At 38.4% G+C, this 141,870-nt stretch overlaps 2 protein-coding genes across 5 annotated transcripts; one reads left to right on the top strand and one right to left on the bottom strand.

Moving 5' to 3' along the window:
* Positions 1-3,230: 3,230 nt before the first annotated feature.
* Positions 3,231-10,977, top strand: LOC136319357 (adhesion G protein-coupled receptor E2-like). The gene is made up of 7 exons (XM_066252650.1): positions 3,231-3,287; positions 3,510-3,697; positions 3,882-4,061; positions 7,906-8,103; positions 8,383-8,618; positions 10,559-10,751; positions 10,837-10,977. The coding sequence occupies exons 1-7, from the start codon at positions 3,245-3,247 to the stop codon at positions 10,975-10,977; spliced, it is 1,179 nt and encodes a 392-aa protein (XP_066108747.1). The 5' UTR covers positions 3,231-3,244.
* A 5,334-nt stretch (positions 10,978-16,311) lies between these two features.
* On the bottom strand, positions 16,312-99,734 carry LOC136333007 (adhesion G protein-coupled receptor E2-like). Of its 4 annotated transcripts, XM_066272053.1 has the most exons (19): positions 99,645-99,734; positions 98,189-98,242; positions 93,387-93,536; positions 87,357-87,410; positions 73,991-74,359; positions 73,597-73,788; positions 72,756-72,805; positions 72,560-72,637; positions 71,970-72,147; positions 68,017-68,124; positions 67,607-67,827; positions 67,253-67,432; positions 41,149-41,346; positions 40,635-40,870; positions 38,336-38,402; positions 37,849-37,940; positions 20,915-21,083; positions 20,715-20,825; positions 16,312-17,674 (listed from the first exon to the last, which is right to left on the bottom strand). In XM_066272053.1, exons 1-19 carry the CDS (start codon positions 99,700-99,702, stop codon positions 17,654-17,656), a joined length of 2,586 nt encoding a protein of 861 aa, XP_066128150.1. In that variant the 5' UTR covers positions 99,703-99,734; the 3' UTR covers positions 16,312-17,653. The 4 variants fall into 4 exon arrangements, with proteins under 4 accessions (XP_066128150.1, XP_066128149.1, XP_066128148.1 ...); XM_066272052.1 differs by lacking the exon at positions 16,312-17,674 and having other exon boundaries at positions 20,679-20,825; positions 73,609-73,788; XM_066272051.1 differs by lacking the exon at positions 16,312-17,674 and having other exon boundaries at positions 20,679-20,825.
* Between the last annotated feature and the right edge of the window lie 42,136 nt (positions 99,735-141,870).

A 141,870-nucleotide genomic window follows, 5' to 3' on the forward strand; every position in this document is an offset into this window, starting at 1 on the left:
GGAGAGAGACAGTCAGACAGACTCCCGCATGTGCCCGACCGGGATCCACCTGGCACGCCCACCAGGGGCGACGCTCTGCCCACCAGGGGGCGATGCTCTGCCCCTCCGGGGTGTCGCTCTGCCACGACCAGAGCCACTCTCACGCCTGGGGCAGAGGCCAAGGAGCCATCCCCAGCGCCCGGGCCATCTTTGCTCCAGTGGAGCCTTGGCTGCGGGAGGGGAAGAGAGACAGAGAGAAAGGAGGGGGGGGTGGAGAAGCAAATGGGTGCTTCTCCTATGTGCTCTGGCCGGGAATCGAACCCGGGTCCCCCACACGCCAGGCCGACACTCTACCGCTGAGCCAACTGGCCAGGGCCAATATCCCCTATTCTTGATGTTTAGTCATGATAATTTGAATATGTTATAAAAGTAACCTAAAATATTGAGTTTTACTCTGTGTGTTGAAAAGGATGACTTTTTCCCACTATGGGTCAGTAAATCACCAAAGAAAAAGAGTCCCTTTTCTGGTGAGGAAATTATTTAAAGAATGTTCTTAGCCCTGGCCGGTTGGCTCAACGGTAGAGCGTCGGCCTAGCGTGCGGAGGACCCGGGTTCGATTCCCGGCCAGGGCACACAGGAGAAGCGCCCATTTGCTTCTCCACCCCTCCGCCGCGCTTTCCTCTCTGTATCTCTCTTCCCCTCCCACAGCCAAGGCTCCATTGGAGCAAAGATGGCTCGGGCGCTGGGGATGGCTCTGTGGCCTCTGCCTCAGGCGCTAGAGTGGCTCTGGTCGCAACATGGCGACGCCCAGGATGGGCAGAGCATTGCCCCCTGGTGGGCAGAGCGTCGCCCCTGGTGGGCATGCCGGGTGGATCCCGGTCGGGTGCATGCGGGAGTCTGTCTGACTGTCTCTCCCTGTTTCCAGCTTCAGAAAAATAAAAAAAAAAAAAAAAAAGAATGTTCTTTACAGGATATCTTAATCAGATATCATCAGTTGGCCAGTTCATTTAAAAAGAACCCACCAAATGTAGGAATATGAACAAAAGGAGATATAAATTCCAGTGAACTAACACTTCTGCACTTTATGCATGAGAGAGTTTCTCTTAACCTCATTCAGGTTATACTTCTTTTTACTTTATATACTCTTTTTTAAAGATAATATTCTAAGATACATTTGAACATTACCTTTTGTGTGTGTGCATGCATGTGTGTGATAGAGAGAGAGAGAGAGAGAGAGAGACAGACAGACAGACAAGAAGGTAAAGAGATGAGAAGCATCAGCTCATAGTTGCAGCACTTTAGTTGTTCATTGATTGCTTTCTCATATGTGCCTTGACTGGGGGTTCCTTCCAGCCAAGCTAGCAACCTTTGGGCTCAAGCCAGTGACCATGGGGTCATGTCTATGATCCCGCACTCAACCCAGTGATCTTGAATTTGGAACCTGGGTCCTCAGCATCCCTGGTTGACACTCTATCCACTATGCCACCACCTGGGTAGGCTGACAATTACTTTTAATCAAATATGAAGTTCCAGATTGGCCAAGGAATTTATTTAGTCTTCTACTCATTTTAAATCTTCTATCAGTTATTAAAGGTTGCTACTGATTGAACTGGTAAAAAAAGTCTCTCTGCTATACAGAATTCTGCCACATTTTAACTACCTAGGTAGCTAGCTATGAACTCTCATTTGTGTCTTACTCTGTTTTTTATTTTCAATATAGTTTGGGTTGGGACCACTTGAAAAAACATGAATTTTAGGGTAAGCTTTTCCATTTTTTCAAAAAGAAATGCTATTGGGATATTGTTAGTATGGTATTGAATCTGTAGATGACTTTTGAGAATATTGTTATGTTTAAATAATAAGTCTTCCAATTCATTATTACAGGATATCTTTCAACTTGTTTAGAGTTTTTAAATTTCTTTAGAACTGTTTTGTAGTTTTCAGTGGACAAGTCTTGAGCTTCCTTGAATTAATTTATTCCTAATATTTTGTTGAAGATTTTTGCATCTATGTTCATAAGAATTATTTGCTTATAGTTATTTTTTGATATCTTTCTCTGTTTTTTGTTTTGTTTTTTGAGAGAGGGGGAGAGGGAAAGAGAGAGAGAGAGACAAAGACATTGACAGGAAGGGAGAGAGATAAGCATCAACTCATAATTGTATCACTTTAGTTGTTCATTGATTGCTTCTCATACATGCCTTGACTGGGGCGTTCCAACCAAGCCAGTGACTCCTTGCTCAAGCCAGTGACCTTGTGTTTCAAGCTAGTGACTGTTGGGCTCAAGCCAGTGACCATGGGATTATTTCAATGATCCCAAGTTCAAGCTGACGACCCCACACTCAAGCTGGTGAGCCTGCACTCAAGCCGAGGACCTCGAGATTTTGAACCTGAGATCTTTGCATCCAGGTCAATGCTCTATGCATGCACCACCACTGGTCAGGCTCTGGTTGGTTTTTAGAGTAATGGAAGCCTCATAGAATTATTTAGGTATTGTTCCATTCCATTCTATTTTTTGAAGTACTTTGCAAAGGATTTGTGTTAATTCTTCCATAAATATATAGTTAGTAGAATTCTGGTCTTTCACTGGGTTAAATTTTAATTGTGGATTCAATGTTGTTACTTGTGATAGATCTGTTCAGACTTTCCAGTTCTTCATCAATTACCTTTGTCGTTTGTAGGCCTGTAGGAATTTGTCCTTTACTTCAGATTACGTAATATAATGTTGAATAATTTTTCATAGTTTCTCTTGTAATCACTTGTAAATTCAGATAATATATATACCATTATTATTATTATTTTTTAATTTTTTTTTAAAATTTATTCATTTTAGAGAGGAGAGAGAGAGACAGAGAGAGAGAAGGGGGGGGGAGGAGCTGGAAGCATCAACTCCCATATGTGCCTTGACCAGGCAAGCCCAGAGTTTCGAACTGGCAACCTCAGCATTTCCAGGTTGACGCTTTATCCACTGCGCCACCACAGGTCAGGCTATATACCATTATTATGTAAACAAAATATCTCTATTATTATAGTATTTATAAAAATGTCCAAATTTGGTACACATATAATATTACAGATACTCTTTAGTATATTGTATAATAATATGTATAAAATATATTATATATACATAAAATGGCATTATGTCAACAACGGCTATCACAATTACTAACCTAACTTCCCTATGTAACTCTCACAACTCATAGAACTGTCCCTCGAGGTGAATCAGCAAGGACAAAGGAATGTGACCTTGAGTGTTAATCAGGCAAAGATGCTGCTGACCTGGGATCCGGAGCAGGAATCTGGTGACTCAGGTAATGACTGAGATGGGGAGAAGGTTACGGAGGCTTCACAGTGGGACAAAATGATCAAGGATGGGACAAATAGAGAACTAAATATTAAAGGATAGTATGGGCTCTTGTGGGTCAAAGGAGAGAGTCCATTCAAGGAAGAAGGGGGCCTTTTGGGCACCCTGAAATGTCAGCCTTGGCCTTGTCCTGCAGGCCCTTCCGTAGTGGGCCTTATCTCCTCTCCAGGGATGGCCAAGTTGCTGGCTGAGGCCCCATTGGTCCTGGACACCGAGGAACAGGCAGTTCCGCATGTGACACGCAAGGATTTAATTCAGGAAGTCTCCCCTATCCTGCTCTCAAATGTCATCTCTGCCTTTGTGAGCAATAATAACACCCAGATCCTCAGCTCCCCAGTCACCTTTGTCTTCAAGCATGTGAGTCCTGGTGGGATGGGGCAGGGAGTATGGAAGAGGTCTGAGTCCTGGGCCCAGCCTTGGGGTTCAGGGGGCTCCCCCATGGGTGCATCATCTCTCCAGAAAAGCCCTTCACAAACTAGATTTGGATCAGCATTTCTGAGCACCAGAACCACCCAGCTCACACCTTACCCTTTTCCTACAGTCAGTAACCCCTGGGCCAAGGCAGAAGGTGTTCTGTGTCTTCTGGGAGCATGGCCAGAATGGAAGTGGTCACTGGGCCACCAAAGGCTGCAGAACGGTGGACACCAGAGACAGCAGCACCACCTGTCAATGCACCCACCTCAGCAGCTTTGCTGTCCTCATGGCCCACTACGATGTGCAGGTAAGAGTGCTGAGAAGGGACTTTATTCAATGTCTACAGCTGTGTACAAATTCCTGTGTATGTAACACATTTAAAAAAACGTAAATTTCCCTTGCTGGTTGGCTCAGCTGTAGAGTGTTGGCTTGGTGTGTGCACGTCCCGGGTTCAATTCCTGGTCAGGGCACACAGGAGAAGCGACCATCTGCTTTTCCTCCTCCTCCTCCTCCTCCTCCTCCTCCTCCTCCTCCTCCTCCTCCTCCTCCTCCTCCTCCTCCTCTTCCTCCTCCTCCTCCTTCTCTTCCTCCTCCTTCTCTCTCTCTCTCTCTTTCTCTCTCTCTTCTACTCCCACAGCCATGACTCAAATGTTTCGAGCAAGTTGGCCCCAGGTGCTGAGGATGGCTCTTTGGCCTCACCTCAGTTGCTAAGATAGCTCAGTTGCTTAGCAATGGAGCAGAGGCTCCAGATGGGCAGGGTATCGCTGGGTAGGGGGCTTGCCTGGTGGATCTGGGTAGGGGCACATATGGGAGTCTGTCTCTCTGCCTCCTAATCTCTCAAAACAAACAAACAAACAAACAAACAAACAAACCCATAATTTATTATTTTGCACTTTCTTTGGATCAACAAACCCATGGTGTAGCTGGGTTGTCTGGTGAGGGTCTCACAAGTTTTACGAGCCTCTTATCTGAGGATTGCTGTCCTTCTCTGAACTCCCTGGTTGCTAGCTGAATTCAGTCACTTGTGGTTAGGACAGAGGGGCTACCCACATTCCTTATGTGGTCCTGTCCTAGGCCTGCCCACAATGTATCTGCGCTCTTATCTGGAGGCCAGCAGGAGATTGCTCTCACATCAAAATTTTCTGCAGAAAAAACCCAGTTCTTTTAAGGGTTCACTTGATTAGGTCAGGCCCACCCAGGATTAAATTCCTCTCCTAAAGTGAACTGATGCAAGACTTGAAATCCTTTTGCAAAATTCCTTCACTGCAGCACCTAGGCAGGCATGTAATGGAAAGCCTGGAAGAAGGTGTGGATATGATTGCCCAGGTAGAATTCTGCTCACCATGGGGGTTAAAATAGGGATTCTCAGGGGCTAAGAAAAGGAAGATTTGGTGATGGCAGAGGTCAGAGGGGGCTGGGGAGTGGTGAGTACAGGTGGGTCAGGAGCCATCTTTGCTCCTTCCCCAGCCAGGTGAGCTGTTACTCTTCTCTGGTTCATCAAACCAGAGCCTCACTCAGCTGACCTCACGTGAGGAGTCAGCATGAAAATAAGATTGGAAAGGATTGTAGCCAATGGTCAGAGCCCTAAGAGTTGGACAATACTTCAAGGTCACATTTTTCCTGCCACATAACTAGTAACACAATATTCATGCTTTTATTTACATATAGTACTATATTTATTGAAGACATAAATATTTGTGTTTCAAATTCAAACAGAATAAGAGAAACACTGATGATTCTCCATTTGACCCCTAACCCCAGACACCTAGCTCCTCTTGGCTCAGAGAACCAAAGTTGTTATTTTCTCCTGCTCTTTTCTATAGGTATTTTATTTATTTTATTTTCCAAGAACTTTATTTTCTTAAATTTATTGATTGATTTAATTTTTTATTTTTTTAAAGGTTTGTTTTCAGTTTAGAGAGGAGGGAGAGAGAGAGAAGGGGGAGGAGCAGGAAGCATCAACCCCCATATGTGCCTTGACCGGGCAAGCCCAGGGTTTCAAACTAGCAACCTCACATTCTCATGTTCTAGGTTGATGCTTTATCCACTGTGCCACCACAGGTCAGGCCAAAGATTAGATTCCTTTTTTTTTTAAGATTTTAAAAAATTTATTCATTTTAGAGTAAGGAGAGAGAGAGAAAAAGAGAGACTGAGAGAAGGGGGGAGGAGCAGGAAGCCTGAACTCCCATATGACCAGGCAAGCCTGGGGTTTTGAACCAGCAAGCTCAGCATTCCAGGTCAATGCTTTATCCATTGAGCCACCACAGGTCAGGCTCTATGGATGTTTTATAAAATAATGTGTGCATTTGTTCTTTGTCGCTATTTTTCCACTGACATACTGGACTTTTTCATTGTTGTGCATTTTGTGTTTCTATTTATAAAGAGGTACTTCATTATTTTTATTGACAGTGCATTTCATTGTGTGAAAGTGCTATAAATTGCGTATTAGTTTCTTTCATAGTGGGCGTTTTATTTCATGATCATTTCCTAGTACAAATAAAGTTGTGGCAATTCACATACACTTCATTGTTCTCCTGTTTGAGAATCTAGTTAGGATGTATACAGGGTCAAATTTTGTATAATTCATAATTGATAATTCCATATTTTAGCATATATAGGCCACACGAGTCTACACCTCACCAGCATTATGAAGGTATGTGCTTACTCATTGGTCACCAAAAAGACATTATCAAAGTTTTGGATCTTTATGCATCTGACAGGTAAATATAACATCTAGGGCAATTTTTGTGTCTTTTTATTATGAGTAAAATGAAACATCTTTTTTTTTTACTTTTATCTTTTATTTTTTTAAATTTTCTTTTATTAATTTTTAGAGAGGAGAGAGAATATGAGAGAGAGAGAGAGAGAGAGAGAGAGAGAGAAGGGGGAGGGAGGAGCAGGAAGCATCAACTCCCATATGTGCCTTGACCAGGCAAGCCCAGTGTTTTGAACCGGCGACCTCAGCATTACAGGTTGATGCTTTATCCACTGTGCCACCACAGGTCAGGCTACTTTTATTTTTTTAAGAGAGAGAGAGAGGGAGACAGAGAGAGAAGAAAAGAGAGATGAGAAACATCAACTTGTAGTTGCAATCACTTTAGTTATTTATTGATTGCTTTGCATATGTTTCTTGACTGAGAGGCCCCAGCCGAGCCAGTGATCCCTTGCTCAAGCCAGTGACTTTGAGCTCAAGCTAGCAACCATGGGTACATGTCTATGATCCCATGCTCAAGCTGGGATGTCCACACTCAAACTGATGAGCCTGGCATGCGGGGGACCCGGGTTCAATTCCCGGCCAGGACACATAGGAGAAGCGCCCATTTGCTTCTCCACTCCCACCCCCTCCTTCCTCTCTGTCTCTCTCTTCCCCTCCCGCAGCCAAGGCTCCATTGGAGCAAAGATGGCTCGGGTGCTGGGGATGGCTCTTTGGCCTCTGCCCCAGGTGCTAGAGTGGCTCTGGTCGCTGCAGAGCGATGCCCCAGAGGGGCAGAGCATCGCCCCCTGGTGGGCAGAGCTTCGCCCCTGGTGGGCGTGCCAGGTGGATCCCGGTCGGGCGCATTCGGGAGTCTGTCTGACTGTCTCTCCCCGTTTCCAGCTTCAGAAAAATACAAAAACAAACAAACAAACAAAACAAACAAACAAACAAAAAAACTGATGAGCCTGCACTCAAGATAGCGACCTTGGGTTTTAGAACCTGGGTCCTCAGTGCTCCAACTCAATGCTCTATCTACTGTGCCACCACCGGGTCAAGTGAAACAAAACATCTTAATTTAAGTGTGATTTGTATTCCTCTCTCTGGAAACAAATTGTTCACATCTTGGTTCCTTTTCTATTGCCCTGTTGACACATTTCTTATGGATGGGGGAGCTCTTTGTGTGGTAGAGGAATTAGTTTTATCTCATTACATCAAAGATTCTCAAATGTAGTATGCATCCTAATTACCTGGAGGGCTTGCTATTTATTTGTAAACATTCTATCCACTAAGCAAACTGGCGAGGGCTGGAAAATTCTAACATCACTTATAAACATAATAAATTTACATGACTCCCAATTACTGATTTTGTTACACTGAAGAAAAACTAAAATATTAGAAGGGTCACTATCCCATCCCAGGAAAGTGTGACTGATATCTCCTCTTTGCTGGGTCCCAGGAGGAGGATCCTGCCCTGGTTGTGATCACCTATGTGGGGCTGAGCCTCTCCCTGCTGTGCCTCCTCCTGGCGGCCCTCACCTTCCTGCTGTGCAAAGCCATCCAGAACACCATCACCTCCCTCCACCTGCACCTCTCAGTCTGCCTCTTCCTGGCCCACCTGCTCTTCCTCACAGCCATCGACAGAACTGAGCACAAGGTACTGACACTGTCCCAAAGGATCCTCTGACCTCCCCAGGGATGCATAATTCGTAGGACCAGGCTGCATTGGACACCTTAATAAAATGTCTTGTTTTTCTGGGGAGGTTAGAGGGATTAGTAGCAAATTTCATATCAACTGAACCAACTAGAAGACACACCCTCTTTTGACAACTCCTTCATATGCATCAGAGATCTCCTTAGTCACAAAGTGTAGGAGAGGTCTTGGGGCCACGCTTCACCCTGACAATCCCACCCAGTGACTCTTGCTTCTCCCCAGGTGCTGTGTGCCATCATCGCGGGTGCCTTACACTATCTCTACCTGGCCTCCTTCCCCTGGATGCTGCTGGAGGGCCTGAACCTCTTTCTCACTGCACGCAACCTGACTGTGGTCAACTACTCCCATGTGAGCAAGCTCATAAAGAAATTCATGCTCCCTGTGGGCTACGGAGTCCCAGCTGTGATTGTGGCCATTTCTGCAGCATCCAGACCTCACCAGTATGGAACACCTGCCTGGTAAATAAAGTTCTTACTGTTCTTACCTTCTTCACATGACCACGGCCATTGTAACACCAATGTTGCATTTTCATTATGCCTGATTATCATAACAGAAACAATAAGCAATTGTTTTTAGGACATCTGTTTGGTGGCTATTTATCACAATTAAAGAGAATGTCTTTAAATCTCTGTCTTTGAAATACCAATGATGTAACCAACAGAAGTGCTTAGGGTGTCATTATAAACAATTTAACCTACTTTTCAATTTTATATTTGGAAAAGTAAAACTTATTTATATAATCTAAAGAACAGATTGCATCATAGTGAAGATCTGCCAGGTGCTTATTCTGTGCTGGGCACTTTTCTAACCATTCATATCTTAGTTAATGCAGTTCACCCTCACAGTGGTACATTGAAGTAGGCACTGTGATTTTATAGGGAGTCACCCGAGGCACAAATGACTTAAACAAATGCCTGAAGGTACACAGCTCAGTAGCAGAGCTGAGATTCAAATCTGAGGAGTCAAGCTCCAGAGCTTCATACTTATTTTCAGCTTTTAGTACTAGGTTTATTGTTGTTACATCTGTTTTGAAATACATGTATTTCACATATCATAGAATTCATCACTTTAAAGTGGTTTTCACAATAATGACAGCATTTGCAGCAGACACCACAGTTGAATTTCACATTTTCCACTCCTAGAAAGGAACCTCAGACACAATGTCACACAGTCCCCATTCCTGCTACCCACCGCTCTGCCCCAAGCCCCGACACCCACTAATCTACGTCTGTCTCCACGGATCTGCCGATGCTGGGAATTTCCTGTAGATGAAATCATAGGTGCTGTCTTTTGTGACTGGATTCTTCTATTTAGCGTGATGTGTTCAAGTTCTTCATGATATAACAAGTATCATGATCTCATTCTTTTTTGTTGTGTAAGTAACATCCCATTATATAGACAAACCAATCTTGTTTATCCATCCATCTGTTAATAGTCATTTTGTTTGTTTCTATCTTTTGTTAGTATAAAAGATGTTGCTATAAGCATATGTACAAGTTTTTGTGTGCACATATGTTTTTATTGGTCTTGGGTTTATATTTACCAAAAGAATTGTTGGGTCATATGGCTGATCTACAGGTAGCATTCTTACAAATCATCATCACCTGTTTTCCAAAGTGTCTGTAACATTTTCTATTCCCACCAGAAATATATAAAGGTTGCAATTTCTCCACATCATTGTCAATACTTTTCTACACTTTTAAATTTTAACTATCCTAGTGAGTGTGAAGTATTATTTCATTGTGGTTTGAATGTCCTCCTTTAACAACATTTTTTGTCTTAGACTTTATTTTTCTCTGATTTAATTAATGATTAATGATGTTAAGTGTTGTCTCATGTACTATTGACCATGTACTCATTTCTTCTTTGCAAATTCAAATCTTTTGCCTACTTTCAATTGAGTTATTTTTTATTGTTGAGTTATAAGAGTTCATAATATATTCTGGATACTAGTTCACTCTCAGTATTTGATTTGCAAATTTTCCTTGAAAATTAAAATATTTTTATTAATTATTTTATTTAGGAAATTAAATTTAACAGGGTGACATTGGCCAACAAGATTACATAGATTACATGTAAACATCTCTACATCATTTGAACAATCGATTATGTTGTATACCCATCACCCAAAGTCAAATCATCCTCTGTCACCTTATATTAATCCCTCTATCCACCCTTCTTTATCTCCTTCCCCTTCCCCATTCACTCAAGTTCCCTTTCCCCTCCCCCACTTCACTTTTATCTATGTCCATAAGTCTGTTGACAGTAAAGGTCAAAGCTGATTATACTCAGTCTGAGAACTCATCAGCAAAAGGAAGGTGTATACACTAAAGGGAAGGAGTATACATGGGGTGGAGATGAGCATGACCTTGATTCTGTTGCTCCTGGTGAACTGTAGGGCCTCCATTATCCTCCTACCCAGGATGCTGACATTCAAAGCTATGGCTCAGCTTGTCATCCTGGGCTGCACGTGGTGTCTGGGAATCCTGCAGGTGGGTCCCGCTGCTCACGCCATGGCCTATCTCTTCACCATCATCAACAGCCTGCAGGGCATCTTCATCTTCCTGGTGTACTGTCTCCTCAGCCAGCAGGTACCACTGCCCAGCTCCCACCCAGGACTCTTTCCATTCTCAGCCCTCTCAGTGAGTTGACTCAGATCATGCTTTGCCTCTGCAGGTCCGGGAGCAGTACAGGAAATGGTTGAGAGGGGTCAAAAAAACCAAAGCTGACTCCGAGACTTACACCCTGTCCAGTAGGACTGTGTCTGAAGCTTCCAAGTCAGCTTGGTTAAGATCACACATTGCTCCCACTAACTGATATATGTATTTGACTAGCTCTTGATCAACACACTGGACAAGCTGCGTATGCAGCAGGTGATCTCTTAGGACGACTCCCACTGGGATTACATTTGACTTATGAACCATATGCATTGATCTAAGTTTAAAAATATATATTTTTCTCTTTCTTCTTAAGAACTTTGTTCATCTTGACTTTTACACATCAGCACTCTTACTGAACACCTGCCGTGTGCCATGTGAGGTTAACTAAATAAGCAAGATTCACTGATGGGCAACAGAGATGCTCATTCCACTCCCAGCCACATTATCTATCCTGGACATCCTGTGACCCAGTAAAATTCATAAACCAAATTAACCATCAGTACCAGATACAGTCATAGCACGGGGGTATTGTGGGTTCAGTCCAGAGCGCCACAATAAAGTGCATATTGCAGTGAAATATGTCACACAATTGTTTTGGTTTCAATGTCTGTGTAAAAGTTATGTTGACACTATATTGTAGTCTATTAAATGTGCAACAGCATTATGTCTAACAAAAACAACCTACGTAATTTGATTAAAATATACTTTCTTGTTAAAAAATGCTAATCATTCTCTGAGACTACTGGAGAAATGGTGCTGATCTATTTGCTCAATGCAGGATTTCCACAAACCTGAAATTTATAAAAAATGTAGTATCTGCATAGAGTAATAAAGTGAAGTATCAATACAACAAAATGAGAGTGTGCCTGTTAGCTACCCTTTGCCACCCCTACGATAAGCAGACATGAGTGCTAGGATCGGAGTCAGAGTTCAGGGATCTGTATTCCTGAGAGGAAGGAGGAGAAATTGGGATAAGACAGAATGCTCCTAGGTAAGTGCCCCACCTCGCAGCCTGGGACACATCAGCCCGAGGCCCGCTGGCTGTGATGGCAGCCGGGACTCATGCATCCTTAACTGCAAATGCTAGTGCCTTCAATGCCACACTGTATTCTAGTTTCAGTTGCTTCTAAAGGTGAGGCAATGGAAGTGGATGTCATTGTTTCCCTGTATATACTGTGCCATTTCTCCTTCGGCCACATTGAAGCTTGTCTCTTGATTGTTGGTTTTCAGCAGTTTTGATTATGACAAACTTACATGTGCTTTCCTTTGTATTTATTCTGCTTAGGGTCTTTTTAGCAAGTTTAGGGAATTTTAAGCTATTATTCAAATATTTTTCTGCTCTATTTCTTTCCTCTTACTGAATACCATAATACTCAGAAAAATCTAAAACATATTACTTTAAATTTGGAACACATATTTTTACTCATGAAAGAGATTATTTATAAGGTATTAACTTTTTTCTTATTTATTTATTTATTTTTTACAGAGACAGAGAGAGAGTCAGAGTGAGGGATAGACAAGGACAGACAGACAGGAACGGAGAGATGAGAACCATCAATCATTAGTTTTTCGTTGCGCATTGCAACACCTTAGTTGTTCATTGATTGCTTTCTCATATGTGCCTTGACCATGGGCCTTCAGCAGACCGAATAACCCCTTGCTCGAGCCAGCAACCTTGGATCCAAGCCGGCGAGCTTTTTGCTCAAGCCAGATGAGCCCGCGCTCAAACTGGCAACCTCGGGGTCTCGAACCTGGGTCTTCCGCATCCCAGTCTGACGCTCTATCCACTGCGCCACCGCCTGGTCAGGCGGTATTAATTTTAATTAAAATGAATGACTATCGATATGAACTCTTTAGTACCCATAAAAGGCTTATTTTTTATGGCTCAGACTATAGTCCTTCAGAAGGATTCTCCCAGCCCAAAGGCACACTCAGAAACCAGGGAGGATGACCTGGTAGCAGTTTCAGGGGCTCCTTGGGGGGGGGGGGAGAGCAGTGGGAAAGCACAAGAGATGATCGGCACCTCCACCGAATTGCTCTATTACTATTTAGAAACTAAAATTTTTAACGAAAACCTTCAGGTTCACAACAATATTAAGAGGCATGTGCAGTAATCTACCCATGTCCCCACACATGGATAACGTCCTTTATTATCAACATCACTCACTGGTGTGGTACTTCTGTTACTATTGATGAATCTACACTGAACATCACCACCAAAGTCCATAGTGTATATTAAGGTTCACTCTTGGTGTTGTACCTTCTATTGATTCCATAACTTTTCAATTTATTATTTTTGTAAAATTTACTCAAAAGTCTCCTTGTAAATATCTTCCTATGAACATGATTGCATTTCTCTAAGGTATATTAAAAGAACTGGTATTGCTGGGCCCTAGGATATGTGCATCTTACACTTTCATAACTAATAAATTGTTGAACAAAGTGTCTATATGAATGTACCCTAGTACCTAATGAGAATATGCATTTCAGCCTGTTCTAACCAATGTTGAATGTTATCCAACCCTGTAGATTTTTCTAATGCCTGCAATATTAGCTTCTTGTTCTATTAATTTCAATATTCTTGATTACCATGTCTTATCATTTATTTTTTTCTGTTAATGATAATACATTTGTCTTTTTAATATTTTGTTAGCTTTTTTATTATTTGTATTTTAAAAGTTCTTTTACATTATGAATAATGATCTCTTACTAACATTGAAAATATTTTATATCATTTTCAGGCTTTGTTAATGATGCCATTTATCTTCCAGATACTTTAGTGATGTTTTTTATTTTATTTTTTACAGAAACAGAGAGAGTCAGAGAGAGAGAGAGAGAGATAGACAGGAATGGAGAGAGATGAGAAGCATCAATCATCAGTTTTTCGTTGCGACATCTTAGTTGTTCATTGATTGCTTTCTCATATGTGCCTTGACCGTGGGCCTTCAGCAGACCAAGTAACCCTTGCTTGAGCCAGAGACCTTGGGTCCAAGCTGGTGGGCTTTTCCTCAAACCAGATGAGCCTACGCTCAAGCTGGTGACCTCAGGATCTCGAACCTGGGTCCTCCGCATCCCAGTCCGATGCTCTATTCACTGTGCCACCACCTGGTCAGGCTCATCCAGATACTTTAAATAGTAAAGCTTGTGAGTTTTTTTCTGTCCCTTTGTATTTTGATTAAAAGTATGTTGTTAATGAAAGTTTAAATTGTGGTCTCTATTTTCTTTTGAAATTTCCCATATGTTCATACAATTTGTTCACTTTTCCCAGTAAAACGGGCTTTCTCAACATTGTGGGTAACAGGCAAGAACATGAAATTTACTGTGAAAATTTGCACTGTATATGCTCTTGTAGACATTTTCTTGTTTTTAATAATGGAAAAGAAGACACCTGTTTGTAGCATCTGTATAATGTAAGAGAATTTAGAAGAGAGTTTCTCAAATTGGTTATTGACATTTAGGGAGCTGGATACTTCTTTGTGCCTGAGACTGTCTTGTGCCTTGTAGAATGTTGAGCAGAATCCCTTGTCTTCACACACTACATGCCAGTAGGTACACCCCCATCTGTGAAACTAATGATATCTCTGGAAACTGCCAGATGTTCTCTGGGGAAAAATGTCCCCCAAGTGATAACTACTGCTTTAGAGCTTTAACATATTATTCATAGTTATTTAAAACTCTGTGTCTGTTATTTTATCTCTAAATCTGATTGTTTTGATTTCTTCATGGGTTCTTTTACTTGTGTTTCATAATTTTTGGTTGAATGCTGGACAATGTGTGTAGAACAGTAGACACTAAGGTATACATTATTTATTACTGGCAATAGGCGCACCTATTTTTCTACTAGTATATTTTTGGGAGAACAAGAGTCTGTCTAGTGGGAGTCATTGCATCTGGGATTCATTTTATTCTAGTGTTACCTTGTCTTGTACATATGGTGGGCTGTTTTGATAGAGGGTTTTCATAATTTGTTTCACTGTCAGCTGTAGACCCTCCCTGTGTGGCTGCATCCCAGAGAGGGTCTCTCCACATTCCAGCCACTCTCTCAGAGATCCCATACTATGATGATTGCTCACACTTGGCCCTTAGCAATTCATTAAACAGTTAGATAAATTATTTTTAACCAATTGTTTTGCACCCAAATCAGTTTATTTTTTGCTCTGCCATAAATGAGCCAATATTCCTGATGCTCTCTCCTTGGATGATCCTGTTTTTCTTCAGATTTTAGATTACTTTGTTGTCCTGGTAATTCAGCTGTTGGGTTCAAGAAAATGAACAATTTTGTAGTTTATATGGATTTTTCTTATATTTAAGTTGGGAGCAATACTCATTTTCATTTCTATTTGCTAGGCAGAGAAATTCAGATCCTTTATATATTCTCTTACTAGATTTTTAATTAATTATTTATTTAAATTATTTAATGATTGATTTTTTTTTTTAGAGAGTGAAAGATATATATAGAGAAACATTAATTTGTTGTTCCACTTAGTTGTGTATTCATTGGTTTCTTCCTGTATGTGCCCTGATTTGTGGTCAATCTTGCAACCTTGATGTTTTGCGAGGACACTCTAACCAACTGAGCTAACTGGCCAGATTTTTCCTAATATTTCAATAATTTTGTTTAATTGTTAATTTTTGGATTTTATATCCATCTCTATATAGCCATATAGATTTATAGTCTTATAAGGTTTTTATTCACAAAATTAGTTTTGTGCAAAGAAACAAGCACATGTAAGAATTTATGAGGGTTTACATGAATAAATTAATAACTAATATATAATATATAATTACTTTTATGATACCTTTTATTTATAATTTTTAAATTAAAAACAATTTGGAACAATAAAATAAACACTCATATATCCTTTATCTAGAGTCAAATGTTTATCAAATGTTGAAGAATTTTAAGAATACTCCACATACTATTATAAAGATAAAAAATTAGCAATTTAATAAATTTAAAATTTTTATTTTTAAATTATAGTCAACATGTAAGATTAGTTTCAGGTGTGCAACATAGTGATTAGACATTCATTAATAATAATTCAAATATCTAATACATATTGAAATTATTCCAATTGCCTCCAAAATATTTTTATAGCTATGTATCTGAATCAGAATCCCACTTAAATTGCCACTGAATTTGATTGTTACATTCCTTTAGTCTGTTTTTTAGAATAATCTCTAGTCACTTAAAAAAATTATATTGACTCTTTTAAAAATGATATTGACTTTAGAAGAGTACAGAACACCCAGCTTATTGAATGCTCTATATTCTTGATTTGCCTGTTTGTTTCTTCATAATGTTACTTAACTGGTTATTCTGTTCCCTTTATTTTATGTATACTGATACTTAGGTCTGAAAGACCAGGTGCCAAGATGTTCTTTTATAATAGGCCAGTTAGTAAATATTTTTCACTTTGTGACCTTGCAGTGTTTTCACAATTATTCAACTCTGATATTGTAGTACGAAAGGAGCCACGAATAACTGTGGTTGTATTCCAAGAAAAGTTTATTTACAAAAGCAAACAGATGTGTGGATTTAGCTTGCATGTGATAGTTTTCCAACCCTTGGCCTACAGGTTGAATTAGGTTAGACTGATTTGACAGTAATTCTTTATTTACCACACATGATCTTATCAGGAGATATATAATGTTAGGTTGTGCACTATTGACATATGTTAAGAATGTTAAACTGATCATTAAGTTCCAATGGTGTGTCAGATCTCTCTATTGTAAATGTGTACTTTGGACCTTGTAATTAATCTGTGGTCTGTGAGGTGATTTTTTTGCTAGCCTGTGAGACTAACCTGTTCTCCAGCAGCCTTCCACATTGGGTTTTACTGGGCTATCCAATAGTCTTTCATGTTATGTTTTACTGGTCCTTCACTCAATATTGAAAAATCATGATTTTGTAATTTTATCTTTTTTTTTTTTATAATTATTGGCTGATATTTTTAGGTATCACTATGGACTCATGGATGTTTCTAAAGTTATAACCATTCACAGTCATTTTCCATGATGTTCAAATTATACAAATGTAGGCCATGGAGACCCTCAGGGAATTTCTTTCAGATTTAATTGCTTGTAGTTAGATCTTGCCTAGTCCACATGCTGAAGATGAAATAATATGTATAAATACAACTTTCACAATGTCCTGTCATCACAAACACCTTTTCCACAGCTCAGTTTGTAAAATATAAATATAAAGAGACACTATTGATTTTACTCTGAGAAAATATTTTTTAAACATGTAAGCTATGTAAAATCAAGAATTGAATCTGAATTGATATGTGTGCAGCACATGGTTAATAGTAAGAAATATTTTTGAATAAAAAATTTGTAATCCTTTAAAAATGGAGAGTGAAGAAGTCAAGGCATGTAAGTAGGGAGACTAAATATAGGTATTTGACTGAACATTACTTTCTTCTCTTGCCCTGTGATAAGGAAGTCCTTTGAGGACGGTTTTCCTTGGTATATATATTTAATTTGAGGAATGCCTTTGCAGAAAAACAGGACAAAGCAGAAGACTCAACCCAAGACGACTGAGGCATTGTTGACTTTACCCTTGACTGTGCTGGGTATGGGTTGAGCATACTGTGTGGACAGAAAACCTCTGTTCTCCAGCAACTGAATGTCAATCATTTTTATACCTTAGTGAATGTAAAGTGGTTTTTCATAATGCTTTTCAGTGTGCAACAGCCTGTATACTTTCTCCTGCAATGGTCCCATGAAGAGTTATTTGTGACACAAAGAAGTATTCCCTATATTTTTTTGCCCAAATGATGACATAGTTCGGTGTTTTCCTCATTTTCCAGTAGACAGGATTATCTGGGTTAGTTGTCAATTGAATTCTCCTGAAAATGAAGTGGTAAAAATGATACTGTGTTAAAAATTGCAACACTTGTACTCTGAAAACAGTAAGATATTGACAAAAGAAGTCAAATAATCTAAAGAAATGAAAAAATATTGCAAGTTCTTGGATTAGAAGACTTGATGTCGTTAGGATGGCAGTACCTCCACACTGATCTACAGATTCAACACAATCCTTATCAACATCTCAGTTAAATTTTTCTTAGAAATTGACAAGCATATCTTAAGATTTATATGGGACTTCAAAGGGTCCAGAATAGCTAAAACCATCTTGAAAAATAACAATTTTGTGGAGTCAATTTCCCAATTTCAAGCTTGCTACAAACTACAGTAATCAAGATAGATGATGGGAGTTAAGTGTACATAATATATTTATGGTGAATTAATTTCCACAAAGATGTCAAGAAATTCATGGGCGGAAAGAGCAATCTTTTCAATAAATAATGATAAGACAACTGGATATCCATATGTAAAAGAATGTGCATCTCATACCACATTAAAAATGCAAACCATTAAAAAATTAATTCCATATAAACCATATACCTAAATGTAATAACTAAAAGTATAAATGTTTTTTAAAAAAACAAACACCTGTAAATCTTTATGACTTTGGGTAAGGTAATTCATTTTTTTAATTTTTAAATTTTATTTAGAAAATTAACTTTAACTGGGTGACATTGATAAATAAGAGTACATATGTTTTAGGTGAACATTTCTATAACATTTGAACTGTTGATTATGTTGTATACCCATCACCCAAAGTCAAATTATTTTCCGTCACCTTGTATTTATCCTTCTTTACACTCTTCCCCACACTCTTTCCCTTCCCCACTTACTCAAGTCCCATTCCCCTCCCCCACATTCCCTTCCCCTTGGTAACCACTTCACTTTTATCTATGTCCATAAGTCTCAATTTTATATTCCACCTATGTGTAAAATCATATAGTTCTTAGCTTTTTCTGATTTACTTATTTCACTCAGTATAATGTTCTCAAGGTCCATCCATGATGTTATAAATGTCAGGATGTCATCATTTCTTATGGCTGAGTAGTATTCCATTGTATATATGTACTTTATCTTCTTTATCCAATCCTCTATTGTGGGACACTTTGGTTTTTTTCATGTCTTGGCCACTGAGAATAATGCTGTGATGAACATGGGGGTGCATGTGTTTTACATACCAATGTTTTCGAGTTTTGAGAGTAGATACCCAGTAGAGAGAGGGCTGGGTCATACGGTAGCTTTGTTTTTAATTTTTTGAGGAACCATTATACTTTCTCCCATAATGGTCGCACTAATTTGTATTTCTACCAGCAGTGAATGAGGGTTTTTTTTCTCCACAGGCTCTCCAACACTTGCTATTACCTGTCTTGTTAATAATAGCCAATCTAACAGGTGTGAGGTGGTATCTCATTGTAGTTTTGATTTGCATTTCTCCAATATCTGGTGAAGATGAACATCTTTCCATACACTTTTGGCCATTTGTATGTCCTCTTGACAGAAGTGTCTGTTCAGGTCCTCTCCCCATTTTTTTTTAATTTAATTTTTTTAGTTTATTCATTTTTAGAGGGAAGAGAGAGGAGAGAGAGAGAGACGGGGGGAGGAGCTAGAAGCATCAACTCCCATATGTGCCTTGACCAGGCAAGCCCAGGGTTTTGAACTGGCGACCTCAGCATTTCCAGGTCGACGCTTTATCCACTGCGCCACCACAGGTCAGGCTCCTCTCCCCATTTTTTAATTGTACTGCTTGCTTGTTTGTTGCTGAGCTCTGTGAGTTCTTTATATATTTTGGATATTAACCCTTATCAGAGCTGTTTGCAAATATCATCTCCTATTTAGTTGGCTGCCTATTTGTTTTGTTGTCAGTTTCTTTTGCTGTGCAGAAGGTTTTTAGTTTGATAGAGTTCCATTCACTTATTTTTGCCTGTATTTCCTTGCCTTTGGGGTCAAATTCATAAATTGTTCTCTATGGCCAAGGTCCATGAGCTTAGTACCTATCTTTTCTTTTATGTAATTTATTGTCTCAGAACTTATATTTAGGCCTTTGATCCATTTTGAATTAATTTTTGTGCAAGGGGACAAGCTGTAGTCAAGTTTTATTCTTTTGCATGTGGTTTACCAATTTTCCCAGCACCATTTATTGAAAAGGCTTTCTTTTCTTCACTGTATGTTTTTGACTTCTTTGTCAAAGACTATTTGTCCATGTATATGTGGTTTTATTTATGGAATCTCTATTTTGTATCATTGGTCTGTTCTTCTGCCAATACCATGCTGTTTTGATTATTATGACTCTATAGTATAATTTGAAGTCAGGTAGTGTGATACCTTCAGCTTCATTCTTTTTTTTCAGAATTGCTTTGGCTATTAAGGTGTTTTTATGATTCCATAAAAACCTGGTATTTTTTTCTATTTAATTAAAAACAAAACATTGGAATTTTGATGGGGATTGCATTAAATTTGTACATTAATTTGGGTAATATGGACATTTTAACTATGTTAATTCTTCCAATCAATGAACATGAAACATTTTTCCATTTCATTGTGTCTTTTTCAATTTCTTTCAATAATGTTTTGTAGTTTTCAGTATATAGGTCCTTCACATCCTTTAAATTTATTCCTAAATACTTTATTTATTTTTTTGTTGCAATAGTAAATGAAATTGTTTTTTAGATCATTTTCTGAAGTTTCATTTTTGGCATATAGAAAAGCAGTATACTTTTGTCTATTGATTATGTAGCCTGTGACTTTACTGTATTGGTTTATTGTTTCTAAAAGTTTTTTGGTAGATTTTTTGGCGTTTTCTACATACAGGATCATGTCATGTGCAAAATGTGATACTTTTACTTCTTTCCTGAAAAACCTCATTCACAACAAGGAAATACTTTGTAGTGACTTCACGAGTAAGGCAGTGTGAGTCATCCTAGGGCATTATCTGCTATATACCCAGGTTGACCAGTATGATGAGCATGACCTACTCAAGTGGACCAGTTAGTGAGGGGCTCTCAGAGCAATATGTGATCTTACCACATTGTGTTTGGAGACTTCAGACATGGCCCTGCTGGAGAGGATATAATTCTCAGAGTCAGTTCTGGTTTTCCTGACCCCTCTCAACCAGTTCCTGTACTGCTCCCGGACCTGCGGAGGCAAAGCATGATCTGAGTCAGTGAACTCACTGAGAGGGGTAAGAATGGAAAGAGTCCTGGGTGGGAGCTGGGCAGTGGTACCTGCTGGCTGAGGAGACAGTACATCAGGAAGATGAAGATGCCCTGCAGGCTGTTGATGATGATGAAGAGATAGGCCATGGCATGGGCAGCAGGTCCCACCTGCAGGATTCCCAGACACCATGTACAACCCAAGAGGAAGAGCTGAGCCATCGCCTTGAATGTCAGCATCCTGGATAGGAGGAGAAGGGAGGCCCATAGTGCACCCAGAGTAACAGAATCAAGGCCATTCTTACTTCCACTCCATGGATGCACATGATTGACTTGTGATCAACTCTAATCTTTAGTCTCAATGATTCCCTAAAAAAAATGGTATTTATGTTCAAGATGGCAATTTGACTTGAACTGAGGGTGGTAGTGATACTCTTCACAATGTGGGTTTCAAAAAGATCATGCTGTATCATGAATATCTCTAATTTAATCCAACTGACTTTACTAAAGACATTCTGTGCCCCTGATTCTGTGCTGGGTCTTGGACATTAAAAATAACAAAGACGAGATGACGTCAGTGTAATGGCACGGTAGGAAGCGATACCGATAAATCTCCCCCAAAACTCAACAAGATCTTCAACCAGAAACAGAAAAACCTATCCTTGGAGCCTCCAGATGTTTCGCAATACACCTGAAGGTATGGTTGAACGAAAAATTGGCTAAATATATAATCAAACACCGAAGGAAATAGGGAGTAAGAAATGCTCCACCATCCTCACTAACCTAAACAGGGCGACTTTCACTGGGAACTGAGAATATAGAAACTGAGGCGGGGAAAGGGGGTGAATAGATCCAGGCCGCGGCACAAATGGCCGAACCAGGCTGTGGCACAGAGATCCAGGCCGAGGAAAAACTGTTCCTGTGGCAACCCGGGCAATACAAGCTACCACTCGCACCAAACCCAGAAAAAGAAAGACAAGCGGGGCAGCCATATTCCCTGATCTCCTGGTTGGGGTGTGCAGATAGTGGGCGAGGGATTCCTTCCAAAGCCCCGAGAGTGTGTGCCTGTGTTGTCCCACAGAGAGGCAGAGTCAGGGGCCTTTGTGTGGGCCAAAAGCAGAATCTTGGGCCACCCAAGTGCCTTGAAAAAGCCACGCCTGGGGACGGAGCGAGAGCCAATTCCAACACTGGACCCTTTCCGTGCGGGTGGGGGTTTCACTCAGAGTGTGAGAATGCTGGCCTGATATCCTGATCTGCGTGCACAGATAGTGGGCGAGAGATTCCTCCAAGTGCCTCAGCAGTGCATGCCCATGTTATCCCACAGAGTGACAGAGCCAGAGGTCTTTGAGTGGGCGGAAGCCCCGCCTGATTATGCTAGCAGATCTGACTGACTGAGCCTTACCCAGAGCCCTGTGCTGAGTGGGAATAGAGTGGGGAGTGGCCAGCTCTTTGAGCCTCTTACTATCCAGGCAGAGGCAGCAGCAACCCCATAGCTGGATTATCAGGCTACTAATTGAGGAAGGAAAGACTAGAAGAAAGGCTCTAGGAACATGGACTCTCTCACTGTCGGAGCCTATAAATGCTAATGAGCCTCGACTGCCAACATGATTAAAGCACAATACATGACATCGCCATAGAGACTTATCAACTGCAAACCTCTACCTGAGCATGCCAAAGGGGCAGAACCTGAAGTACAGAGTAACTGACCAGGAAGAGGGAAAGAAAAGAAAAAGCAAGAAGATAACCTCTCAAAATCAAGTATACTATGCAGACTTTATAGCCTATCCCATTTTATTATATTTGTTCGTTTGTTTCTCTTATCTTCATCCTTGATATTTTTTTTCCTCCTCCAATTTGGTCATTTAACTCTCTGCCAGTCTTACTTTTCCTCTCCTTGAACTACACTACCCATAAGTGCTACATCTCCCATTATCTTTTCTTTCCTCTTCCTTTCTCTCTATGAGGGTTGCACTCCAAAACCCTTAACTCTCTCTCTCTCTCCTCTTTTTTCTTTTTTCTTCTTTTAGTGGTTCCCTCTTTTTTTCTCTCTCTCTCTTTCTTTTCTCCCTCTATATTAGTTTCTTCCTTTCTCCTTTACATCTCCTCTCATTCAAACCTCAATAACGAACAAATTATCTTATCTGGGACTCAAACTTATGTTTGTGGCATTTTAGGGGGTTTTTACTTCACCTTTTTAACACACTAGCAGTGCTCCCATCCCTGGCTCTCCATTTTATCTAGTTCTTGTTCCACTAAATACAATAGTAATTTTTAAATTTGTCCCCCCATTTTCCTGTGTCCCTCTTATTCCTCTCATCATAACTCTTAGTCAACCAACACCTAAAAGCAAATCATTTTATTCTTGACCCAAATTTTTCCCTTATTTGTTTTTTGTGGGTCCATACTCCCTTTTTTTTTTTTTTTGCCCCTTTATTACTTCTCCCAAAATCAGGCCCTCCATTACAGGCATTGTTTGTTCTATTTAGTACAATATAATTCACAGTTCACCAGAAGATTTTCTCAAGATAGGTGGAAGAGAAGAGGTGAGAAAAAAGGAGGGGGGTGTAATAATTTCCTTTTTTAAAATTTTTATTTGCCTGACCAGGTGGTGGCGCAGTGGATAGAGCGTCGGACTGGGATGCGGAAGGACCCAGGTTCGAGACCCCGAGGTGGCCAGCTTGAGCGCGGGCTCATATGGCTTGAGCAAAGAGCTCACCAGCTTGGACCCAAGGTCGCTGGCTCCAGCAGGGGGTTACTCGGTCTGCTGAAGGCCCGCGGTCAAGGCACATGTGAGAAAGCAATCAATGAACAACTAAGAAGTCGCAACGCGCAACGAGAAACTGATGATTGATGCTTCTCATCTCTCTCCGTTCCTGTCTGTCTGTCCCTGTCTATCTCTGCCTCTGTAAAAATAAATAAATAAATAAAAAATTAAAAAAAATTTTTATTTTATTTTTCTTTATTTCATTCTTAATTTTTTTAAAAAAACAACTCCTTTCAATTTTTAATTTTTGAACTTTTTATTCTGTATTAAATCTCATTAATACTATCAACAAAACCACCCTCAGATGCCATTAAGGAAGAGAAAATTGAATATCATGGATACAAAAGAAAGAGAGGTAACACAGATAGATGAAGAAAAATCTATGGAGAAAAAATTTAATATATTGGAAACCATGAAGCTAAATGACAGAGAATTCAAGATAGAAATCCTAAAAATCCTCCGAGATATACAAGAAAACACAGAAAGGCAATTTAGGGAGCTCAGAAAACAACTCAATGAACACAAAGAATATATGTCCAAGGAAATTGAAACTATAAAAACAAATAAAACAGAGATGAAAAACTCAATTCACAAGCTGAAAAACGAGGTAACAAGCTTAGCTAATAGAACAGGCCAGATAGAAGAGAGGGTTAGTGAAATAAAAGACAAGCAACTTGAGGCACAACAGAGAGAAGAAGAAAGAGACTCAAAAATAAAAAAAATGAGATAGCCTTACAAGAATTATGTGACTCCATCAAAAAGTATAACATAAGAATAATAGGTATATCCAAAATTAACATACAAAAGTCCATAGCCTTTCTATATGCCAACAATGAAATATTAGAAAACGAATTCAAAAAAATAATCCCCTTCACGATTGCAACAAAAAAAATAAAATACCTAGGAATAAACATAACAAAGAATGTAAAGGACCTATATAATGAAAATTACAAAGCATTGTTAAGGGAAATTGAAAAAGATACAATGAGATGGAAAAATATTCCTTGTTCTTGGATAGGAAGAATAAATATAATCAAAATGGCCATATTACCCAAAGCAATATACAAATTTAATGCAATTCCCATCAAAATTCCTATGAGATTTTTTAAAGAAATGGAACAAAAAATCATCAGATTTATATGGAACTATAAAAAACCCCAAATAGCCAAAACAATCCTAAGGAAAAAGAATGAAGCTGGGAGCATTACAATACCTGACTTTAAACTATATTATAGGGCCACGATAATCAAAACAGCATGGTATTGGCAGAAAAATAGACACTCAGACCAATGGAACAGAATAGAAAGCCCAGAAATAAAACCACATATATATGGTCAAATAATCTTTGATAAAGGGGCCAACAACACACAATGGAGAAAAGAAAGCCTCTTCAACAAATGGTGTTGGGAAAACTGGAAAGCCACATGCAAAAGAATGAAACTCGACTACAGCCTGTCCCCATGCACTAAAATTAATTCAAAATGGATCAAAGACCTAAATATAAGACCTGAAACAATAAAGTACATAGAAGAAGACATAGGTACTAAAATCATGGACCTGGGTTTTAAAGAACATTTTATGAACTTGACTCCAATGGCAAGAGAAGTGAAGGCAAAGATAAATGAATGGGACTACATCAGAATAAAAAGTTTTTGCTCAGCAAGAGAAACTGATATAAAAATAAACAGACAGCCAACTAAATGGGAAATGATATTTTCAAACAACAGCTCAGATAAGGGCCTAATATCCAAAATATACAAAGAACTCATAAAACTCAACAACAAACAAACAAACAATCCAATAAAAAAATGGGAAGAGGACATGAACAGACACTTCTCCCAGGAAGAGATACAAATGGTCAACAGATATATGAAAAGATGCTCAGCTTCATTAGTTATTAAAGAAATGCAAATCAAAACTACAATGAGATACCACCTCACCCCTGTTAGATTAGCTATTATCAACAAGACGGGTAATAGCAAATGTTGGAGAGGCTGTGGAGAAAAAGGAACCCTCATTCACTGTTGGTGGGACTGTAAAGTAGTACAACCATTATGGAGGAAAGTATGGTGGTTCCTCAAAAAACTGCAAATAGAACTACCTTATGACCCAGCAATCCCTCTACTGGGTATATACCCCAAAACCTCAGAAACATTGATACGTAAAGACACATGTAGCCCCATGTTCATTGCAGCACTGTTCACAGTGGCCAAGACATGGAAACAACCAAAAAGCCCTTCAATAGAAGATTGGATAAAGAAGATGTGGCACATATACACTATGGAATACTACTCAGCCATAATAAATGATGACGTCAGATCATTTACAGCAAAATAGTGGGATCTTGATAACATTATACGGAGTGAAATAAGTAATTCAGAAAAAAAACAAGAACTACATGATTCTATACATTGGTGGAACATAAAAACGAGACTAAGAGACATGGACAAGAGTGTGGTGGTTACCAGGTGTGGGGGGAGGGAGGACATGGGAGGGAGGGAGGGAGAGAGTTAGGGGGAGGGGGAGGGGCACAGAGAATTAGATAAAGGGTGGCAGAGGACAATCTGACTTTGGGCGAGGGGTATGCAACATAATTTAATGACAAAATAACCTAGACATGTTTTCTTTGAATATATGTACCCTGATTTATTAATGTCATCCCATTACCATTAATAAAAATTTATTAAAAAAAAAAGAATAATAGGTATATCAGAGGGAGAAGAGAGAGAAAATGGAATGGAGAACATACTCAAACAAATAATAGATGAGAACTTCCCAAGCCTGTGGAAAGAACTAAAGCCTCAAATTCAAGAAGCAAACAGAACTCTGAGTTTTCTTAACTCTAACAAACCTACCACAAGGCATATCATAATGAAATTGGCACAAACCAACGACAAAGAAAAAATTCTCAAGGCAGCCAGGAAAAAGAAGAATATAACATATAAAGGACGGCCCATTAGATTATCATCAGATTTCTGAACAGAAACTCTACAAGCTAGAAGAGAGTGGACCCCAATATTTAAAGTTCTGAAAGAGAGGAACTTTCAGCCAAGAATACTATACCCATCAAAACTATCCTTTAAATATGAAGGAGAAATAAAAACATTCACAGATACAGAAATGATGAGGGAATTTATCATCAGAAAACTCCACTCCAGGAAATACTAAAGGCGGTTCTCCAATCAGATACAAAGAACAAAAAAAAAAAAACAACAACAAAAAAAAAAAACAAAGCCACAAGTAAAAGCTCCAAGAAGAACACAATAAAACCAAATTTAAACTGTGACAACAACAAAAAGAAAGGGGGGGGATGAGAGGATGGAGATTAACAGTAGCAAAGGACGATGGAGTGCAAAAGTACTCACAAAATAGTGCGCTACAATGAACAGGGTAGGAACCCTTTTCATTACTTAAAGGTAACCACCATTGAAAAACCACCAAAGAAGCACATGAGATAAAGAAGATAGCAACAGAGGGAAGATGTATGGAATACAACCAAATAAAAACAAAAGATAGCAAAACGAAAGAGAAGGATCAAACAAGACACAAAACTAACAGAAAGCAATATATAAAATGGCAATAGGGAACTCACAAGTGTCAATAATTACAATAAATATAAACAGATTAAACTCACTAATAAAAAGGCACAGAGTAGCAGAATGGATTAAAAAAAAAATCCAACTGTATGCTGCCTACAGGAAACTCATCTAAGTAACAAGGATAAAAACAAATTCAAAGTGAAAGGCTGGAAAACAATACTCCAAGCAAATAACATCCAAAAAAAAAAGCAGGAGTAGCAATACTCATATCTGATAATGCTGACTCCAAGACAGCAAAAGTACTCAGAGACAAAAATGGCCATTTCATAATGGCTTAGGGGACACTGAGTCAAGAAGACATAACAATCCTTAATATATATGCACCAAACCAAGGAGCACCAAAATATATAAGACAGCTACTTTTTGACCTTAAAACAAAAACTGACAAAAATACAATCATACTTGGAGACCTCAATACACCGCTGACGGCTCTAGATCGGTCATCCAAACAGAGAATCAACAAAGATATAGTGGCCTTAAACAAAACACTAGAGCACCTGCATATGATAGACATCTACAGGACATTTCATCCCAAAGTGACTGAGTATACATTTTTCTCCAGTGTACATGGATCATTCTCAAGAATTGACCATATGTTGGGCCACAAAAACAAAATCAGCAAATTCAGAAAAATCGAAGTTGTACCAAGCATATTTTCTGATCATAAAGTCTTGAAACTAGAATTCAACTGCAAAAAAGGGGAAAAAACCCCCATAGAAGTGTGGAAACTAAACAACATACTTTTAAAAAATAAATGGGTCAAAGCAGAAATAAGTGCAGAGATCAAAAGATATATACAGACTAATGAAAATGACAATACGATATATCAGAATCTATGGGATGCAGCAAAAGCAGTGATAAAGGAAGTTCATATCACTTCAGGCATATATGAACAAACAAGAGAGAGCCCAAGTGAACCACTTAACTTCACACCTTAAAGAACTAGAAAAAGAAGAACAAAGACAACCCAAAACCAGCCAAAGAAAGGAGATAATAAAAATCAGAGCAGAAATAAATAAAATAGAGAACAGAAAAACTATAGAAAAAATTAACAGAACAAGGAGCTGGTTCTTTGAAAAGATCAACAAAATTGACAAACCCTTGGCAAGACTTACCAAGGAAAAAAGAGAAAGAACTCATATAAACAAAATCCAAAATGAAAGAGGAGACATCACCACAGACACCGTAGATATACAAAGAATTATTATAGAATACTATGAAAAACTTTATGTCACAAAATTCAACAACCTAGAAGAAATGGATAAATTCCTAGAACAATACAACCTTCCTAGACTGAGTCAAGAAGAAGCAGAAAGCCTAAAGAGGCCTATCAGAAGGGAAGAAATAGAAAAAAATATTAAAAACCTCCCCAAAAATTAAAGTCCAGGCCCTGATGGCTATACCAGCCAATTTTATCAAACATTCAAAGAAGACTTGGTTCCTATTCTACTCAAAGTCTTCCAAAAAATTGAAGAAGAAGCAATACTTCCAAACACATTTTATGAGGCCAACATAACCCTCATACCAAAACCAGGCAAGGATGGCACAAAAAAAGAGAAAACTATAGACCAATATCTCTAATGAATACAGATGCTAAAATACTAGCAAATCGAATACAACAACATATTAAAAAAATAATACATCATGATCAAGTGGGATTCATCCCGGAATCTCAAGGATGTTTCAACATACGTAAAACGGTTAACGTAATACACCATATTAACGAAACAAAGAACAGAAACCACATAATCTTATCAATAGATGCAGAAAAGGCTTTCAGTAAAATACAACACAATTTTATGTTTAAGACTCTCAACAAAATGGGTATAGAAGGAAAATATCTCAACATAATAAGGCCCATATATAATAAACCATCAGCTAACATCATATTAAATGGCACTAAAATGAAGACTTTTTCCCTTAAATCAGGAACTAGACAGGGTTGTCCACTCTCTCTGCTCTTATTTAATGTGGTACTAGAGGTTCTAGCCAGAGCAATCAGACAAGACAAAGAAATAAAAGGCATCCATATCGGAAAAGAAGAAGTAAAGGTATCACTTTTTGCAGATGATATGATCCTATACATTGAAAATCCCAAAGAATCCACAAAAAGACTACTAGAAACAATAAGCCAATACAGTAAGGTCGCAGGATACAAAATTAACATACAGAAGTCAATAGCCTTTCTATATGCCAACAATGAAACAGTTGAGAACGAACTCAAAAGAACAATCCCCTTCACGATTGCAAGAAAAAAATAAAATAGGAATAAACATAACAAGAATATAAAGGACTTATATAATGAAAACTATAAACCATTGTTAAGGGAAATCGAAAAAGATATAATGAGATGGAAGAATATACCTTGTTCTTGGTTAGGAAGAATAAATATAATCAAGATTGCCATATTACCCAAAGCAATATACAAATTTAATGCAATTCCCATCAAACTTCCAATGACATTTTTTAAAGAAGTGGAGCAAAAAATAATCAGATTTATATGTAACTATAAAAAACCCCAAATAGCCAAAGCAATCCTAAAGAAACAGAATGAAGCTGGGGGCATTACAATACCTAACTGCAAACTATATTATAGGGCCACGACAATCAAAACAGCATGGTATTGGCAGAAAAATAGACACTCAGACCAATGGAACAGAATAGAAATCCCAGAAATAAAACCACATATATATAGTCAAATAATTTTTGATAAAGGGGCCAAGAACACACAATGGAGAAAAGAAAGCCTCTTCAATAAATGGTGCTGGGAAAACTGGAAAGCCACATGCAAAAGAATGAAACTGGACTACAGTTTGTCCCCCTGTACTAAAATTAACTCAAAATGGATCAAAGATCTAAACATAAGACCTGAAACAATTAAGTACATAGAAGAAGACATAGGTACTAAACTCATGGACCTGGGTTTTAAAGAGGATTATATGAATTTGACTCCACAGGCAAGAGAAGTGAAGGCAAAAATTAATGAATGGGACTACATCAGACTAAGAAGTTTTTGCTCAGCAAGAGAAACTGATAACAAAATAAACAGACAGCCAACTAAATGGGAAATGATATTTTCAAACAACAGCTCAGATAAGGGCCTAATATCCAAAATATACAAAGAACTCATAAAGCTCAACAACAAACAAACAAACAAACAATCCAATAAAATAATGGAAAGAGGACATGAACAGACACTTCTCCCAGGAAGAGATACAAATGGCCAACAGATATATGAAAAGATGCTCATCTTCATTAGTTATTAGAAAAATGCAAATCAAAACTACAATGAGATACCCCCTCACACCTGTTTGATTAGCTATTATTAACAAGACAGGTAATAACAAATGTTGGAGAGGGTTTGGAGAAAAAGGAACCCTCATTCACTGTTGGTGGGAATGTAAGTAGTACAACCATTATGGAAGAAAGTATGGTGGTTCCTTAAAAAACTGAAAATAGAATTACTTTATTACCCAGTAGTCTCTCTACTGGGTATATACCCACAAAACTCAGAAACATTGATATGTAAAGACACATGCAGCCCCATGTTCATTGCAGCATTGTTCACAGTGGTCAGGACATGGAAACAACCAAAAAGCCCGTCAATAGATGACTGGATAAAGAAGATGTGGCACATAAACACTATGGAATAGTACTCAGCCATAAGGAATGATGACATCGGATCATTTACAGCAAAATGGTGGGATCTTGATAACATTATACGAAGTGAAATAAGTAAATCAGAAAAAAACAGGAACTGCATTATTCCATATGTAGGTGGGACATAAAAATGAAACTAAGAGACATTGATAAGAGTGTGGTGGTTACGGGGTAAAGGGGGAGAGGGAGTGGGAAAGGGGGAGGGGGAGGGGCTCAAAGAAAACTAGATAGAAGGTGACAGGGTACAATCTGACTTTGGGTGATGGGTATGCAACATAAGTGAACGACAAGATAACCTGGAGTTGTTATCTTTGAATATATGTATCCTGATTTATTGATGTTTCCCCATTAAAAATAAAATCATTAAAAAAATAACAAAGACATGAAGGAGAAATAAAAAGCTTTTCAGACAAAAAAACCTCAAGGAATTCACTACAACCAAATCAAGGCTGCAAGAAATGCTAAGGGGCCTGTTGTAAACAGATCAAAGGAGAAAAAGAATATAGCAAAAGAGGAATAAAGTTTTAAAGAATAAAATGGCAATAAACAATTACATATCAGTAATAACCTTAAATGTGAATGGATTAAATGATCCAATCAAAAGACATAGGATAGCTGTGTGGATAAGAAAACAGGACCCATACATATGTTGTCTACAAAAGACACACCTTAAAACAAAAGATGCACATAGACTGAACATAAAAGGATGGAAAGAAATATTTCACACAAATGGAAATGAAAAAAAAGCTGGGGAAGCAATACTTAGACAAAATGGACTTTAAAACAAAGAGTATAGAAAGACATAAAGAGGGTCACTACATAATTATAAAGGGAGCAATCCAACAGAAAGATATAACTGTTATAAATATTTACACACCTAATATGGGAGCACCTAAATATATAAAGCAGACTTTGAATGAGACTAAGAGACATGGACAAGAGTGTGGTGGTTACCAAGGTTGGGGGGGGGGAGGGAGGACATGGGAGGGAGGGAGGGAGAGAGTTAGGGGGAGGGGGAGGGGCACAGAGAACTAGATAGAGGGTGACGGAGGACAATCTGACTTTGGGCGAGGGGTTTGCAACATAATTTGATGACAAAATAACCTAGACATGTTTTCTTTGAATATATGTACCCTGATTTATTAATGTCATCCCATTACCATTAATAAAAATTTATTAAAAAAAAAATAAAGCAGACTTTGAGGACTTAAAGGGTGAGATCAATAGCAATACTATAATAGTAGTGGATTTCAATACCCCACTAACATCATTAGATAGATCCTCAAGAAAGAAAATTAACAAAGAAACAGCAGACTTAAAGGACATACTAGATCAACTAGATTTAATAGATATCTTCAGAACCTTTCAACCTAAAGCAGCAGAATATACATTCTTTTCAAGTGCTCATGGTACATTCTCTAGGATAGACCACATGTTAGGGCATAAAAGCGGTCTCAACAAATTTAAGATGATTGAAATCATATTAAGCATCTTCTCTGACCACAATGGCATGAAACTAGAAATCAACCACAACAGGAAAACTGAAAAATACTCAAACACTTGGAAACTAAATAGCATGTTATTAAGTAATGAATGGGTTAACAATGAGATCAAAGAAGAAATTAAAAAATTCCTAGAAATGAACGATAATGAGTATATATCAACTCAAAATTTATGGGATACAGCAAAAGCAGTTCTGAGAGGGAAGTTCATAGCATTACAGGAATACCTCAAGATGCTAGAAAAAGCTCAAATAAACTACTTGACCCTGCATCTAAAAGAACTAGAAAAAGAACAGCAAGTAAAGCCCAGAGCTAGTAGAAGGTAGGAAATAATAAAAATCAGAGCAGATATAAATGACATAGAGGCTAAAGAAACAATACAGAGTATCAATGAAATCAGGAGCTGGTTCTTTGAAAAGGTAAACAAGATCGATGAACCTTTAATGAGACTCACCAAGAAAAAAAGAGAGAGGACTCAAATAAATAAAATTAGAAATGAAAATGGAGAAATAACAGCTGACACAGCAGAAATACAAAGGATTGTAAGAAAATACTATGAAAAACTGCCCGCCAAAAAACTAGACAACCTAGATGCAATGGACAAATTTCTTGAAACATAATCTTCCAAAAATTAATGTGGAAGAATCAGAAAACCTAAACAGACCGATTACAGCAAATGAGATTGAAACAGTTACCAAAAACCTCCCAAAAAAGAAAAGTCCTGGGCCTGATGTTTCACAAGTGAATTCTACCAAATATTCAAAGAAGAACTAACTCCTATCCTTCTCAAGCTCTTTCAAAAGTTCTCGAGGAAGGAAGACTTCCAAGCTCCTTTTATTAAGCGAGTATAATTCTGATTTCAAAACCAAGCAAAGACAACACAAAGAAAGAAAATTATAGGCCAATATCCGTGATGAATTTAGATGCTAAAATCCTCAACAAAATATTAGCAAACCGGATCCAGCAATATATGAAAAAAATCATGCACCATGATCAAGTGGGATTTATTCTTGGGAGGCAAGGCTGGTACAATATTTGCAAATCAATCAATGTGATTAATCACATAAACAAAAGGAAGGAGGAAAACCACATGATAATTTCAATAGATGCAGAAAAAGCATTTGATAAAATCCAGCACCCATTCATGATCAGAACTCTCAGCAAAGTGGGAATACAGGGAACATACCTCAACATGATAAAGGCTATCTATGACAAACCCAAAGCCAACATCATACTCAATGGGAAAAAATTAAAAGCAATCCCCTTAAGATCAGGAATAAGGCAGGGGTGCCCCTTTTCACTACTCTTATTCAACATAGTTCTGGAAGTCCTAGCCACAGCAATCAAAGAAGAAAAAGAAATAAAAGGCATCCAAATTGGAAAAGAAGAAGTAAAACTATCATTATTTGCAGATGATATATTATTGTATATAGAAAACTCGAAAGTGGCAGTCAAAAAACTACTAGACCTGATAAATGAATTCAGCAAAGTGGCAGGATATAAAATTAATACTCAGAAATCAGAAGCATTTTTATACACTAACAATGAACTGTCAGAAATAGAAATTAAGGAAGCAATCCCCTTTACCATTGCAACCAAACAAATAAAGTTCATAGGAATAAATTTAACCAGGTAGATTAAAGACTTGTACTCGAAAAATTATAAACATTGATAAAAGAAATCAGGGAAGATACAAACAAGTGGAAGCATATATTGTACTCATGGTTAGGAAGAATAAACATCATTAAAATGTCTATATTACCCAAAGCAATTTATAAATTAAATGCAATACTGATGAAAATACCAATAACTTACTTCAAAGATATAGAACACATATTCCAAAAATTTATATGGAACCAAAAGAGAACATGAATAGCCTCAGCAATCTTGAAAAGGAAGAATAAAGTGGGAGGTATCATACTCCTGGATATCAAGTTATACTACAAGGCCATTGTACTCAAAACAGCCTGGTACTGGCATAAGAACAAGCATATAGATCAATGGAACAGAACTGAGAACCCAGAAGTAAACCCACACTTTTATGGACAACTGATACTTGACAAAGGAGGTAAGAGCATACATTGGAGTAAAGACAGCCTCTTCAACAAATGGTGTTGGGAAAATTGGACAACTACCTGAAAAAAAATGAAACTAGACCACCAACTTACACCATTTACAAAAATCAACTCAAAATGGATAAAAAACTTAAATGTAAGCCATAAAACCATAAGCATCTTAGAAGAAAACATAGGCAGTAAGCTCTCTGACATCTCTTGCAGCAATATATTTGCTGATTTATCTCCAAGTGGAAGTGAAATAAAAGACAGGATAAACAAATGGGACTATATCAAACTAAAGAGCTTCTGCACAGCTAAAGACAATAAGAACAGAATAAAAAGACAAACTATACAATGGGAGAACATATTTGACAATATGTGTGATAAGGGGTTAATAACCAAAATTTATAAAGAACTTGTAAAACTCAATACCAGGAAGACAAACAATGCAATAAAAAAATGGGCAAAAGAAATGAATAGACACTTTTCCAAAGAGGACATACAGATGGCCAATAGGCATATGAAAAAATGCTCAACATCACTAATCATTAGAGAAATGCAAATTAAAACCACAATGAGATATCACCTCACACCAGTCAGAATGGTGCTCATCAATAAAACAACACAGAATAAGTGCTGGTGAGGATGTGGAGAAAAGGGAGTCCTCCTGCACTGCTGGTTGGATTGCAGATTGGTGCATCCACTATGGAAAACAGTATGGAGTTTCCTCAAGAAATTAAAAATCAGACTGCCTTTTGACCCACAGATACCACTTTTACAAATATACCCCAGGAACATTATAGCACTGTTTCAAAAGAAGAAATGCACCCCCATGTTTATGGCAGCATTGTTCACAATAGCATAGATCTGGAAACAGCCCCAGTGTCCGTCAGTGGACAAGTGGATTAAAAGGTTTAGGTACATATATACTATGGAATAGTACTCAGTCATAAGAAATGATGACATCGGATCCTTTACAACATGAATGGACCTTGATAACATTATACTGAGCAAAATAAATAAATCAGAAAAAACTAAGAACTATATGATTCCATACATAGGTGGGACATAAAAATGAGACTCAGAAACATGGACAAGAGTGGGGGGTTATGCAGAGGGGAGGAGGAGAGGGAGGGGGTTGGGGGAAGGGAAGGACACAAGGAAAACCAGTTAGAAGGTGAAGGAAGACAATTGGACTTTGGGTGATGGGAATGCAGCATAATCAAATGTCAGAATAACCTAGAGATGTTTTATCTGAATATATGTACACTGATTTATCAAAGTCACCCCATTAAAATTAATTAAAAAAAACATCGTTCAGACTTAAATATAAATAGAATGGAAATAATGTAAAAATAAAAAAAGAGCAACTAGGAATCAGCAAAGCAAAGTGACTTGAAATTAAAATTTAGCCTTGGATTTGAACGCACAGCCTATGCTCTTCACCACATCCTACACTGTGACTTAGCTGTTTATTCCATTCAGGCATGCGTTCTTCAACTATTGAATCATTAAAGCCACCATAGATATTAAAAAAAATAACAAAGACAGCAGTAAGGGGTTGTTAATATCCAAAATATATAAAAAACTCACGAAGTTCAGCAACAAACAAGCAAGCAATCCAATTAAAAAATGGAAAGTGGACATGAACAGACACTTCTCTCCAAAAGAAATACAAATGGCTACCAGATATATGAGAAAATGCTCATGTTCAGTAGTTATTCGATAAATACAAATATAAACTACAATGAGATACCACCTCACATCTGTTAGATTGGGTATTATTAACAAGACAGGTAATAATAAGTGTTAAAGAGACTGTGGGGGAAAAGGAACCCTCATTCACTGCTGGTGGGAATGCAAATTAGTACAACCATTATCAGAGGAGGATTAAGGTCGGTTGTGGCCCTGGGTGCAGAAGAAAATATTGAGCTCCGTAAAATAGAGAGAGATGGAGAAAATAAAAATATGTGTTAGCCATATTTTAAAATTAATAAAAAATATTATGTAGTATTAATGTTAAAATTGCACATATAAAACCAAACTTGCTGTCATCAGAAAAATGTGTAAAGGTGGAGTTTTGCAGGGCCCTTCAGAAATTGGGGCCCAGGGTGTGCACCATTAAATCTGCCTCTGACCATTATGGAAGAAAGTATGGTGGTTCCTCAAAAAATTAAGAATAGAACTACCATATGACCTAGCAATCCCTCTACTGGGTATCTACCCCCCAAACTCGAAAACATTGGTATGTAAAACACGTGCACCTCCATCTTCATCGCAGCATTATTCACAGTGGCCAAGACATGAAAACAACCAAAGTGTCCCTTGATAGAGGATTGGATAAAGAAGATGTGGTACATATATACAATGGAATTCTACTCAGCCATAAGAAATGGTGACATAGTGCCATTTATGATGACATGGATGGACTTTGAGAATATTATACTGAGTGAAATAAGTAACTCAGAAAAATCTAAAAACTGTATGATTTCACATATAGGTGGGATACAAAACTGAGACTCATGGACATGAATAAGAGTACAGTGGTTTCCAGGGGGGGAGGGCGAAGGGATTGGGGGTTGGGGGAAAGGTACAAGGAGGGACAAATATAAAGTGATGAAAAATGATTTGACTTTGCATGATGGGTATACAACATAATTGACTGTTGAAATGATATGAAGATATTTACCTGAAATTTATGTGCTCTTATTGATCAATGTCACCCTGTTAAATTTATTTTGTAAAAAAATAAATAAATAACAAAAACCAAATTTTTGTTTTCACACACCTTACAGTCTCATGTAAAGACTAAAACAAATGGTTACTTATAATATTTGTAACATGTGAGATAACTCTGTCAGGTCTCATTTAGTACTGTTCCTATCTTCTTGTTCTCCATGAAATGACCCCAAGCATAAGTTGTCCAGAGGACAGGCCATTCATTCTGTGCAATGTTTGGGAAAGCAAAGGACATCTTTAGCTTTTCAGAAGATGTGATATGTGACATGTGGATGAAGAAATTGATTTCACCAGGGTGGAGAAGAGAGGGCAGAGGGAAGAATATTAATTAAGGTGTGGGCATGAATGTGCAGGCTAGGTTCTCAGACCAGTTAGGTGATTTCTTACGTGTTTTGTAAAGATGAAAATGTTCTTAGACCTTTTTAATAGGGCTATTTAACACAACAATGTCAATTTTCTCTGTAGATGAGGCAATTTCATGCTGGAGTTATGGAGGAACAAAATGTTTTTGGCTTGGGTTTCAGCAGCAAACCACAGATCTGAGCTGGTTTCCAGAGAGAGTGGCTGAACCTCTCTCCTGACCCTTCAGAATCCTGGTGAAAGAACATCAGGAACTCAGAAGCAAATGGCCTTGCTCCTGGACCCTGCTTTGTGTGGGGCAGTGTGCCCTTCTGATCCATCTCACCTTGTGTTATGGAGGGTGGACACATCCTTGTTGAGTGAGGAGAGCTTGTTTTTCAGAATCCAGAAGGTCATCAGAAAGAAAGCCAAGTTAATCTGTGAAAATCCCACAAAGCATATTGAATACAGCCACATCTTTAAACTACCTCCTCATCATCCAACATCTAACCCAGCAGGTAAAAGAAGCATCGTATTTCATAATGGTTATAGAAAAAGTGACCAAACATGCAATAGGTCCGACACATTCTTGTCCTGGAACTGGGGTCACCAGCTTGTCCCAGTTCACAGAGGAATTTCCACATTTTAGCACTGAAGGTGCGATGTCTTATGAAATCCTGCTGTCCTGATTTGAAAACAGAAATTTTGACTCCTGTAAACCCACTCAGTCCTGGAATGACTGCTCATTCTGCTTGTATCCATCCTTATACACCTGCTCTTTGATTGACCCACAGCTGGGCAGGATGGGTGGTCTGACGTCATCCTTTACTCACAGAGATGATAGTGCAGACGGGGCCAAGGAAGGTCCATACAAATCCCTTGTGTGTGTGGAGCCAGCATCTAAGAGAGGGATGGATGGGAAGATATTGAAGAATCTAATTCCCTTGTGGAAAAGAACTGATAAATGAACATATTCTTCACCTCCCATAGTTTCTTCTGTCTTCTTATTGTTAATATTATTGGGTTTTCTTTTGGTAAGAACGTTTAAGCTAAGGTCTATATTCTTAGTAGTTTTCAACATACAATTAGAGCCTATTAGTTAAAGGCACTAGGTCCTATAGCTCTTCTGAACTTATTTATCTTTCATGACTAAAACTCTGTGTATGCCCTTGATGTTGGTGATGGTTCTGGTTGTTATTTATTTTCAAACTCATCAGGTTACATTCATTAACTATGGACAGAATTTTACAAATCATTCATGCCATCATAATGTGGGTTTAAAAAAAGAAATTTCTTTTAAAAAGTTCTTTTAGATTTTGGACTTCAGATATGCTAGCAGAAAAAATATACATTTTTTAAAGTGGAAAAAGTAAAAATCAATCAGTAAATTAATTTCTGGTTTACCTGACACATATTGTGTCTCTTCTGTATCAGGATCTGTGCTTGACCTTATGACCCAATTATAATTAAGGTAGACATGTCTCAGTCCTCAGGGAGGCCCCAGCTGAGTTGGTGAGAAGGTCACCAATTAGATAATAGAAACAATCAAGATGATCAGTTTTATGATCAAGTGTGAGTAGCTATGAGGACATATAGCTGGATCGACAGTCCAGTCTGGGCTCTAGGAGGTTCAGGTAGTTGGGAAGGGCTCCCTGAGAGAACTGATTGTGTTTATGCTGATATATGAAGGATGATATATGAAGGATTGAGCTCTATAAAAAAACAGAGAGATGGAGAAAATAAAGGTGAAAACATTTCGGAATTGCAAGAAGACAGTAAAAAATAGATGATAACAGTAACCTGACACAGTACTAATTCAGGCTTATGTGCATTATATAATTTACTCCTCATGACAATGAGACTTGAGTGATTACAGGTTGGATTCTGATGGTTACGGAAACATAGAAACTCAAGGCCACAACGATAGAATTAGAAATGATCCCGAGCGAGATGCTTGTGAATGAGTTGGGAGTTGTGAGGACCATAGAGTTAGTTGGATCCACCAGAAGACTCACAGAGAGCACTACTAAGGCAATGTTGTAGTGCCCTCTGTGGGCCAAATAGGGTCACCTCCTGATGTTGTAAATGTGTTCTACTGGAACACAGTTATGCTCATCTCCTTATGTGTTGCCTATGGTGGCTCTTGTGCTACAGGAACACAGATGAGTATTTGCAACAGAGACCACATGGCCCACAAAGTTGCAATATTTACTATGTGGTCCTTGACAGATAAAACTTGCTGACTTTCATGCAAGCTATATGGGAAGGCCAACTGGACAGGGCTCCTCTGATGTCAGTGAACATTAATTTTATCAGCATAGAAGCTTGTTGTAAATGTCAGACTGTCTGGATTAGATCCCAGCTCTGCCATCAACTAGCTATGTGATTTGGATCATGTCAATAATCTCCCTGCCTCAGTTTCCTTATCTGTAAAACTCACATAATGCTAGTTTCTACTTCAGTGGGTTGTTGGGAAAATGACTTGAACTGATGTATGAAAAATATTTAGAACAATGATTGCGTGTCAGAAGTGATTTCTAAATCTTAGTCCTGGTCATCACAATTTCATCATTTAAATAACTATCCTTTTTTTTAATTAAGGAGAGAATTATGTTGTACCAATCAATGCCATCCCTTCATTTCCATTTTGCTTTCCAGAAGATTTAAAATAGTCCCTTTATTTAATGCAATGACTGTCCTATTAACATATGTTTACCAATATATAAGATGGGAATAATATTATGTATCATAGTTGTTAATGTAATACAGTCATTAATATAATAGAGTTAGCATTAAAATAATTAAAAGTTGAAGTCCACTCATTTATTTTAGTTATATATTATGATTGTTAATGTTTCATCATTATAATAGTGTTAGTTATTAATATAATACACAATTAATATTTTACAAATATATAATTATTAACATACTATGTAATGACATTTGAAACAATAACATTTAAAGTTTTTAAAACAGTCACTTCAAGGAATTCAATCATAAAACCAGGAAGATGTCTTTGGGTGATTACTGTGTTTTTGTACCTAAATATCCTAGTGAAATTAAAGTGCTACATTGGTTCTCTGTTGGCCATAGTCATATGGAGAAGATAAGAACAGTAAGAACTTTATTTACCGGGCAGGTGTTCCATAAAGGCGAGGTCTGGATGCTGCAGAAATGGCCACAATCACAGCTGGGACTCCGTAGCCCACAGGGAGCATGAATTTCTTTATGAGCTTGCTCACACTGGAGTAGTTGACCACAGTCAGGTTGCGTGCAGTGAGGAAGAGGTTCAGGCCCTCCAGCAGCATCCAGGTGAAGGAGGCCAGGTAGAGATAGTGTAAGGTACCCGCGATGATGGCACACAGCACCTGGGGAGAAGCAAGAGTCACTGGGTGGGATTGTCAGGGTGAAGCGTGGCCCCAGGACCTCTCCTACACTTTGTGACTAAGGAGAACTCTGATGCATATGAAGGAGTTGTCAAAAGAGGGTGTGTCTTCTAGTTGGTTCAGTTGATGTGAAATTTGCTACTAATCCCTCTAACCTTCCTAGAAAAAAGGTCACTTTATTAAGGTGTCCAATGCATCATGGCCCTATGAATTCTGCATCCCTGGAGAGGTCAGAGGATCCTTTGGGACAGTGTCAGTACCTTGTGCTCAGTTCTGTCGATGGCTGTGAGGAAGAGCAGGTGGACCAGGAAGAGGCAGACTGAGAGGTGCAGGTGGAGGGAGGTGCTGGTGTTCTGGATGGCTTTGCACAGCAGGAAGGTGAGGGCCGCCAGGAGAAGGCACAGCAGGGAGAGGCTCAGCCCCACATAGATGATCACAGCCAGTACAGGATCCTCCTCCTGGGACCCAGCAAAGAGGAGATATCAGTCACACTTTCCTGGGAAGGGTTAATAACCCTTCCACCATTGTCAATTTTTCTTCAGTGTAACAAAATTAGTAATGTAAGACTCACATAAATTTGTGATGTTTATAGGTAATGTTAGAATTTTATGGTATTCTTAACTGAGTAATTTAGACTCTGGAAGAATTGAGAAATAGGAAACCTTAGCCAAGGCCAAGTTCTGAAACTCATAAGGCAAGACTATACTTTCAGGGATCATTTCTATAGTTCATGAAACTCATAAGGCATATTTTCTTTTAAACTTTTTGGAATAACCAAGCTTATAGGTCACCATGTGAGGCTTGCTGAGGCACAGAAGCTCCATGTTGAGCACCACCAGCCATCTCCATTTTGTGATGCTGTGTGACAGAGTCCCAATGGAGACCCGATGTCCAGGGGTCAACTGCTCATCTTGGAGTTCATTCACCTCATTCCTGCAACACCTGTTTATTTCTGGTCACTGATCTATACAGATTTATACCTCTATCCTGAGTTAATGGGGGAAAACTACTGTTTTTGATGGTAGCTTAAAATTCATATTTTCTGCCTCATTTTAGAAATCATCTTAAATGCAGTGGAGAAAGAAACTGCCCCCTCCATCAATTCAATTTCAGTGTACTTATGGGAGAGAGGAGGAATAGGGAAGAAAAATGGGAAAAGGAGAGAGGAGTGAAGAGAGAGGGAAGAGGGAGAGAGAAAGAGCAATATGTAAATGATAAAGAAAGTAAAAATATAAATGTTTAAAGTTGGTACATCTGCATAAAGAACAGTATATATTACTTGCATTTTAATATTTGCAACATATTTGTCTGAGACTGTTGCCTTGGTTAGGGAGCAAGATGGGTGGGTGCAGAGGTGTGTGGAAACTTTGCAGTGGAGGGGTGTCATTCTCCTTCTTCCCCTGTGAGCTCAGCCCAAGCTACCCCAGGAGAAAAAGTGCCCAATCTCTTTCTACAGGCTTTCAAACACCACAGTCAAGAGGAAGCTGTTTGGATTAGCCCCTCCAAGTCCTGGATTCCCCACTCTTTTGGGTTCAGGTGTGCAGGGGGATAGAAAAGAGACTTGGAGCTCAGATATTAAAACTGTGAGTTCCTTGGAGACTATTGTCAAGGACCTGTATGAAGTGCTCAGCCCCCTCCACTGGCTGGGCCACCATCAGCCCCTGTGGGAGATGCTTTTGATCTGACCCCCTGAGACCAGTGGCTTCTCAGCTAAAAGTACTCCTGCAAAGAGGACATCTGACCCCACCCAACCTGAACCTGTGCTTCACTCTTCCTGAGGTAAATAGAGTTGAAGTCTCTGGCAGTGACTGAGGGATTTGGCTCTGGAGCAAGGGCTGCTTTCCCCTCACTGGGTGCTTAACCAAGTGACCCTCAAGCAGGAGACCCATTAGCCCTGTCCTCCCAACAATGGTTGAACTGCTCTACAGAGCTCTCAACCTGTGTAAGGGTCTATGGGGAAAGACCAATCTGGGCCCACTCTATAGTCTTTCTTCAGAAGGCTCTATGGGAAGACAAGGCAACTGCAAATGGAAGTGGAGCAACTGATGTTGGAGGCCAACCTCAAGGAGCCTGGGCCATTCTACAGAGCTTCCTTTAGCTCCAAGTGGGAGGAAGTTGACCCTTATACACAGATTGACTCCTCCTTGCACACCCAGGCATAGTAGATGCAGCTATAAACAGTGAACAGAATGGTAGCTCCTGACAGGTAGCCCACAATTGGTACAAACAATGTCTAACATCAGACCATACCTGGACACTGCTCAAATGGACCCAGAACTAACACAACTGGAGGTAAGCTTCCTGCCACACCAGAGCTAGACCTTAGTAGCCACACAAGTGGCACACCCAGAGCGGAGTCTAGTGGCCACCAGACTTTGTTGGAAACAACTCCATTCCAGGGGGCAGACAATGCACAGCACCTTATATAGGGATCAGTTTGACCCTTAGAGCCAGCCTGCCTGAAATGTTAACTCTACCCCAATAGTTAACAGCATTAAATACTCATATGTGCATATAACCTACAAGAAACATTTCTAGGGCAAGGAGCTCAAGTGATCTGGATGTTTGTACCACTGAGCCCAACAAGACACCTTCATCATAAAGAAATCAGAACAAATTTAGAAGTCAGAGCAGAGCTACCTAATACACAGACAAAATGGTGACAAAGAAATATGCCCCAAATTAAACAAAGATAAATTCCCAGAAAATAATTAAATGAAATAGAAGCAACCAAATTACTAAATGCAGAGTTTAAAAAATGGTTATAAGGATGCTCAAGGATCAACCATACTGCTGATCTCTCTTTTGAAATTTCAACAAATTGAACAATTATAATGAAGCAAAGGAACCCCAGTCAGGCTTGCAGGAGTGCCTGAAAGATCCACAGGTCAAAAGTACAAAAAGTGGAACACATTGAAAATGGGGACAGAGACAAACCTCATTCATGGTGGGCACTGGAGAGAAGACAAACCTGAAGTGACTGAATTTTTTTCTCTCTTTGTGGGACTATAGGGAGGAGGAAAGCTCAGGTGGTTTGGATTTTGTCTGAGGGTTATGGAGGGGGAAAATGAGTGACTGCATCTCCTTCTGCCTGGAGGAATGGTGAGATAGAGGAGCAGAAGGGGAGATAAACCAAAGCGGCCAGAGTGCAGGGTCATGGCTGGTATTCCTGCAGTCTACCTGCAGGCCATACTTAGCAGAGACAGAGAAAACTAAAGTGCAGCCCCCCCCATGACCTCCCAGATCCTGCCTTCCTTACCTCACAAAAGGTGAGTCACAGAGACAAACCCCACAGATAACTCTCCAGAGCTATTCTCTACCCTGAAGAACACAGTTGCTCTGTGACTGGTCCCTGGGCTTGTTAAGATGTGGAAAGGAGCTCCTGCAAGCCTGAGATCACTATTACTAGAGCCATAAAGTTGGAAAGCCAAAGCTGGAAAGCCCTCCCAAGATGCCCCACCTACTAATGTGACTGTGGCCCCACCTGCACCATTGGAACAGCAACATCTCAGCAGAGGACAGCCCGGGAATTTCACAGACCTAAAACTTGTAATACAGTAACACCTACTAGAAGGAATCTCTTGAAACTGAAATTTATTTTTTCTTTTTTTATTCTTATTTTGAATTTCATTTTCTTTAATTTTTATGTTTTCTATTCTTATTTTCTTGTGAGTTTATGTTTGTTTTTAGTTTTTTTGGTTTTCAATCTTTGTTTTCTGTGGGTTTTCTTTTTTTCCTTGTCACAATTTCTCAAACTTTTATTTTATATTGTATTTCTTAAATTTAAAATTTTCATTTTGTAGTTGTGTTTTTGTTAGTCTTCTTAACATTACCACTTTCAAATGCCATCAAGGAAGAAGAAATCAAATACCATGGCTACATATGACAGAGATGTAATTCAGAAAGAATGAAAATCTCCAGAAAAAAATTTCAATCACATGGAAAACTTGGAGTTAAATGATAGAGAATTCAAAATTGAAGTTCTGCAAATACTCAACAAGATGTGAGAAAGCACTAATAAACAACTTAATGAGCTCAGAAAACAAAACAAGTAGCTCACCAAGGAGATTGAAACTGTAAAAACAGAGATGAAGAACTCAATACATGAGTTGAAAACTGAGGTTGTAAGTTCATGTAATAGAACAAGCCAGACAGAGAAAAGAATCAGTGACATGGAAGACAGACAACTAGAGATGCTACAGAGAGAAGAAGAGAGAGAGAGACTCATGAATTAAAAAAAGAGAGCTCTATAAGAATTGTCTACTCCATCAGAAAAATCAGTGTAAGAATAATGAGTATATCAGAAGAAGAAGAGAGAAAGAAGGGAATGGAGAGCCTATTCAAACCAATAGTTGATGAGAATTTCCTAAGCTTTTAGAACAAATTAAAGCCTTGAATTCAAGAAGAAACAGGAGTCTAAGTTACCTCAACCAAAACAGACCTACTTCAAGGTACATTGTAAAAAAATTATCAAAAATAAATGACAAAAAAAGAATCCTGAAGGCAGCTAGGGAAAAGATTGTAACATATAAAGAAAACCCGTTTAGTTATCATCAAACTTCTCAGAAGAAATTCTACCAGCCAGAGAGAGTGGACCCAAACATTCATAATACTGAAAGAGAGAAATTACCAGCCAAGAATACTATATCCATCAAACTTATCCTTCAAATATGAAGGAAAAATAAAAACTTTTGCAGACATACAGAAGCTGAGGGAATTTATCACCAGAAGACTCCACTGCAGGAAATATTCAAGGAGGTTATTTGACCATACACAAAGAACAAAACAAATCAAAACTATAAGTAAAAGCTTCAACAAGGCCACAATAAAAATAAGGATAATCTGTGCAATAACATAAAAGGGAAGAATATAAAGATTAACAGTAGCAAAGGAGGATGGAATGGAATGCAGAAGTGCTCATGATACAATGACCTCTGTACATATGACAATTTTTCTCTTAATAATCTAATGGTAACCACCCATGAAAAAGCTACAACTGAACTACACAGCTTAAGAAAAGAAGAAACAGGGGAAAAAGTATGAAATACCGCCAAACAAAAACAAGTGACAGAAACACAAAAAAGAAGAACCAAACAAGGCAGAACTTCTAGAAACAAAACATGGCTGTAGAAAATCCTTAAGTGTCAAGAATTACCCTAAAAATAAACGAACTGAACTCACCAACAAAGAGCCACAGAGTAGTAGATTGGATCAAAAAGCAAAACCCAATTGTATGCTGCCCTCAAGAGACACATCTAAGCTGCAAGGACAAAAGTAGACTCAAAGTGAGAGATTAGAAATGACTCTTCAAGCAAATAATACCCAAAGAAAAGCAAATGTAGCCATACTCATATTTGACAGCACTGACTTCAAGACAACAAACATAACCAGAGACAAAGATGGTCATTTCATAATGAAGGGGACATTGCATCAAGAAGATATAACATTTCTTAATATATATGCACCAAATTAGGGAGTACCAAAACATATAAAATGTCTACTAACTGACTTAAAAATAGAAGCACACAAAAACACAATTATACTTGAAGATCTCAACACACCACTGATGGTTCTAGATTGATCATCCAAACAGGAAACCAATAAAGAAATATTGGCCTTAAATGGCACACTGGATCAAATGAATATAATAGATATTTACAGGACATTTCACCTCAGAACTTAAGGGTATATATTTTTCTCTAGTGTACATGGACCATTCTCAAGAACAGACCATATATTAGGCCACTAATATCAACAAATTCAGAAACATTGAAATTATACCAAGCATATTCTCTGACCATAAGGCTTTGAAATTAGAATTCAACTGCAAAAAAAGAAGTAAAAAACCCTACAAAAATGTGGAAGCTCAATAACATACTTCTAAAGAATGACAGGGTCAAAGAAGAAATAAAAGCAGAGATCAAAAGATATATACAGACAAATGAAAAAGACAACACGACATATCAAAATTTCTGGCATACAGCAAAAGCAATAATAAGAGGGAAGTGTCTATCATTACAGGCTTATATCAAGAAACAAGAGAAAGCCCACGTAGACAACCTAACATCACATTCTAAGGAACTAGAAAAAGAAGAACAAAGGCAATAGAAAGTTAGCAGAAGAAAGAAAACGGTAAGAATTAAAGAACAGATAGATGACGTCAGAGTAATGGCGGGTAGGAAGCGATACCGATAAATCTCCCCCAAAACTCAACAAGATCTTCAACCAGAAACAGAAAAACCTATCCTTGGAGCCTCCAGATGTTTTGCAATACACCCAAAGGTATGATAGAGTGAAAAATTGGCTAAATATATAACCAAACCCCAAAGGAAATAGGGAGTAAGAAATGCTCCACCATCCTCACTAACCTAAACCGGGTGGCTTTCAATGGAAACTGAGAATATAGAAACTGAGGCGGGCAAAGGAGGTGAATAGATCCAGGCCGCGGCACAAACGGCCGAACCAGGCTGTGGCACGGAGATCCAAGCCGAGGAAAAACTATTCCTGTGAAAACCCGGGCAATACAGCTAACACTCGCACCAAACCCAGACAAAGAAAGACAAGCGGGGCAGCCATTTTACCCAATCTCCTGGTCAGTGCGCACAGATAGTGGGCGAGAGATTCCTTCCAAAGCCCCAGGAGTGTGCACCCATGTTGTACCACAGAGAGGCAAAGTCAGAGGCCTTTGTGTGGGGCGAAAATGGAATCTCCAGGCCACCCCAGCGCCCTGGGGGAGCCGCACACGAGGATGGAGCGAGAGCCAATTCCAACGCTAGAACTTTTCAGTGCGGGCGGGGGTTTCACTCAGAGGGTGAGACTTCCAGTCTGATATCCTGGTCTGCGTGTGCAGATAGTGAATGAGAGTTTCCTCCAAGCGCCCTGGGAGTGGGTGCCCACCCGTGTTACCGGACAGAGTGGCAGAGCCAGAGGTCTTTGGGTTGGCGGAAGACCCGCCTGATTATGCTAGCAGCTTTGACTGACTGAGCCTTACCCAGAGCCCTGTGCTGAGTGGGAATAGAGTGGGGAGTGGCCAGCTCTTTGAGCCTCTTACTATCCAGGCAGAGGCAGCAGCAACCCCATAGCTGGATTATCAGGCTACTAATTGAGGAAGGAAAAACTAGGAGACAGGCTCCAGGAACACAGAGTCTCTCACTGTCAGAGCCTATAAATGCTAATGAGCCTCGACTGCCAACGTGATTAAAGCACAATACATGACATCACCATAGAGACTTATCAACTGCAAACCTCTACCTGAGCGTGTCAAAAGGGCAGAACCTGGGGTACCAAGTCACCGACCAGGAAGAGGGAGAGAAAAGAAAAAGCAAGAAGATAACCTCTCAAAATCAAGAATAATCCGCAGACTTTATAACCTATCCCACTTTATTATATTTGTTCGTTTGTTTCTCTTATCTTCATCCTTGATTTTTTTTTTCCTCCTCCAATTTGGTCGTTTAACTCTTAACCAGTCTTACTCTCTCCTCTCCTTGAACTACACTACCCATAAGTGTTACATCTCCCATTATCTTTTCTTTCCTCTTCCTTTCTCTCTATGAGGGTTGCACTCCAAAACCCTTAACTCTCTCTCTCTCTCTCTCTCCTCTTTTTTCTTTTTTCTTCTTTTAGTGGTTCCTTCTTTTTTTTCTCTCTCTCTCTTTCTTTTCTCCCTCTATATTAGTTTCTTCCTTTCTCCTTTACGTCTCCTCTCATTCAGACCTCAATAACGAACAAATTATCTTATCTGAGACTCAAACTTACGTTTGTGGCATTTTGGGGAGTTTTTACTTCACCCTTTTAACACACTAGCAGTGCTCCCATCCCTGGCTCTCCATTTTATCAAGCTCTTGTTCTACTAAATACAATAGTAATTTTTTAATTTGTTCCCCCATTTTCCTGTTTCCCTCTTATTCCTCTCATCATAACTCTTAGTCAACCAACACCTAAATGCAAATCATTTTATTCTTGATCCAAATTTTTTCATTATTTGCTTTTTGTGAGTCCATACCCCCCTTTTTAATTTTTTTTATTATTTTTATTTATTTATTTTGCCCCTTTATTACTTTTCCCCAATTCAGGCCCTCCATTACAGGCATTGTTTCTTCTATTAAATACAATATAATTCACAGTTCACCACAAGATTTTCTCAAGAAACAGGGGAGAGGAGAGGAGAGGAAAAAAAGAGGGGGGGAATAATTTTCTTTTTTTAAAATTAGAGTGACGTCACGGAAATGGCGCCGTGAGAAGCGCGTCCGACAGCTCTCCCCTAAATCACAACAAATTTATCAACTAGAAACAGAAAAATTTATGCTCGGAGCATTCCGGAGTTCCACACAAACTGAAAGCAAAATGACTGTTATCACTTGAATCTGAGAGACGAGGGTGTGGAGGAAGCTACCGCAGCGACGCTCATTCAAGCCGCCAGGGAGTGCGCCCGCGAGCTATCAATAAGAACACCCTCAGATGCCGATAAGAAAGAGGAAATTGAATATTATGGATACAAAAGAAAGAGAGGTAACACAAATAGATGTGGAAAAATCTATGGAGAAAAGACTTAACATATTGGAAGCCTTGGAGCTAAATGACAGAGAATTTAAACTAGAAATCTTACAAATACTCAGAGATATACAAGAAAACACAGAAAGGCAATATAGGGAGATCAGAAAACAACTCAATGAACACAAAGAATATATTACCAAGGAAATTGAAACTATAAAAACAAATCAAACAGAAATGAAAAACTCAATTCACGAGCTGAAAAACGAGGTAACAAGCTTAGCTAACAGAACAGCCCAGATTGAAGATAGGATTAGTGAAATAGAAGACAAACAACTTGAGGCACAACAGAGAGAAGAAGAAAGAGACTCAAAAATAATAAAAAATGAGAAAGCCCTACAGGAATTGTCTGACTCCATCAGAAAGAATAACATAAGAATAATAGGTATATCAGAGGGAGAAGAGAAAGAAAATGGAATGGAGAATATACTCAAACAAATAATAGACGAGAACTTCCCAAGCCTGTGGAAGGAACTAAAGCCTCAAATTCAAGAAGCAAACAGAACACCAAGTTTTCTTAACCCCAACAAACCCAATCCAAGGCACATCATAATAAAGATGACACAAACCATTGACAAAGAAAAAATTCTCAAGGCAGCCAGGGAAAAGAAGAGTACAACATATAAAGGAAGGCCTATTAGATTATCATCAGATTTCTCAGCAGAAACTCTACAAGCTAGAAGAGAGTGGACCCCAATATTTAAAGCCCTGAAAGAGAGGAACTTTCAGCCAAGAATACTATACCCATCAAAGCTATCCTTCAAGTATGAAGGAGATATAAAAACATTCACAAATACAGAAAAGATGAGAGAATTTATCAACAGAAAGCCCCCACTCCAGGAAATACTAAGGGGGGTTTTCCAACCAGATTCAAAGAACAAAAGAAAACAACACCACAAGTAACAGCTCCACCAAGAACACAATAAAACCAAACTTAAACTGTGACAACAAAGGAAAAAAAGGGGGGAGAGGATGGAGATTAACAGTAGCAAAGGATGATGAAGTGCAGAAATACTTATAAGATAGGGTACTACAATGAATATGGTAGGTACCCTTTTCATTACTTAATGGTAACCACCCTTAAAAAAACCACCACAAAAACACTTGACTTAAAAAAGGTAGCAACAGAGGAAAGAAGTATGGAACACAAACAAACAAAAACAAATGATAGAAAAACAAAAGAGAAGAATCAAACTAGATACAAAACTAACAGAAAGCAATTTATAAAATGGAAGTAGGGAACCCACAAGTGTCAATAATTACACTAAATGTAAATGGATTAAACTTACCAATAAAAAGACACAGAGTAGCAGAAGGGATTAAAAAAGAAAATCCAACTATATGCTGCCTACAAGAAACACATCTAAGCAACAAGGATAAAAACAAATTCAAAGTGAAAGGCTGGAAAACAATACTCCAAGCAAACAACACCCAAAAAAAAGCAGGTGTAGCAATACTCATATCTAATAATGCTGACTACAAGACAGAAAAAGTACTCAGAGACAAAAATGGTCATTTCATAATGATTAAGGGGAAGTTGAATCAAGAAGACATAACAATCCTTAATATATATGCACCAAACCAAGGAGCACCAAAATATATAAGACAGCTACTTATTGACCTTAAAACAAAAACTAACAAAAATACAATCATACTTGGAGACCTCAATACACCGCTGACAGCTCTAGATCGGTCATCCAAACAGAGAATCAATAAAGATATAGTGGCCTTAAACGAAATACTAGAACACCTGGATATGATAGACATCTACAGGACACTTCATCCCAAAGCGACAGAGTATACATTTTTCTCTAGTGTACATGGAACATTCTCAAGAATTGACCATATGTTGGGCCACAAAGACAATATCAGCAAATTTAGAAAAATTGAAATTGTACCAAGCATATTTTCTGATCATAAAGCCTTGAAACTAGAATTCAACTGCAAAAAAGAGGGGGAAAAACCCACAAAAATGTGGAAACTAAACAACATACTTCTAAAAAATGAATGGGTCAAAGAAGAAATAAGTGCAGAGATCAAAAGATATATACAGACAAATGAAAATGACAATACGACATATCAGAATCTCTGGGATGCAGCAAAAGCAGTAATAAGAGGAAAGTTCATATCACTTCAGGCCTATATGAACAAACAAGAGAGAGCCGAAGTAAACCACTTAACTTCACACCTTAAGGAACTAGAAAAAGAAGAACAAAGACAACCCAAAACCAGCCGAAGAAAGGAGATAATAAAAATCAGAGCAGAAATAAATGAAATAGAGAACAGAAAAACTATAGAAAAAATCAATAAAACAAGGAGCTGGTTCTTTGAAAAGATCAACAAAATTGACAAACCCTTGGCAAGACTCACCAAGGAAAAAAGACACAGGACTCAAATAAATAAAATCCAAAATGAAAGAGGAGAGATCACCACAGACATCATAGAAATACAAAGAATTATTGTAGAATACTATGAAAAATTATATGCCACCAAATACAACAACCTAGAAGAAATGGATAAATTCCTAGAACAATACAACCTTCCTAGACTGAGTCATGAAGAAGCAGAAAGCCTAAACAGACCAATCAGCAGGGAGGAAATAGAAAAAACTATTAAAAATCTCCCCAAAAATAAAAGTCCAGGCCCAGACGGTTATACTAGTGAATTCTATCAAACATTCAAAGAAGACTTGGTTCCTATTCTACTCAAAGTCTTCCAAAAAATTGAAGAAGAAGCAATACTTCCAAACACATTTTATGAGGCCAACATAACCCTCATACCAAAACCTGGTAAGGATGGCACAAAGAAAGAAAACTACAGACCAATATCTCTAATGAATACAGATGCTAAAATACTAAACAAAATACTGGCAAACCGAATACAACAACATATTAAAAAAATAATACATCATGATCAAGTGGGATTCATCCCAGAATCTCAAGGATGGTTCAACATACGCAAAACGGTTAACGTAATACACCATATCAACAAAACAAAGAACAAAAACCACATGATCTTATCAATAGATGCAGAAAAGGCTTTTGATAAAATACAACACAATTTTATGTTTAAGACTCTCAACAAAATGGGTATAGAAGGAAAATATCTCAACATGATAAAGGCCATATATGATAAACCATCAGCCAACATCCTATTAAACGGCATAAAACTGAGGACTTTCTACCTTAAATCAGGAACAAGACAGGGTTGTCCACTCTCTCCACTCTTATTCAACGTGGTGCTAGAAGTTCTGGCCAGAGCAATCAGACAAGACAAAGAAATAAAAGGCATCCATATCGGAAAAGAAGAAGTAAAGCTATCACTTTTTGCTGATGATATGATCCTATACATCGAAAACCCGAAGGACTCCACAAAAAGATTATTAGAAACAATAAACCAATACAGTAAGGTCGCAGGATACAAAATTAACATACAAAAGTCCATAGCCTTTCTATATGCCAACAATGAAATATTAGAAAACGAACTCAAAAAAATAATCCCCTTCACGATTGCAACAAAAAAAATAAAATACCTAGGAATAAACATAACAAAGAACGTAAAGGACCTATATAATGAAAATTACAAAGCATTGTTAAGGGAAATCGAAAAAGATACAATGAGATGGAAAAATATTCCTTGTTCTTGGATAGGAAGAATAAATATAATCAAAATGGCCATATTACCCAAAGCAATATACAAATTTAATGCAATTCCCATCAAAATCCCTATGAGATTTTTTAAAGAAATGGAACAAAAAATCATCAGATTTATATGGAACTATAAAAAACCCCGAATAGCCAAAACAATCCTAAGGAAAAAGAATGAAGCTGGGGGCATTACAATACCTGACTTTAAACTATATTATAGGGCCACGATAATCAAAACAGCATGGTATTGGCAGAAAAATAGACACTCAGACCAATGGAACAGAATAGAAAGCCCAGAAATAAAACCACATATATATGGTCAAATAATCTTTGATAAAGGGGCCAACAACACACAATGGAGAAAAGAAAGCCTCTTCAACAAATGGTGTTGGGAAAACTGGAAAGCCACATGCAAAAGAATGAAACTCGACTACAGCCTGTCCCCGTGTACTAAAATTAATTCAAAATGGATCAAAGACCTAAATATAAGACCTGAAACAATAAAGTACATAGAAGAAGACATAGGTACTAAATTCATGGACCTGGGTTTTAAAGAACATTTTATGAACTTGACTCCAATGGCAAGAGAAGTGAAGGCAAAGATAAATGAATGGGACTACATCAGAATTAAAAGTTTTTGCTCAGCAAGAGAAACTGATATCAAAATAAACAGACAGCCAACTATATGGGAACTGATATTTTCAAACGACAGCTCAGATAAGGGCCTAATATCCAAAATTTACAAAGAACTCATAAAACTCAACAACAAACAAACAAGCAATCCCATAAAAAAATGGGAAGAGGACATGAACAGACACTTCTCCCAGGAAGAGATACAAATGGCCAACAGATATATGAAAAGATGCTCAGCTTCATTAGTTATTAGAGAAAAGCAAATCAAAACTACAATGAGATACCACCTCACCCCTGTTAGATTAGCTATTATCAACAAGACGGGTAATAGCAAATGTTGGAGAGGCTGTGGAGAAAAAGGAACCCTCATTCACTGTTGGTGGGACTGTAAAGTAGTACAACCATTATGGAGGAAAGTATGGTGGTTCCTCAAAAAACTGCAAATAGAACTACCTTATGACCCAGCAATCCCTCTACTGGGTATATACCCCAAAACCTCAGAAACATTGATACGTGAAGACACATGTAGCCCCATGTTCATTGCAGCACTGTTCACAGTGGCCAAGACATGGAAACAACCAAAAAGCCCTTCAATAGAAGACTGGATAAAGAAGATGTGGCACATATACACTATGGAATACTACTCAGCCATAAGAAATGATGACATCAGATCATTTACAGCAAAATGGTGGGATCTTGATAACATTATAAGGAGTGAAATAAGCAAATCAGAAAAAAACAAGAACTACATGATTCCATACATTGGTGGAACATAAAAATGAGACTAAGAGACATGGACAAGAGTGTGGTGGTTACCAAGGGTGGGGGGGGGAGGGAGGACATGGGAGGGAGGGAGGGAGAGAGTTAGGGGGATGGGGAGGGGCACAGAGAACTAGATAGAGGGTGACGGAGGACAATCTGACTTTGGGCGAGGGGTTTGCAACATAATTTGATGACAAAATAACCTAGACATGTTTTCTTTGAATATATGTACCCTGATTTATTAATGTCATCCCATTACCATTAATAAAAATTTATTAAAAACAAAATAAAATAAAATTAAAAAAAATTTTATATTATTTTATTTTTCTTTATTTCATTATTAATTTAAAAAAACTTTTTTCAATTTTTTATTATTTTAACTTTTTATTCTTTATTAAATCTCATTAATACTATCAACAAAACCACCCTCAGATGCCATTAAGGAAGAGAAAAATCGAATATCATGGATACAAAAAAAAGAGAGGTAACACAGCTAGATGAGGAAAAATCTATGGAGAAAAAATTTAATATATTGGAAACCGTAGAGCTAAATGACAGAGAATTCAAGATAGAAATCCTAAAAATACTCAGAGATATACAAGAAAACACAGAAAGGCAATTTAGGGAGCTCAGAAAACAACTCAGTGAACACAAAGAATATATGTCCAAGGAAATTGAAACTATAAAAACAAACCAAACAGAGATGAAAAACTAAATTCACGAGCTGAAAAACAAGGTAACAAGCTTAGCTAATAGAACAGGCCAGATAGAAGAGAGGATTAGTGAAATAGAAGACAAGCAACTTGAGGCACAACAGAGAGAAGAAGAAAGAGACTCAAAAATTAAAAAAAATGAGATAGCCCTACAAGAATTATCTGACTCCATCAGAAAGAATAACATAAGAATAATAGGTATATCAGAGGGAGAAGAGAGAGAAAATGGAATGGAGAACATACTCAAACAAATAATAAATGAGAACTTCCCAAGCCTGTGGAAAGAACTAAAACCCTCAAATTCATGAAGGAAACAGAACTCTGAGTTTTCTTAACCCCAACAAACCTACTCCAAAGCACATCATAATGAAATTGGCACAAACCAACGGCAAAGAAAAACTTCTCAAGGCAGCCAGGGAAAAGAAGAATACAACATATAAAGGAAGGCCCATTAGATTATCATCAGATTTCGTAACAGAAACACTACAAGCTAGAAGAGAGTGGACCCCAATATTTAAAGTCCTGAAAGAGAGGAACTTTCAGCCACGAATACTATACCCATCAAAGCTATCCTTCAAATATGAAGGAGAAATAAAAACATTCACAGATACAGAAAAGATGAGGGAATTTATCATCAGAAAACCCCCACTTCGGGAACTACTAAAGGGGGTTCTCCAATCAGATACAAAGAACAACCACAGAAAAATAAAACCACAAGTAAAAGCTCCAAGAAGAACACAATAAAACCAAATTTAAACTGTGACAACAACAACAAGAAAGGGGGGAGAGGATGGAGATTAACAGTAGCAAAGGACGATGGAGTGCAAAAGTATTCACAAAATACTGTGCTACAATGAACAAGGTTGGAACCCTTTTTATTACTTAAAGGTAACCACCATTGAAAAAACCACTAAAGAAGCACATGATATAAAAAAGATAGCAACAGAGGAAAGATGTATGGAATACAACCAAATAAAAACAAAAGATAGCAAAACGAAAGAGAAGGATCAAACAAGACACAAAACTAATAGAAAGCAATCTATAAAATGGCAATAGAGAACTCACAAGTGTCAATAATTACACTGAATGTAAATGGATTAAACTCACCAATAAAAAGGCACAGAGTAGCAGAATGGATTAAAAAAGAAAATCCAACTGAATGCTGCCTACAGGAAACTCATCTAAGTAACAAGGATAAAAATAAATTCAAAGTGAAAGGCTGGAAAACAATACTCCAAGCAAATAACATCCAAAAAAAAAACCAGGCGTAGCAATATTCATCTGATAATGCTGACTACAAGACAACAAAAGTACTCAGAGACAAAAATGGCCATTTCATAATGGCTAAGGGGACACTGAATCAAGAAGACATAACAATTCTTAATATATATGCACCAAACCAAGGATCACCAAAATATATAAGACAGCTACTTATTGACCTTAAAACAAAAACTGACAAAAATACAATCATACTTGGAGACCTCAATACACCGCTGACGGCTCTAGATCGGTCATCCAAACAGAGAATCAACAAAGATATAGTGGCCTTAAACAAAACACTAGAGCACCTGCATATGATAGACATCTACAGGACATTTCATCCCAAAGTGACTGAGTATACATTTTTCTCCAGTGTACATGGATCATTCTCAAGAATTGACCATATGTTGGGCTACAAAAACAACATCAGCAAATTCAGAAAAATCGAAGTTGTACCAAGCATATTTTCTGATCATGAAGCCTTGAAACTAGAATTCAACTGAAAAAAACAGAAAAAAAATCCCACAAAAATGTGGAAACTAAACAACATACTTTTAAAAAATGAATGGGTCAAAGAAGATATAAGTGCAGAGATCAAAAGATATATACAGACTAATGAAAATGACAATACGACATATCAGAATCTATGGGATGCAGCAAAAGCAGTGATAAGAGGGAAGTTCATATCACTTCAGGCATATATGAACAAACAAGAGAGAGCCCAAGTGAACCACTTAACTTCACACCTTAAGGAACTAGAAAAAGAAGAACAAAGACAGCTCAAAACCAGCTGAAGAAAGGAAATAATAAAAATCAGAGCAGAAATAAATGAAATAGAGAACAGCAAAACTACAGAAAAAATTAATAGAACAAAGAGCTGGTTCTTTGAAAAGATCAACAGAATTGAGAAACCCTTGGCAAGACTTACCAAGGAAAAAAGAGAAAGAACTCATATAAAGAAAATCCAAATTAAAGAGGAGACATCACCATGGACACCGTAGATATACCAAGAATTATTGTAGAATACTATGAAAAACTTTATGCTACTAAATTCAACAATCTAGAAGAAATGAATAAATTCCTAAAACAATACAACCTTCCTAGACTGAGTCAAGAAGAAGCAGAAAGCCTAAACAGACCTATTAGTAGAGAAGAAATAGAAAAAACCATTAAAAATCTCCCCAAAAATAAAAGTCCAGGCCCTGATGGCTATACCAGCGAATTTTACCAAACATTCAAAGAAGACTTGGTTCCTATTCTACTCAAAGTCTTCCAAAAAAATTGAAGAAGAAGCCATACTTCCAAACACATTTTATGAGGCCAACATAACCCTCATACCAAAACCAGGCAAGGATGGCAGAAAAAAAGATAACTACAGACCAATATCTCTAATAAATTCAGATGCTAAAATACTAAACAAAATACTAGCAAATTGAATACAACAACATAATAAAAAAATAATAGATCATAATCAAGTGGGATTCATCCCAGAATCTCAAGGATGGTTCAACATACGTAAAACGGTTAACGTAATACACCATATCAACAAAACAAAGAACAAAAACCACATGATCTTATCCATAGACGCAGAAAAGGCTTTCAATAAAATACAACACAATTTTATGTTTAAGATTTTCAACAAAATGGGTATAGAAGGAAAATATCTCAACATGATAAAGGCCATATATGATAAACCATTAGCTAACATCATATTAAATGGCACTAAACTGAAGGCTTTCCCCCTTAAATCAGGAACAAGACAGGGTTGTCCACTCTCTTCACTCTTATTTAATGTGGTACTAGAGATTCTAGCCAGAGCAATCAGACAAGACAAAGAAATAAAAGGCATCCATATCGGACAAGAAGAAGTAAAGGTATCACTTTTTGCAGATGATATGATCTTATACATCGAAAACCCCAAAGAATCCACAAAAAGACTACTAGAAACAACAAGCCAATACAGTAAGGTCGCAGGATACAAAATTAACATACAGAAGTCAATAGCCTTTCTTTTTTTTTTTTTTTTTTTTTTTTTTCATTTTTCTGAAGCTGGAAACAGGGAGAGACAGTCAGACAGACTCCCGCATGCGCCCGACCGGGATCCACCTGGCACGCCCACCAGGGGCGGTGCTCTGCCCCCCAGGGGGCGATGCTCTGCCCATCCTGGGCGTCGCCATATTGTGACCAGAGCCACTCTAGCGCCTGAGGCAGAGGCCACAGAGCCATGCCCAGCGCCCGGGCCATCTTTGCTCCAATGGAGCCTTGGCTGCGGGAGGGGAAGAGAGAGACAGAGAGGAAAGCGCGGCGGAGGGGTGGAGAAGCAAATGGGCGCTTCTCCTGTGTGCCCTGGCCGGGAATCGAACCCGGGTCCTCCGCACGCTAGGCCGACGCTCTACCGCTGAGCCAACCGGCCAGGGCAATAGCCTTTCTATATGCCAACAATGAAACAACTGAGAACAAACTCAAAAGAACAATCCCCTTCACAATTGTAACAAAAAAAAAATACTTAGGAATAAACATAACAAAGAATATAAAGGACTTATATAATATAATGAAAAGTATAAACCATTGTTAAGAGAAATCGAAAAAGATACAATGAGATGGAAGAATATTCCTTGTTCTTGGTTAGAAAGAATAAATATAATCAAGATGACCATATTACCCAAAGCAATATAGAAATTTAATGCAATTCCCATCAAAATTCCAATGACATTTTTTAAAGAAATAGAGCAAAAAATCATCAGATTTATATGGAAGTATAAAAAACCCTGAATAGCCAAAGCAATCCTAAAGAAAAAGAATGAAGCCAGGGGCATTACAATACCTGACTTCAAACTCTATTATAGGGCCACGACAATCAAAACAGCATGGTATTGGCAGAAAAGTAGACACTCAGACCAATGGAACAGAATAGAAAACTCAGAAATAAAACCACATATATATAGTCAAATAATTTTTGATAAAGGGGCCAAGAACACACAATGGAGAAAAGAAAGCCTCTTCAATAAATGGTGCTGGGAAAACTGGAAAGCCACATGCAAAAGAATGAAACTGGACTACAGTCTCTCCCCCTGTACAAAAATTAACTCAAAATGGATCAAAGATCTAAACATAAGACCTGAAACAATTAAGTACATAGAAGAAGACATAGGTACTCAACTCATGGACCTGGGTTTTAAAGAGCATTTTATGAATTTGACTCCAATGGCAAGAGAAGTGAAGGCAAAAATTAATGAATGGGACTACATCAGACTAAGAAGTTTTTGCTCAGCAAGAGAAACTGATAACAAAATAAACAGAAAGCCAACTAAATGGGAAATGATATTTTCAAACAACAGCTCAGATAAGAGCCTAATATCCAAAATATACAAAGAACCCCTAAAACTCAACAACAAACAAACAAACAATCCATTAAAAAAATGGGAAGAGGATATGAACAGACACTTCTCCCAGGAAGAAATACAAATGGTCTACAGATATATAAAAAGATGCTCATCTTCATTAGCTATTAGAGAAATGCAAATCAAAACTGCAATGAGATACCACCTCACACCTGTTCGATTAGCTATTATTAGCAAGACAGGTAATAGCAAATGTTGGAGAGGGTGTGGAGAAAAAGGAACCCTCATACACTGTTGGTGGGAATGTAAAGTAGTACAACCATTATGGAAGAAAGTATGGTGGTTCCTCAAAAAACTGAAAATAGAACTACCTTATGACCTAGCAATCCCTCTACTGGGTATATACCCCCAAAACTCAGAAATATTGATACGTAAAGACACATGCAGCCTTATGTTCATTGCAGCATTGTTCACAGTGGCCAGGACATGGAAACAACCAAAAAGCCCGTCAATAGATGACTGGATAAAGAAGATGTGGCACATATACACTATGGAATACTACTCAGCCATAAGGAATGATGACATCGGATCATTTACAGCAAAATGGTGGGATCTTGATAACATTATACGAAGTGAAATAAGTAAATCAGAAAAAAACAGGAACTGCATTATTCCATACGTAGGTGGGACATAAAAGTGAAACTAAGAGACATTGATAAGAGTGTGGTGGTTTTGGGGGGGAGGGGGAAAGGGAGAGGGAAAGGGGGAGGGGGAGGGGCACAAAGAAAACTAGATAGAAGGTGACAGAGAACAATCTGACTTTGGGTGATGGGTATGCAACATAATTGAAAAACAAGATAACCTGGACTTGTTATCTTTGAGTATATGTATCCTGATTTATTGATGTCGCCCCATTAAAAAAATAAAATAAAAAAAATAAAATAAAATAACTGAAATAGATTTAATCTGTTTCAGCCCTGTTAAACATCCCCATACCATCCTAAATTATGAAAAAAGACATGTTTTTAATTAAGAAACACACATGTGTATTTTACCAATGCATAAGAAAATATATGAAATAAAAGAAAAAAAAGTGAAAGAAAAAAGGAATTAAAGCAGAACTAAATGAAATTGGGAACAAAAAACTATAGAAAAAATTAATTCAATGAAGAGCTGGTTTTTTGAAAAGATCAATAAAATCAACAAACCACTTAGTGGGTAGACTCACTAAGAAAAAAAAGAGAAAGGACTGATATAAACAAAATCTGAAATGAAAGAGGAGAAATTACCACAGACATCATAGATATACAAAGGATGATAGTAGAATACTATGAAAGATTATATGCCACCAAATTCAACAACCTAGAGGAAATAGATAAACTCCTTGAATTATACAATCTTCCTATACTGAGTCAGGAAGAAGTAGAAAACCTACATAGATCTATAAACAGGGAGGAAATAAAAACAGGTATCAAAAACCTCCCTCAAAACAAAAGATGGCTATACTAATGAATTCTAACATTCAAAGAAGATTTGGTACCTATTGTTCTCAAAGTCTTCCAAAAAATTTAAAAAGAAGCAATACTTTCTAATACATTTTGTGAGGCCAGGATAACCCTCATACCAAAGCCTGGCAAGGACAAGACAAAGAAAGAAAACTATAGACCAATATCTCTAATGAATATAGATGCAAAAATCCTAAACAAAGCACTAGCAAATCTAGTACAGCAACACATTAAAAAAATAATACATCACGGTCAAGTGGGATTTATTCCAGGAGCTCAAAGATGGTTCAACATATGGGAATGGATCAATGTAATACACCGCACCACATCAACAAAACAAAAAACAAAAGTCATATGATCCTATCAATAGATGCAAAACCAGCTTTTGATAAAATACAACATTTCTTTATGTTTAAAACACTCAGTAAAATTGGTAGGAAAGTCTCAACATAATAAAGGCCATATATGATAAACTATCACATAATATTATACTAAATAGTGAAAAAAGTGAAGGAATGGAAGTAAAAACTGACATCAGAGAAATACAAGGATTATAGAAAATAAAAATACTGTGAAGAACTAAATGCCAACAAAATGGACAACCTGAGTAAATGGATAAATTCCTAGGAACATACAATCTTCAAGAACTGAACCTGGAAGAATCAGAAAACCTGAGCAGACTGATTACAACCAATAAAATGGAAGCAGTAATAATAAAAAAAACTCCCAGAAAACAAAAGCCCTGGGCCAATGGCTTCACAGGCAAATTTTATTGAACACTCAAAGAAGAATTAACACCTATTCTTCTCAAACCATTCCAAAAATTTCAAGAGGAGGGAAGACTTCCAAGCGCATTTTCCAAAGCAAGCATTATCCTAATTCCAAGACCAGACAAAGACATTACCAAGAAAAATAACATAAGCCAATATCCCCAGTGAACATAGATACTAAAATTCTCAACAAAATATTAGCAAACAGGATCCAGCAATACATTAAAAAGATCATACACTTTTTTATGTCCCACCTATGACTCAGAGACATGGACAAGAGTGTCGTGGTTATGGGGGAGGGGAGGAGAGGGGCAAAAAGAAAACCAGACAGAAGGTGATGGAATGCAATTTGACTTTGGGTGATGGGTATGCAACATAATCAAATGTCAAAATAACCTGGAGATGTTTCTCTGAACCTAAGTACCCTGATTGATCAATGTCACCCCATTAAAATTAATAAAAAATAGAAAAAGATCATACACCATGATCAAGTGGGATTTATTCTAGGGTGCAAGGTTTGTACAATATTTGCAAATCAATAAATGTGATTCATCACATAAACAAAATGAGGGATAAAAATCACATGGTCATATCAATAGATGCAGAAAAAGCATTTGATAAAATCCAGCACCCATTTATGATCAAAACTCTCAGCAAAGTGGGAATACAAGGAACATAACTCAGCATAATGGAGGCCATATATGACAAACTGATAGACAACATCATACTCAATGTACAAAAACTGAAAGCAGGAAGTGTTATATTGAGTGGGACACTTGAATCCATGTTAACACAATAAATTAAAATTAATAAAAATTAACAAAACAAAAAACAAAAAAACTGAAAGCATTTTCCTTAAGATCAGGAACAAAATAAGGATGTTCACTTTCACTACTCTTATTCAAATTGGTACTGGAAGTTCTAGCCACAGCAATCAGACAAAAAGAACTAAAAGGCATCCACATCGGAAAAGAAGAAGTGAAACTGTCATTATTTGCTGACAAGATGAAATTAGACATAGAAAACCCTAAAGTCTCCACCAAAAAACTACTAGACCGAATAAAAGATTTTGGCAAAGTAGCAGGATACAAAATTAATATTCAGAACTCAGTGGCATTTTTATACACCAATAATGAACGATTAGAAAGAGAAATTAAGGAAACAGCCCATTTACTACTGCAACAACAAAAAAAAGAAAGTAATTAAGAATAAATTTAACCAAGGAGGTAAAAGACTTATACTTAAAAAATTAAGACATTGAAAGAAATTAAGTAAGATTCAATAAGTGGAAGCATATATGTGTTCATCGATTGGAAAAATGTCCATACTACCCAAAGCAATCTATAGGGTCAAAGAAATTTCTATTAAAATACCATTGGCATATTTTACAGATAGAGAACAAATATTTCAAAAATTTATATGGAACCAAAAAAGAACCCGAATAGCCCCTGCAATCTTGAGAATGAAGAACAAAGTGGGAGGTATCACACTACCTCATATCAAGCTATACTACAAGGTCATTGCAATAAAAATAGCCCCGTATTGGCATAAAAACAAGCATATAGATCAATGGAACAGAATAGAGAACCCAGAAATAAATTCATACCTTTATGATCAATTCATATTTGACAATGAAGGCAAGTGTATACAATGGGGCAAAAAAAGTGTCTTTAATAAATGGTGTTGGGAAAATTGGATAGGTACATGCAAAAAAAAAATGAAACTAGATCACCAACTTATGCCATACATAAGAATAAACTCAGAATGGATAAAAGATGTAAATGTAAGTCACAAAACAATAAAAATCTTAGAAGAAAACAAAAGAAGTAGAATCTCAAACATCTCTCAGCAATATTGTAGTTGATATATCTTTTGGGGCAAGTGTAACAAAGGAAAAAAATAAACAAATGGGACTGCATCAAACTAAAAAGCTTTTGCATAGTACAAGTGGCCATCAACAAAATGAAAAGACTACACACTAAACGGGAGAACATATTCACTGATACATCTGATAAGGGGTTAATAACCAAATTTATAAAGAACATATAAAACTCAGCATCAGGAAGACAATCCAAATAATAAATGGGCAAAGGACCTGAATAGATACGTCACCAAAAGGGACATACATATGGCTAATAGGCATATAAAAAAATGCTCAATGTCACTAATCATCAGAGAGATGCAAATAAAAACACAATGAGATATCACCTCACACCTGTCAAAATGGCTATCATGAACAAATCAACAAATGACAAGTGCTTCTGCACTGTTGGTGGAAATGCAGATTGGCGTAGCCATTGTGGAAAACAGTATGAAGGTTCCTTAAATATTTAGAAATGTAACTGCCTTTTGACTCAGTGATCCCACTCCTGGGAATATATCCTAAGAATTCTGAAACACTAATTTGAAAGAAGATATGCTTCCCATGTTCACTGCAGTTATTGTATTAACAATAGCTACAATCTGGAAATAGCCCAAGTGCCCATCAGTAGATGAATGGATAAAAAGCTGTGGAATATTTATACAGTGGAATACTAGATGGCCATAAAAAAGGAAACCATAAATTTTTGTGACAGCATGGATGGACCTGAGGATTATTATGCTAAGTGAAATAAGCCACGCAGAGGAAGACAAATCACATACAATCTCACTTATATGTGGAATTCAATGAACACAATAAATTGATGAACAAAATAGAAACAGAGGTATGGATACATGAAACAGAGAGACAGCTCTTACAGGAGAGAAGTTGAGGGGACTGGATGAAAAATGGTAAAGGGTTAGCCAAAAAACATATATACTTAACATATAGATACGGACAACAGGGTGGCAATAGCCAGAGGGAAAGGGGGGGCATGGAGGTAGGCAGAGAAGGGCAAAGGAGGGGAAAAGGGGATGGAAAGAGACTTTGCTTGGGGAAGAGTATGTACAATGTAGTGTGTAGATGGTGTTATATTGAGTGGTACATTGGAAACCTGTATTGTTTAGTGAGCTATGTCTTCCAAATAAATTAAAAATAAATAAAAAAAAGAAAAGAGTAGACTAAGAATATGAATAAATTGCAGAGAAGGAAATAAGAATCACCCTTAAATAAACATAAAAGAACACAATATTTTCCTAGAGAGCATATTTACCTCTCAGATAAGTAAACATCCCAAAATTTGGTAATAACCTTGTTGTGAGGATCACACAGCTTCATATATGCTTGTGGAAGTGTTCAGAGGTGTGACCTCTATATGTTGAAATTGGGGAAAAATCTACCAACATACAATTATGGATTTGACCCAGTATTTGTCCTATCTGCATATTCAAACATGAGAAGAGTGAAGTGTGTGTGAACAGTTGGAACATTATTTATCTTAGCAAATGATCAAAACAAAACACTCACTATGTTTTGTTTCTTTCTTTTCTTTTTTTTTGTATTTTTCTGAAGATGGAAACAGGGAGGCAGTCAGACAGACTCCCGCATGCGCCCGACCGGGATCCACCCAGCACGTCCAACAGGGGGCGATGCTCTGCCCATCTGGGGTGTCACTTCTGTTGTAACCAGAGCCATTCTAGCACCTGAGGCAGAGGCCACAGAGCCACCCTCAGCACCAGGGCCAACTTTGTTCCAGTGGAGCCTTGGCTGCGGGAGGGGAAGAGAGAGAGACAGAGAGGAAGGAGAGGGGGAGGGGTGGAGAAGCAGATAGGTGCTTCTCCAGTGTGCTGGCCGGGAATCGAACCTGGGACTCCTGCACACCAGGCCGATGCTCTACCACTGAGCCAACCGGTCAGGTCTGTTTTGTTTTGATGAGTAACTTATGGCACATCCACACAATGAAATGCTATGAGACAATGAAAATAATGGAGTGTGTCTTTTTAGACTGGAATAGAGTAATCTCATAAGTGCAATAAATAAAAACACAGAATACACAACAGTGAAAAAAATACTCTACTATGCTTGTGAAAAGAAGAGGACTAAACAAATGCATGCATTATTTTCATGTGTATAAAACATCCTTAAAAAAGTGCAGGAGAAAGTAACAACTTTGGTTGTTTGAAGCAAGAAGAAATACATGTTGGGGTTAAGGCTGAGATAAAGAATCTTCAATGTTTTACTCTCATTCTGTTTAAATTTAAAACACAAATGTTTTAACTCTTTAATAAATGTGAAACAGTATGTAAATAAAAAGATCACTATTGTGTTATCTAGCAACGTGGTTGGAAGTAACATGATTTTGAAGTGTTTTTACTCTCCTGGAGACTCCCATGAAGTCTGAACATTTGACTATGATCCTTTTCATGGTTATTTTCATGCCAGTGCCACATTTGTTTCAGTAAATGCCCTGTTACCTGAGAGCACCTGTTGGTGAACCAGAGAAAGTCAACAGCTCACCTGGTCAGGAAAGGAGGTAAACATGGCTCCTGAGTCAGTGGTACTCACTGGTTCCCCTTGCCTCTCTGACCTCTGCCATCACCAAATCTTCCTTTCTGCAGGCCCTAAGCACCCCATATCTTAAAGTACCCCGTGATAAGCAGAATTTTAATTTGGCAACTGTTACCTCACCCTCTGGTGAACACATAATTGCTTCCAGGTTTTCAGTCAAATGCTAATCTTGGTGCTGCTGTAAAGAGATTTTGAAGAAATTCAGAGCAGGAATCTGGAGATGTAGATAATGACTGGGATAGGGTGAAGGAGTTTATCTTGGGTGGGCCAGACCTAATAAGATGAGCCCTTAAAGGATCTAGGGTCTTCTTGGAGGAAATAATTCAAAGTTTGAGTTTTCATATGAGGAAGCTTCTCCTGCTGGCCTCCAGATAAGAGCATAGATACACTGTGAGAGGGCCTTGAAGAAGGTCACATGAAAAGAAATGCAGGTAGCCCTTAGTTGGGGAACATGATCCCTACTGTCAGCTAGTAAGAAATTGGGACGTCTGTCCTACAACCACAAGGACCTGAAATCTGCCAGCAACCTGAGAGCTTCGAGGAGGACTTCAACACTCAAATGAGATTCCAATAATTTCAGCCTCCTTGTAAGATCCTGAGCAGAAAACTCAGCTATACCATGCTAGATTGCTGACCTGAAGAAACCTCAAGGTAACAAACGTGCGTGTGTGTGTGTGTTATTTAAGGTGCTACTTGCATGGGCATTTGTTATACATCAGTAGACATTGAACAAAGTCCCCCTCAGCACTCTCACCTGCACATCATAGTGGGCCATGAGGACAGCAAAGCTGCTGAGGTAGGTGCATTGGCAGGTGGTGCTGCTGTCTCTGGTGTCTACCATTCTGCAGCCTTTGGTGGTCCAATGACCACTTCTGTTCTGGCCATGCTCCCAGAGGACACAGAACACCTTCTTCCTTGGCCCAGGGGTTACTGACTATAGGAACATGACACAGGTGTGAGCTGGTGCACAGAAATGCTGACACAAATCTAGCTTGTGAAGGGCTTTCCTGGGGAGATGATGTACCCATAAAGAGCCCCCTGCACCCTAAGGCTGTGCCCAAGATTCAGTCCTCTTCTACACCCACAGGCTAATCCCACTAGGACTCACATGTTTGAAAACAAAGGTGACTGGGAAGATGAGGTTCTGCGTGTTATTATTGCTCACAAAGACAGAGATGACATCTGAGACCAGGATGGGGGAGACTTTCTGCATCAAATCCTTGTGTGCCTCATGCAGAACTGCCTGTTCCTCAGTGTCCAGGACCAATGGGGCCTCAGCCAACAACTTGCCCATCCCTGGAGAGGAGACAAGGCCCACCACAGAAGGGCCTGCAGGACAAGGCCAAGGTTAACATCTTGTGATGCCCAATAGAACCCTTTCTTTGGGTAGATTCTTTCTTTGTGGCCTCACCATTGCCTGTACGTTCTTTTAAACTTTAATTCCCTATTTGTCCCATTCTTGTGTATTGTATCCCACTGTGAAGCCTCAGTGACCTTCTCTTCCATCTCAGTCATTACCTGAGTCACCAGATTCCTGCTCTGTATCCCAGGTCATCAGCATCTTTGCCCGATTAACAGTCAATGTGACATTCGTGTGTCCATTCTCCTTCACCTTCAGGGACAGTTCTGTGAGTTGTGGGAGTTACATAAGAGAGTTAGATTAGTAATGTGCCTAAAGAGAAATATTTTTATATATTTTATAAATAATAAATAATGGTATTATGTTTTGCACACCATCATCATAATATTACACATAATATTTGGTATTCAGATCAGTGATATATAATGTGAATTTACAAAGGATTTTAAGAGAATACCGTGAGCAATTATTCAAAACCAAATTAGATAACATAGCTGAAATGGAAAATTCCTAGAAACACAAAACTATCAGAACTGAATTAATAAGTAATATAAAACCAGAATAGACCAACACAGACACAGACAACAGTATCATGATTACCAGAGGAAAGAGAAGTGAGGAGAGATAGAAGAGGGCAGAGGGAGGCTAAATGGTGATTGATGGAGACTTGACTTGGCATGGTGAACACATAATACAATACATAGATGATGAATTATAGATTGTACACCTGAAACCTATCTAATTTTGTTGGCCAATGTCACTCCTACAAATTCAATACCCCCCCACTCCCAAAAAAAACAGACCTATGACAGGTAAATTGATTGAAATAGTGATCAAAGACTTTTCAAAATGAGCTCAGAACAAATGGCTTCACTGGTGAAGTCTACTAGCTATTTATAGAAGAATTAGAACTAAGCCTTTATAAACACCACAAAGGGGAAAAAAGCAAAGAAACAAAACAAAAGAAACAACAGAAAAACACTTTCTATGAGACTACCATTGCCCTGAAAATAAAGCCTGTTAACGACAATAGAAGAAAATGAAATTATAGACCAATATCTCTCATGAACATAGATGCAAAAAATTCTACGAAATATTGGGGATAATTTTATCCAAGGAAATTGAAGACTTGTACACAAGAAACTACAAAATATTTTTGAAATACAATAAATTAAAGAACCTAAATAAATTGAAAGAATCTTGTGTTCATGGGTTGGAAGGTTTAATATTATTAAAATGATGACAGTCCCCAAAGTGATCTACAGGTTCAATGCAATCCATATCAATGTTGCAACATCATTTTATTTATTTATTTATTTTTTGTAAATAGAAAAGCTCATTCTAAAATTTATATGGAATTTTAAGAGGCCCAAATATACAAATCAATCTTGAAAATGAAAAGCAAATTTGTAGGACTCACACAATAATAATAAATTATTATCAATTTATTAAAGAAAACTGTAGAGTACTGGTATAAGAATAAATTTATAGACTAATAAAACATAATTTAGAGTCTATAAATAAGCCCATATATCAATGGTCAGTTGATTTCCAACAATGGGTACTAAAACTCTTCAATGAGGAAAGAATAGTTTCTTCTACAATGGTCCTGGGACATCTGGCTATCCACAAGCAAATGAAGAATGTTGGTACCATACCTGATACAATAAACCAAAAGTATGTTAAATGGGTCAAAGACCTAAGTTTTAGAGCTAAAGCTAGAATTATTAGGAGAAAACATAGGCATAAATCTTCATGGCCTTACATTTGGAAATAGATTCTTAGATATAATGCCACATGCATAAGCAACAAAAGAAATAATAGATAAAATAAACTTCTTCAAAATGGAAACATCTGTTAAAGTGAAAATATATGAAGAAAGTATAACATTCATCTATGGAATGGAACCACACAGCTGGAAATCACCCATCTCATAGGTTCTCCTATGAGAATATATTCAGAACATTTACAGCTCAACAGCCAGAAGCTATACAACCCAATTTAAAAATGGCAAAGGATTTGAATAAACATTTCTTAAAGAAATCCATAAATGTTCAACAATGACACAAAAAAGTGTTAAAAATAATTACTCATTAGGGAAATGCAAATCAAAACCATAATGAGATGTCACTTGACATACCCTGGAAAGGCTATAAAAAACCAAACCAAATGCAAGTAACAGATGTTGCTGAGGAAGTGGAGATTGGATCCCTTGTACTTTGCTGGTGGGGATGTACAATGGAGCAGCCACTTGAAAAGAGTTTGGTGGTTCCTGATAAAATTAGGGTAGAATTATCATATAACTCAGACATTCTGCTTCTAAGTGTATAGCCCAAAGAGCTGAAACAGTTAGTCAAACAAAAACTATTACAGCAATATTCATAGTAGCATTATTCAAATAGACAAAAAGAAGCAACAATGCTCATGTCTGTCAATGGATGAATAGATAAGAGGTAGTGTACCCATACAAAGGAATATGTTTAGCCATAAGAAGAAATGAAGTACTGATACATGCTGCTAGGTGGATGAACCTTGAAAACATTATGCCAGGTGAAGAAGCTAAACTGTAAGGTCAAATATTGTGTGATTCTATTCTTAGGAAATGTCCAGAATAAGCAAATCCATAGAGACAGAAAGCAGATAAGTGAGTGCTAGGGGCCTGGGAGACGGAGAAATGAGAAGTAACTCCTTAGTGAGTACAGTGTTCACTTTTGCGATGATGAAAATAGTTTAGAAATAGAAGTGATGGTGATGATTACAATGCTACTAAATTGTACACTTTGGTTAAAATGGTTAACTTTATGTTATTTGAATTTTACTACATAAAACAAATAATTTAAAATATCAACTAATATTAAATACATATTCTTTTTTATTTTAGAGAGAGAAAGAGAGAGAGAAAGAGGGGAGAGAAGTGGGAAGCATCAACTTGTACTAGTTGCTTCCCGTATGTGCCTTGACCAGGCCAGCCCAGGGTTTCAAACCTGCGACCTTAGCATGCCAGGTCAATGTTTTATCTATTGTGCCACCCCAGGTCAGGCTAAATATATATTCTTTAAAATTAAATAAAATGTTCTCTTTTAAAGCCTTTTGTATTTTACCTTAAGTTCTTTGGTATCTTTATTTCATCTATTCATAATTAATTTACAGCAAGAATGTATATTATATATAATTTTATTCATTTTTATTGTGGCGTAATTGTTATAATATTAGGGTGTCAGATGTACAACAGATTATTTAATATTTATATATGTTGCAAAGTAATCACCACAGTAAGTCTAGCTAACATTTGTCATTATACATAACTATTAAATTTTTTTTTGTTCTGAGAGATGCATAAAGAGAGAGACAGGAACATCAAGCTGCTCCTGTGTGTGCCCTGACTGGGAAATCAAACCGGCAACTTCTGCGCTCCAGTATGATGCTCCAACCCACTGAGATATCCGGCCAGGGCTTAATTTTTTAAAATTTATTGATTAATTTTAGAGAGACAGAGAGAGGAAGGGAGAGAGAGGAGAAGGGAAGCATCCACCTGTTGTTCCACTAAGTTGAGCTTTCATTGGTTGCTTCCCAATGTGTGCCTTGACCCGGATCAAACCTGCAGCCTTGTTGTTTGTGGACAACAAATTTTAATTGACTGAGATAACCAGCCAGGGCCAAACTTTTAAAATTTATAATAAGGACTTTTAAGATTTACTTTCATAGACACTTTCCAGTTTGTAATACAACATTATTAACTATAATTGCCATGCTGTACATTATATATTTCCATGACATTTATTTTATGAGTGGAAGTTTGGACCTTTTGACTCTCCTCAACCATTTTACCCACACCCTATCTCCAGCCTCTGGCAGCCACCAATCTGTTCTCTGCATCTAGGAGCTTGCTTTTTTCATTTTTAGATTCCATGTAAAAGTGATATCATATGGCATTTGTCTTTTTCTGTCTTATTTCACTTAGTACAATTCATTTCTTTTTAAGCTTTTATTTTAATTAGCTGAGGAGAATAACACTGAGATACAAGTGTGCTCAGTCAGCTCCAGTGAGGAGAAGGGACAAATGAGGTGGAGAAGGGCAGAGCAGAGCCTGGGGGCAGACCCAGGTACTTACCTGTGCCTCCAGATGTGTTGAAGGTCAATGACTCATTGAGCACGGCCTTGCTCAACCCTCTCAAGACATACTCTGTGTTGAGGAGCAGGTTACTGGCCACATAATTCTTCTCAGAAGGTGGCAGGGTCTTTAGGTCATCAGGGGTCTCCAGCAGGTCATCCACCACCTGTATGACATCCTGAAGGGAGAGACACAGAGCCAGTGGGCCATGCACCAGACAGGCTACATGAAGACTCTGCCCATTCAGTCCCCACAGACTCTAGAGACTGTGTATTTGGGGACAAAGGTGGTACCAGAGGGAATTCCTTGGGTGTTTGCCTCTGCAGTCAGCCAGTCAGAGGTCATTCTTATTCATGAATACCAAGGATGTAAACCCAATGGGAAGCAACAGCAAGAAAGAAGGTGTTAGTAAGTGTATGTGGGTCTAACAGTGAGTACAAATACCTGAGGATCCATTCTTCCCACCTGCCCTAGGAGAGGCAGGGTGCCAGAGCAGAGCATCATTGTATTGGGGTCTGTTTCTTCCCAGACCAAGGCTTCCCCAGTTCTCTATTGATGCCTCCACCTGCCTCCCCCGGTCCTGTCATTACCTGGATGATGTCCTGGGCCATAGCTGATGTGAAGTCCCTTTCCAGATTAACAATTCTTTTATGGAAGCGGGAAAGCCGCTGGGGAGAGGGAAGATAAGGGGGTCAGAAAGCCTCACAGGTGGATGGAAGAACTTGGGGAAAATAGGTGGGCACTTTGGTATTTCCTGCCTCCTGTTCCCTGGGGGAGATCACCTACATTGCTCTTGACTCCAGAGGGCGCGATCCAGGTGGGGAAGGAGAATCTTGCTGCAGATAGATAGAACAGCGTTTTGTTAGGGGAGAGAGAGAGAGAGAGAGAGTTAGGGGTGGGGTCTGGGGCCAGAGGTCAGGCCAGGTAACTTCCCAGATTATCATTTGGTAGTTCAGGGACTCTAGTTTGGGAATAGAAAAATCTGCAAACCTGCCCCACCCTTCCTTCTAGTGACTTGTGGGTGAACGTGGTGGCCTAGATGCTCTGTTGTCTGGCTGTGGATAGAATCAGCCAGAATCCCATCTACCTGCCATCCTCAGTACCCTCAGCTTTCCTGGGAAGCTCCTAGCTGGAGTGGAGGACAGAGACCAGAGTAGGCATTCTTGGGAACTGAGTATAGAGGGGAAATGCTAAATTTCATGACCAGGACCCTTCTTGGGTTCCCATTATGACCTTGGTCCTAATTCCTGAAGGGTGGCTGTTGTCTTTGGAATCCCATTGACACTGTCAAGGTAGTGCTCTCGCCTCCACACTAACACTAAGTTACTTTGGTAGAGCTAGACCAAGAACTGCCTCTGAGGCAGATACCCCAAGAATGAGGCTATAGGGCAGGGAAAATGAAGATGATGGTCAACAGGACAGGGCCACCCACAAGTGGCACCAATTCAATCGAACATTGGAGACTGACATCTAGCCAGGCATCCTTGGGTGCCTTTTTCTCATTCCTAAGAAGTGGTTAGAATCCACATCTGAGAAAGGCCGGTGGAAGTGAGGGCTAGCAGCTGGAGAGGGGAGCAGGGTTTGATGGGTGAGGGATGATAGACATAGTCCCACCACATACACAGACCTGTGTACCCGCCTGAGTAAGGCAGTGGTCCCCAATGATGCCCTTTTTTGCCCTCTGGCTTAGGCAGTAGCCTCCTCTGTTTATCTGACTCTTCAAGTTTATATGTCTGTGGTAAGGTTGATGTCATACTGCTCAGATCTGACGCAACGTTCTTCTGGGTCCTGATCATCTCAGTTGTCCTCAGGTGGTGAACTGAAATTATTGGGGAGGGCCAGTCAGGTCACTATATGAGAAAATGAAATCTGGGAAGCTGAGAAGTGAGGTCAGGGTGCCAGGGTTGTAGGCTAAGGACAGGGCTGGCCAAGAAAAGTGAACCTGCCCTTGAATCTCCCCACTCCCATGTTTCCAGAAGGGTCTCTGAACCCATCATTGCCTGGGAAGTAGAAGATTGTACCTGGAGCATCCATGCCTATGGGGACTCTGGTGGGAGAAGGTGTCATCTTGGGAGTCACTGGTGATCTGGTGGGAGAAGGTGTCATCTTGGGAGTCACTGGTGATCTGGTGGAAGAAGGTGTCGTCTTGGGAATCACTGATGATCTGGTGGAGGAAGGTGTCATCTTGGGAGTCACTGGTGATCTGGTGAGAGAAGGTGTCATCTTGGAAGTCACTGGTGATCTGGTGGGAGAAGGTGTCATCTTGGGAGTCACTGGTGATCTGGTGGGAGAAGGTGTCATCTTGGGAGTCACTGGTGATCTGGTGGGAGAAGGTGTCATCTTGGGAGTCACTGGTGATCTGGTGGGAGAAGGTGTCATCCTGGGAGTCACTGGTGATGATGAAGAAGATGGAACACAACATACCGTGTGAGTTCCTGAAGAATCTTGAATGCCATTTATCTATTTGTTTTATAAAAATAAGATTCCAGGAAAGGAGGAGGGATATTTTTAACTTCCAAAAGTGACCCTGTCTGGGGCATTTTGAGCCTTGGATTTTGGAGAGGGCAAGTGACCAGGTAGGACAGCCCTCTTACATTGAAGAAAGTGGGACAAATGACCCAAAACGTCACAGATGAGGAGAGGGACAATGAGGGAAAGTTCTTACATTGACATGTGTTCTGAGTTTTATTCTAGAACAATGTTCTCCCAGAAACAAGCCTATATCCTGAGTTGCATGTTTAGTAATAACTCCCTACTATGTTATGGCTGTTGGTGAATTTTCCACAGGATATTATCGAGTGTGGTTCATACTCATTGATATCTGAAACAGGACAAAAATAGCATCCTAGACACACATTGCCATGAGGCAGAGAACCTGGCTTCCAACCTGACCCCACCATGGATGCTAGACAGAACTCAGCTCCCGGATGACACTTTGGGGGCTGGACTGATCTGGAGCCAGCTGCTTCAGAAATCCTGGTGACTTTTGTGGTTATATCTGTTCTCTGGTTGGGCCTTCTGTGTCAGGATGAGGAAGAAGGAGGTTTGCATTTCCTCTGCAGGCCTTCAGGGGTAGGCAGAAGTACTGACCCATGCTCTAGATTCTTCCTTATGTGCAGGACCATTGGAGACATAGGTCTGACCTCCATCTCAGGGTGGCAGAAGCACTAAAGAATGCCCTCAATGCTGACTGAGGTAGTGGAAGGAGTCATGCAAAGCTAGGGACTGACCAGAATGACATCATCATTTACACCCGAGGATAGAGCCAGGGGGTCAGACCTCTGCCATGGATGTCTTCCACCCCCCTTAATCACAATGACCCACGTTCACTCCACATTCCCAACCAGACACTCCTTCAGCATCCAATGTCAGGTCTTTTCCAGATGCCTCAGAATGTTTCAGAAGGAGTCTTGTTGTTTCTAACTCTGGCAGAAGTTCCCCCCATCCTAAGTTCATCATAGATATAAAATGAGGAAACAGCAAACAGCATGAAAATGGTCACACTTGTCACTGGGTGTGTTTTTTGGAACCTTATCTTTCCCCATTCTTTGAAGTGAGAGGAAAGCTATCCATGAGACAGGTTCCCTTTGAATAGTTTAGGGACCCTCAGAGCAGGGGCTTGACACCATCGAGTAACAGCAACAACAATTTAATAAGGACCAGGGACACAAGATAAATCAAAATGCAGGGACAGAATATTTGACCCTGTATATTCCCAACAGGGGACTAAGGACTGTTGAGCTTGAGAGCAATCAGGGCATTATGATGAGCAGGCAACTGGTCTCTCCCAGGTCAGAGTCTCTTCTCCACACCTGCATAGTTCACTTCTAAGGCACCAGGCCCTAGTTGTGAGTGTTTGCACCAAGACACAAGAAGAAATGGGAGAGATAAACACCTGAAGGGTTCATGTTCATTCCCCACCTGGGCAAGGGACTTCCCTCCTTTGTTCTCAGAGAGTGGAAGTTGCTGGAGACCTGCCTTCAAGTTTGATGGGATGGAGTGAATTGTGTGGAATAGAGTTGGAAATGAGGTTTTGGGGGAGAAAACATGAGAATGGGAAATTTCTCAATCTGATACACGTGTGTAGCAGGATCTCCTTTCTGTGTCTGCCCAGTCTACAAACCTCCACAAGAAACACACATGCAAATACACAAAGGAAGCTTAGGACTACTTCCAGGGTCATGGATGGTCAGGGCACTAATCACAACATCTTTTTATCTGGTAAATTAACTTTTCTCCTAGTATTAAATAACACAAACTTGGAAAACATAGAACATGTAAAAGAAAGAAAACAGAGAAAATTACCAATAAGTCCGCTACACAGACTACTGGGAAACTTCAGGGATTTCCCCCCCTCATTGTTTCAAACACATTAAGAACTTGTGAACTCAGCAGTGGATGGTGATGGAGTAGGTGGATGTTACAACTTCCACCTCCCAGAACCAAAGTGGATTACAACTTAACTGAGGAACAATCATCTTGAAAAACCAACTTTGCATAGAATAAGTGCTGGCGAGGATGTGGAGAAAAGAGAAGCCTCTTGCACTGCTGGTGGGAATGAAGACTGGTGCAGCCACTGTGTAAAATAGTATAGAGATTCCTCAAGAAATTAGAAATCGAACTGCCTTTGACCCAACTATCCCACTTAGGAATATACCCTAAGAACACCATAACACTGTTCCAAAAGGAGAAATGCACCCCCATGTTTATGGCAGCATTGTTCACAATAGCGAAGATCTGGAAACAGTCCAAGTGTCCGTCAGTGGACGAGTGGATTAAAAAGCTTTGGTACATATATACTATGGAATACTACTCAGCCATAAGAAATGATGACATCAGATCATTTACAATAACATGGATGGACCTTGATAACATTATACTGAGTGAAAGAAGTAAATCAGAAAAAACTAAGAACTATATGATTCCATACATAGATGGGACATAAAAATGAGACTCAGAGACATGGACAAGAATGTGATGGTAATCAGAGGGGGAGGAGGCATGGAGGAAAGAGAGGGAGGAGGTGGGAGAGGGGAGGGGCACAAAGAAAAGCAGATAGAAGGTGACAGAAGACAATTTGACTTTGGGTGAGGGGTATGCAACATAATCAAACATCAAAATAATCTGAAGATGTTTTTTCTGAACATATGTACCCTGATTTATCAATGTCACCCCCTTAAAATTAATTTAAAAAATCCCAACTTTGGACTAAACTAAGAGGAATCTATAACCAAGGATCACCGAAAAAACCACACAAGACTGGCAGGAAGGGCTGAGATGCAGAATGGGCTGCCCCACTCCCAGGAATGAGTGGCAGCCCGGAGGGACTCTCATGGTGGGGTAGGTTGCCCGGAGAGTTGTGGGTTCTCAGCCCCAAGACTGGAGCTCAGCCTAGAGCCCCAGAGACTAGAAGACAAGTATGGACAATATTTAGCTGAAAGAAGGGCCAGGTTATTGTTTGTGAGAAGGAAACAGAACTCTCAGACCCAGGGTTCATCTCAAAGGAACTGTGCAGAAATCCTTATTCACAGCCACTTACCCTGGGCTCCGGGAGCAGAGAGCACTGAGAGGACTGGAGTTGCAAGAAGAGAGTGTAATCTTGGAGGCACAAGGAGAGACTGTAAGAGACAGCTACCCTAACTCCTATGCTGCAGAGTCACTACCCAAATCTAAAGTGACCATTTTTCCCGGGAGCAGCAGCACCAGCAAAGGGAAGCAATTACCCTGCCCACTGGAGGCTCTCCTACTCCAGTCAAAGCAGAGTCACATAGAAGCAGGGTGTGTGTCAGGGACACAGGTTTTGAGTGCTGAGTTCTGGGCTACATTGCACCCCCCCACGCTGCTGAGTACCCCCTGAAGGGTGGGTGGGCCTGGCTGTGGTGGCATGGTGTGCTTATGGTGGTGGTGCCTGGAGTGGCGGCATGCACGCCTGTGGGGGCAGTGCCTGGCGAGGCGATCTGTGCATCAGCTTGTGAAGGGCTTGTGCACCCACCTGGTGGTGCCAGTGTCTGAATGCCCAAGGAGGAGACAGATGTGGTGGGCCCAATGATACCTGGGCCTAGCTGAACTATCCACAAATTATGGATCGACTGTAGCTCCAAGAAGGTTACTAAGGGCCAGTCATAGGCAGTAACCCCCACTAGTCTGTGCCAGGTTCCAGCCAGGGAGGTCCAGGGTTGGCACATCCAGCAGCCAGATATGGAGAGCATCAGCTCAAGACCTAACAACCCTAGTTAGAGTGGTATCTTAAGGAAGGGCTCCTCATAAATGACCCAGCTAAGGCATAGAAAACGCCGACACAAACAGCAAAAAAAGCGGTAGCAGCAAACAAGTAGCCCACATTGGATTATAGACAACAGTTGATGCCACCCCAGGGAGACCTAGAAACATCACACTGGAAGCTCGAGGCAGACAACACCAATCCTATATTCAGCTAGCTACACAAACAGCACACCGAAAGGATAAGCCTATACAGAGACAAAATGGGAAGACAGAGAAATGCAATCCAAATAAATCAGTAAGAGAAATACCTAGAAAAAGAGCTGAATGAGATGGAAATAACTAAGATACCAGATGCAGAGTTTAAAATAATAATTGTTAGGATGCTCAAGGATCTTAAAGCAACAATGGACAGACATGATGAACACCTAAATAAAGAGATATCAAGCATCAAAAAGGACATTGAAATCATAAAAAAGAATCAGACAGAAACGACATATACAATATCAGAACTACACTAAAAGGAATTAACCACAAACTGGATAAAGCAGAGGATCAGATCAGCAATTTAGAGGATAAGATAAACAAAAGCACAGAAGCAGAACAGTAAAAAGAAAGAAAAGAGGCTCAAAAAGTCTGAGGAAACTCTAAGAGAGCACTGTGACAACATGAAAAGAAATAACATCTGCATCATAGGGGTTTCTGAAGACGAAGAGAAAGAACAAGGACTAGAGAACCTGATTGAAGAAATCATAGCTGAAAACTTCCCTAAATTGATGAAGGAAAAAGTCACACAAGTTCAAGAAGCACAGAGAGTCCTATTAAAGAGGAACCCAAAGAGATCTACACTAAGACACATCATAATTAAAATACCAAAGCTAAGACATAAAGAAAGAATACTAAAAGGTGCAAGAGAAAAGCAGTTAATCACCTACAAAGGAGACCCCATAAGGATGACATGTGACTTTTTAACAGAAACACTTGAGGCCAGAAGGAAATAGCAAGAAGTATTCAAAGTGTGCAAAACAAGAGCCTACAACCAAGACTTCTTTATCCAGCAAGGCTTTCATTTAAAATTGAAGGAGAAATAAAAATAAAAAGCTTCCTCGACCAAAAAAACAAACAAACAAAAAACCCCGGAATTCCTTTCACCAAACCAATGGTGTAAGAAATGTTAAGGGGCCTGTTGTAAATAAAACAAAAAGAATAAAAATTTAGAAAAAGAGGAATGTAGATTTAAAGAATAAAATGGCAATAAACAACTACATATCAATAAACACCTTAAATGTGAATGGATCAAATACTCCAATTAAAAGACATAGGGTATTTTAATTTTTTGAGGAATCTCTATACTGTTTTCCACAGAGGCTACACAAGTCTGCATTCCCACCAGCAGTGCAGGAGGGTTCCCTTTTCTTCACATCCTCGCCAGCACTTATTCTGTGTTGTTTTGTTGATGAGCGCCATTCTGATTGGTGTGAGGTGATATCTCATTGTGGTTTTAATTTGCATTTCTCTAATGATTAATGATAAGCATTTTTTCATATGCCTATTGGCCATCTGTATGTCTTCTTTGGAGAAGTGTCTATTCATTTCTTTTTCCCATTTTTTGATTGGATTGTTTGTCTTCTTGGTGTTGAGATTTACAAGTTCTTTATAAATTTTGGTTATTAACCCCTTATCAGATGTATTGTCAAATATGTTCTCTTATTGTGTAGTTTGTCTTTTTATTCTGTCAGTATGGAGATTCCTCAAGAAATTAAAACTTGAATTGCCTTTTGACCCAGCTATCCCACTTTTAGGAATATACCCCAAGAACACCATAGGCCTCCTCCAAAAGGAGAAATGCACCCCCATGTTTGTGGCAGCATTGTTCACAATAGCAAAGATCTGGAAACAGTCCAAGTGTCCATCAGAGGAAAAGTGAATTAAAAAGCTTTGGTACATATATATTATGGAATACTACTCAGCCATAAGAAATGATGACATTGGATCATTTACAATAAAATGGATGAACCTGGATAACATTATACTGAATGAAATAAGTAAATCAGAAAAAACTAAGAACTATATGAATCCATACATAGATGGGACATAAAAATGAGACTCAGAGACATGGACAAGAATGTGATGGTAATGGGGAGGGGTGGTTTGGGGGAGAGGGGGCAAGGTAGGAGAGAAGGGGTGGGGGAGGGGATGGATACAAAGAAAAGCAGATAGAAGGTGACAGAAGACAATTTGACTTTGGGTGAGGGGTATACAGCATAATCAAAGGTCAAAATAATCTGGAGATGTTTTCTTGGAATATATGTACCCTAATTTTTCAATGTCACTGCATTAAATTTAATAAAAAAAAGACATAGGGTAGCTGCATGGATAAGAAAACAGGACCTGTACATGTGCTGTCTACAGGAGACCCACTTCAAAACAAAAGATACACATAGACTGAAAGTGAAGGAATGGAAAAAAATCTTTCATGCAAATAGAAATGAAAAAAAATCTGGAGTAGCAATACTTTATCTGACAAAATAGACTTTTAAACAAAAGCTATAGTAAGGGATAAAGAAAGTCCCTACATAATGATAAAGGGAGCAATCTAACAGGAAGATATAACCATTATAAATATCTATGTGCCTAATATAAGAGTACCTAAATATATAAAGCAGATTTTGATGAAGATAAAAAGTGAGATCAACAGCAATACTATAATAGTAGAGAATTTCAAGACCCCACTAACATCATTGGATAGATCCTCAAGAAAGAAAGTCAACAAAGAAACAGCAAACTTAAAGGACACACTAGATCAACTGGATTTAATAAATATCTTCAGAACCTTTCACCCTAAAGTAACAGAATATACATTCTTTTCAAGTGCTCATGGCACATCCTATAGGATAGACCACATGTTAGGACAAAAACGAGTCTCAGTAAATTTGAGAAGATTCAAATCATATTAAGCATCTTCTCTGACCACAATGGCATGAAACTAGAAATTAACTACAATATAAAAACTGAAAAACATTCAAACACTTGGAGACTAAATAGCATGTATGTTATTAAATAATGAATGGATTAACAATGAGATCAAGGAAGAAATAAAAAATTTTCTTGAAACAAATAAAAATGAACATACAACAACTCAAAATTTATGAGACACAGCCAAAGCAGTCCTGAGAGGGAAGTTCATAGCATTACAGGCATACCTTAAGAAGCTAGAGAAAGCTCAAATAAACAATTTAACTCTCTGCACCTAAAAAACTAGAAAAAGAACAGCAAGTAAAGTCCAGAGGAAGTACAAGGAAGGAAATAATAAAGATCAGAGTGGAAATAAATGACATAGAGGCTAAAAAAAAATATATATAGAAGATCAATAAAATTAAGAGCTGGTTCTTTGAAAAGGTAAACAATATTGATGAACCTTTAACCAGACTCACCAAGAAAAAAAGGGAGAGGACTTAAATAAATAAAATTAGAAATGAGAGTGGAGAAGTAACAAACAATTGACTCAGCAGAAATATAAAAGATTATAAGAAAATACTATGAAGAAGTGTGTGCCAAAAAATTGGACAACCTAGGTGAAATGAACAAATTTCTTGAAACATATAATCTTTCCAAAATCAATATAAAAGAATTAGAAAACCTAAACAGACTGATTACAACAAATGAGACTGAAACAGTTATCAAAACTCTCCCAAGAAACAAAAGCCCAGGCCAGATGGCTTCACAGGTGAATTCTACCAAATATTCAAAGAAAAACTAACTCCTATCATTCTCAAGCTATTTCAAGAAATTCAAGAGGAAGGAAGACTTCCAGGCTCCTTTTCTGAGGTGAGCATAATTCTGATTCCAAAACCAGGCAAAGACAACACAAAGAAAGAAAACTATAGGCCAATATTCCTGATGAATTTAGATGCTAAAATTTTCAACAAAAAATTAGCAAACAGGATCCAGCAATACATGAAAAAAATCCTACACATGATCAAGTGGGATTTATTCTTGGGAGGCAAGGCTGGTACAATATTCACAAATCAATCAATGTGATTCATCATATAAACAAAAGGAAGGAGAAAAATCACATGATAATATCAATAGATGCAAAAAGCATTTGATAAAATCCAGCACCCATTTATGATCAAAACTCTCAGCAAAGTGGGAATACAAGGAACATACCTCAACATGATAAAGGCCATCTATGACAAACCCACAGCCAACAACATAATCAATGAGCAAACATTAAAAACAACCCCCTTAAGATCAGGAACAAGGCAGGGGTGCCCCCTTTCACCACTCTTATTCAGCATAGCTCTGGAAGTTCTAGCCACAGCAATCAGACAAGAAGAAGAAATAAAAGGCATCCAAATTGGAAAAGAAGAAGTAAAACTATCATTATTTGCTGATGACCTGATACTGTACATAGGAAACCCTAAAGTCTCTGTCAAAAAACTACTAGAACATGATAAATGAATTCAGCAAGGTGTCAGGATATAAAATTGATATTCAGAAATCAGAGGCATTTTATACATCACCAATGAACTGTCTTAAAGAGATATTAAGAAAACAATGCCCTTCACTACTGCAACAACAACAAAAAAGTACGTAAGAGTAAATTTAACCAAGGAGGTTAAAGAGGTATTCTTGGAAAATTATAAAACATTGATAAAAGAAATCAAGGAAAATATAAACAAGTCGAAGCATATACTGTGTTCATGGATAAGAAGAATAAGCATCATTAAAATGTCTATATTACCCAAAGGAATCTATAAACTCAATGTAATTCCTATTAAAATACCAATGGCATATTTCAAAGATATAGAACAAATACTCCAAAAATTTATATAGAATGAAAAAGAACACAAATAGCCTCAGCAATCTTGAAAATGAAGAATAAAGTGGGTGGTGTCACACTTACTGATATCAAGTTATGCTACAAGGCCATTGTACTCAAAACAGCTGGTACTGGCATAAGAACAGGCATATAGATCAATGGAACAGAAAGAGACCCCAGAAATAAACCCACACCTTTATGGACAATTGATATTTGACAAAGGAGGTAAGAGCATACAATGGAGTAAATACAGACTCTTCAACAAATGGTGTTGAAAAAATTGGACTGGTATTTGCAAATAAAATGAAACTAGACCAGCAACTTACATCATTCACAAAAATAAACTCAAAATGTATAAAAGACTTAAATGTAAGTCATGAAACCACAATTATCTTGGAGGAAAACATAGGCAGTAAGCTCTGTGACATTACTCGCAACAATATATTTGCTGATTTATCTACATAGGCAAGGGAAATAAAAGACAGGATAAACAAATGGGACTATATCAAACTAAAAAGCTTTTGCACAGCTAAAGACAATATGAACAAAATAAAAAGACAAACCAATCAATGGAGAACATATTTGACAATACATCTGATAAGGGATTAATAACCAAAATTTATAAAGAACTTGTATATCTCAACACCATGAAGATAAACAATCCAATCAAAAAATGGGCAAAAGAAATGAATAGACGCTTCTCCAAAGAAGACATACAGATGGCCAATAGGTATATGAAAAAATGTTCAACATCACTAATCATTAGAGAAATGCAAATTAAAACCACAATGAGATACTACCTCACACCTGTCAGAATGGCACTCATTAACAAAACAACGCATAACAAGTGCTGATGAGGATGTGAAGAAAAGGGAACCCTTCTGCACTGATTGTGGGAATGCAGACTGGTGCAGCCACTGTGGAAAACAGGATGGAGCTTCCTCAAAAAATAAAAATGGAACTGCCTTTTGACCCAGCTATCCACATTTTAGGAATATATCCTAAGGATACCAAATCACAGATTCAAAAGAAGAAATGCACCCCCATGTTTATTGCAGCATTGTTTACAATAGCCAAGATCTGGAAACAGCCCAAGTGTCCATCAGTGGAAGAGTGGATTAAAAAGCAGTGGTACATATACACAATAGAATACTATGTGGCCATGAAAAAGAAGGAAATCTTACCTTTTGTGACCACATGGATAGACCTTGAAACTATTATGCTAAGTGAAATAAGCCAGGCAGAGAAAGAAAAATATCATATGACCTCACTCATTTGAGGAAGCTAATGAACAATGTGAACAGAGGAATGGAATAGAGGCAGAGGCGGGATCGAAGAGACCATAGGGAAAGTGGTCAGAGGGAAAGGGAATGAGAGGATGGGATCAGAGAAGAGAAAGAGATTAGTGTAATTATATATACATACATAACACAGCGTTATAGAGAGCAGGAGAGCAAATCCTGGAGGGAAGGGGGGAAGCTGTTGGGGGGAGGTGACAAGGGGGGTGTCGAGGAGAACACGGGGGTGGGGGAGATATATTCAGTGGGACACTTGAATCTATGTAAACACAATACAATTAATAAAAATTAGAAAAAGAAGAATTGGTTATTACCAATAAATACTTATCTAAGACTATTTTGAGTATATCAAGGATATTTCCTGGTATAAAAATCATAACTTTTTCCCCTCCCCTATCTTTTTTGTTGAGGTAAAAGTGTGTATATAACATAAAATTTATTATTATAACCATTTTTAATAACATAAGTTCCTTTTATAATTTTTGTACTGTTAAAGAGTAAAAACTATTTAGTTTTAGACTTAGATCTAGGTTGTATCATCTTATTAATTTGTGACTTTTAATAAGTCACTCAGTGTTTTGAGCCCAATTATGATCATTGAAAAAAGGATGCTATCCTGAAACCATACAACTGTTAGAAGAAAACAGAGGGAGTGAGCTCCTTGAAATTGGTTTTGGCAAATATTTTTTTTTTTAGATTTGACTCCAAAAGCATAAAAAGACAAGTGGAAGTATCTCAAACACAACAAAGAAAACCATCAACATCCTTGGCCAGTTGGCTGAGTGTTGGAGCATCAACGAGTGTGTAAATGTCCTGAGTTTGATTCCTGGTCAGGCCACACAAGAGAAGCGAGCATCTGCTTCTCCACCCCTCTCCCACTCTCTTCTCTCTTCTCCTCCTGCAGCCATGGCTCGATTGGTTTGAGCACATCAGCCCCAGGCACTGAGGATGGCTCCATGGAGCCTTTGCCTCCGGCACTAAAAATAGCTCAGTTGTGAGCATGGTACCAGATAGGCCCTAGATGGGGGTTGCCAGGTGGACCCTGGTCCAGGTTCATGTGGGAATCTGTCTTTATCTTCCCTCCTCTCAGTTGGAAAAGAAGAAGAAAAAAATAAAAAGAAAACAGATAATCACCAACAAAATGAAAAGACAATGTACAGTTTGGTAGAAAAATATTTGCAAATCATATATCCTGATAAGCAGTTAACATTCAAAACATGGAAATAACTCATAGAACTCAATAGAAAAAAACTCCGAAACATCCAATATAGAAATTAGCAGAGAACTAGATAAACATTTTCCAAAGAAGACATCCAAGTGACCAACAGGTAAATGAAAGATTGCTCAACATCACTAATCATCAGGGAAATGCAAATCAAAAGCATAATTAAATATCATCTCAAACCTTTTAGAATGATTTTTATCAAAGACACAAGGAATAGTGTTGGCGAGGATGTGGAGAAAAGAGAACCCTTGCGTATTAGTGGTATTGTAAATTAGTGTAGCCATTATGGAAAATAGTATGAAAACTCCTCAAAAAACAAAAATAGAATTATTGTATGATCCAGCAATTCCACCTGTGGGTATTTATCTGAAAAAATCAAAAACACTAACTGAAAAAGATATCTGCATTTCCATGTTTATTACTGCACCAAATAGCTAAGGCATTAAAATAACCTAAGCATTCTTTGATGGATGAAGAGATAATAAAAAAAGTTGTGTGTGTGTATATATATATATATATATATATATATATATATATATATATATATAGTGAAATATTATTCATCCATAAAAAAGGAAAATCCTGTCATTTATAACAACACGGATGACTTTGGAGGGCATTATGCTAATTGAATTGAATCTGACAGAAAATGACAAATACTATATAATCTCACTTCTATATGGATCTAAAAAAACTTTAACACATAAACACAGAGAATAGATTTGTGTTTGGCAGGGTTAGGGTGTGGGAGACTGAAAGAATGGTTTGGAAACAAAACCAACTAGGTCTGCTTGGTAGGTGCTACTGTGAGGTTGAGGTGGGAAACCATGATCCTATGTGGGCAGGACTCCTGGGAAGCTCGAGTTAGTGGGAGAGCCCGAGTTTCTAGGCACTGGGTGATCCTTTCCCCCCATAGCTCCCATGATTTCTTCTCTTTTGTTGTGCTACGAAAATTAATAATAATAATAGTAATGATAGCTGTAACGGTGATAATAGCTTTTGTTTGTAGACAATTTTCTCTGTACCAGTCTTTACCTGTTCTTTACACAGGTAAATATTAAATCTCATTCCATGTATGTGTGGTGGGTATGGTGATTATGTCCAATTTAGAGAAAAGTAAATGGAGGCAAAGAGAGGAGAAATAGTTTCATTAATGTCAGAGAGCCAGTCAGTGGCAGAACTAAACTTTGAACTGATGTAACCCAGCTCCACTGTGTAAGCTCTCAACACTCTACCTATACTGATCACAAAAACTGGAGTGCCCAGTCCTTTATACCACCCTGGCTTGTCTCCTCTCTCTGATCGTTGACAAAATGCTTCTGTGCTGCTCTAGGACTAGATACCCATGATCTCTACCCACAATCTCTGTGTGTCCCTACACCACCTCCAGGCCTCTGTACCATTACATCCCTCAAAGCGGTTGGTGAAGATCTCCCCAGATGAAGAAGTGAATCCCCGATGACAACGACAGGCAGTGGCATTGACATATGTGGAGTGCACAGGGCACCAGGGAGCACAGGAGTGGGGGCAGAGTCGGTGGGGGTGGAGACCATGGTCAGAAGACACAAGAAATGGAGAGATACAGCTGGGGGTTCAAGAGTAGGGCAGGGGAAGGGAGACATGGCTGCTATCAGAAGAGAAAGAGCTAAAAACATCTGGATATCTAGGGAAAAAAACCTTAGCTTTTCTTATTTCTAGAGGGCTATCTCTGAACCTCACTTGCAGAACAGCCTTCTTTCTCCCTTTGTTGGTGAGAGGACCCACACCCTGGCCTGTGCTCCCCATTTTCTCTTACAAACGCCTCTGGCTGGCAGACTCACCTCTAGGGTTCTGGTCTGCGGATTCCAATGTCAACAGCAGCAGCACCAAGAATCCTGGCACAGAAAAACAGAGAGGTGACAGAGAGAGGAGAGTTGAGCTCCAATTTCAACCTTTTCATGGCCATTATCCTCATTGCAGGTGGATTTGAGCTTCCATCTCACAGCTTCCTGGCAACTCCCTAAGGCTCTGCAAGTTCACTTGGAGTTGAAGATAGCCTTTTCTCTCCATCTTGGGACTTTCCACTGTCAGCCACAGCCCTGTGGAACCTCAGGTGGTACAAATATGGGGACAGAACACAATCCTGTGCTATTTAACAATGAGGATACACATTGAAAAATGCATCTTTAGGCAAATTTTTCATGTTATAGTATATCATACCTTGTACTTACACAAACCTAGATGATCTCTAGCCTAAGCTATATAGTATAGCCTATTGCTCCCACGCTACAAACCTGTATAGTATATTACTATACTAAATAGTGTAGGCAACAATGGTCAGTATTTGTGTATCTCAACAGATCTAAACATAGAAAAGATATGGTAAAATACGATATAAAAAGTTAAAAAATGGTACATCTGTATAGGGCACTTATGATGAATGGAAAGTTTCCCTGAGTGAGTCAGTGAGTGAGTGGAGAGTGAATGTGAAGGCCCACTGTCCACTACTGTAGACTTTATAACACTCCACACTTAGACTATACTAAATTGATAAAAATTTCTTTCTTACATAATAAATTTAGTTTACTATAACTTTTTTTACTCTATAAGCTCTTAAATTCTTTAAAACTTTTGGACTCTTTTATAATAACACTTAACTTAAAACACAAACACATTGTTCAAAACATGCTGTAAAGGCCTTGGCCGGTTGGCTCAGTGGTAGAGTGTCTGCCTGGCATGTGGATGTTCCGGGTTCGATTACAGTAAGGGCACACAGGAGAAGCGACCATCTACTTTTCCATCCATCCCCCTCCCTCTCCCTCTCTCCCTCTCTCTCTTCCCCTCTGCAACCATGGCTTTATTGGCTCGAACAAGTTGGCCTTGGGCACTGAGGATGGTTCTGTGGTCTCCACCTCAGTTGCTAAGCAACAGCACCTTTGACCCCTAGTGGGCTTGCCAGGTAGATCCCGGTCTGTCTCTTCCTCTCCTCATTTTACCAAAACCAAACAAACAAACAAACAAAAAATACAAAAATGAAAACAACAAAAAACAATGTAAAAATATTTTCTTTCTGTATGTTTTTACTGTAGAAGCTTTTTTCTATTCAAATAAAAAATTTTTTTTTTCTTAAACTTTGTTACAAATGAAAACGCAAATACACACATTAGCTCAGGTCTGCTCAGGGTCAGGGTCATCAACATCACTGTCACCCACGTCCACATCTCCTCCCAGTGGAAGGTCTTTAGGCACAACATTATGGACGGAGTTGTCACCTCCTGTGCTAACAATGTCTCTTTCTGGAATCCCTTCGGAAGGATGTGCCTGAAGCTCTTCGGGAGGAGGTGTTACTCTTTCAGAAACATGTCCGCAGTGGTTTGCTTGGTTTGTTTCTCTTTTCATCCCAGATTTGCATGTAAGCAGAAAATGTGCCATGAACATTCTATCTATTAATGAAAACCTTTCAGTATTGAAGTTCCATGTTTTCACATATTTAAAAAAATGTGTTGAAATTTGCAAAAACTTCTGCCAAAGCCATCTGTGTACATTTCCTTGGGGTTTTTCCTTTTCTTCCTCTTCCATTTCTTTTGGCTTGCCTCTTCTTCGGTCATGTGTTCTTGTTCCTGTTCCAACAATCCCTTGTTAGTCACTTCCTCAAACACCACGTCTAGGAGCTTCTCAGTGACATTCATCCTCATCACACTCAGCTTACAGTTGTTTGCCACATCAACCACAGTTTTGGTGATTTCTGAAGCCTCTCATCCTTGGTAAAACCTCTGTCAGAGAGGGTCAAGCCTGGGGCAGTGGTCCCCAGTGATGCTCTTCCTTGTCATCTGCTTCAGATGGGAGCCCCTTCATTCACCCAACTCTCTGAGTTTGGTGCGGGTGTCGACATCACCTTGCCTACTGACACAACAGCCTCTTGGGTCTCGGGCATCACACCGGCCCTCTGGTCTGTGAATTGAAATTGCTGGGGAGGGTCAGGGTGGAGGAACCTTGCTCAAGGGGATGAACAGAGGCTGAGCAGCACAGAAGCGAGATCGGGGCACCAGGCGGCACCTTGTCCAGGTGGCATGGTTGGTGAGAAGTAGGGCCAGTAGCTCAGGAAATTGGGCCTGTTTTTTCATCTCTCTTTCCCCCATGTTTGTGGATGAGAGTCCAGGACCCATCAAGGCCTGGTGTGGCTGAGTCCAGTGGGCTCCAGTGGGGTCTGGTCTCATCCTGGCAGTCACTGACAATGGTGAAAAAGATGGATGTGATTCCTGCAGCCTCCTCATTCTTGGTAAAACCTCAAAAGTCATACACAAGCTTCTAGAGTGTCTTCTTCTAGATGCTAGTCACATGCTTCTTTGTGATATTATCCCAAGCCCATGTGAAGTTCTTGATGCAGTCATAGGTGTTGTAACCTTTCCAGAATTGCATCTGTGTCTCCTTAGTGTCTTCCTCAGTTGCAGCAATAATTTGGGCAAAGTTTCTCCTCAAGCAGTCGGCCTTAAATGCTGCTATAGCTTTTTGATCCATTGGTTAAATTAAAGAGGTGATGTCTGGAAGAAAAACTATAACATTGATATTGGGAAGAACATCACTATTAAAAGGAGTATGTCCAGGAGTGCTATCAATAATAAACAAAATCTTGAAAGGTATGCTAGTCTCCAAACAGTACTTCTCCATTCCACCAGCATAATAACCCAGGAGGGCATCTTGGCAAGAGAGCTGTGCCATCCACGACTTCTTACTGCTCCTGCTGGACCCTGGCAGTATGTGCTTTCTGATGTGCTTAAATGCCCTAGGATTCTCACTGCTAGGTCACAAAGAGTTTGAATTTGTACCCTGGAACATTGCCCTCAAGTAAAATGTTATTCTGTCCTTAAAAGCCTTGAAACCTGACATTGACTTGACCTTGTATGGGTGAAAGTCCTTTCAGGCATCCTATTTCCAAAATAGGAAGGTCATTCATAGTGAATATTTGGTCTGGCAAGTAATTTTCACCCACAACTAGCTTATCAAGAGTTTCCAAAACATTCTTCAGTTGCCATCACATCAGCACACACAAGCTCACTACTCATTTTCACATCATACACTGAGTAAGGATTCTTTATTTTTTATTCAGTGAGGGTGGTGGCAGAAAGACAGACTCCCGGGTGGGGGCAGAAAGACAGACTCCTGCATGTACCCCAACCAGGATCCACCCAGAAAGCCCACTAGGGGGAGATGCTCTACCCATTTGGGGCCCTTGCTCCATTGCTCAGTAACTGAGCTCTTCTTAGTGCCTGAGGCAGAGGCCACGGAGCCATTCTCAGTGTCCGGGGCCAACTCACTCCAAATGAGCCATGACTGCAGGAAAAGAAGACAAGAGAAGAGAGAGAAGCAAGAGGGGGAGGGGTGGAGAAACAGATGGGCACTTCTCCTGTGTGGCCTGACCAGGAATCAAACCCAGGACATTCACACACTGGGTTGACACTCAACCACTAAGCCAACTGAACAGGGTGAGTAAGAATTCTTGAATCACTTAAACCACTCAGAACTAGCAGGAGATTTGACATTGCAGTCTAGTTCAGCCTTTTTTTCCCACATCACAAACAAACTTTTTGCTCTAGCTGTGAACATCATAGTGCTGTGAGAGGTACACTTTTGTGTCTTGTCTTCAATCCAAGTCTGAAGTTTCTTTGTGTCTGATGTAGGCCCTGCTCAAATTTTTGTTAGACTTGTTGCCTTCAATAAAGCAGATCATTTAACAGCTTCCTCCACCTTGTTCTTGTTCTTCAAGACCGTAACTATGGTGGAATGGGACATGCCTGACTGGTGAGCAATAACCATCATTGATTTTCCACCTTCATAGTCCTTAATCACCTTTAGTTTTGTTTCCAGGTCAACCACTTAGCCTGGCCTTTGACTGACAAAATGAGCAGTGAATTTTGTAAGCTTAGGGTCCATGATGAACGAAACAGTATGAGATTAAATCAAGCACAAGAGAAAATGATGCAATCAAAGAGTGTGGTAAAAACAAGATATATGAGACTGTTGTTGGTGGAACATGGTTATTGTTTATAGCAAACATTCTTTATAAGTAGAAAGAGTACACTCTAAAATAATAATATATAGATTAATAAATATCCAAACTAGTAACAGTTGCTTATTATCATGATCAAGTATAATTGTATGTGCTATACTTGAATATGACTGGCAGTGCAGTAGGTGTGTTTACACCAAATGTCACCACAAACACTTAAGTGATGTGTTATGCTATGACGTTACTACAGCTACTACATTACTAAGTGATAGGCACTTTTTTACTCCATTATAATCTTATAAGACCATCATCATATAAGGGGTCTCTTTTTTACTGAAACATTATGTGGTGCATAAAGATTTATGCAGACTGCTGATGATAGGGACACATCCTAGCAATTCCAACCTCTCGCAATGGAGGTGGTAGACCTCGAAGAAGAAAATTTTCAGACCCAGGCTCTTTGTTCTTTGGCAATGGCAGAAATCTGTTCTGTGAAGACCCACTATCTCCTCCTCTTATTCACATGGAAGTTTCCTATGGATGAATGCGGTGGCCTTGGTCCTCTATTGTCTATAAGTGGTCAAAAGTGTCCTGAGTCTCCCTATCTGTCATCCCTGGTACTCTTAGTTTATTTGGGCAGCTGCCTGATGGGGCAGGGACATCATAGCCACCTTAGTCCCAGATTGAGGATTTGAACAAATGCCAGGGTGGGCCTCTCTGGAACTGAGTGCAGGAGAAATTCTGCATTCTCTGAGCAGTACCCATCTTGCATCCCCATTATGTCCTTTGTCAAGCCTCCTCAGGGCAGCTGATCACTGTCTGAATTCTGGGAATCCTGGAGTCTCTGAGAGGCAGAGCTCTCCTATTTATGGTGACACTGACTGTAGTCCCACTGAGTTAAATCAAGAACCACTCCTGACATGAGCATATCAAGGGACTTACAAGAAGGGATGAGGAGAGTGACCATTATGCCAGATAGGCCAGTGACACTAAGACAGGAGTATGAGCTTAGAATGGACAGAGGGGTTATATCCAGTCATGCAGCCTTGGGGTTGTGAAGCTGCTTATTTGATCCTTACAAAGACATTTCCTGGACTGGCAGGAGATGATGAGAATCCATATCTGAGCAAAGCCAGCCTTGCATGAGGGCTGGGTGGCTGAAGGGAGGGCATGACATTTCTGTGATCTTAGCTTATGACCTCCCATCAGAGATGCAGACCTGTGGGTCCTTCTGAGTGGGGCTTAGCATCCATCTTCTTTCCTTGAGTCATGAGGGTCATCATGGGGTCTGGGATAATCTCCTTGGGCGATGATTACGCCTGGGACAATGACACCTTCTCTTTCCTTTTAGTCTAGATAGGAGCATTTTTCATTTATCTTACTCTTGAGTGCTTATGGGGTTGTTGGTGAGGGGCAAGGCTGGCTAGATAAGATGGGCACATCCTCTAAACTCTCTATTCACATTTCTGCACAGTGTTCCTGGGTTCATCATGGCCCCTGGGTCTGAGAGGACTCCTTGCATGACTAAGACCATGGAGGTTTCTGAGAGAGAAGCTCTAATTCTGGTAGTCACTGATGAAGAAGAGGATGGATAATGTGCTGGAATGCAGTGTATTTTAAATTCTAGAACTATTGCAAATTTCACACCTCTCTTTATTTAACCAAAATAAGATGTCAGGTGGCAAAAGGATGTTCAATCATTGTTGAACTGACACTCTGTGGAAGGTTTTACGCCTTGGGCTTTGGAGAGGGATGGGATGCCAGGCAGGTGTTCCCAGGACAGCCCTCTGATGCCTGGAGAAAGTGGAGTGAGTGATCCCAAATATCATGGATGAAGCAATGGAAGGTATAGCGTCCATCTTACCTTCACACGTGTTCTCACTCTCATTCCTCACCACTGACTCAGAAATAAAGTCATATCTTGGGCTACACATGCAGTAGCTCCCCTTTCTGTTCTCACAGTCTGCATACATTCCACAGGATGCTGTTGTATTTGGTGCGCATTCATTGATGCCTGGAACAAAATAAGGTAATGGGTCACCTCCAAAAAGCATGAGCTCACACAGGGCAGAGACCCTGGCCTCCAGCCTGACCCTGCATAGGGATGGACAGAACTAGTTTCTAGGTGTCACTCCTGGGGCTGGGCTGGGTAGAACCAGCTGCTCCAGAGCCCATGACCTCTGCTCATCAATGCTCTCTGATTGGTCTGAGGGCACCAAGATTCAGACACTCTGCTGTGTCCTGATGGTGATGGAAGGAGGTCTGTTCCCCTATTCCAGGCCTTGGGGGTAGACAGAGGCACTGTCTCAGCTACAAACCCTTTCCGTAGTGCTTTTTCCACCACTGGGGACCTGGGGGTGGGCTCTAGTCAGGGTGACAGTTGCATTAAAGTTTTTTTTTATACAGAAATAATGGAGGAAGTCATGGCTGGGGGATCTCCAGGGTGACACTCACCATTCACACCTGAAGGTAGAGCCAGGTGGTCGTGCCCTTGACCATTGATAACTTTCATCCCACAGTGCCCAAGTATACCCCACACTCCTCATCAGGCACCCACCCAGCTCCCAATGTCAGGCTTTTCCCAGATGCTCCAAGATTTCTCTGGGGGGAATCTAGCTGCTTTTCACCCGTGGAGAAAGCTTCCTTATCAGAACAATCACAGATGTGAAATGAAGTTGCTCACAACTGAGTCACTGCAGTGCTTTCTGGCATCTTATCTCCCTAGTCTCTAAACATAAGAGAGAGATGCCCATGACCCCTTTGAGTAGCTCAGGGACTCCCTAGAGCAGGAACTGGACACCATCAGCTTAAACAACAGCAGCTAAATAAGAACCAGCAATACAAAAATGAATCAAAATAAAGCAAAGAATTTATGGTCTTGTATATTCCAATCAGAAGAGCAAAGATTTTTAGAGCCTGAAAGGACTCACAGCATCATGATGAATTGGGGCAGGCAACTGGTCTCCTCAGATCAGAGTTCTCTTCTCTGCACCAGCAGAGTTCCCTTCTAAGGCCCACAGCATAGGCTGTGGGTGTGGCACCAGGGCATGAGAGGAAGCAGGAGGAATACACACCAGAGGGGTTCATGATTAGACCCTACCTAGGTAATGGGTCTTTCCTCTTCTGTTCTCAGGTGGCAGCAATGGCTAGAAATGTGTCTTAAATGTTGGTTGGATGGGATGGAGTTGAGTGGGGCAGAGTGGAGAATAAGGTATATGGAATGGGAGGACGTGAAGTTGGAAAATTCCTCAACCAGACAAGCACCCTTGAGAAAAGAGCTGGGATTCAGTTACATTAGTAGCAGAATCTCCTCTCCGTGTCCACCCAGTCTACAAATCTTCATGAGATGCAAACATGCAAATACTCAAAGGAACCTTTAGGAACTCTTCTAGGGTAAGAAATTCATTGGGCAGTAATTTTTGCTCCTGATAAAACGGACTTCCCCCAAACATTAAATAATACATAACACTTAGAAAATTAAGATATAAAGAACAAAACCAAATAAAATCTCCTATAAGTGTACTATAGAGACTACTTGAAAATTTTGGGGGTATTTTTCTTAACTTTTAAAACATATTGAAAATATTTTCTTTCATTACCAATAAATATGCCTCTAAGACTCTTTTGAGTAGGTGAAGATTATTCTTGTTGCAAAAACGTAATTTCCTTCCCCCCTATTTTTATGTGTTAAAATATAAATAACATTATTTTCTATATGAACAATTTTAAGTATTCTAATTTCCTTTTATGATACTATTTTCTTGAAGAATATAAACCCTTTAGCTTTAGACCTGGATATGGTTTTATCACTTTATTAGTTGTATGACTTTAGACAAGTCAGTCAACCTCCTTGAGCCTGTATTTGATAACTGAAAAATATGGTGCTATCTTAAAATCACAAAATTTACAGAAGAAAGCAGGGGTCAGCTCCTTGACATTGGTCTTAGTAATGATCTTTTAGATTTGATACTAAAAACAAAGGCAACAACAAAAACAAAAATGGACAAAGTGGGACAATATCAAACTGAGAAGCTTGGTATGGCAAAAAAGAAACCATCAACAAAAATAAAAGGACAACCTACAATTTGGTAGAAATACTTTCAAATATATCTGTACATCTGAAATACAACAAATAACATACAACAAATAACAAAATATAACAAATAACAAAAACCCAAACAGAGCAATTAAAAAATGGGTAGAGCAGGGGTCGGGAAACTTTTTTGGCTGAGAGAGCCATGAACGCCACATATTTTAAAATGTAATTCTGTGAGAGCCATACAATGACCCGTGTATGTTATGCATTATCCAATAAAAATTTGGTGTGTCCCAGAGGACAGCTGTGATTGGCTCCAGCCACCCGCGACCATGAACATAAATGGTAGGAAATGAATGGACTGTAATACATGAGAATGTTTTATATTTTTGTTATTATTTTTTTATTAAAGATTTGTCTGTGAGCCAGATGCAACCATCAAAAGAGCCACATCTGGCTTGCGAGCCATAGGTTCCCAACCCCTGGGGTAAAAGATCTGAATAAACATTTTCCAGAAAAGACATCCAGATGGCCAGCAGGTACATGAAAAGATAGTCAACATTACTAATCATAAGGAAAATGTAAATCAAAACCACAATGAGATACATCTATCCATCACCTCATCCCTGTTATAATGGCAGTTGTAAAAGATAAGAAACAAGTGTTGGCGATAATGTGGAGGAAAGAAACCCTTTGGAACTGCGGGCAGGAGTTTAAATTGGTGCAGCCCCTATGAAAAACACTATGAGGTTCTTCAAAAAATTAAAAATAGAGCTATCATATGATCCAGCAATTTTATTTCTGGTTATTTTTGCGAAGGAAGTAAAATTACAACCTCAAATAGGTATCTGTATTCACATGTTCATTGCAGCATTAATTACAATAGCTAAGACATACTAACAACCTGAGTCTATTGATGGGTGAATGGATAACAAAAAAGCTGTTTATGTATACAGGGGAATATTATTCAACAATAAAAGAGAAGGCAATGCTGACATTTGCAAAAATATGGGTGGACTTTGAGGACACTAGGTTAAGTGAAATAAGTCATTCAAAGACAAATACCATATGATCTCACTTATATGTGAAATTAAATAATAGAACTTTCAAATACAGAACAGATTGGTGGTTGCCAGAGATAAGGGTTGGGAATAGCAAAATGGGTGAAGGTAGAAGTAAAAAACAATGGTAGAGGCCCTGGCCAGTTGGTTCAGTGGTAGAGCGTTGGCCTGGCATGCAGGAGTCCTGGGTTCGATTCCCGGCCAGGGCACACAGGAGAAGTGCCCATCTGCTTCTCCACTCCTCCCCCTCTCTTTCCTCTCTGTCTTTCTCTTCCCCTCCCGCAGCCAGGGCTCCATTGGAGCAAAGATGGCCTGGGCGCTGAGGATGGCTCCATGGCCTCTGCCTCAGGTGCTAGAATGGCTCTGGTTGCGACAGAGCAACGCCCCAGATGGGCAGAGCATCACCCCCTGGTGGGCATGCCAGGTGGGTCCCAGTCGGGCGCATGAGGGAGTCTGACTGCCTCCCCGTTTCCAACTTCAGAAAAATACAAAAAACAAAACAAAACAAAACAAAAAAACAATGCTAGATGTGCCTGCCTCATGGGCCTGCTATGACGATGAGGTAAGAAACCTCACTGGGATGAATGGGCTGCACTCCTGACAAGCAGGAGCTAGTAGGAGAGCTTGGGCTTTCATTCCTGGGTGTTTCTTTCCTTCTGCTCCTTACATTATTTCTCTTTATTTTTGTGTTATGAAAATAATAATAGATAATGATAATAACAGCATAATGATTTTAATAGATCACATTTGTTGACAAGTTTTTCTGCATCTATCTTAAACTGTTCTGTACACAAATAAATATTAAATCTTACTCCATGTATATGTGTGTAGGGGTGTACAGTGATTATTTCCTACTTACAGACAAGCAAACAAAGGCAAAAGAGGAGAAATAATTTCATTAATATCAGAGAGCCAGCCAGTGGCAGAACTAGACTTTGAACCAACGTAACTTTCTCCACTGTGTAAGCTTTCAACACCTACCTACTGATCATGAAAACCAGAGTGCCCGCTCCCTCGTACTACCCTGCCCTGTCTCCTCTCTCTAATTCTTGACAATGTCAAGCTTCTGTGGTGCCATAAGATTGAGAGTTCCAAATGTCCCATGGTCTTCCTCTACAATCCCTGTGTGTCCCCCCACCACAAGGCTCTGTACCATCACATCTCTCCAAGGGGTTGGTGAAGGTCTCCCCAAATGAAGAGCATAACCTGGGAATGTGGCAGCATTGACGTATAAAGTTTGGAGGGTTCCCTGGAGCATCGGTGTGGGAACAAAAGCAATGGGAATGGAGACCATAGTCAGAGGCTCAAGGAATGGATGAAGCCAATTGCCAGCTGGGGGTCCAAGAGTAGAGGAGGGGAAGAAGGAGAAGAGATGGCTGCCACTGGGAGAGAAAATGACACAAAACTCTGGGCACTCAGGGAGGAAGAAACAACTACTCTCATCTCCAGAAGCCCACCTGTCCCTCAATTGCGGATAAACCTCCTTTCCCTCTCTTGCCAGCAAGAAGGCCCAGACCCCAGCATGCACTCCCCAGCTTATGTCACTACTGGGATGGCTGGAAGACTCACCTCTTGGGTTTAGGGCTGTGGCTTTCCATGTCAACAGCAGCAGCACCACTAGCCCTGGGGAGGGGGGTGCAGAGGGAAGACAGAGAGATGACAAAATCGAAAAGAATTGAGCTTAAATTTCAACCCCTGTTCGCATGGCCAATGCCTCCATAGTTGGTGTTCTGGCCCTGCAGCCCTTAGCCTTCCGGCAGCTCCCTGAGGCTCCTACACTTCACTGGAAATAAAATAATAAGCCTTTCCCCTCCCTACCCCCAGATTTCCTGAGAAGTCTGTCATTAACCTAAGTCAGCCTTCATGGAACCTCAGATGTTACAGGTAAGGGTACAAAAACACACAGCTGATGACAGGAACACATCTTGGAAACTCCAATATCTCCCAATGGAGAGGTTAAATCTTAAAAAAGAAAGTCCTCAGCTCAGTATGCCTTTGTCCAGACCCAGGTTCCTGTTCTCTGGCAATGACAGAAATCTCCTCTGAGGATTTCTCTTCCAGGATCACTCCTCCTATTGAGGGCACAGCCTTTCCCCATTATCTCTCTGAGAAATGGGTCACCGAACAGGCTTTGTGATATGAAAATCATGACAGGTACAAAGGAATAAAATCTACTCTCTAGGCAATAATGAGCCAACTATTGGAGCCTGCCATCCTACTCATGTGAGTCACGAACCCTATGGTTGTTTATTTTGAAAAAAATAATATAGGCAGCAGGATAGTTAATTTTATGTTCCAAAGTGGCTAGGTCAAAGTACCCAGATCATTTTTTTTAACTTTAAATTTAATTTATCAGGGTGACATTGGTTAATAAAATGACACGTTTCAGGCGCACAATTCAAGTCTACCTCTGTCACCATCTATCACCTTTCCACCCTCCTCCCCTTTCCCCCCCAGATAATTGTTTAAACCCTAGGGTAGATGTTGCTATGAAGGTGGTTTTAAGATGAGATTAACATTTGAATCAGTAGATTTTGAATAAAGCAGATTACCCTCCCTAATCTGGCTGGGTATCATTTAATCACTGGAAGACTTTAAGAGAAAAACGACTGGCCACCTCTTAGGAAGAGAAAGTTCTGCTTTTGAACATGAATCTGCCCTGAGTATCCAGCCTGCCAGCGTGCCCTGCAGATTTTGAGCTTCCCAACCTCCACATTCTCAGGAACCAATGCTTTAAACCCTCTTTCTCTCCAGCTTATCGGCTGTTTTTGTGATGAACTGAACTAAAACCGGTAGTAAAATCAGAACTCTCTTTACAGTCCCACTTTGTCCTAGGAATGAGTTTAACTGTCTTTTCCTTTGAGAAATTAATACAACCTTCTTAAGATTTCTTCCCTTTGTCTGTGATAGAGACAGTGAGAAAACACACCCAGATATCAAGCAAGAACAGAGAATGTTTTCAAACTGGATAGGAAGTTCCCCGATACATTTAGTTATATACCATCATTGTTATAATTCTGCCTACCTGGCAGCAATTTTTGACATCCGTTTCTCATGGTGCAGACACCAGCAATCCCAGTCATGGAGGACGTCTGATTTTGGGTTGTGTGTTCATGACTTCCTATTTTAAATATGTGTTGTGTGCCCTAGAGGAAGTGATTTAGGAAACCACTGGTCTGGTTACTTTCTTTTCCCTAATTTGCCCAACAATCAACTTTACAGACATTCCAGTGCTTTATAAAGATTTGAATAGTATTATAAGTATTTGTACTGGAAGCCTCCTTTAGGGTGGGTTTTAAATGTTTTCATATAAAAAGATGTGCTACTGTGTATTCAAAGATTTTTCTAAATTAAGAATTGCTCTGCTGGTCTTTTTGCCCCTGTGAGTAGCTTAGGCTACAGCAATCAGAATTATCTATTTATTCTGTTAACATACTTTAAAAATTGAGGTATAATTGATCTACAACATTATTGTATATAGTTTCAGGTATAAAACATAATGATTTGATGCCTGTATATATTTTGAAATGATCACCACGGTAAGTGTAGTTAATATTCTCATCATACAGAGTTGTAAATATTTTTTTGTGATGAAAACTTTTAAGAATACTGTTATCAACTTTTAGATATGCAATACAGTATTATGAATGATAGTTGTCATGCTTTACATTATATTTCCATGATTTATTTAATTTATGACTGCTAGTTTGCAGTTTTTGATTTTTTTCATTCATTTCAAACCCTTACCTCTTCCTTAGACACATATAAGTTAAACCATACTTTATATTTCTTATTCTATCTGACTTAGCATAATGCCCTCAAGGTCCATCTGTGCTCACATGGTAGCAAGATTTCATTTTTTAAGTTGCTGAAGAATATTCCATTGCATATATACCACATTTAATCCATACGTAGGTGGGACATAAAAGTGAAACTAAGAGACATTGATAAGAGTGTGGTGGTTATGGGGGGAGGGGCAAAGAGAGAGGGAAAGGGGGAGCGGGAGGGGCACAAAGAAAACTAGATAGAAGATGACAGAGGACAATCTGACTTTGGGTGATGGTTATGCAACATAATTGAAAGACAAGATAACCTGGTGTTGTTATCTTTGAATATATGTATCCTGATTTATTGATGTCGCCCCTTTAAAAAAATAAAATTATTTAAAAAAATCCATGGATAACTCATCCATGGATAACACTTATATTGTTTCCACATCTTGTTTATTATAAATACAGTAATTCTGTAATGAACATCAGATGCATATATCTTCCCAAGTTAGTATCTCCATGTCCTTTAGGTAATTGCCTAGAAATGAAATTGCTGGATGATATGGTAATTTTATTTTTACATTTTGAGAACCTTTAAAACTTATTTTTAAGTTGTTATTTTGAAATAATATAGATAGATTCACAGGAAGTTGCAAAAATAAAACTATGTTGCCATGTTTTCTGTTCATCCAGATTTCTGCAAAGTTAGATTTTGTGTAACGAGAGTTAAATATTTAAACCAAGTAATTGATATGGTAAAATATGTGTATTTAGTTCTGTGACATTTTATTACCTGTGCTGACTCTGCAGCACATGTAACTGTCACTGCAGTCAAGATACAGACATATTCAATCACCACAAAGACCTCCCTCATGTGACCCCAATGTCCCTGAACCCTGGCAGGTCTAAAATGAAGGTGTTTTTTATATGTCAGCAATACCCAAAAACAGTCTTACATTAATATTTATTGAGAAAGAAAAATAGTCCTGAAATGTGTTAAAAGATAAGAAAAACATACCCTTCAAATTTTTCTGTAATCTTTTTGGTGGACTTTAGTTGATTTTGCTTGCATTTTTGCATTTTCTGTATTCTATGTGTTCATGTCTATTAGTTGGGTAGGGCTGTGATAACAAAATAGGACATGCTGAGAGTCTTAAGCAACATAAATTTAATTTCTCACAGTTCTGGAGGCTAAAAGTTGAATATCTAAGAGATGATAGGGTTGTTTTTCCTGTGATGCTTCTTTCCCAGCTGTAGATGGCTGCCTTCTTACTCACTGTGTCCTCACATGGTATGGAGAGAGAGAGAGAGAGAGAGAGAGAGAGAGAGAGAGAGAGAGAGAGCACACGCTCTGTAGTATCTCCTATTCTTCTTTTGTTCTGGAATATTGTTTTTTCTTTTGGAGTGAATGAGGAGCCACTGAGCCACTTCACCCACAGGTGTTGTAAAGTACCAAAAGCTACAGAATTAATATTAATATTTTGGGAGGCTTGAGAAACATTTTGTTGATTTGGGTTAAGGTGTGCAGAGAAATTGTGAGAATAGTCTCTGTACTGTGTGATTGGCATAGTCAAGATGGCCGTTGGCATTGTATTATAAATGAAAAGGGGAGGGAAACGTGGATCCCTGTAAATGAAAAGGGGAGGGAAACGTGGATCCCCAGACATTCCACCACACCTGTGGGGAAAAGGGTGAATGGCTAGCCAGGTACAGGGAGAGAAAAGCCAAAATAAACCTTTTCTCATAAAAATGAGCCATTTGCGGGCATTTGTCCCCACCAAAACCACCTCTCCTATGTAAATGCGTGTGGTTAACACGTGTGACTTTGGACAGAGAGATAGCAGATGAACACTAGATAATATAGGAATGCCTTTTAATAAGTAAAGAGACATCTTTCTATCAGTGTGTTGGCTTGTAAATTTTGTTTTCCCCAAAAGGATGTATGGCTTGCAAATTGAACGTGGTCCTATCATGTTAAAGGACATATGACTATAACTGTTAATCCAAATTCGGAGGGACCCAAAATATGGAAGACAGGAACAAGGTCCATCGTTTACACATTAAAGCTTTATTGTCTAGCTTGGCCAAGCGGCTGGAACTCCGACAGAAATCTGACGGAGAGCGCACCGGCCCTTTGTTCTACTTAGTTTTTATAGTTTTGTAAGTGAGAAGTACAGAAGCAAAAATTGCAGTTAGGAGCCCCTTACCTCTATTGGTTATAGTCATATGTCCTTTAACATGATAGGACCACGTTCAATTTGCAAACCACACATCATTTTGGAGAAAACAAAATTTACAAGTCAACACAATGGTAGAAAGATGTCTCTTCATATTAAAGGCTTTCCTATATTATCTAGTGTTTATCTGCTATCTCTCTGTCCAGAGTCACACACGCATTTACATAGGAGAGGTAGTGTCGGTGGGGACAAATGCCTGCAAATGGCTTATTGCTATAAGAAAAGGTTTATTTTGGCTTTTCTCTCCCTGCACCTGGCTAGCCATTCACCCTTTTCCCCACAGGCATTGGTGGAATGTCTGGGAATCCATGTTTTCCTCCCCTTGCATTTACAATACAATGCCAAGGGCCATCCTGGTTGTGCCAATCACACAGCACAGAGACTATTTCTCACAATTTCTCTGCACACCTTAACCCAAATTAATAAAATGTTCTCCAAGCCTCCTAAAATATTAATATTAATTCTGTAGCCTTTGGTACTTTACAACACCTGCGGGTGAAATGGCTCAGTGGCTCCTCATAACCAATAGTGGTAAGGGGCTCCTAATTGCAACTTTTGCTTCTGTACTTCCCACTTACAAAACTATAAAGACTAAGTAGAACAAAGGGCCAGCGTGTGCTCTCCCTCAGAAAACTTTCGGAGTTTACCTCAGCTTGGCCAAGCTAGACAATAAAGCTTTGATATGTAAACGACGGACCTTGTTCCTGTTTTCAATGTTTCAGGCCCCTCCTGATTAGGTTTAACAGTGAAAGAAGACAGAAAGAGGGGACTATAATGGCAGGGACCAAAAAGCCAACAGGGTGTTTTGTAGTTTGGATTTTGGGGACAGAGGTGTGGGGAACTGGCTGCTGCCCAGTCCCCTACCTCACTAAGTTGCAAAAGGCTGTGCTTCAATATTCGTTCTGCCCTATGTTCCCTGGAGGTACTGGAAGGAAGTTACTTCTTTGTGTAAGGTTGGGATGTTTGAATATGGTGGAGTTTTTTACATTTGGTGGAATTCTTGAGTTGCCTTGGAAACTGTATGCTAATTTCCACTTTGCCCTGTAAATAAAGAAGGATGCCTTTCTGGGGGTGGCCATGTTTTGTGGCTCTGCTAGGGCGGTAATTTACTGCTAGCAGGAACTGTGAAGCCCTCCCAACCCCATATTTTATGTCTTTAATTCTTTATGTCTATTTTCTTCAATTCTGTACCGTTTCTGCTCAGGACCTGAATATACTTGTCGCGGCTGGCCCACGGCACTATAATCTCTCAGAAGAATTGTTGTCCATTTAGTTCATGAAAAAAAAGTATGTTTTAAGACAGTTTCTAAAGACATTCTTTAAATTAAAAAAATTAATTACAGTTTATATCCAATATTATTCTGAACATAGGGGTGTATATATTATTTTGAACTAGTGTTTTAGGTTTCTTTGGACATACTCCTAGAATTGGAATCACTGGGTCATAAGGCAATTCCATCTCTAATTTTCTGAGGAACCTCTACATTTAATTTAAAAAAAATTTATTGTGTTAACATGGTTTTGAAGCCTGAAAAGCTGGACTCGAGGTTACCCATCATCACCAATGCTAATAAAGAGTGACGAGGACTGAGTGGGTATAAGGTGTGTCTTTAATTTCAAATTGCAGCAACTTGAGAAGGCAGGTGACTTCTGTCCAAAAGAACTTCCTTAACACTCTCCTGGTGCTGGTGGTTTTTACAGGGTTCAGTGGCTGTTAGTAACTGTATAAGGGGCAAATGAAGTAAAAAAAAAAAAAAAAAAAAAAAAAAAAAAAAAGGAAAAAAGTCCATGCAGTTAGTCATGTAGCAGTGTGAGGGGGGTGGGAGTCCTGTTTGCAGGAATGTCCCTCTGCAAGTTCTTCTGATGTATCACAGGCCTAATCAGCATGCTTCTATCTGGTGTTCTTGGTATATCTTCAAGGCATCAGGAGCAGGTGTCTCCCAGGAATAGCCGGGGTCCTGATGCCTCTGGAAACTTCTGCAATGGAACTCCCTGTATTGTTTAGACAACAAAATAATGATTAAGGTTTGTGCCCGAAGCTCTTAGCTAACTATAGTGCCTTCCTTTCAGAAAGTTCTGTGACTCAGCACTTACAAGAAATTATTATAATTTAACCTCTTACTGTTTTAAGTGTCCTACTCATTATAACACTCCAAGCCCCAACATTGTGCTCTCCATACCCCGCGCAAAGTCTCTTTCCATTCCCATTTCACCCCTTTGCCCCCTTCTCTTACCTCCATCTCCCCTTTCCCTAGATTACTCTGTAATCTGTCTCTATGTGTTATGAATATATAATTTGGCTGACCTTTTCTCTTTCTTTGATCCTATTCCCTAATCCCCCTTTCCTCTGACTGCTGTCCATTTGTTCCTTGTGACCCTGCCTCTGTTTCTATTTTGTTCTTCAGTTTATTATGTTCATTAAATTCCACATATAAGTCAGATTATATGATATTTGTCTTTCTCTGCCTGGCTTATTTCACCTAGCATAATAATCTCCAGGTCCATACATGTGGTCGCAAAGGTAAGATTTCTTTCTTTTTCACAGCTGTGTAGTATTTCATTGTATATATGTACCACAGCTTTTTTATCCACTTGTCCCTGATGGACACTTGGGCTGTTTCTGGATTTCGGCTATTGTAATCAATGTTGTAATAAACCCAGGGGTACATATCTTCTTTTGAATTTGCATTTTGGGATCCTTAGGTATATATATAAATATATTCTTTTAGGATATATTCCCAAAAGTGATATGGCTGGGTCATAAGACAGTTCCATTTTTAATTTTTTGAGGAAACTACATATACTGTTTTGCACAATGGCTGCACAAGTCTGCATTCCCACCAACAATACTTAGGAGAGTTCTTTTTTCTCCACACCTTCAATAGCACTTGCTGTTTGTTGATTTGTTAATGTCAGCCATTCTGACAGGTGTGAAGTGGTATCTCACTGTAGTTTCAACTTGCATTTCTGTGATGATTAGTGATGCTGTGTACTTTTTCATATGCCTGTTGGCCATCTGTATGTCCTCTTTGGAGAAGTGTCTATTCAAGTCCTTTGCTCATTTTTAAATTAGATTTTTTACATTTCTGGTGTTGAGTTTTAGAAATTCTTTATAAATTTTGGTTAAACTCCTTGTCAGATGTATCAGTGAAAATATTCTTCCATTGAGTGGCTTGTCTTTTTATTTTTTTAATGGTGTCTTTTCCTGTGCAAAAGCTTTATAGTTTGATATAGTCCCATTTGTTTATTATATCCTTTATTTCACTTGCCTGTGGAGATAAATCAGCAAAAATATTGCTACAAGAGATATTGGAGAGTCTGCTGCCTATGTTTCCTTTCAAAATTTTTATGATTTTGCGACTTACATTTAAGTCTTTTATCCATTTTGAGTTTATTTTTGTAAATGATGTAAGCCAGTAGTCTAGTTTCATTTTTTAAAATATTGTTAGTTTTCTTTTCATTTATATGATTAAATTTAACAGCAAGTACCTGTCCAATTTTCCCAACACCATTTATTAAAGAGACTGTCTTTACTCCATTGTATACTCTTGCTTTCTTTGTCAATTATTTTTTTTAAAACTTATTTATTTATTTATTTTTATTTATTCATTTTTTAGAGAGGAGAGGGAGAGACAGAGAGAGAGAGAGAGAGAGAGGAGAGACAGAGAGAGAGAAGGGGGGAGGAGCTGGAAGCATCAACTCCCATATGTGCCTTGACCAGGCAAGCCAAGGGTTTTTTTTTTTTTTTTTGATCACTACTATTTTTATTTTATTTATTCATTTTTAGAGAGGAGAGAGAGACAGAGAGAAAGGAGAGAGAGACAGAGAGAGAGAAGGGGGGAGGAGCTGGAAGCATCAAATCCCATATGTGCCTTGACCAGGCAAGCCCAGGGTTTTGAACCGGCGGCCTCAGCATTTCCAGGTCGACGCTTTATCCACTGCGCCACCACAGGTCAGGCCAAGCCCAGGGTTTTGAACCGGCGACCTCAGCATTTCCAGGTCGATGCTTTATCCACTGTGCCACCACAGGTCATTTTGTCAATTATTAATGACTGTAAAGGTGTGTTTATTTCTAGGTTCTCTGATTTATTCCATTGATCTGTATGCTTGTTCTTATGCCAGTACCAAACTGTTTTGATTATAATGGCCTTATAGTTTTACTTGATACCAAGAAGTGTGATACCTCCCACTTTGTTTTTCATTTTCAAGATTGCTGAGGCTATTTGGGCTCATTTTGGTTCTAGATAGATTTTTGGAATATTTATTCTCTATCTGTGAAGTACATCATTGGTATTTTAAAAAGAATTGCATTGAATCTATAAATTGCTTTGGATAGTATGGACATTATAATGATGTTAATTCTGCCTATCTATGAACTTGTTTGTATCTTTCTTGATTTCTTTCTTCAATGTCTTATCATTTTTTGAGTGTAAGTCTTTTACCTTCTTGGTTAAATTTATTCCCAGGTACTAATTTTTTTGTTTTTTTGCAATAATGAAGGAGATTGTTTCCTTAATTTCTCTTTCTGATAGTTTATTGTTGGTGTATAAAAATGCCACTGATTTCTGAATATTTACTTTTTATTCTGCCACCTTGCTGAATTATTTTTTAGATCTATCAGTTTTGGGCTGAGACTTTAGGGTTTTCTGTGTATAATATCATGTCATTTGCAAATAATGAGAATTTTACTTTTTCTTTTTCAATTTGGATGCCTTTTAATTCTTCTTTTTGTCTGATTGCTGGGGCTAGGACTTCCAGGACCATGCTGAATAAGAGTGGCAAAAGGGGACACCCCTGTCTTGTTCCTGATCTTAAGGGGATTTCTTTTGATTTTTGCCCATTGACTATGATGTTGGCTGTTGGTTTGTCTTATATATCCTCTGTTACGTTGAGGTATGTTCCCTGAATTCCCACTTTGCTGAGAGTTTTGATCATAAATGGGTGCTAGATTTTATCAAATACTTTTTATGCACCTATTGATATGATCATGATTTTTGTCCTTCATTTTGTTTATGTGATGAATTATGTTTATTGATTTGCAAATATTTTACCAGCCTGCATTTCTGGAATAAATCCCACTTTATCATGGTGTACGATCTTTTTAATGTATTGCTGGAACCTGTTTGCTAATATTTTGTTGAGAATTTTAGCATCTATGTTCATCAGGGATATTGGCCTATAGTTTTCTTTCAAAGTGTCTTTACCTGGTTTTGAAATTAGAATAATGCTTGCTTTGGAAAATAAGCTTGGAAGTCTTCCCTTCTCTTGAAAATTTTAGAATAGTTTGGGAAAAATAGGTGTTAATTCTTCTTTGAATGTTTGGTAAAATTTTTCTGTGAAGCCATTGTTCCAGGACTTTTTTTTTTGTTGGTAGTTTTTGGATATCTGTTTTAATTACATTTATTGTAATGAATCTGCTCAGGTTTTCTGATTCTTCCAGATTCAGTTTTGGAAGATTATATGTTTCTAGGAATTTATCCATTTTGCCTAGGTTGTCCAATTTTTTGGCATATAGATCTTTCATTTCTAATTTTATTTACTTGTGTCCTCGCTCTTTTTTCCTTGATAAGTCTGGTTTAAAGGCTTGTCAATCTTGTTTATCTTTTCAAAGAACCTGCTCTTGGTTTCATTAATCTTTTGTATTATATTATATAGCCTCTATGTCATTTATTTCCACTCTGATCTTTATTATTTTCTTCCCTCTACTTCCTCTGGGCTTTATTTGTAGTTCTTTTTCTAGTTCTTTTAGGTGCAGGGTTAGATGTTTATTTGAGCTTTTTCTAGCTTCTTAAGGTATGCCTGTAACGCTATGAACCTCCCTCTCAGGACTGTTTTTGCTATATTCCATAGAGTTGGGGTTGTTTTATGTTCATTTTCATTTATTTCAAGGAAATTTTTTATTTTTCTTAATATCATTGTTAACTCATTCATTATTTAATAACATGCTACTTAGCCTCCAAGTGTTTGAATGTTTTTCACTTTTTTTATTGTAGTTGATTTCTAGTTTTATGCCACTGTGGTCAGACAAAATGCTTGATGTGATTTCAATCTTAAATTTATTGAGACTTGTTTTGTGTCCTAGCATATAGTTTATTCTAGAAAATGTACTATGAGCACTTGAAAAGAATGTATATTCTCCTGCTTTGGAGTGAAATGTTCTGAAGAAATCAATTAAATCCAGTTGATCCAGTGTGTCATTTAGTGCTGCTGTTTCTTTGTAGATTTTGTGTCTGGAAGATGTAACCATAAATGTTAGTGGGGTATTAAAATCTCCTACTACTATTGTATTGCTGTCAATCTCACCCTTTATGTCCATCAAAAGCTGCCTTATATATTTAAGTGCTCTTATATTGGGTGCATAATTACTTATACTAGTTATATCCTCTTGTTAGATTGCTCCCTTTATCATTATGTAGTGACCTTCTTTGTCCCTTACTATAGCCTTTGTTTTAAAAGCTATTTTGTCAGATATAAGTATTGTTACCCCAACTTTTTTCTTATTTGCATTTGCAGGAAATATTGTTTTAAATCCTTTCACTTTCAGCCAATGTGTTTCTTTTGTTCTGAACTGGGTCTCTTGTAGACAGCATATATATGAGTTTTGTTTTCTTATCTATGCAGCTACTCTATTTCTTTTGATTGGAGAATTTAGTTCATTTACATTAAGGTTATTATTGATATGTACTTATTTATTGTCATTTTACTCTTTAAACCTATAATCCTCTTTCTCTTAATTTCTTTTTTTTTCCTTTTATTATAGCAGGGTCTTTAACATTTCTTGCAGTACTGGTTTGGTGTTAATGAATACAATGAGTCTTTTTTTTTTGGTCTGGGAAGCTCTTTAATTTTTATTTAATTTTAAATAATAGCTTTGTGGATCCTCAGCTGCTGGTTGCTCCTGGGAGTGGAGTGGCCCTTTTTGCATCTCTACCCTTCCTACCCATCTCGATGTGGCTTTTTATGTGACTCGTTGGTTGTGGACTCCTCTTCATTTAGTCCAAAGTTGGCTTTTCAAGATGATTGTTTTTAAATTTAGTTGTACCTCCAATTTGGTCCTGGGAGGTGGCAGTTGGAACATCGTTCTACTTTGTCACTGCCTTAGAATCCAATGAGCGATTTCATTCATAGTTGAAAAGAAGCTGATTTCAAACCATAATTCTGTATGTGTATTCCTACTACCGCTACTAATAGTGGTTAACATTTACTGTGTGGTAGTTACTCTACTAAGTAGTTTATGAGAATTACTCATTTAATCCATCTGCAGCCCTGTGTGAGCAAGGCGATTATTATCCTATTTTTATGGACTAAGAAATTGAGGCTCAGAAGAGCTCAGTAATGTGCCCAACGGGTTACAGATAGGAAGTGGGGAACTAGGACTCCAACCCACGCAGATTGGTTCCAGAGCCTGTATTCTCAATTCAGACCCAAGTAATAGGTTGTATTAGTCTCTTGTGGCTGATGTAACAAATGATCATAATTGGTGACTTATTGTGAGAGAAATTTATTCTCACAATTCTGGAGACCAGAAGTCTCAATCCAGGTGTTGGCAGGGCCACAATTCCTCCGACGGCTCTAGGGGAGGATCCTTCAATGCCTTCTAGCTTCTCGTGGCCCCAGATGTTCTTTGACTTATGGCCACAAGTTCCATGAAAAGGCCATATACACAAAGTGACCCCCAAACAGTGAAGAAATCCAGAGACTAAAGAATGAAACTTACAAGTCTCGCTTGTCTGTTAGTGGGTTTAATAAAGAATTTAAGTACAGAAATGTGGTCCAGCAGTGACAGGCAGCAATAGGACATTTAGATCTCCATAGCTTTCACCCACTGGACCACATGCTTCTGTCTTCTACTTAGAAACAAACCTCTGTGCTGGGAAAGGAATGCAGAGGGAACAAAGAAACCAGATACTTGGAGGCTCTAGTGTCAAGTATTGGAGCTAGGACTCAGATTTTAGGCTGTCTGAGTCCAAAACCCACTCTTCACTTTGTATCTTCAACAGGTAGGTCACTAATCCTGGGAAAGGAATATCGAAAGAAGAAGCCAATTTCTACTATTGCTTGGGTCTGGGCAAAGACACACTGATCTGAAGACTTTAGCCTTTAAGACCTACGTCCTCCACTGGGTGAGGTTGGGGTTTCTAAGATGTGTCCCTCTCATCCGCTGCCTGTATATACTCTTTCCTTACCTGTAGCACCTGAGGTTCCATGAAGGCTTGTGGCTTTTGGTGACTGGGTCCAAAGCAAGTCCCAGGAGATGGAGGGTGGAGGGTTAAACTTCAGACTGCATGCAAAGTGTAGGATCTGGGTATAAGAAGCCTTGGGCTTGCTGCTGGGGGCTGTGTGTCGCAGGACCAGAGAGAACTAGTGAGGAGGTAAGGGCCATGTGGAATGTGACTCCTTTCTGTCACCTCTCTGTCTTCATATCCCAGGGCATTCTGTGCTGCTGCTGCTGCTGTTGCCACTGGGAGCTGCAGCCCTGACCCCTGGAGATGAGTCTGCCCAGCCAGTCCCATTAGTGGTGGACACTGAAAAGCACATGCCAGGGTATGAGTTCCTTCGCCCATAGAAGGGAAGTAGGGAAAGGAAACTTATTCTGCAAGTGAGTCTCAGAAGTACTTTTTATCTGGAAATAAGAGAAATCATTTTTTTCTCTTCAAATACCCGGAGATTCCTGAGTTCTTCTTCCAACAGCAGCCACCACCCCTCTGCCATTTTCTGGTTCCTAGCTGGCTGCTGGCGCCCTCCATTCCTCAGGGCTATTGACCATTCTCCATCCCACAGTCTTTTCTGGTTGGAGGTGCCCTTCTTACTTCACATGTTTTGGTGCTTCTGCCTATTATTGTTATCCTGATTTTTGTCTGCATCTGGGGAGATCTTCAGCAACCTCATGATGGCATATAAAGGCACAGAGACTCCAGTGTTGTGGCGCTTCTGGAGTCCTCAGCCCTGGGGCAGCACAGAGCACTTTGTCAAAGGAACACAGGTCAGAGAAAGAGTGAACAAAACAGGGCAGTGGTGGCATCCAGGCCAAGAAATGCACAGTGAAGAGCTCGGGTTTTAGAAGTAGAGGATAGCAGTAATCTCTCTCTCTCTCTTTACATACACACACACGGGGGGGGGGGAGAGAGAGAGAGAGAGAGAGAGAGAGAAGGTCATGTGCGGTGACAGTGAGAAGACATCCATCTACAAAGCAAGAGAGAGCTCTCATCAGAAAACAACCTTGCCTGGCTGTTTCCAGATCTTGGCCATTGTAAATAATGCTGCAGTGAATATGGGGGTGCAGATATACTTTTTTTTTTTTTTTTCTGAAGCTGGAAACAGGGAGAGACAGTCAGACTCCCGCATGCGCCCGACCGGGATCCACCCGGCACGCCCACCAGGGGGCGATGCCCTGCCCCTACGGGGCGTTGCTCTGTTGCAACCAGAGCCACCGTAGAGCCTGGGGCAGAGGCCGAGGAGCCATCCCCAGCGCCCGGGCCATCTTTGCTCCAATGGAGCCTCGGCTGCGGGAGGGGAAGAGAGAGACAGAGAGGAAGGAGAGGGGGAGGGGTGGAGAAGCAGATGGGCGCTCCTCCTGTGTGCCCTGGCCGGGAATTGAACCCAGGACCTCTGCACACCAGGCTGATGCTCTACCACTGAGCCAACCGGCCAGGGCCTCAGATATACTTTTACACATCAGTAGAAGAGTGGATAAAAAAGCTTTAGTACATTTACATGAAGGAATACTATGTGACCATAAAAAAGAAGGAAAGGACTCTTGCCTTTTGCGACAGCGTGGAAAGACCTAGAGATTATTAGGCTAAGTGAAATAAGCCAGTCAGAGAAAGACAAATATCATATGATCTCACTTATATGTGAAATCTGATAAGCACAATAAACTGAGGAACAAAACAGAAAAAAAGGCATGAACACATGGAAGAGACAGACAATAGTCAGAGGGCAAAGGACAAGGGGACTGGATGAAAGAAGGTGATGGGATTAGCCAAAGAAAAAATATATACAACATGTAGACACAGTAACAGGGTGGAATAGCCAGAGGGAAAAGGGGTGAGAGGTAAGTGGGGGTGGGCAAAGGAGAAGATAATGAGGACAGAAGAGACTTTGCTTGGGACAGACGGTGCTGATGTGGTGTGCAGATGGTATTATATTGAGTTGTATACTTGAAACCTGTATTTTTTCATTTTTTATTTTTTTGTGACAGAGTGAGACAAAGAGAAGGACAGATAGGAACAGACAGACAGGGAGGGAGAGAGATCAGAAGCATCAATTCTTCATTGCAGCTACTTAGTTATTCATTGATTGCTTTCTCATATATGCCTTGACCGGGGGTGGGGTACTACAGCAGGGCAAGTGACCCCTTGCTCTAATCAGCAACCTTGGGCTCAAGCCAATGACCTTGGGCTTCAAGCCAGTGACTTTTGGGCTCAAGCCAGTGGCATGGGGTCATGCCTATGATCCCACAATCAAGCCAGCGACCTCATGCGCAAGCTGGTGAACCCATGCTCAAGCCAGTGACCTTGGGGTTTTGAACCTAGGTCCTCTGCGTCTCAAGTTGACACTGTATCCACAGCACTACTGCCTGGTCAGGCAAAACCTGTTTCTTTTGGGAACCAATATCACTCCAACAAATTCAAATAAAAAATAAATTAAATCGCCATAAAAAGCAAATGAGCCTGACTTGTGGTGGTGCAGTGAATAGAGCGTCGACCTGGAAATGCTGAGGTTGCTGGTTCGAATCCCTGGGCTTGCCTGGTCAAGGCACATATGGGAGTTGATGCTTCTAGCTCCTCCCCTTCTCTCTCTTTGTCTCTCCTCTCTCTCTCTCTCTCTCTCTCTCTGTCTCTCCCTCTCCTCTCTAAAATGAATTAAAAACAAACAAACAAACAAAAAAACCAACCTTGCCAGGTTAATTTCCAAAATATGTAAAGAACTATACAACTCAACACCAGAAAGAGAAACAATTCAATTAAAAAAATAGGCAAAGGCCCTGAATAGACATTTCTCCAAATATGACTTATACATGACCAATACTCAAGGTCACTATGAAAAAATGCTCAAGGTATTAATCATCATAGAGATACAATGATTAGTGAAAAAATGCTCAAAGTCACTAATCATCAAAGAGATACAAATTAAAACTGCAATGAGATATTACTTCATAGCTGCCAGAATGGATTTCATCATTGTTCAACAAATAACGAGTGCTAGGGAAGATATGGAGAAAAGGGAACCCTCTTGCACTGTTGGTGGGTGTGCAGATTGGTGCAGCCACTGTGGAACACAGTATAAAGTTTCCTCAAAAAATTATAAGTGAAACGGTCTTTTGATTCAGTGATCTCACTCTTGGGAACATATTCTAAGAATTCCAAAATACTAATTTCAAAGGATATATGCACCCTTATGTTCACTGCAGAGTTATTTATAATAGCCAAGATCCAGAAATAGCCCAAGTACTCATCAGTAGATGAGTGGATAAAAAAGTTGTGGTACATTTATACTATCTGGTCATAAAAAAGAAGGAAATCTTACTTTTTGTAACAACATGGATGGACCTGGAGATGGTTATACTAAATGAAATAAGCCTGTCAGAGAAAGAAAAATACCATATAGTCTGACTTATATGTGAAATGTAATGAACAAATTAAACTGAGGAACAAAATTGAAACAGGAACATGTATACATGGAACAGACTGACTGCTGTTGGTGAAGATGATTGGGGGACTGGATAATAGAATGTGAAGGAATGAAGCAAAAAGTATATATATAATCACATAGAGACAGCAATGTGGTGCTAGCCAGAGAAAAAGGGGGTTGGTGGAGGTGGGCAAAGGGGAGAAAATGAGGATGAAAGAGACTTTGTTTGGGGTGAGGGGCATACAATACAGTGTGCAGATGATGCTTTGTTGAGTTGCACACCTGAACTAGAACCTGAATATATTCAAATAAAAAAACAGCAATCCGGCCAGCACCCTGATCTTAGACTTCCAGCCTCCAAAACCATGAGAAAATAAATTTGTTCTGTAAGCTGCCTGGTCTATACTGTTTTGTTATGGCAGCTCTAGCAGACCAATACATATGGCAGTGTAGAAAACAAACAAAATCTAGAAAATTTCAACATAGAAAATCACTATAACTGTACCACACAGATTACAGTAAAAGATTTTTTGTGCAGGGTATATTTTTATCATCTTTTAAAACATATCAGGGACATTTTGTTTTATAAATAAATAAGAATCTAAAACTATTTGAGTGTTGTTGAAGAACAAGAACACCTTAGCTTTAGACCCACCAGGATTTAGGGCTGTTAGGCTAGCTTATTGGAGATCTTTGTGCTGATGAAATATTTATGTATCTCGATGGCAGTGACAGTTGCAGGAATCTATAAGGATATGACATGGACAGAACACACATTGTACCAATGCTGATTTCTTGGTTTCGATAATTGGACTATCATTACATAGAAATGTAGCCAGGATGATGTCAGAGAAATGGCGCTGTAAGGAGCGATACCGATAAATCTCCCCAAAAATTCAACAAGGTCTTTATTCAGAGACAAAAATATCTATCCTTGGAGCCTCCAGAAGTTCGACACTAAACGCGAAGGCAGAGGCAGCAACAACCCCATAGCTGGATCATTGGGCTACTAATTCAAGAAGGAAAGACTAGGAGAGAGGCTCCGGGAATACGGACTCTCTCATTGGCAGAGCCTGCAAATGCTAATGAGCCTCGACTGCCAACGAGACTGAAGCCCAATATATGAAATCGCCATAGAGACTTATCAACTGCAAACCTCTACCTAAGCGTGCCACAGGGGCAGAACCCGGGGTACAGAGTCACCGACCAGGAAGAGGGAGAGAAAAGAAAAAGTAAGAAGATTACCTCTCAAAATCAAGAATAATCCACAGGCTCTATAACCTATTTCATTTTATTATATTTGTTTGTTTGTTTCTCTTATGTTCTTGTCTTGATTATTTTCTTCCTCTTCCAATTTGGTCATTTAATTCTTTGCTGGTCTTACTCTCTCCTCTCCTTGAATTACACTACCCATAAGTATCACATCTCCCATTATCTTTTCTTTCTTCTTCCTTTTTCTTTATGAGGGTTGCACTCCAAAACCCTTAACTCTCTCTCTCCTTTTATTCTTTTTCCTTCTTTTGTGTTTTCCTCTTTCTTTCCCCCCCCCCTCTATATTAGTTTCTTCTTTTCTCCTTTACTTTTCCTCTCATTCAATCCTCAATCACGAACAAATTACTTTATCTGGGACTCAAATTTTTTCTTTGTGGTGCTTTGGAATTTTTTTACTTTGCTTTTTTAACTCCCTAGCAGTTCTCCCAACCCTGGCTCTCCATTTTATCTAGTTCTTGCTCCACTAAATACAATAGTAATTTCTTAATATTTTCCCCTTTTTCCTGTTTTCCTCTTATTCCTCTCCTCATATCTCTTAGTCAACTATCACCTAAAAGAAAATCATTTTATTCATGACCCAAATTTTTTTCTTTTTTACATTTTGTGGGTTTATACCCCCTTTTTTGCTCCTTTATCACTTCTCCCCAACTCAGGCCCTCCATTATAGGTAGTTTTTGTTCTATTTAGCAGAATATAATTCGCAGTTCACCACAAGATTTTCTCAAGAAGGAGGGGAGAGGAGAGCAGAGGAAAAAAGGGGGCAGGGGAAGAATAATTTTTTTAATTTATTCTTTCTTATTTTTATTTTTAAACTTTTTATTCTTTATTAATTCTCATTAATACTATCAACAAAACCACCCTCAGATGCCATTAAGGAAGAGGAAATAGAATATCATGGATACAAAAGAAAGAGAGGTAGCGCAGATAGATGAGGAAAAATCTATGGAGAAAAAATTTAATATATTGGAAACCTTGGAGCTAAATGACAGAGAATTTAAAATAAAAATCCTAAAAATACTCAGAGATATACAAGAAAACAGAAAGGCAATTTAGGGAGCTCAGAAAACAACTCATGAACACAAAGAATATATTACGAAGAAAACTGAAACTATAAAAACAAATCAAACACAGATGAAAAACTCAATTCACAAGCTGAAAAACAAGGTAAGAAGCTTAGCTAATAGAACAGGCCAGATAGAAGGTAGGATGAATGAAATAGAAGACAAGCAACTTGAGGCACAACAGAGAGAAGAAGAAAGAGACTCAAAAATTTAAAAAAATGTGAAAGCCCTACAGGAATTGTCTGACTCCATCAAAAAGAATAACATAATAATAATAGGTATATTAGAGGGAGAAGAGAGAAAATGGAATGGAGAATATATTCAAACAAATAATAGATGAGAACTTCTCAAATCTGTGGAAAGAACTAAAGCCTCAAATTTAAGAAGCAAACAGCACTTTGAGTTTTCTTAATCCTAGCAAACCTACTCCAAGGCACATCATAATGAAATTTGCATAAACCAACAGCAAAGAAAAAATTCTTAAGGCATCCAGGGAAAAAAAGAATACAATATATAAAGGAAGGCCCATTATATTATCATCGGATTTCTCAACAGAAACTCTACAAGCTAGAAGAGAGTGGACCCCAATATTTTAAGTCCTGAAAGAGAGGAGCTTTCAGCCATGAAAACTATACCCATCAAAGCTATCCTTCAAATACGAAGGAGAAATAAAAACATTCACAGATACAGAAAAGATGAGGGAATTTATCATCAGAAAACCCCCACTCCAGGAATTACTAAAGGAGGTTTTCCAACCAGAAACAAAGAACAAAACAAAACAAAACCACAAGTAAAAGCTCCACCAAGTACCCAATAAAACCAAATTTAAACTGTGACAACAACAAAAAAAATGGGGTGGGGGGAGGACAGAGCTTAACAGTACCAAAGGACGATGGAGTGCAAAAGTACTCACAAGATAGTGCACTACAATGAACAGGGTAGGAACCCTTTTCATTACTTAATGGTAACCACCATTGAAAAAACCACCACAGAAGTACATGATTTAAAAAAGATAGCAACAGAGGAAAGAGGTATGAAATACATCCAAACAAAAACAAAAGATAGAAAAACCAAAGAGAAGAATAACACAAGACACAAAACTAACAGAAAGCAATGTATAAAATGGCAATAGGGAACTCACAAGTGTCAATAATTTCACTAAATGTAAATGGATTAAATTCATCAATAAAAAGGCACAGAGTAGCAGAATGGATTAAAAAAGAAAACCCAACTGTATGCTGCCTACAAGAAACTCATCTAAGAAACAAGGATAAAAAAAATTCAAAGTGAAAGGCTGGAAAACAATACTCCAAGCAAATAACATAAAAAAAAGCAGGCTTAGCAATACTCATATCTGATAATGCTGACTACAAGACAGCAAAAGTTCTCAGAGGCAAAAATGATCATTTTATAATGATTAAGGGGACACTGAATCAAGAAGACATAACAATTCTTAATATATATGCACCAAACCAAGGAGCACCAAAATATATAAGACAGCTACTTATTGACCTTAAAACAAAAACTGACAAAAATACAATCATACTTGGAGACCTCAATACACCGCTGATGGCTCTAGATTGGTCATACAAAGAGAGAATCAATAAAGGTATAGTGGCCTTAAACAAAACACTAGAGCACATGAATATGATAGAGATCTACAAGACATTTCATTCCAAAGTGACTGAGTATACATTTTTCTCCAGTGTACATGGAACATTCTCAAGAATTGACTGTATGTTGAGCCACAAAAATAACATCAGCAAATTCAGAAAAATTGAAGTTGTACCAAGCATATTTTCTGATCATAAAGCCTTAAACTAGAATTCAACACCAAAAAAGAGGGGGAAAACCCCACAGAAATGTGGAAACTAAACAACATACTTTTAAAAAATGAATGGGTCAAAAAGATATAAGCGCAGAGATCAAAAGATATATACAGACTAATGAAAATGACAATACTACATATCAGAATCTATGGGATGCAACAAAAGCAGTGATAAGAGGAAAGTTCATATCACTTCAGGCATATATGAACAAACAAGAGAGAGCCCAAGTGAACCACCTAACTGCACACCTTAAGGAACTGGAAAAAGAAGAACAAAGACAACCCAAAACCAGCCGAAGAAAGGAGATAATAAAAATCAGAGCAGAAATAAATGAAATAGAGAACAGAAAAACTATAGAAAAAATTAATAGAACAAGGAGCTGGTTCTTTGAAAAGATCAACAAAATCAACAAACCCTTGGCAAGACTTACCAAGGAAAAAAGAGAAAGAACTCATATAAACAAAATCCAAAATGAAAGAGGAGAAATCACCACGGACATCATAGATAAACAAAATATTATTGTAGAATACTATGAAAAACTTTATGCCCCTAAATTCAACAATCTAGAAGAAATGGATAAATTCCTAAAACAATTCAACCTTCCTAGACTGAGTCAAGAGGAAGCAGAAAGCCTAAACAGACCAATTAGTAGGGAAGAAATAGAAAAACCATTAAAAACCTCCCCAAAAATAAAAGTCCAGGCCCAGGCGGTTATACTAGCGAATTTTATCAAACATTCAAAGAAGACTTGGTTCCTATTCTACTCAAAGTCTTCCAAAAAATTGAAGAACAACCAATACTTCCAAACACATTTTATGAGGCCAACATAAACCTCATACCGAAACCGGCAAGGACAGCACAAAAAAAGAAAACTACAGACCAATAACTTTAATGAATACAGATGTTAAAATACTAAACATAATACTATCAAATCGAATACAACAACATATTAAAAAATAATACATCACGATCAAGTGGGATTCATCCCAGAATCTCAAGGATTTTTCAACATACATAAAACAGTTAATGTAATACACCATATCAACAAAACAAAGAAAAAAAACCACATGATCTTATCAATAGATGCAGAAAAGGCTTTCGATAAAATACAACACAATTTTATGTTTAAGACTCTCAACAAAATGGGTATAGAAAGAAAATATCTCAACATGATAAAGGCCATATATGATAAACCATCAGCTAACATCATATTAAATGGCACTAAACTGAAGGCTTTCCCCCTTAAATCAGGAACAAGACAGGGTTGTCCACTCTCTCCACTCTTATTTAATATGGTGCCAGAGGTTCTAGCCAGAGCAATCAGATAAGACAAAGAAATAAAAGGCATCCATATTGGAAAAGAAGAAGTAAAGGTATCACTTTTTGCAGATAATATGATCCTATACATCGATAACCTGAAGGACTCCACAAAAAGATTACTAGAAACAATAAGCCAATATAGTAAGGTAGCAGGATACAAAATTAACATACAAAAGTCCATAGCCTTTCTATATACTAACAATGAAACATTTGAGAATCAACTCAAAAAAATAATCCTTTTCACAATTGCAACAACAACAAAAAATACCTAGAAATAAACATAACAAAGAATGTAAAGGACTTATATAATGAAAACTACAAACCATTGTTAAGGGAAATTGAAAAAGATTTAATGAGATGGAAGTATATTTCTTGTTCTTGGATAGGAAGAATAAATATAATCAAGATGGCCATATTATCCAAAGCAGTATACAAATTTAATGCAATTCCCATCAAAATTTCAATGACATTTTTTAAAGAAATGGAACAAAAAAAATCATCAGATTTATATGGAACTATAAAAAACCCCAAATAGCCAAAGCAATTCTAAAGAAAAAGAACAAAGCTGGAGGCATTACAATACCTGACTTTAAACTATATTATAGAGCCATGACAATCAAAACCATATTGTATTGGCAGAAAAATAGACACTCAGACCAATGGAACAGAAAAGAAAGTCCAGAAATAAAATCACATATATATGATCAAATAATTTTTGATAAAGGGGCCAAGAACACACAATGGAGAAAAGAAAGCCTCTTCAACAAATGGAGCCGGGAAAACTGGAAAGCCACATGCAAAAGAATGAAACTGGACTATAGTTTGTCCCCTTGTACTAAAATTAATTGAAAATGGATCAAAGACCTAAATATAAGACCTGAAACAATAAAGTACATAGAAGAAGACATAGGTTCTAAACTCATGGACCTGGGTTTTAAAGAGCATTTTATGAATTTGACTCCAAAGGCACGGGAAGTGAAGGCAAAAATAAATGAATGGGACTACATCAGACTAAGAAGTTTTTGCTTAGCAAGAGAAACTGACAATAAAATAGACAGCCAACTAAATGGGAAATGATATTTTCAAACAACAGCTCAGATAAGGGCCTAATATCCAAAATATATAAAGAACTCATAAAACTCAACAACAAACAAAGAAACAATCCAATAAAAAATGGGAAGAGGACATGAACAGACACTTCTTTTAGGAAGAAATACAAATGGCCAACAGATATATGAAAAGATGCTCATCTTCATTAGTTATTAGAGAAATGCAAATCAAAACTGCAATGAGATACTACCTCACACCTGTTAGATTAGCTATTATTAACAAGACTGGTAATAGCAAATGTTGGAGAGGCTGTGGAGATAAAGGAACCCTCATTCACTGTTGGTGGGAATGTAAAGTAGTACAACCATTATGGAAGAAAGTATGGTGGTTCCTCAAAAAACTGAAAATAGAACTACCTTATGATCCATCAGTCGCTCTGGGTATATACCCCCAAAACTCAGAAACATTGATATGTAGGCCCTGGCTGGTTGGCTCAGCGGTAGAGCTTTGGCTTGGCGTGCAGGAGTCCCGGGTTCAATTCCCGGCCAGGGCACACAGGAGAAGCGCCCATCTGCTTCTCCACCCCTCCCCCTCTCCTTTCTCTCTGTCTCTCTCTTCCCCTCCCGCAGCCAAGGCTCCATTGGAGCAAAGATGGCCCAGGCGCTGGGGATGGCTCTGTGGCCTCTGCCTCAGGTGCTAGAATGGCTCTGGATGCAACAGAGCGATGCCCCAGAGGGGCAGAACATCGCCTCCTGGTGGACATGCCGGGTGGATCCCTGTCGGGTGAATACAGGAGTCTGTCTGACTGCCTCCCCATTTCCAGCTTCGGAAAAATGAAAAAAAAAAAAAAGAAAAGAAAGAAACATTGATATGTAAAGACACATGCAGCCCCATGTTCATTGCAGCATTGTTCACAGTGGCCAAGACATGGAAACAACCAAAAAGCCATTCAATAGAAGAGTGGATAAAGAAGATGTGGCACATATACACTATGGAATACTACTCAGCCATAAGAAATGATGACATTGGATCATTTACAACAAAATGGTGGGATCTTGATAACATTATACAAAATGAAATAAGTAAACCAGAAAAAACCAAGAACTGTAATTCCATATATAGGTGGGACATAAAAACGAGACTGAGAGACATTGATAAGATTGTGGTGGTTGGGGGGGGGAGGAGGGAGAGGAAAAGGTGGAGGGGGAGGTGCACAAAGAAAACTAGATAGAAGGTGACAGAGGACAATCTGACTTTGAGTGATGGGTATGCAACATAATTGATTGACAAGATAACCTGGACATGTTTTTCTTGAACATATGTACCCTGATTTATTTATGTCACCTTAGTAAAATTAATAATAAAAAAAAGATAAGTAAGAAAAATGTGCTGAAGCCATTTTAATTTTCCCAGGTAGATAAAGAATGCCTACTTAAGGAGTGACATCACAGAAATGACGCCGTGAGCAGCGCGTCTGACAGATCTCCCCAAAATCTCAACAAATTTATCAACTAGAAACAGAAAAATTTATCCTCGGAGCATCCCGGAGTTCCACACACACACTGAAAGCGAAAGGACTGTTGCCGAGGAGGGAATACACCTGTGGTGAGTCAACCCACACGTGCAGCTGCCCGCGCCGCGGTCCGGGGAGTCCCAGCCACCACCGGTGTGCACTGAGAAGCCGCACGTGCGCCCCGTGCCAGGGTCCGGGAGTCCCGGCTACTGGCCTGCACTGAGAAGCCACGCGCGTGCCCCGAGCTGCGGTCCGGGGAGGTCCGGGGAGTGCCGGCCACCACCGGCGTGCTCTGAGAAGCCGCGCGCACGTGTGCCCTGTGCTGCAGTCTGGGAGGGGCGCCAAACCTATCTTTCCTAGTCAGGAGATTCTCTTCGTGTGCGGGGCACCTCACCCAGCCATTCGAGCTAACAATCAAGCGTTGGGGGAGGGGCGCGCAGGCAGCCTGAAATACTCTCTGGAGCACAGCTGCGGATCCAATCACTGAAATTAGCTTAACCCATGAAATATGCACACCCACGGGGCTCTAATTGATAAGATCTCTCCCAGTTCAGCGATCCAAGACAAGAGGCATAAAATTTTTCAGTGCCTTTTGCTAAAGGGGCGGGGGCAACTTCTGATTGACAGAGCCTCCATATTCAGGGATATACCTAACAAGAGGGACTTGGCAGATATTAAGATCTATATAGCAAGCAGTGAATAGTGCATCTTCTTTCCAGCCAAAACAGGCTACAAAGTGTGGAAAGCCTGGGTTGAGTGGTCCAACTGAATGATAGGGGCTGAACAGTCACCTTGACAACAATTGACTCCCACCTGATTACGCTGGAGGCTCTGACTGCCAGAGCCTTACCCAGAGCCTTGCGCTGAGTGAGGATGGAGTGGGGATTTCCCAGCTCTTTGAGCCTCTTACTCCCCAGACAGAAGCAGTGGCAGCCTCATAGCTGGATCACCAGGCTGCTAATTCAGGAAGGGGAGACTATGGGAGAGACTCCAGGAAAGCAAACTCTCTCTCATTGTTGGACTCTGCAAACGCCAACAAGCCTTGACTACCAGCGAGACTAAAGCCAATTATATGACATTGCCATAGAATCCCATCAACTGCAAATCCCTACCTAAGCGTGATACAGGGGCAGAACCTGGGGTACAGAGTCACCGACCAGGAAGAGGGAGAGAAAAGAAAAAGGAAGAAGTTAACCTCTCAAAATCAAGAAAAATCCACAGAATTTATAACTTGTTCCACTAATTCTTTGTTGTTGTTGTTTCTCTCTTCTTTCTTATTGCCTTTATTTGTATTTCCTCCACCTCGGTCCTTTTATTCTCTGCCCATCTTATACTACCCTTTTCTTAAACTACACTACCCATGAGTGTTACATTTTATTTCTTTTCTTCATCCTTACTCTCCCTTAGGGTTACACTCCAAAACCCTTAACTCTCACTCTCTCCCCTTTTGTTTTCTTTTTGTTTCTTTTTCCCTTTCCTTTTTTTCTTCCTTCGTTTCTCTCTTTTTCTTATTTTTTGCTTTCTATTCATTTCTTCTTTTCTCCTTTTACTTTTCCTCTCATTTAATCCTCAATCACGAACAAATTATTTAATTTGGGACTCAAGTTTTTTTTTGTTGTTGTTGTTCTTTTTTTTTCTTTTCTGCTTTTGTTCTTGGTTTTCCTTTATTTGTTTGTTTTAGTGGCATTTTGGGTACTTTTTACACTGCTTTTTAACTCACTAGCATTCCTCCCAACCCAAAGTCTCCATTGTATTTAGTCTTCGCTCCACTTAATACAACAGATTTTTACTTATTATTTTTATTTTTTCTTTAAATATTATTTTTTCTCTCCTTTTTTCTGTTTCCCTCTTATCCCTCTCATTATATCTCTTAGTTGACCATCACTTACAAGCAAATCATTTTATGCTTGTCTAAGATATCCTCCTTCTTTTTTTTTTTTTTGCATTTAGTAGGTCCCTACTCCCTTTTTTGCCCCGTGAACTCTTCACCCATTTCAGGCCCTCTGTTATAGGCAGTTTTTGTTCCATTTAACATAATATAATTCACAGGTCATCATGATATTTACCTAAAGATGTGAGAGGAGGGGAGGAGAAGAAAGAAAAAAGGGGGAAATAATAAATTATTACTTTTTTTTTGTGTGGAGTGTTTTCCTTTTTTTTTCATTTATTTATTTTTTCCCTTTTTATTCTTTACTAATTCTAATTAACAATATCAACAAGTCCACCTTCAGATGCCAATAAGAAAAAGGAAATTGAATATTATGGATACAAAAGATAGAGAGGTAACACAAATAGATGTGGAAAAATCTATGGAGAAAAGATTTAACATATTGGAAGCCTTGGAGCCAAATGACAGAGAATTTAAAATAGAAATCTTGGAGATGACGTCAGAGTAATGGTGGGGTAGGAAGCGATACCGATAAATCTCCCCCAAAACTCACGGGGACGGAGCGAGACTCAATTCCAACACTGCAACTTTTCCATGCAGTTGGGGGTTTCACTCAGAGCGTGAGACTGCTGGCCGGATATCCTGGTCTGCACACGCAGATAGTGAATGAGCGTTTCCTCCAAACACCCTGGAAGTCGGCACCCGCCTGTGTTACCGGAAAGAGTGGCAGAGCCAGAGGTCTTGGAGTGGGCGGAAGCCCCGCCTGATTATGCTAGGAGCTCTAACTGACTGAGCCTTACCCAGAGCCCTGTGCTGAGTGGAAATACAGTGGGGAGTTGCCAGCTCTTTGAGCCTCTTACTATCCAGGCAGAGGCAGCAGCAACCCCATAGCTGGATTATCAGGCTACTAATTGAGGAAGGAAAGACTAGGAGAAAGGCTCCAGAAACACGGACTCTCTCACTGTCGGAGCCTAGAAATGCTAATGAGCCTTGACTGCCAACGAGACTAAAGCACAATACATGACATTGCCATAGAGACTTATCAACTTCAAACCTCTACCTGAGAGTGCCAAAGGGGCAGAACCCGGGGTACAGAGTCACCAACCAGGAAGAGGGAGAGAAAAGAAAAAGCAAGAAGATAACCTCTCAAAATCAAGAATAATCTGCAGACTTTATAACCTATCCCATTTTATTATATTTGTTCGTTTGTTTCTCTTATCTTCATTCTTTTTTATTTATTTATTTATTTATTTATTTTTTATTTTATAACTTTATTTTTTTAATGGGGTGACATCAATAAATCAGGATACATATATTCAAAGATAACAAGTCCAGGTTATCTTGTCGTTCAATTATGTTGCATACCCACCACCCAAAGTCAGATTGTCCTCTGTCACCTTCTATCTTGTTTTCTTTGTGCCCCTCCCACCCCCTATCCCTCTCCCATTCCCCCCTCCCCACCGTAACCACCACACTCTTATCAATGTCTCTTAGTTTCAGTATTATGTCCCACCTACGTATGGAATAATACAGTTCCTGTTTTTTTCTGATTTACTTATTTCGCTTCGTATCATGTTATCAAGATCCCACCATTTTGCTGTAAATGTTCCGATGTCATCATTTCTTATGGCTGAGTAGTATTCCATAGTGTATATGTGCCACATCTTCTTTATCCAGTCATCTAGTGATGGGCTTTTTGGTTGTTTCCATGTCCTGGCCACTGTGAACAATGCTGCAATAAACATGGGGCTGCATGTGTCTTTACGTATCAATGTTTCTGAGTTTTGGGGATATATACCCAGTAGAGGGATTGCTGGGTCATAAGGTAGTTCTATTTTCAGTTTTTTGAGGAACCACCATACTTTCTTCCATAATGGTTGTACTACTTTACATTCCCACCAACAGTGTATGAGGGTTCCTTTTTCTCCACAGCCTCTCCAACATTTGCTATTACCTGACTTGCTAATAACAGCTAATCGAACAGGTGTGAGGTGGTATCTCATTGCCGTTTTGATTTGCATTTCTCTAATAGCTAAAGAAGATGAGCATCTTTTCATATATCTGTTGGCCATTTGTATTTCTTCCTGAGAGAAGTGTCTATTCATATCCTCTTCCCATTTTTTTATTGGATTGTTTGTTTGTTTGTTGTTGAGTTTTATGAGTTCTTTGTATATTTTGGATATTAGGCCCTTATCTGAGCTGTTGTTTGAAAATATCATTTCCCATTTAGTTGGCTTTCTGTTTATTTTGTTATCAGTTTCCCTTGCTGAGCAAAAACTTCTTAGTCTGATGTAGTCCCATTCATTAATTTTTGCCTTCACTTCTCTTGCCATTGGAGTCAAATTCATAAAATGCTCTTTAAAACCCAGGTCCATGAGTTGAGTACCTATGTCTTCTTCTATGTACTTAATTGTTTCAGGTCTTATGTTTAGATCTTTGATCCATTTTGAATTAATTTTTGTACAGGGGGAGAGACTGTAGTCCAGTTTCATTCTTTTGCATGTGGCTTTCCAGTTTTCCCAGCACCATTTATTGAAGAGGCTTTCTTTTCTCCATTGTGTGTTGTTGGCCCCTTTATCAAAAATTATTTGACTATATATATGTGGTTTTATTTCTGGACTTTCTATTCTGTTCCATTGGTCTGAGTGTCTATTTTTCTGCCAATACCATGCTGTTTTGATTGTCGTGGCCCTATAATAGAGTTTGAAGTCAGGTATTGTTATGCCCCCAGCTTCATTCTTTTTCTTTAGGATTGCTTTGGCTATTCGGGGTTTTTTATAGTTCCATATAAATCTGATGATTTTTTGCTCTATTTCTTTAAAAAATGTCATTGGAATTTTGATGGGAATTGCATTAAATTTGTATATTGCTTTGGGTAATATAGCCATCTTGATTATATTTATTCTTCCTAGCCAAGAACAAGGTATATTCTTCCATCTCATTATATCTTTTTCGATTTCCCTTAACAATGGTTTATAGTTTTCATTATATAAGTCGTTTACATTCTTTGTTATGTTTATTCCTAAGTATTTTATTTTTTTTGTTGCAATCGTGAAGGGGATTATTCTTTTGAGTTCCTTCTCAGTTGTTTCATTGTTGGCATATAGAAAGGCTATTGACTTCTGTATGTTAATTTTGTATCCTGCGACCTTACTGTATTGGCTTATTGTTTCTAGTAGTCTTTTTGTGGATTCTTTGGGGTTTTCGATGTATAGGATCATATCATCTGCAAAAAGTGATACCTTTACTTCTTCTTTTCTGATATGGATGCCTTTTATTTCTTTGTCTTGTCTGATTGCTGTGGCTAGAACCTCTAGTACCACATTAAATAAGAGTGGAGAGAGTGGACAACCCTGTCTTGTTCCTGATTTAAGGGGGAAAGCCTTCAGTTTAGTGCCATTTAATATGATGTTAGCCGATGATTTATCATATATGGCCTTTATCATGTTGAGATATTTTCCTTCTATACCAATTTTGTTGAGAGTCTTAAACATAAAATTGTGTTGTATTTTATCGAAAGCCTTTTCTGCGTCTATTGATAAGATCATGTGGTTTTTGTTCTTTGTTTTGTTGATATGGTGTATTACATTAACCGTTTTACGTATGTTGAACCATCCTTGAGATTCTGGGATGAATCCTACTTGATCATGATGTATTATTTTTTTAATATGTTGTATTCGATTTGCTAGTATTTTGTTTAGTATTTTAGCATCTGTATTCATTAGAGATATTGGTCTGTAGTTTTCTTTTTTTGTACCATCCTTGCCTGGTTTTGGTATGAGGGTTATGTTGGCCTCATATCTTATCTTCATTCTTGATACTTTTTTTCCTCCTCCAATTTGGACGATTAACTCTCTACGGGTCTTACACTCTCCTCTCCTTGAACTACACTACCCATAAGTGTTATGTCTCCCATTATCTTTTCTCTCCTCTTCCTTTCTCTCTATGAGGGTTGCACTCCAAAACCCTTAACTCTCTCTCTCTCTCTCTCCCCTTTATTTTTTCTTCTTTTAGTGGTCCCCTCTTCTTTTCTCTCTTTCTTTTCTCCCTCTATATTAGTTTCTTCCTTTCACCTTTACATCTCCTCTCATTCAAACCTCAATAACAAACAAAGTATCTTATCTGGGATTCAAACTTATGTTTGTGGCACTTTGGGGGGTTTTTACTTCACCTTTTTAACTCACTAGCAGTGCTCCCATCCCTGGCTCTCCATTTCATCTAGTTCTTGTTCCACTAAATACAATAGTAATTTTTTAATTTGTCCCCCCATTTTTCTGTTTTCCTCTTATTCCTCTCATCATAACTCTTAGATAACCAACACCTAAAAGCAAATCATTTTATTCTTGACGCAAATTTTTTCCTTATTTGCTTTTTATGGGTCCATACCCTCTTTTTTTTTTTTGGCCCCTTTATTACTTTTCCCCAATTCAGGCCCTCCATCACAGGCATTGTTCGTTATAATTCACAGTTCACCACAAGATTTTCTTAAGAAAGAGGGGAGAGGACAGGAGAGGAAAAAAGGAGGGGGGGAATAATTTCCTTTTCTTAAAATTTTTATTTTATTTTATTTTTCTTTACTTCATTATTAATTTTTTTTTAAAAAAACAACTCTTTTTTATTTTTTAATTATCTTTTTTATTTTTTTTAACTTTTTATTCTTTATTAAATCTCATTAATACTATCAACAAAACCACCCTCAGATGCCATTAAGGAAGAGAAAATCGAATATCATGGATACAAAAGAAAGAGAGGCAACACAACTAGATGAGGAAAAATCTATGGAGAAAAAATTTAATATATTGGAAACCTTGGAGCTAAATGACAGAGAATTCAAGATAGAAATCCTAAAAATCCTCTCAGATATACAAGAAAACACAGAAAGGCAATTTAGGGAGCTCAGAAAACAACTCAATGAACACAATGAATATATGTCCAAGGAAATTGAAACTATAAAAACAAATCAAACAGAGATGAAAAACTCAATTCACGAGCTGAAAAACGAAGTAACAAGCTTAGCTAATAGAACAGGTCAGATAGAAGAGAGGATTAGTGAAATAGAAGACAAGCAACTTGAGGCACAACAGAGAGAAGAAGAAAGAGACTCAAAAATTTAAAAAAAATGAGATAGCCCTACAGGAATTATCTGACTCCATCAAAAAGAATAACATAAGAATAATAGGTATATCAGAGGGAGAAGAGAGAGAAAATGGAATGGAGAACATACTCAAACAAATAATAGATGAGAACTTCCCAAGCCTGTGGAAAGAACTAAAGCCTCAAGTTCAAGAAGCAAATAGAACTTCGAGTTTTCTTAACCCAAACAAACCTACTCCAAGGCATATCATAATGAAATTGACACAAACCAACAGCAAAGAAAAACTTCTCAAGGCAGCCAGGGAAAAGAAAAATACAACATATAAAGGAAGGCCCATTATATTATCATCAGATTTCTCAGCAAAATCTCTACAAGCTATAAGAGAGTGGACCCCAATATTTAAAGTCCTGAAGGAGAGGAACTTTCAGCCATGAATACTATACCCATCAAAGCTATCCTTCAAATATGAAGGAGAAATAAAAACATTCAGAGATACAGAAAAGATGAGGGAATTTATTATCAGAAAACCCCCACTCCAGGAATTACTAAAGGGGATTCTCCAATCAGATACAAAGAACAACAACAACAAAAAAACAGAGCCACAAGTAAAAGCTCCAAGAAGAACACAATAAAACCAAATTTAAACTGTGACAACAACAAAAAGATAGAGGGGGAGAAGATGGAGATTAACAGTAGCAAAGAACGATGGAGTGCAAAAGTACTCACAAAATAGTTCGCTACAATGAACAGGGTAGGGACCCTTTTCATTACTCAAAGGTGACCACCATTGAAAAAACCACCACAGAAGCACATGAGATAAAAAAGATAGCAACAGAGGAAAGATGTATGGAATACAACCAAATAAAAACAAAAGATAGAAAAACGAAAGAGAAGGATCAAACAAGACACAAAACTAACAGAAAGCAAGATATGAAATAGCAATAGGGAACTCACAAGTATCAATAATTACACTAAATGTAAATGGATTAAACTCACCAATAAAAAGGCACAGAGTAGCAGAATGGATTAAAAAAGAAAATCCAACTGTATGCTGCCTACAGGAAACTCATCTAAGTAACAAGGATAAAAACAAATTCAAAGTGAAAGGCTGGAAAACAATACTGCAAGCAAATAACATCCAAAAAAAAGCAGGTGTAGCAATACTCATATCGGATAATGCTGACTACAAGACAGGATAAGTACTCAGACACAAAAATGGCCATTTCATAATGGCAAAGGGGACACTGAATCAAGAAGACATAACAATTCTTAATATATATGCACCAAACCAAGGAGCACCAAAATATATAAGACAGCTACTTATTGACCTTAAAACAAAAACTGACAAAAATACAATCATACTTGGAGACCTCAATACACCGCTGACGGCTCTAATCGGTCATCCAAACAGAGAATCAACAAAAACATAGTGGCCTTAAACAAAACACTAGAGCACCTGGATATGATAGACATCTACAGGACATTTCATCCCAAAGTGACTGAGTATATATTTTTCTCCAGTGTACATGGATCATTCTCAAGAATTGACCATATGTTGGGCTACAAAAACAACATCAGCAAATTCAGAAAAATGGAAGTTGTACCAAGCATATTTTCTGATCATAAAGCCTTGAAACTATAATTCAACTGCAAAAAAGAGGAAAAAAATCCCACAAAAATGTGGAAACTAAACAACATACTTTTAAAAAATGAATGGGTCAAAGAAGAAATAAGTGCAGAGACCAAAAGATATATACAGACTAATGAAAATGACAATACGACATATCAGAATCTATGGGATGCAGCAAAAGCAGTGATAAGCGGGAAGTTCATATCACTTCAGGCATATATGAACAAACAAGAGAGAGCCCAAGTGAACCACTTAATTTCGCATCTTAAGGAACTAGAAAAAGAAGAACAAAGACAACCCAAAAGCAGCCGAAGAAAGGAGATAATAAAAATCAGAGCAGAAATAAATGAATTAGAGAACAGAAAAACTATAGAAAAAATTAATAGAACAAGGAGCTGGTTCTTTGAAAAGATCAACAAAATTGACAAACCCTTGGCAAGACTTACCAAGGAAAAAAGAGAAAGAACTCATATAAACAAAATCCAAAATGAAAGAGGAGAAATCACCACGGACACCGTAGATATACAAAGAATTATTGTAGAATACTATGAAAAAGTATATGCCACTAAATTCAACAACCTAGAAGAAATGGATAAATTTCTAGAACAATACAACCTTGCTAGTCTGAGTCAAGAAGAAGCAGAAAGCTTAAACAGACCTATCAGTAGAGAAGAAATAGAAAAAACCATTAAAAACCTCCCCAAAAATAAAAGTCCAGGCCCTGACGGGTATACCAGCGAATTTTACCAAACATTCAAAGAAGACTTGGTTCCTATTCTACTCAAAGTCTTCCAAAAAATTGAAGAAGAAGCAATACTTCCAAACACATTTTATGAGGCCAACATAACCCTCATACCAAAACCAGGCAAGGATGGCACAAAAAAAGAAAACTACAGACCAATATCTCTAATGAATACAGGTGCTAAAATACTAAACAAAATACTAGCAAATCGAATACAACAACATATTAAAAAAATAATACATCATGATCAAGTGGGATTCATCCCAGAATCTCAAGGATGGTTCAACATACGTAAAACGGTTAACGTAATATACCATATCAAAGAAACAAAGAACAAAAACCACATGATCTTATCCATAGACGCAGAAAAGGCTTTTGATAAAATACAACACAATTTTATGTTTAAGACTCTCAAGAAAATGGGTATAGAAGGAAAATATCTCAACATGATAAAGGCCATATATGATAAACCATTAGCTAACATCATATTAAATGGCACTAAACTGAAGGCTTTCCCCCTTAAATCAGGAACAAGACAGGGTTGTCCACTCTCTTCACTCTTATTTAATGTGGTACTAGAGATTCTAGCCAGAGCAATCAGACAAGACAAAGAAATAAAAGGCATCCATATTGGAAAAGAAGAAGTAAAGGTATCACTTTTTGCAGATGATATGATCTTATACATCGAAAACCCCAAAGAATCCACAAAAAGACTACTAGAAACAATAAGCCAATACAGTAAGGTCGCAGGATACAAAATTAACATACAGAAGTCAATAGCTTTTCTATATGCCAACAATGAAACAACTGAGAACAAACTCAAAAGAAGAATCCCCTTCACAATTGTAACAAAAAAAATAAAATACTTAGGAATAAACATAACAAAGAATATAAAGGACTTATATAATATAATGAAAACTATAAACCATTGTTAAGAGAAATCGAAAAAGATACAATGAGATGGAAGAATATTCCTTGTTCTTGGTTAGAAAGAATAAATATAATCAAGATGACCATATTACCCAAAGCAATATAGAAATTTAATGCAATTCCCATCAAAATTCCAATGACATTTTTTAAAGAAATAGAGCAAAAAAATCATCAGATTTATATGGAAGTATAAAAAACCCCGAATAGCCAAAGCAATCCTAAAGAAAAAGAATGAAGCCAGGGGCATTAAATACCTGACTTCAAACTCTATTATAGGGCCACGACAATCAAAACAGCATGGTATTGGCAGAAAAGTAGACACTCAGACCAATGGAACTGAATAGAAAACTCAGAAATAAAACCACATATATATAGTCAAATAATTTTTGATAAAGGGGCCAAGAACACACAATGGAGAAAAGAAAGCCTCTTCAATAAATGGTGCTGGGAAAACTGGAAAGCCACATGCAAAAGAATGAAACTGGACTACAGTTTGTCCCACTGTACTAAAATTAACTCAAAATAGATCAAAGATCTAAACATAAGACCTAAAACAATTAAGTACATAGAAGAAGACATAGGTACTCAACTCATGGACCTGGGTTTTAAAGAGCATTTTATGAATTTGACTCCAATGGCAAGAGAAGTGAAGGCAAAGATAAATGAATGGGACTACATCAGACTAAGAAGTTTTTGCTCAGCAAGAGAAACTGATAACAAAATAAACAGAAAGCCAACTAAATGGGAAATGATATTTTCAAACAACAGCTCAGATAAGGGCCTAGTATCCAAAATATACAAAGAATTCATAAAACTCAACAACAAACAAACAAACAATCCAATAAAAAAATGGGAAGAGGACATGAACAGACACTTCTCCCAGGAAGAAATACAAATGGCCAACAGATATATGAAAAGATGCTCATCTTCTTTAGCTATTAGAGAAATGCAAATCAAAACTGCAATGAGATACCACTTCACTCCTGTTCGATTAGCTCTTATTAGGAAGACAGGCAATAGCAAATGTTGCAGAGGCTGTGGAGAAAAAGGAACCCTCATCCACTGTTGGTGGGAATGTAAAGTAGTACAACCATTATGGAAGAAAGTATGGTGGTTCCTCAAAAAACTGAAAATAGAACTACCTTATGACCCAGCAATCCCTTTACTGAGTATATACCCCAAAAACTCAGAAACATTGATATGTAAAGACACATGCAGCCCCATGTTTATTACAGCATTGTTCGCAGTGGCCAGGACATGGAAACAACCAAAAAACCCGTCAATAGATGACTGGATAAAGAAGATGTGGCACATAAACACTATGGAATATTACTCAGCCATAAGAAATGATGACATCGGATCATTTACAGCAAAATGATGGGATCTTGATAATATGATACGAAGCGAAATAAGTAAATCAGAAAAAACCAGGAACTGCATTATTCCATACGTAGGTGGGACATAAAACTGAAACTAAGAGACATTGATAAGAGTGTGGTGGTTACGGTGGGGAGGGGGTAAAGGGAGAGGGAAAGGGGGAGGGGGAGGGGCACAAAGAAAGCTAGATAGACGGTGACAGAGGACAATCTGACTTTGGGTGGTGGGTACGCAACATAATTGAACTACAAGATAACCTGGACTTGTTATCTTTGAATATATGTATCCTGATTTATTGATGTCACCCCATTAAAAAAATAAAATTATTAAAAAAAAATAAAATAAAATAGAAATCTTAAAAATACTCAGAGATATACAAGAAAACACAGAAAGGCAATATAGGGAGATCAGAAAACAACTCAATGAACACAAAGAATATATTACCAAGGAAATTGAAAGTATAAAAACAAATCAAACAGAAATGAAAAACTCAATTCACGAACTGAAAAACGAGATAACAAGCTTAGCTAATAGAACAGCCCAGATAGAAGATAGGATTAGTGAAATAGAAGACAAGCAACTTGAGACACAACAGAGAGAAGAAGAAAGAGACTCAAAAATAATAAAAACCGAGAAAGCCCTACAGGAATTGTCTGACTCCATCAGAAAGAATAACATAAGAATAATAGGTATATCAGAGGGAGAAGAGAAAGAAAATGGAATGGAGAATATACTCAAACAAATAATAGACGAGAACTTCCCAAGCCTGTGGAAAGAACTAAAGCCCAAAATTCAAGAAGCAAACAGAACGCTGAGTTTTCTTAACCCAAAGAAACCCACTCCAAGGGTTTCTTGACACAAACCAATGACAAAGAAAAAATTCTCAAGGCAGCCAGGGAAAAGAAGAATACAACATATAAAGGAAGAGCTATTAGATTATCATCAGATTTCTCAGCAGAAACTCTACAAGCTAGAAGAGAGTGGACCCCAATATTCAAAGCCCTAAAAGAGAGAAACTTTCAGCCAAGAATACTATACCCATCAAAGCTATCCTTTAAGTATAAGGGAGATATGAAAACATTCACAAATACAGAAAAGTTGAGAGAATTTATATTCAGAAAGCCCCCACTCCAGGAAATACTAAAGGGGGTTTTCCTACCAGATTCAAAGAACAAAAGAAAACAAAACCACAAGTAACAGCTCCACCAAGAAAACAATAAAACTAAACTTAAACTGTGACAACAAAAGAAAAAAAAAAGGGGAGAAAAGATGAAGATTAACAGTAGCAAAGGACGATGAAGTGCAGAAATACTCATAAGAAAGGGTATTACAATGAATATGGTAGGTACCCTTTTCATTACTTAATGGTAACCACCCTTGAAAAAACCACCACAAAAACACTTAACTTAAAAAAGGTAGCAACAGAAGAAAGAAGTATGGAACACAAACAAACAAAAACAAACAATAGAAAAACAAAAGAGAAGAATCAAACAAGATACAAAACTAACAGAAAGCAATTTATAAAATGGCAATAGGGAACCCACAAGTGTCAATAATTACACTAAATGTAAATGGATTAAACTTACCAATAAAAAGACACAGAGTAGCAGAATGGATTAAAAAAGAAAATCCAACTGTATGCTGCCTACAAGAAACTCATCTAAGAAACAAGGATAAAAACAAATTCAAAGTGAAAGACTGGAAAACAATATTCCAAGCAAACAACACCCCCCCCCAAAAAAAACAGGTGTAGCAATACTCATATCTGATAATGCTGACTACAAGACAGCAAAAGTACTCAGAGACAAAAATGGTCATTTCATAATGATTAAGGGGACACTGAATCAAGAAGACATAACAATCCTAAATATATATGCACCAAACCAAGGAGCACCAAAATATATAAGACAGCTACTTATTGACCTTAAAACAAAAACTGACAAAAATACAATCATACTTGGAGACCTCAATACACCACTGAAGGCTCTAGATCGGTCATCCAAACAGAGAATCAATAAAAATATAGTAGCCTTAAATGAAATACTAGGACACCTGGATATGATAGACATCTACAGGACACTTCATCCCAAAGCGACAGAGTATACATTTTTCTCTAGTGTACATGGAACATTCTCAAGAATTGACCATATGTTGGGCCACAAAGACAATATCAGCAAATTTAGAAAAATTGAAATTGTACCAAGCATATTCTCTGATCATAAAGTCTTGAAACAAGAATTCAACTGTAAAAAAGAGGGGGAAAACCCCCAAATTTATGGAAACTAAACAACATACTTCTAAAAAATGAATGGGTCAACGAAGAAATAAACGCAGAGATCAAAAGATATATACAGACAAATGAAAATGAAAATATGACATATCAGAATCTCTGGGATGCAGCAAAAGCAGTAATAAGAAGAAAGTTCATATCACTTCAGGCCTATATGAACAAACAAGAGAGAGCCGAAGTAAACCACTTAACTTCACACCTTAAGGAGCTAGAAAAAGAAGAACAAAGACAACCCAAAACCAGCCGAAGAAAGGGGATAATAAAAATCAGAGCAGAAATAAACAAAATAGAGAACAGAAAAACTATAGAAAAAATCAATAAAACAAGGAGCTGGTTCTTTGAAAAGATCAACAAAATCGACAAACCCTTGGCAAGACTCACCAAGGAAAAAAGACACAGGACTCAAATAAATAAAATCCAAAATGAAGGAGGAGAAATCACCACAGACATCATAGATATACAAAGAATTATTGTAGAATACTATGAAAAACTATATTCCACCAAATACAACAATCTAGAAGAAATGGATAAATTCCTAGAACAATGCAACCTTCCTAAACTGAGTCATGAAGAAGCAGAAAGCCTAAACAGACCAATCAGCAGGGAGGAAATAGAAAAAACTATTAAAAACCTCCCCAAAAATAAAAGTCCAGGCCCAGACGGTTATACTAGTGAATTCTATCAAACCTTCAAAGAAGACTTGGTTCCTATTCTACTCAAAGTCTTCCAAAAAATTGAAGAAGAAGCAATACTTCCAAACACATTTTATGAGGCCAACATAACCCTCATACCAAAACCAGGCAAGGATGGCACAAAGAAAGAAAACTACAGACCAATATCTCTAATGAATACAGGTGCTAAAATACTAAACAAAATACTAGCAAATCGAATACAACAACATATTAAAAAAAATAATACATCATGATCAAGTGGGATTCATCCCAGAATCTCAAGGATGGTTCAACATACGTAAAACGGTTAACGTAATACACCATATCAACAAAACAAAGAACAAAAACCACATGATCTTATCAATAGATGCAGAAAAGGCTTTTGATAAAATACAACACAATTTTATGTTTAAGACTCTCAACAAAATGGGTATAGAAGGAAAATATCTCAACATGATAAAGGCCATATATGATAAACCATCAGCCAACATCATATTAAATGGCATAAAACTGAGGACTTTCCACCTTAAATCAGGAACAAGACAGGGTTGTCCACTCTCTCCACTCTTATTTAACGTGGTGCTAGAAGTTCTGGCCAGAGCAATCAGACAAGACAAAGAAATAAAAGGCATCCATATCGGAAAAGAAGAAGTAAAGGTATCACTTTTTGCTGATGATATGATCCTATACATCGATAACCTGAAGGACTCCACAAAAAGATTACTAGAAACAATAAACCAATACAGTAAGGTCGCAGGATTCAAAATCAACATGCAAAATTCCATAGCCTTTCTATATGCCAACAATAAAATATTAGAAATCAAACTCAAAAAAATAATCCCCTTCACGATTGCAACAAAAAAAATAAAATACCTAGGAATAAACATAACAAAGAATGTAAAGGACCTATATAATGAAAACTACAAGGCATTGCTAAGAGAAATAGAAAAAGACACAATGAGATAAAAAAATATTCCTTGTTCTTGGATAGGAAGAATAAATATAATCAAAATGGCCATATTACCCAGAGTAATATATAAATTTAATGCAATTCCCATCAAAATTCCTATGACATTTTTTAAAGAAATGGAACAAAAAATCATAAGATTTATATGGAACTATAAAAAACCCCGAATAGCCAAAGCAATCCTAAGGAAAAAGAATGAAGCTGGGGGCATTACAATACCTGACTTCAAACTATATTATAAGGCCACGACAATCAAAACTGTGTGGTATTGGCAGAAAAATAGACACTCAGATCAATGGAACAGAATAGAAAGCCCAGAAATAAAACCACATATATATGGTCAAACAATCTTTGATAAGGGGGCCAACAACACAAAATGGAGAAAAGAAAGCCTCTTCAACAAATGGTGTTGGGAAAACTGGAAAGCCACATGCAAAAGAATGAAACTCGACTACAACCTGTCCCCGTGTACTAAAATTAATTCAAAATGGATCAAAGACCTAAATATAAGATCTGAAACAATAAAGTACATAGACGAAGACATAGGTACTCAACTCTTGGACCTGGGTTTTAAAGAACATTTTATGAACTTGACTCCAATGGCAAGAGAAGTGAAGGCAAAGATAAATGAATGGGACTACATCAGAATAAAAAGTTTTTGCTCAGCAAGAGAAACTGATATCAAAATAAACAGACAGCCAACTAAATGAGAACTGATATTTTCAAACAATAGCTCAGATAAGTGCCTAATATCCAAAATTTACAAAGAACTCATAAAACTCAACAACAAACAAACAAACAATCCAATAAAAAAATGGGAAGAGGACATGAACAGACACTTCTCCCAGGAAGAAATACAAATGGCCAACAGATATATGAAAAGATGCTCAGCTTCATTCGTTATTATTAGAGAAATGCAAATCAAAACTACAATGAGATACCACCTCACCCCTGTTAGATTAGCTATTATCAACAAGGCAGGTAATAGCAAATGTTGCAGAGGCTGTGGAGAAAAAGGAACCCTCATACACTGTTGGTGGGAATGTAAAGTAGTACAACCATTATGGAGGAAAGTATGGTGGTTCCTCAAAAAATTGCAAATAGAACTACCTTATGACCCAGGAATCCCTCTACTGGGTATATACCCCAAAACCTCAGAATCATTGATACGTAAAGACACATGTAGCCCCATGTTCATTGCAGCACTGTTCACAGTGGCCAAGACATGGAAACAACCAAAATGCCCTTCAATAGAAGACTGGATAAAGAAGATGTGGCACATATACACTATGGAATACTACTCAGCCATAAGAAATGATGACATCAGATCATTTACAGCAAAATGGTGGGATCTTGATAACATTATACGGAGTGAAATAAGTAAATCAGAAAAAAACAAGAACTACATGATTCCATACATTGGTGGAACATAAAAACGAGACTAAGAGACATGGACAAGAGAGTGGTGGTTACCAGGGGTAGGGGGAGGGAGGACACAGGAGGGAGTGAGGGAGAGAGTTAGGGGGAGGGGGAGGGGCACAGAGAAAACTAGACAGAGGGTGACGGAGGACAATCTGGCTCTGGGTGAGGGGTATGCAACATAATTTAATGACAAGGTAACCTAGACATGTTTTCTTTGAATATATGTACCCTGAATTATTAATGTCATCCCATTAACATTAATAAAAATTTATAAAAAAAAAAGAATGCCTACTAAAGCATAAATTGCACTAAGTGCTTGAAGGAGGGAACTAACAATGAACAATGTTTTTGCAGCTAGGTATTGTTGCAACTACTATTTTAGAGTGTCTTGGAAAATACACACTCTATACCAGTGGTCCTCAAACTTTTTTCAGCCATGGACTTGTTTTAATGTCAGTAATTATTTTCACGGACCAGCCTTTAGGGTGGGATGTATAAATGCACAAAATAAAATTATGTGACCGGCATAAAAATCGTGGTATTTTTAAATATAATTGTCGAACTTACAGTATTTATTGGGCTAAGTTAAAGGAGGAATGAGCATGTCCTCATTATTCAGGCTGTATTTAAATTTGTTATTCTGTCAACGTTTCATGTCTGACATCAATATGTAATATGATAGGTTCAGGCTCGCTACTAATCATGACCCTATGACAATAAAAATAAACATGTATCCACAAAAAAAAAAAAAAAAAAAAAATAGAAAGAAAAAAGAAATGTAGCCCTTTCAGGAAATTGGGTGAAAGTTACACAAAACCTCTTTCTTGGTACTGTTTTTGCAACTTTCTGTGAATCTATATTTATGTCAAAATCAAAACTGAAAAATAAAGAAGCTTGTTAATAGCTAATAGATAAGTCTGTTCCCTCTGTACCAAGGTCCTCATAGAGACAAAAAAAATCCAGTAGAGTGATTCTTCATGATTGGGAGGTCTTTCTCTTTAAAAAAGATATGCAATCTTCTTAAATTTATTGAGACTTGTTTTGTGTCCAAACATGTGGTCTATCCTAGAGAATGTACCATGAGCACTTGAAAAGAATGTATATTCTGCTGCTTTAGGGTGAAAGGTTCTGAAGATATCAATTAAATCCAGTTGATCTAGTGTGTTTTTTAAGTCTGCTGTTTCTTTGTTAATTTTCTTTCTTGAGGATCTATCCAGTGATGTTAGTGGGATATTTAAATCCCCAACTATTATAGTATTGCTGTTGATCTTGCCCTTTATGTCCATCAAAATCTGCTTTATATATTTGGGTGCTCCTATATTAGGTGCATAGATATTTATAATGGTTATATCTTCCTGTTGGATTGCTCCCTTTATCATTATGTAGTGAGCTTCTTTATCCCTTACTATAAAGGGATTTAAAGCCTTTGTTTTAAAGTCTATTTTGTCAGATATAAGTATTGCTACCCCAGCTTTTTTTTCATTTCCATTTACATGAAATAATTTTTTCCATACCTTTACTTTCAGTCTATGTGCTTCTTTTGTTTTTAGGTGGGTCTCTTGTAGACAGCATATGTATCGGTCCTGTTTTCTTATCCATGCAGCTACCTTATGTCATTTAATTGGAGCATTTAATCCATTTACATTTAAGGTGTTTATTGATATGTAGTTGTTTATTGACATTTTATTCTTTAAATCTATATTCCTCTTTTACTAGATTTTCCCCCCCCCCCTTTGTTCTGTTTACAGCAGGTCTCTTAATATTTCTTACATCATGGTTTGGTTGTGATGAATTCTTTGAGGTTTTTTTTTTTTTTTTTTTTTTGGCTGGGAAGTTTTTTATTTCTCCTTCAATTTTAAATGATAGCCTTGCTGGATAGAGAAGTCTTGGTTGTAGGCTCTTGTTTTGCATTACTTTGAATATTTTTTTGCCATTCCCTTCTGGCCTCTAATGTTTCTGTTGAGAAGTCAGATGTCATCCTTATGGGGGCTCCTCTGTAAATAATTGACTGCTTTTCTCTTACAGCTTTTAGTATTCTTTCTTTATCTTTTAATTTTTGTATTTTAATCACCAACTTACACCATTCACAAAAATAAACTCAAAATGGATAAAAGACTTAAAATAAGTCATGAAACCATAAACATCTTGGAAGAAAACATAGGCAGTAAACTCTCCGATATCTCTTGTAGCAAATATTTTTGCTGATTTATCTCCACTGGCACGTGAAATAAAGGACAGGATGAACAAATGGGACTATATAAAACTAAAAGTTTTGCACAGCAAAAGACACCATTAACAAAAGAAAAAGACAACCCACACAATGGAAGAATATATTTGAGAACACGTCTGATAAGGGGTTAATAACCAAAATTTATAAAGAACTTGTAAAACTCAACTTGTAAAATTCAATAAAAAAATGGGCAAAAGAAATGAATAGACACTTCTCCAAAGAGGACATACAGATTGCCAATAGGCATATGAAAAAATGTTCAACATCACTAATCATTAGAGAAATGTAAATTAAAACCACAATGAGATACCTCCTCACACTTG

This window comes from Saccopteryx bilineata, chromosome 1 (assembly GCF_036850765.1).
Source record: "Saccopteryx bilineata isolate mSacBil1 chromosome 1, mSacBil1_pri_phased_curated, whole genome shotgun sequence".
In the NCBI taxonomy this organism is placed as follows: domain Eukaryota; kingdom Metazoa; phylum Chordata; class Mammalia; order Chiroptera; family Emballonuridae; genus Saccopteryx; species Saccopteryx bilineata.

What these genes read in the sequence shown, in the direction of transcription:
- LOC136319357 (XM_066252650.1), top strand. Translation starts at nt 3,245, where the DNA reads ATGCTGCTGACCTGGGATCCGGAGCAGGAATCTGGTGACTCAG. An exon ending in GCAGGAATCTGGTGACTCAG is followed by an intron (nt 3,288 to 3,509) that starts GTAATGACTGAG and finishes TCTCCTCTCCAG; the next exon opens with GGATGGCCAAGTTGCTGGCT. An exon ending in ACTGTCTCCTCAGCCAGCAG is followed by an intron (nt 10,752 to 10,836) that starts GTACCACTGCCC and finishes TTGCCTCTGCAG; the next exon opens with GTCCGGGAGCAGTACAGGAA.
- LOC136333007 (XM_066272051.1), bottom strand. Translation starts at nt 99,702, where the DNA reads ATGACTGGGATTGCTGGTGTCTGCACCATGAGAAACGGATGTCAAAAA. An exon ending in GAGTGAGAACACGTGTGAAG is followed by an intron (nt 87,411 to 93,386) that starts GTAAGATGGACG and finishes TTTCTGTGCCAG; the next exon opens with GATTCTTGGTGCTGCTGCTG. An exon ending in TGGCCCAGGACATCATCCAG is followed by an intron (nt 72,148 to 72,559) that starts GTAATGACAGGA and finishes CTCTCCCTTCAG; the next exon opens with GATGTCATACAGGTGGTGGA.